Here is a 117,500-nt window from a genome sequence, read left to right as displayed (position 1 = left end):
TATATATGTATATATATATCATGTGCATATGTATATATATATATATATATATATATATATATATATATATATACATATATATATACATACATATATATATATGTGTGTGTGTGTACATATATATATACACACATATATATATGTATATATATATATATATGTGCATATATATGTGCAAATATATATATATATATATATATATATATATATTACATGTATACATAGATTTATTAGACGTACTACCGTTTCTGGTCGACAAGAGAGTCTTAAGAAAATGAAGGTTCGGGGAAACAAAAATAACATAAACAAAGAGAAAAGCTTTCGGTGATGATGTTAAAGTAGGACATGAATGGATAGATCTATTAAAGAACGAGTTAAAAAATGATCAAAAACAAAGTAGAAGCAAAGTGAAAGTAAGACAGTTTAAGATGTGGATCGAGAAATGAAAGTAGAGAAGAAGAAATGTACCTCATTGCGCCGGGAAAAAATAGCTAAGACTTCAAAAAGAGATGTAGGGTACAGGAAATCATAGCAGCTGCGGGGACTAGAAAGGACTCCAATATTCTCAGGAACATCACAGCCTATAAAAGGGACCACAAAAAAAAAGAGAGAAAAAAAAAAAAAAAAAAAAAAAAAGGGAGGGAAATGTTGGAAGAACGTGGCTCACGGGCGCGTACACACACACACACACACACACACACACACACACATACATATATACATATATACATACATACATACCTACATACATACATGCATACATACATACATGCATACATACATATATACATACATACATACACACATGCATACATACATACATACACACATGCATACATACATACATACACACATGCATACATACATACATACATACACACATACTGAATATATACATGTCAGGTATGGTTTAAGACATACTAATTAATAACCTTTTTTAATGAAAATGTTTTTTCTACATTTGATTTACACATTCTCTATCAGCCTAAATTTATAATTACAAATGTAGAAAAGGGGTTACGTCACCATAATGAGCTAGTACATAGATAGATAGATAGATAGATAGATAAGTCTGCCATTTGACCTAACGTCAGGAGCTCTCTGCGTCAGAAGGCTGGAACGGTGCCGTGACCCCTACCTACAGAGAGGACTTTGGCATCTAACGATCATCCATACACTTGATCCAATTTGGTGGCAGGGTTCGAACTGCCGTCACCTCGGCCCCCGACGCAAGTAGCGACGCTCTAAACCGCTCGAACACATTAATAGGAAAGTACATGAAAAGTTAGATAAACAGAGCAATTTGGGTGCGGGAAGGGAAGGGAAGGGAAGGGGGGTCACTACTCATCACTTCTTTCTTTGAGGACAGATGCAGATGGAGAGATGATAATGGAAGAGAAGGCAGTGAGGGGAAGATGGGCAGAATATTTTAGGGAGTTGCAAAATGTGAATGAGGATAGGGAGGGAAAGATAGCTGCAGTGGGAAATGCGAAGAAAATAAGAGTGATAAGTGAGAAAAATGGAGGAGAAATAAGGAAGGATGAGGTGAAGGCAGTTGTTAAGATGATGAAAGCAGGTAAGGCACCTGGACTGGATGGATGCCATGCAGAATGTCTGAAAAAGGGAGGTCAAGTGATGGTGGACTGGTTGGTGAGGTTATTTAATGTTTGCTGGAGAGAGGGTAGAGTGCCGGAGGACTGGAGGAGTGCCTGTATAGTTCCTCTTTACAAGGGAAAAGGGGACAAGTGTGAATGTAGTAGTTTCAGAGGGATTAGCTTGTTAAGTGTAGTTGGGAAGGCTTATGGGAGGATCTTGATTGAGAGGATTAGGAGAGGAACAGAAGGAGTAATTGGTGAGGAACAGTGTGGATTTAGGACAGGTAGAGGTTGTGTAGATCAGATCTTTGTGGTAAGACAGATATGTGAGAAAGCTATAGGAAAAGGGAAGGATGTTTTTTTTGGGGGCTTTTATGGATCTCGAAAAGGCTTATGATAGGGTAGACAGAAAGGCACTGTGGGAGGTTGTGCAGATATACGGGATAGGAGGAAAGCTTCTGGGAGCTGTCAAGAGTTTTCATGAGAGTAGTAGAGCATGTGTCAGGATTGGAAATGGAGAGAGTGAGTGGTTTGAGGTAAAGGTGGGACTTCGTCAAGGATGCGTTATGTCGCCCTGGCTGTTCAATCTATACATGGATGGGGTGGTGCGAGAGGTAAATGCAAGGGTAGTGGGCAAGGGATTGGAGATGGTTAAAGAAAATGGAGAAAAGTGGGAGGTGAGCCAGCTGTTGTTTGCGGACGACACTGCGCTTGTGGCAGGATCGGAGGAGGGATTGAGGAAGTTGGTGGCAGAGTTTGGGAGAGTATGTGATAGAAGAAAGCTAAAGATAAATGTGGGTAAAAGTAATGTGATGAGATGTACAAGGGGTGAAAGTGGCAGTAGACTGGAAGTGAGCATTAAGGGAGAGCGACTGGAGGAAGTGGATAGTTTTAGATACTTGGGTGCAAATGTGCCAGGAAAAGGTGGAGTGAAAGTGGAGGTAGAATGTAGATTGAGAGAAGCGAGTAAATGCCTTGGTGGATTAAAGAGTGTAATGAGGAATAAACATTTGGGAATGGATGCTAAGAGGAGACTGTATGAAGGAGTGATTGTGCCAACAGTACTGTGTTGGGAAGAAACATGGAACATAAGAGAAGAAGAGAGAAGGAGTTTGAATGTGTTTGAGATGAGGTGTTTGAGAAGTATGATGGGGGTTACTAGGCTGGATAGAGTGAGAAATGAGGAGGTGAGGAGGAGAACAGTGGTGGAAAAGGAGCTGGGAGATGAAAAAATATTAGGATGGTTTGGACACATGGAAAGAATGAGTGAAGAAAGACTAGTAAAAGAGGTATGGAGGGCAGATGTGGAGGGAGTGAACATGAGGGGACGTCCAAACATGAGATGGATGGATGGGGTGAAGGGGGCTTTGGAGAAGAGGGGGAATGTCTGTTGAGGAAGGACGGGAGAGGACGGAAGACAGGGGTGAGTGGAGAGTGGTTGTATATGGATGATGCTGTGATTGCATGAGGTGGAATGGGCGGGGGGATGGGGGGTGAGGTAGTATGTGTGAGCAAAATTTGACGCAGCCCGAAGGGATTTCTCCCCGTCTTCTCCTTATATGCAATGGGGGGACGGAGAGGGGGGTCGCCGATTTAATGAAGCGGCCTTGCTGTGGATGTGCTGTGTCTTGCGACACTGCTTCTGACCCAGGGCAGTGGACAAGATGCAGGGATGACCCGTCATCCAGAAGGTGCTCAGATAAGAGGGAGGGTTGAGGGGTGTGGAGTGTATTCAGGGATGGAATGGGTGGAAATGATTTTATGCCTTTCCCTTTTTGGCTACCTCCCTTGTAAGGGGGAAAAAGCCTTGGTATATGTATGTATGTATGTATGTATGTATTATTATTATTATTATTATTATTATTATTATTATTATTATTATTATTATTATTATTATTATTATTACTATTATTATTATTATTATTATTATTATTATTATTATCATTATTATTATTATTATTTTATGCCTTTTCCTTTTTGGCTACCTCCCTAGTAAGGGGGAAAAAGCCTTGGTATATGTATGTATGTATGTTTTATTACTGTTATGTCAACTGCGACTGCAGTTACTACTAACACTAATACCACTGTCATTATCTCTTCTGTATGTAATTACATCATACCATCAGTTGAGGCATAGGTTGGGTACAACAGTACTGGGTAAATCTTACTCTCGTGGGGTATCCGGGAATATTAAGTGCAGTTTCATTATTTGTTAACAATTTTGGGGGAAATTTGTAACTCTTTTTTGGTTACATTTCTTGAAAACGATACTAAGTACTTCATGAGTCCCTGCCCAGATATCTTTTGCGGGATCGTCTATTAGAACTTCTAAAGTTGCCCCTTCACATTCAGTCATTCATAATAAACATAAATCTATTGAAGAGCAAGCTGTTAAATCTTTTTCGTATTGTAAGCATTTTGTTGTCATTATTATGATCGGTTGTTAAAATACTGTAAAGGATTATTTTATTGGCTAGTAAAAAAAATGTGGACGTGTGTAGTATAGGTGATTTTTATACATTACAGGGAAGAGAAAGAGGAGGAACACAAAGAAGAAATGATCATGTATGTCTGCTCTAACTTCTGACCTAAGATGGTAAACAAAACCATAAATGTTACATCAAACTCGCCACTTTCAAACTACCACACTCAGCGAAATGGACAAAGAAATTAGCTGGTCTACAGATGCAATTTTTTGCCTAATTGAGAAGGTTAGACAACAGGAAGCATTGTGGTCTGTAAAACATCCACACTACCACAAGAAGAATTTAAAACGAAGTTTGTTTGATCAAATATGCAGAGAACTGAAAGAGGAGTATCCGGACATGGATCATTTAAATACAGGTAAATGTGTGGAGATATCTCGTCTCATTGTTTTATTTTAATGATGAAATTAATTGAATTTTCTTTATCTGCATATTACATCTACAACTGATGCCTATGGCAACTATTGATATTACTATCATTATTGCTGCAACAGCTATTGCTAAACACTGGGCTTATTAGCTGCATTTTGTATTGCAGTATTGTTATGAAGTAATTCACAAATATTTTCCCATAGATAACTGTTTAATATAATGTGGTTTACTTTAGGATGTGATCAACCAGATACCTTGGACTGATGCCTTATTCCTGGTTCTTGAAATGTGGCACTTTAAAGCCATCTTAACCTGCACTAACTTACCTATACTGGCTCTATCCTACTTCTAGATTTGAATGCAAATTAGGTTAGGTGTATAGGGGTTTAGCAACATTCTCCCTCTCTATAATAGCAGGAATGGTTTGTATATGCGGAAAAAATTATACATTCTTGGGTTCTATAATTAAATTCCAACATGTAGGTGCTATTTGTTTGTGTTGTTTGAAAATATAGTAAGATGAGGATGATTCAGATATTTATCAATAACTGTGTTAGAATGTCATCCTGTAGATGGTGAATGCTAAAAGTGATAATGTTATGGAAATCTTTCCCTTATACTGATAGTTCTTATATTCTCTAATGCAACATGGCCATATTAATTTCCTTTCTAAACTGATAAAACAACAATTTGTATGATGTTTTAGATCATGTGGTCACTAAGTTCCAGTATCTGAGGGGTCACTTCCAGAAACAGTTAAGAAAAATCCAGAACACGCCAAATGAGTCTGGAGGAAGATTAAACCCAAAATGGATATTTTTTCAGGCATGTTCATTCATGCACCCAGTGTACAGTAATAACAATGATGACCTGAGTTACGAGCTAGCTAATGAGAGTATTGTAAGTTTACATTGTGTGACTATAATTCTAAATCTGCCTTAAGTGGGCTTTCCAGTAGTTTTGGATGACAAAGTTAAAGTTCTTTTAAATACCCTTGTTTATATTTTGATTATATGTATCACAATATCTTTAAGTGTCCATAATTGTTGTACCATCTTGTTGAATATCTTTTGAATTGTTAATTGAACTGAACTCTGACTTAATCAGTTAATCCTATTAGGTATCACCAACAGAAGGACTGGTGCCCTATGAAAGTTTGCTAGAAGTTACAGTAGACAGTCCTGCTGAAAATGAAGAGTCTCAGTCCTCAGGTCACAATCTGGATAGTTCCTCAAGAACTCCATCACCTGAACCAGCACCAGTATTAAATACTACACAGTCACATCCACCAAAAAACAGCAAAACAAGAAAAAGAGTTAATAGTGATGACATACTTCAAAACAAGATTATGGAGACTTTAGATTGTTTGCAGGAATCATTGAAAGCAAAAAACCAAGTACCTTTGAGGTTTGATGCAGCAACAGAGGCTGTGATGGCATGCATGAACTACATACCAGCTTCAAAGCCACATCTAAAAGCAGAGCTTACACAAAAAGTGTTTGTACTGGTATCTGATATAATTCAGAAATGTAATTCAGAATTTGTATAATTATTATTTTTGCTTTGGGTCTCATAAACTGGAAGCTTACAACCTCATACTAGCAAACAGTTGGTCTTAAGTCCTCATATGGATATCTCTGAAAAGAAATGTTAGACTGTTATCTGTGTTGTACTAATGTGATTTCTTATCTATATCACCAATTGATAGGATGAGGAAGGGAGCACTTGCTGACTGTTGTCTTTGTGTGTAAAAGCACACATGGAGTATTAGCTGCAAAAGATTTATACACTATTTTAGGAACTGTAGTGACAGCCCTTCTGAACCAGATTCATGCAGTATCTTTTTAAGTATTGGTCAGTACCCTGCACTCAAAAAAAAAAAAAAAAAAAAAAAAACTGATCACTTTTAACTTGTAATATAAATCCTCATAACAATTCTTAAATCTTTCATCCACCCCTATGATTCTTCTTTGGTGCCACATCATCCCCAAGCAAGTAATATTTTTCACTGATGAAATACTAGAAGATGAAAAAGTGGAGGATAGAATCAAGAGTATGGGATTTGAAAATGAGTAGTGGGAAAGTTGTTTTCTTGCATCCATCATTTTGGACCATGGCAAGCAGGTACCATCATTATTGTAAATTAGAGTTACTTGTTTCACCAGTGTATTTGAGATTGTTCTAAATTTATGTCATATATAATGTATTTATAACAGTTATCGGAAATAAGTTTTAGTTTTAAACCTATATTACAATGTGATTGCAATTTTATACTGGTGATTGTAGTTCATGGTTTTATTGAGCCAATTCATTTGTTGCCATGAGTCACCCAGCACTATGCTCTCTTAACTCATTCAACTCTGATGACAAGATGTCTTGTCATTTGGTCAAATAAAACAAAAAATCATAATAAAACAACAAAATGTTTGATGATCAAACAGCACCAGAAAAATATGACGTCATCAGTCCTCCTCCTCGAGGAGGAGGACTGACGACGTCATATTTTTCTGGTGCTGTTTGATCATCAAACATTTTGTTGTTTTATTATGATTTTTTGTTTTATTTGACCAAATGACAAGACATCTTGTCATCGGAGTTGAATGGGTTAAGATCAGGAAAAAATGGACAGTTGTGTGGGGCCATTTCTGTGTCACTGACTAGTAGATGGGGAGTTGTTGGTTACTGACTGTCTTGTGTGAAAAAAAAAAAAAAAAGGAAAACTGTGGGTTGCAGGTTAGGAAATGAATCCCAGGGAGCTTATCCTTCCTGAGATCAATCTCCCAGGACCACCTAGAGCATGTGCCCATCTGTCATTTGTTTATTTACTTTTCTTTTTTTAATAACATTGTAATTAGAGAATATGAAATGCATTTACCATCTTTTCTATGCTTTAGGTATAAGTCATGTATAGTGATGAATTAAGTTTCATCTGTAATTCTTGTTTGATATAAATAGTATCATGTACTTAATATCCATTTTATTTATTTATTTATTTTCATTTCACTTTCTATACATTTGAATATGTCCCAGCATGACCTAAAGACAAATCACAAAATATGATTAGAGGAATAATACTGATTGTAGGCCATTTCATATTTGTGTAATATTTGTAATACAGCCTCAATGTCACAGATCTGTCTCTTGGAGTCTTTGATGTCAAGGCCTAACACATACACACATACACGCACACACACAGCAAAAAAGAGAGAGAGGAGATTTGATAGCTATTTAGAGAATCATGAAAGGCATAGAAATTATTGATAGAATCTGATAAAATGGGATGATAGAAATACAAGAGGGCACGGAAAGAAAATCAAGAAAGACAGCTATAGATGAGATCTGAAAAAGAACAGCTTTCCTCACAGAGTAATAGACAGTTGGAACAAGTTAGATGAGAAAGTGGTGTGTGCAAAAACAATACATGAATTTAAAGATAGTTTAGATAAAATGAGATATGAAGACGGGACACCACAAGCATAGCTCCCCTTCCCGTAAAATATAACTAGGTACAACTAGGTAAATACACACATGCGCACACACACACATATATATATATATATTTCAGAAAATGCACACCTTACACTTCATCCTTGTCATGTCCTCCATCCACCTCCATACCTTCATATGTCCTCTATACTCCTCTGGTGACTCCAACCATGTCACAAGCAGCTTGATCATCAAAGAAGTTAAGAGTATGGATAAGGACAGAGAGGAGATGAGAGACGTGACATGGCTGGAATCACTAGAGAAGTATAGTGGATGGATGAGGATATGGAGGGGTACAAAGCAAGGATGAAGCATAAGTTGTAGATTTTCTGAAATTGTATGCACTTTGAGAATGTCCTGGTAAGGACAAAACCTCACTTAATAAAAACTAACTGTTCTCTGTGTTTACTTTACCTTTCCATGCAATGGTAAATATGTATACATATATATGTGTGTGTGTGTGTGTTTACCTAGTATCTTATGGGAAGGGGAGCTATGCTTGTGTTGTTCAGTCTTTGTATCTCACAGTGTCTGGTTTGCTCTTAAATTCATGTATAGTTTTTGCACACATTATTGTTTTGTCCAGTTTGTTCCAGACATCCACCGCTTTGTGTGGAAAACTATTTTTTTTTTCAGGTCTCTTCTAAAGCTGTCCTTTTTTAATTTCTTTTCATGTCCCCTTGTATTTCTCCTATCCCAATATAGTAAGTCCTCTCTATCAAGGACTTCCATGCCTTTCATGATTCTGTAGATGATCAGCAGGTCACTTCCTTCTCTTTGTTCCAGAGGTGGTAAATTCAGTTTCGACAATCTCTCCTCATATGACAGGTTTGAAAGATTTTGGGCCATCTTCATAGTTACTCTGGATTCTTTAAATTTTGTTTATATTCTTTGAAAATAAGTAAAGGCAACCTTTATTGATCTTAGCAAGTTGTAGGATTCTCCAACAATTCTATCTGTTTATCAGGGGACATGCCATTTCTGATGATTACTCTCATATCTTTTTCAGACCCCACTTTCTTTAATTTGTTCCAGTTTTATATCGTCCTGATATTCTTTTTTTTTCTGAATTCCATTATGCTACATTTCTTGATGTTGAAGTCTACTTTACACTTCTCACTCCATTTCCAAACCTTGTTCAGGTCTCTGCAGTGGTTCACAATCTGTTTCAGTATTCACTTTCCTCGGGAATTTAGCATCGTATTGAAAAGAAGCTTGTTTAACATTCCACATCATGATATTCACTGATCCCTGTGGAACTCCACTAATCACCTCCCATGGTGAACTCTTTCTGAGCACTACCTTCATTTTTCTTCCATGCAAAAAACATTCCATCCAGTTTAGTTTGCTTTGTATCCCTCCTATGTTTTCCATGTTTTTTTTTTTTAACCCATTAAACTCCGATGACAAGATTCTTGTCATTTGGTCAAATAAAACAAAAAATAATAAAACACCAAAATGTTTGATCAAACACCAGAAAAATATGACGTCAGTGCTCGCTTCGCTGACGTCATATTTTTCTGGTGCTGTTTGATCAAACATTTTGGTGTTTTATGATTTTTTGTTTTATTTGACCAAATGATGACAAGAATCTTGTCATCGGAGTTTATTGGCTTAATAATTGTTATGTGGCACTTTGTCGAAGACTTTTTGTAAGTCTAGGAAAGCACAATCATCAATTTCTCTTCCACTTGTGTCTCTTAGTAGAAAATTTCCCAATTTGCATTTTGAAAGAATTTAAGTTTCCCAAAGTCAGTTTTGCTGTACATCAATCCTTTTCTGTATTTCTCATTTCTCTATACATAATTCCTCCTTTACTTCAAATTCTAATGTGTGATCACTCTTCTCAAATGGTGTCTTATATTCGATGTTATCCACAATTTCAGGTTCTGTTGTAATATTAAATCTAGTCTCGATGGTTCATTACTTCTATATCTGGTGTTTTCTTTTACCCGTTGTGTCATCGTATGTTCTATAATCATATCAAGTAATATATTTCCCCATAGATCTTCTCCACCTTTCACTGTCACCTCTTCCCAACAGATTGCTTTGCAGTTAAAACCTCCCATAAGTACCAGGTTACTTTCATCCTTCAGCATCTTGTTTAGTGAATGCCTTGTGTCTTCTAACATTTTTGAATACTCATTCTCAAAGAGCCCATTTTTGGGGAGCACATAAATCACTGAAAACTTTCTACTTTTCAAGTCGGTATTTTCAATTTTTATCATGATCATTTCCCTTTCGTAATCTTTGTCACATTTCATTTTTTCCTCACCAGAGACACGACTCCACTCTGTTTCTCGTCTATTTTTAATCCAATGGTTATATAATTCATGTCTAACACTTCTTGGTGGTAGTGGACCCCTTAGTTTCGCCTCTGCAGTTCCCATTATGTCTGGTTTTTCTTCTGACAGGTAATCATTTAGTTCACTTAATCCTGAGATCAATTCGTCTATTTTAGTATAACCGATTTTTATTTTTTTCCCTTCTCCTTCTCGTTTTCTATTCCTTTCGTTTCGCTTACCCGAGCATACCATTTTTTCAGCCTCATGGCTACGACTCTCCAATAGAACTCCTTCCTTACGGTCTCCGTTCTTTCTTTAGCTTCCTCTTTTAGTGTTTTCTCTCTTCTCAATATTCATTTCTCTTTTTATCCATATATCGTTGTAGTGTTCACTCTATGCTAACTTTCCTGAATTTGCTAGTATGTCTTCTCCTACAACTTGTGACCTTAATTTTATTTTTGGAGATCGATTTCTTTCTTTCGAATATTGTCCCACTCTATATACTTCTGTTTCCTACTTCTTGGTCGTCGTCTTGTACTTTTAGAATTGTTTTTGACATTTCTTTTCTGATTTTTTCCCTGAAGTACCTAAGCATGCCACGTTTTCCTGTAGTCCATATATAATACACTTTTTTATTCACTCCATCTGTAACCCAATTTGCTTTCTCTTTGATTATTCCTGCATTTGTCGTACTATTTCTTTAAAAGCTATCTCTTCACTTTCTCCGTTTTCATTCCGTTTCTTAATCTTCTTCAGTTTTTCCTCCCCTAAGTTTTCTTCAATTCTTTCATACATTGCCTGTATTTTATATATATATTTTTTTAATTCTCACTATTGGTATCTTTTTCATCCTTTCATTTTCACATTTAACCTCTATTAGTTTTTTTTTTCAATTCACTCAGTTCATTATTTATTTCAGCATTTTCTCTAAATCACACATCTCTTTGTTTACTTCGAAGTAGTCTTTTCTTAAATTCAAAATCTCTATAGTTCTATGAATTCCCTGTCCCATGAGTTTCTATTAAAACTCATCTCCTTTTTCATGTCTATGATTCGACTCAAATTTTTCTTTCTTACCAAAAATCCAGAAAAAGGGTCACCAGCACTTAGCCTAAGCATCCCCTTTGGCGTTTCAAGGCTTCTGTTTACATTAAGTTTCGGTATAACGCCTCCAAAGGTCTCTCCATTCGTGTCGACGTTCGATTCAAAATCGTCGCCATTTTCACTTGATCCTGTTGCATTTCCTCTCGATAGACATTACTAATACCATTCTAGATCCCTTTGGGCAACCAGAAGTGCTCCCCCTCCCACTCAATACAAGACAGACCTCCCACTCTCTTTGCACTATTGAGAATTTTCGTTTTAATTCGGTAGCCTACGGAGCTCTAGTCGACGTTGTTGACTGCTTGGTGGTTCGTGTGTATGCAATGAAACTTTAAGGCTAGAGTATGAAGTCTGACTCAGAACCCCTTGTGACTTCTTTAGTGCCTCAAGAGGTTGAAACGTGTGCTTCTGAATAAAATTCCATGCTTTAGCCTTAAAATTTAAGGTCCCCCTCGCCTATATAATCTGCCAATCTTTATATACACCCACATGTGAATGTACATAAACACACACCATCCAAGACCATGGTGAATCACAACAATGAAGAACCGTCGAGACTAGATTTAATATTTACGTCAGAGCCTGAAATTGTGAATAAAAATGGAATACAAAGCATCAATTGGAAAGAGTGGCCACATATTAATAGAGTTCGAACTAAAAGAACAAATTGATTTGAGAAGAAATTAGAAATATATAAAAGGAAGACTAATTACAACAAAACGGATTTTGAGAAATTCAGATTTTTTTTTTTCGAAATGTAAATTGGGAAAACTTCTTGAATAAAGAAATAAAGATGGAAGAGAAATGGAACACATTAAAAGAAATTTATAAAGAGGGAATAGACAAATATGTACCAAAGCAAAAACAAGAAAAGGTTTTCATTAATTACTGGTATAACAGAAAATGTAGCGAGGCTAAAAATCAAAGAGACAAAGCTTGGAAAAGATGGAAAAATACGGACAAACAAACGAGTAAGAGGCAAACACATATCAAACTAAGAAATGAATATGTAAAATACGCAGGGAAGAAAAATAAATAAATAAAAGGATATAATAGACAAAGGCAAAGACCAACCCAAACTATTTTACAGGTATGTGGATATATACAAGAAATAGTGAAACTTCGTCAAGGGAATGATGAATATATAGATGTAGAAATGGCTGAGATTATGAACAAACATTTTAAATCTGTATTCACTATTGAAAGTACACAAAATTGGGATAAAGGACAGAAAGATCCCCCCCGCCCCATGAAAGAAAAAACCAAGACCCTCACATGGGGGGAATATGCCCTGGGGCGGCACATTTAGGAGGGCGACACTTAAGATATTGTGCCGGAATAGTGCCAGATCACTGGCACCCTCTACGGACTACAACACGCAATGGCAAAGCTCCCCGTAGTATCTGGTTTTCCATTCCTGAAGTCACGGACAACCTTGAGTAGGTTCCCTTCATCCCCGTTTTCTTCTCGCAAAATAACACAAAAAGGAAGGCCCATTTCTTCAGCCTGTCGACAAAAAATAACAATGAAAAATTATAAACCCACTTACTCCCCCCCCCAAAAAAAAAAAAAAATGAAAATGAAAATCCTCAAATGTCATCTTTACAGATTCACACCGTCTGTCACAGAGAACCTTATCTTATCACCACCGTGGGGGGGGGGGGGACATAGGCATGTAAGGGCTCTGGAAGTACCTGACACACAAGGAAATAAAGGACCAAATAAACCTTGACATTAAAAAATCACACGGTCCAGATGGAATTGCAAATTGGATATTAAAAGAATGTATAGATGAATTAATGGACAAAATATATAAATGATTACTCACTCAAAGAAGGAAAAGTACCACAAAATTGGAAAAATGCAAATATTGTACCAGTATATGAAGGGGGGGGGGGACCCAACAAACTATAGACCAGTCTCGCTAGCAGAATACCAAAAATATGCGAAAAAGTTATCAAACGTAGATGGATTAAACATCTGGAAGAAAATTATCTCGAGAACCAGTAGCCTCTTGGCGTCAGAGCGGTAGGTTCGAGTCCTATACGCGACAGCCACAAAATGATCTGATTTATGTCGCTTTTTACTAGCGAATTTCTCACATAGTTATAATAGCAAAATCGTGAAAGTGATTCGTTACGGTCCTTAGCCCCTGCTACGAGTTGAGGTTGGCTTTCTGGTGAAAAAGGAAATGGGGTCGCAGGCAGCGATCTTTCCTAATCTCGGGAACCAGTAGCGTTCCGAGTTCATAGAGTTTTGTAGCTCCTGTAGTCGAGCGGGTTAAAGCACAGTCTCGGTAGCCTCCTGGCGTTAGAACAGTAGGTTCGAGTCCTATACGCGACGGCCATAAAAATGATCTGATAAAGGTACATATCTATAACATGTCATTTTTCACTCATGATTTTTGCATCTGGGAACATGTTATCATTATTTGTTATACCCTCCATCATGCCATCGACATAGATTATTATTGGTGCTAGCACTGAAACTTATGGATCTCTGCTGGTTACTACTCTCCTTGTGTCTATTCCCTTCAAATTATATGCTGTCCATTTCAGTAGTTTGTCTCTTAGTCTTACAATATGCTCCAATTCCCACCTAAGTTGAATGTGAGGTATTTGATAAAATTCTAGGTCCAGGTACACAGTCCATCTAGCCCTCTATTGCAGCAAATCAATCATTCTGGAGAAACTTAAGATTTAGGTTTGGCACACATGGCCTTCCAGATCTGAAGCCAAACTAACTTTGAGTATGTTCATCTCAAGATATTTGATCTTCCACAACTCTTTCACATAATTTTGCTAGTTATGTGTCACTCTTGTTTCTTTTGATGAACATACACTGTTATTCCCTACATTCCTTAGGAATCTAATTTGAAAACCTGTAAGGTCCTAAATCTTTTCTCAGAGAAAACTGGACTAATAACTAAACTATAAATAGCCTCAACTAACTAAACCAAAATGTGTAACATAAAATAATGCACAACATGAAATATACTCAAGTTATGCCGAATGTCTTGAGTTCTAGTGCTTCAATAGTGTCTCAGAAAAAAATCATTGTGACTGAGAAAGAAATAGATCTCTGATGATTCACAGGCATTTCTATCATCTCCAAAGCTCTTCATAGTACCTTGAGACAGCCCTCTTCACCTAAGCTCTGGAAATAATTTTTAGGACTTCTCACCATTTAAGTATTCTGTCAATATTTGGGAAAAGAGAAAATCATCTAGTTACAACAAAGTGAAACTATCAATCTCCACAACTTCACAGAATTCCTTTAACTGTTGTTCTTTCAGCTGAGGTGCAGAGATGGCCATACACTTTGAGCACAATATTTTCAGCATCAATTTCCAATTTACCTGTAGCAAATCTTGTAGCATTGTGCAAAATATGACCCAGATAGTTTGCAGCAATAACATTCTTTTAAGCCATTTTTATTTTCTATCAATACTTTTGTATTTTCCATAGTTTACTTTTTGCATTGTGTCCAGACACTTTATTCAGGCCCAGACCTAATGTCTCTGTACAGAATACGGAGCTAGAATATTTTTACACATCTTTATTTTTGCTTTCCCACATGCTACACCCTTTACTATCAGTGAATCACCATGAATTTGTCAACTTTTTACTCCACAATCAAAACTTTTGTATGACTGGTGATGCTTCATAGCATAATACACTTTACACAGTTTTGCAGCCATTGTCATCTTGAGATGATCGAGCTGGGCAGAAAAATTACAACAGTGACAGCCCAGTACCAATACTAGTGTCAACTTTATGTTTATCTGTGGCAATGACAGCAGGCCGTTCAACTGCATTTTTTCCTGTGCTGCTTACATCGACATCACAAAGCGCATGAGATTCACCATTTCTGCTTTTAGCAATAAATCCAAATTATCTGGTCCAGTCATGGTTAAATGCACCACCTCCTGATTGAGGAGGTGCAAGACAGAGACCAGAGTTCTCCAAAACAGGACTGTCCTGGCTAAGTGGTATGTCTGACCACCCTATATTCATATTTATGTGGAGCACCGGGTAGTCCTTACGTACATGGCTTGGACATCAGGAACGTACTTTCCCAGCATCAATCTCCTCCCTCCATCCTCAAACCTCCACACAATCTACATAGCATCACAATTTTTTATATAATTACAACTAATACAATATCATTAAATACAATTTCAAATTATTAAAAACACAATTCAATGTACACTTCAACACAAGGTGCACTAAACACGCAGACAATTTTCTATAATTTTTACTATATTCATGCAAAGGTGTGACAATGGCAGACATGAAATATATTCACAATAGGGCATAACATCTTCCTAATTTAATCTGATACCTCAAAAGTATGAGCAAGGACATTTTTGTGGCCAGGAACATGTTTAATTTCTAATTTAAATGTTTGCATAAATCCTACCTGTGTAGGTGTGCTGAAATTTCCTGATGTACAAGTTTTGCTGTCATTGCAAGTCGCCATACTAACTATTTAAGCAAATGCACACCATTTCATGTTGTCTATTATTACCCCCACCAAGGAGGTTTTGTTTTTGCCAGCACTTGTTGGTTTGTCTGTTAGCAACTTTATTCAGATTTTGATCAAATTTTGTGGAAAGGCAGGTTCTAGGCCAAGGTACGAGTTGTTAAATTTTGAGGCAGATCTGGATATGTTTACCCATTAAAATTTTCCCTCTATCATTTATTTGGTACCCTGACATTTATAGATTGTATACAAATTTAATATTCTCTATACAAAGTGTGCCAAGCTATCATAATGTGGGGAAAGTGAAATTTTTCAATATTATGACCCTAAAGTTTGTAAAGGTATCCACACCCTGAGTGCTATCTAGTTTAATATTCTATTATGCATTTGAAATACCTTTTAGGTTTGGCTTTACATAAATAAAACAAGTCATTAGGTATATATTTTAATTATACTGTTTCTTACTTTTCACCAATTTTGTATTTCAAGAGTCCTTTGTGACGACAATGACAGAGTTGACAAAAATATTTAATACATATTCTATATTGATCTGATCAATAAAAAAAAAGATAAACACTAATGATTGATTACCTTTATTCAAAATTCCTAACTTTGTAAATAACTCTAAATATACATAACAAGTCCATTACTAATTCTCCACTCATTAGTTCTACCTTCTTGCTCCTTATTTCTTTTCTATCTCTGGCATTCATCCACATTTATACACTCTATCTCAACTGATAGAATTTCCAAAGAATTGCCAGCTTTTCGCTCTCATAAGCATGTCTAAATGGCATTCTCCCAAATGGTGTCTAAATCTGTTTTTTGATTCATTGGACTAAAGCCTTGCTCATAGTCTGCACTATCTGCAAGGAAGGTTCCTTCAGTATCCATCAACTTTGCCATGTCACAGAACGGTTAATTCTGAAGAGCAAATACCACCATTTGTGCAAAATTTAATATCAGCCACAAAATTATGATATTCAAGATACAAAGGGCATTAACATGATCACTACCAAATGAGAAATTACAATGAGAAATAGAAGATATCAAACACTGACCATTCATTTTTTTAACTCATCCTCTGGGAATCTGTCCTATAAATGGGTGTAGCAGTTTTCATTATTTCATCCAGCCATTCACTAGCCACTAGCAGCTCATTTTAGATCACACCCTTTGGTTCCTTTGAATTTGCCATGGTGGATCAATTTTTTGCAATTTTGTTATGTGATGATTTTTTTTTTTTTGTAATTTAACAAATGTCTACAGATTACAAAATATAGACCATGTCCACGTGCACTATTTACCAAACTTGGGTGTGGCCTAGTTCTATTTTCCTTTGCTTCCCTTTAAGTAAAGTCAAATAGAATGTTGTAATTGGCCTTTCCAGTGGCTCCCTTTTCCAATACAGTGACTCCTCCTTATATGGCAATTTCTTATCTGGTAAATTCACAGTTACGGTATTTGGTAATTACTACCCTCAATTCTATTTACAGTAAAAAATTCAGATATGGTATCTGCTTGTGTTTTGTTTACACCGTACCATAGCGCCACCACGCCGTGCGGCCACTACAACAATCAGTCTCTTCCCGCATTCGGTATATGGTAATTTCAATTTGCAGTAAGGTTTTCAGGAACACATATGTACCATATAACAAAGACTTACTGTATCATAATTTCTAACTTCCAATTTTTGTTTTGGCTATTTCTTAGTGTTGCACTTTTATCTTAGCCTTATTCTATTCCAACGCTCTTTTAGTAGCCTTTTTTTCATCAGTATCTTCTTTCATGTTATTCTTCACCAGTAGGTCTCAGCAGGAAATTAAAAAAAAAAAAAAATTCTAAATAGCCATAATGGTAGCTGTACCTCATACATTTTTTTTTTCAATCAAATTCTATATATATATATACAAACGAGTTTTTCCCCTGGTAAGGGCAAATGAGCCCTTGATATATGTAAATAGAATTGATCACTTTCATTTCTCACCAAATGCCTGGTAGAGTAATCCCTGTCAGCTAGTGGGCCTCGTCCCAATTTTTCTTCATTCCTCTCCATTTTGATATCTTTCCTTTTCTTCCACCACTTCCAGATCTTCACCTCTTCTTACACATTGTCAATCCATCTCTTTCTGGGTCTACCAATTGGCCTTCTTGTGTTTGGCTTTGATGTCTTGGCAGTCCCTCTTGGTCCATTTTCATTACATGTCCGTACCACTCAAGTCTGTTTCTATGATTTCTGTAATATCTGTTATTTTAAATTTCTCCCATATTTGCATATTTCTAATTCTGTCCCTTTTTGTCACCCTTTTATACTTCTAAGCACTTTCATCTCCACTGCTCCTATTTTTTTTACTTCAATTTAGTTGTAAGTAACCATGCTTCTGATCCTCATATTGGTCAAAGTTTTGTATTATACATTACAATTTTGCATTTCACCTGCATATTTTTGTCCTTAAGTAGTGCACCAAAATTTTGGTTAAATTTGTTGATTCTGTTCATAGTTTCAATTTCTTGTCTGTTCTCCTTGTCCATCTTGACTCCCACATATATAGAATATGTGACCTGCCTCAGCCTTATATTTCTAATACTCATATTTAGTTGTTTATTTTCTCTACTGATGTTCAATACTTCTGTTTAAGTGACATTACTTTTCATCCCCTTTTCAGTCATCACAATATGCCATATGAAGTATTCAGTTATCAGACTATGAGGATTATTAAATTTAAGGGGGTGGGGAAGTTATAACATGCTTCTTGATTTGTCATTTGACTGAAAACTAGTGGTGTCAAGTACAGTACAAATGATCTCAAAAATATATGTGATATTATGGAATTACACATTTCCATTTCAAATGTCATTGATAGATTCTTAAAATCACATCTGTCTTTTGTTTTGAATTCATTATCATGAAATTATAGCTTTTTTTTGTAATTAAAACATTTCAATTTCATCTTGAAGACCTTGTGTGCACACATTTTTCCCCCTCTGTGCACTAGTTGTAAAATGTGTATGCGCACACATGCACAAAACTTTAGAGGGAACATTTTTCATCATACATGTCACATTGGAATGGCTCCTTTTCAGTGTGAGTCACCATGTGATGATTGAGAGACCTTTTCTTTGTGAAAGGCGAATCGCACAAGTCACACTGGAAAAGTTTCTCTCCTGTGTGGGTCCTCATATGTTTTTTGATATTACCTTTATCTGAGGAAGCATAATCACAAATATCACACTGGAAAGGCTTCTCTCCTGTGTGGATCATCATATGCCTTTTGAGAGTACTCTTTTGTGCAAAAGTAGAATCACACAGGTCACATTGGAAAGGCTTCTCTCCTGTGTGGGTCATCATATGCTCTTTGAGAGTACTCTTTTCTATGAAAGCAGAATCACACAGGTCACATTGGAAAGGCTTCTCTCCTGTGTGGGTCCTAATATGTTTTTTGAGACTACTGCTTTCTGAGAAAGCAGAATCACACTGGTCACATTGGAAAGGCTTCTCTCCTGTGTGGGTCCTCATATGCCTTATGAGGGTACTCTTTTGTGTGAAAGCAGAATCACAAAGGTCACACTGGAAAGGCTTCTCTCCTGTGTGGTTCATTATATGTTTTTTGAGACCACCCTTTTCTGAGAAAGCACAATCACAAAGATCACACTGGAAAGGCTTCTCTCCTGTGTGGGTCCTTATATGCCGTGTCAGACTGCTCTTTCCTGAGAAAGCAGAATCACAAAGGCCACACTGGAAAGGCTTTTCTCCTGTGTGGGTCATCATATGATCTTTAAGAGTACTCTTTTTTGTAAAAGCAGAATCACACAGGTCACACTGGAAAGGCTTCTCTCCTGTGTGGGTCATCATATGATCTTTGAGAGTACTCTTTTGTGTGAAAGCAGAATCACACAGGTCACACTGGAAAGGCTTCTCTCCTGTATGGGTCCTCATATGTTCTTTGATATTACCTTTTTTTGAGGAAGTATAATCACAAATATCACACTGGAAAGGTTTCTCTCCTGTGTGGGTCATCATATGCTTTTTGAGATTACTCTTTTGTGTAAAAGCAGAATCACACAGATCACATGGGAAAGGCTTCTCTCCTGTGTGGGTTATCATATGCTTTTTGAGAACACTGCTTTGTGAGAAAGCAGAATCACATTGATCACACTGGAAAGGCTTCTCTCCTGTGTGGGTCCTTATATGCAGTGCCAGACTGCCCTTTCTTGAGAAAGCAGATTCACAAAGGCCACACTGGAAAGGCTTCTCTCCTGTGTGGGTCATCATATGCTCTTTGAGACCACTCTTTTGTGTGAAAGCAGAATCACAGAGGTCACATTGGAAAGGCTTCTCTCCTGTGTGGTTCATCATATGCTCTTTGAGACCACTCTTTTGTGAGAAAGCAGGATCACACAGGTCACAATAGAAAGGCTTCTCTCCTGTGTGGGTCCTCCTCAAATGCTGTCTGAGATCAATCTTTTATGAGAAAGCAGAATCACAAAAGTCACACTGGAAAGGCTTCTCTCCTGTGTAGATTATCATGTGAACTCTGATATAATGCTTTCGAAAGCAAACTTTTTTGCACAAGCCACACTGGAATGACTTCTCCTTTGTGTGGGTCCTTATATGCTTTGAGGGTACTCTTATATGTGAAAGCACAATCACAAAGGTCACACTGGAAGGGATTTTCTCCTGTGTGGGTCCTCAAATGCTGTCAGAGATAAACCTTTTGTGAGAAAACAGAATCACAAAGGTCACAATGGAAAGGCTTCTCTCCTGTGAGGATCATCATATGAGCTCTAAGTTCATACTTTCATAAATAAACTTTATTGCACAGGCCACACTGGAATGGCTTCTCTTCTGTGTGGCCATGTCAGACTACCCTTTTGTGTGAAAGCAGAATCACAAAGGTCACACTTTAAAGCTTCTCTCCTGTGTGGATCATTGTGTGATCTTTGAGATGACTATTGTGCCATTTGAGATCACTCTATTATGAGAAAGTAGAATCACACAGATCACACTGGAAAGGCTTGTTTTCAGTGTGGGTCATCCTGCGATATCTAAATTGACTTGTCATATAGCTGTGCCTCAGATATCACACCAGATTCTCTTCATTGTACAATACACATGGAATCTGCAGTTAGCTCTTCCAAAGAAATGGTGATAGTTACCCTCATCCTGAAAAGAAAATGTAATCATAAGATTGACATACAACTCTTTGAAAATGTGTAATACACTGTAAAAGGAGTGTTGATGTTTTGTATACAAACCATTTCATACTAGAGTTCCCTTATACCTAATCAGACTGTTTGTACATTCCATCACCTAATATAAAATAGGTAGAAACACTAACAGATATGGTGCTATAATATATTCCATACTACTTTTTCATTAGAAACGTGTTGAAAATTGTCCAAGAGATGCATACATACTCAACGCACCACGACCAGAAGGACTCAAGTTTTGCTCCAGCTTTCTTCATCACATCACAAGATTTGGAAGTGGGGAATGGCCCAGCTGGCTACAGCAGTCATAATTAACAACACCATAACAATCCCAGTCTTGGCTCATAAGACCTAAAACATTATGGGACCTACTTAGGAAGGTTTATTCATCTCACTTACTCAAATAAGAGATGCAAGTCATGACTGTGATGCAGTGTCCACGTGTTCACCTAGCTGAGAAAGCATCTCTGATAAGTTGTGCTCATGTTTTGTGCTTATTCTTCATCTATTTTATCAAATTTCTTTTTTATAACCATGAATCCTAATAAAGCGAGTGGAAAGAACAGGGCTGAGAAAGAGAGGATGATGACCATTGAATTAAAGTGTGAAATTATAGAAAAACGTGAGTGTGGTGTGCGAGTAATGAACTTGGAGAGGCAGTACAGTACGAGTGTAGTGCCTCTATGATATGTACTGTACTAAAGCAGAAGGAGTCGATAAAGGCCTATAACGCAACCAAGGGCGTTAAAATAATTTCTATACCCTGGACCTCTGTCCTTGAAAAGATGGAAAACCTGCTGTTGGTGTGGCTACCGGAGAAGCAGCTTGCAGGAGATACTGTAATGGAGGCTATTGTCTGTGAGAAGGCAAAAGCCATTTACACTGATTTGCTGCAGCAGATCCAAGGCACTTGAGCTGACGAGGCACTGGAAGAGTGGTATAAAGCCAGTCGGGGTCAGTTCGACAATTTTAGAAAGAGGATCAGCATTTACTCTGTCGTCAGGCATGGTGAGGCAGCAAGTTCGGATGCAAAGGTAGATAAGGTGTAATGCAAACTTTTGGCAAACTGATAGTAACCCAAGGATACACCCCCAAAGCAAGTCTTCAACTGTGACGAGACAAGACTCTGCTGAAAGATGATGCTGAAGAGGACTTACATAATGGCAGAGAAGATGCCAAGCCACAAACAAACCCATGAAGGATAGGTTGACTCTTGCAAAATGCACCAATGCAAGTGGTGACTGCAAGATCAAGCCGCTCTTGTGTATCATTAAGAAAACCCCAGAGCCTTTAAGTCACATAAGATTATAAAAGAAAAACTGCAGGTTATGTGGAGGGCAAACCCAATGGCATGGGCCACCAGGCAATTCTTTGTGGAGTGGGTAAACCTGATCTTTGGTCCTTCCGTTAAGAAGTACAGTATCTCCAGGAAAATAACCTACCCATGCAACCCCTTCTTGTCCTTGACAATGCTCCTGCTCACCCACTGAACCTGGAAGACAACATCCTCGAAGAGTTCAAGTTTTTTAAGGTTGTCTACCTTCCACCCAACACCACCCCTATCCTGCAGCCCATAGATTAGCAGGTGATTTCTAATTTCAAAAAGCTCTACACCAAACATTTGTTCCACTGTTGTTTTGATGTCATGGAGAACACAAACCTCACCCTTCAAGAGTTCTGGAAGGACCACTACAACATTGTGATATGCCTCAACATTATTGATATGGCTTGGCAGTGTTACAACGACAACTTTGACCTCTGCATGGAAGAAGCTGTGGCCTGCGGTTGTGACCGAATGGGACTTTGAAGGATTCCAGCTTGAACCTGAAGTGCCAGTGGGGGAGACTGTGGGCCTGGCCTGGAGGTGGATGAAAGAGATTTGAAAGACCTCATTGAGGAACACGCCAAGGAACTGACAATGGCGGAGTTAAAGGAACTACAGCAGCAGCAGCAGCATACAAAAGTTTTGAGTGAAATTGATTCAGAGGAAAAGCCACAGAAGAAGAATGTTATCCCAACAATTGAGATAAAGGAAATGTCGGGAATATGGGAGAGACTTTCACAGTTCATTGAAAGGAAGCATCCAGAAAAAGTTGCAACCAGTCATGCATCAGAGCTATTTAACCCATTAAACTCCGATGACAAGATGTCTTGTCATTTGGTCAAATAAAACAAAAAATCATAATAAAACAACAAAATGTTTGATGATCAAACAGCACCAGAAAAATATGACGTCGTCAGTCCTCCTCGAGGAGGACTGACGTCATATTTTTCTGGTGCTGTTTGATCATCAAACATTTTGTTGTTTTATTATGATTTTTTGTTTTATTTGACCAAATGACAAGACATCTTGTCATCGGAGTTTAATGGGTTAATGATACTTGGCTAACTCGTTTCCAAAACATTCTGGAAGGGAGGAGACAACAATCTTCCTTGGACAGATTTTTCTTGAAACAGCCTGCAGGTGTATATGAGAAAAGCATAGCAAAAAAGGCAAAAACCAGTGGAGAAAATAAAGTTAAGCAAAAGTAAAAAAGATACTGTATTGTAGCAATTAAGTTCAGGGATAAAGTGTAGTATTAAATGTAGTAAGTACAGTAAGTGAATGAAAGTGACTGAAAGAGCATGAAACAAAATGCCTCTAACCTCCTCCACTACTCTCCTCTGCCTCTTTACCTCTACAAGTAGAAATCTAACGCTAGCTCAAGTCGTCCAATACCCAAGGTACCATTTACTTCTTTACATTGTCTTTTATAATGTGTTAATTTTACTTTTGTTATATTTCTATAAAATATTATAAATATTTTTTCTTATTTAAAGACACGTTAAAAAAAAGGGGGGGTGGCATTCTGGGCGCTGGAATAGATTAATGGCATTTCAATTAATTTCAATGAGGAAAATTGATTTGATAAACAAGCAAATTGAGGTACAAGCTCAGTCATGGAAGAAATTAAGCTCATAAATCATGCAATATATATATATATATATGTATATATGTATATATATATATATATATGTTTGCTCTTAAATTCTTGTATGGTTTTTGCACACACTATTGTTGCATCCAATTTGTTCCAGACATCCACCACTGTGTAGAAAACTAAATCTTTTTTCAGATCTCTTCTATAACTATTCTTTTTGAGTTTCTTTTCATGTCCTCTTGTATTTCTTTTATTCCTTTTCAATAAGTCTTCTCTGCCAAGGACTTCCACACCTCTCATGATTCTGTAAATGGCAAGTAGATCTCCTCTTTCTCTTCTTTGTTCCAGGGTTTGTAGTTCCAGTTTAGCCAATCTTTGTTCATATGTCAATTTTGATAGTGTTGGTGCCAACTTTGTCATTGCTCTTTGGATTCTAATTTCTTTATATCTTTTTTTGTGCTAGGTGTCTATAGTGTTGCAGTGTACTCCAATCTTGGTCTTATCAGTATGACTAGTATTTTCTTTACCATTACTTTATCCAGGTAATTAAAGGCCACCTTTATTGATCTTAGTAAATTGTGGGTTTCTCCGACTATTTTGTTAATATGCTTGTCTGTTGACATGTCTTTGTTGATAATTACTCCTAGGTCCTTTTCAGAACTAACTTTTTACTTCTTTTGTACCAATCTTATATTGTCCTGATATTCATTTTTTACTTTTTCAAAACGCCATTATACATTTCTTGATGTTGAAGTTCACGTCCCACTTTGGGCTCCATTCCCAGACTTTGTCCAGGTCTCTCTGTAGTGATTCAGTCTTTTTCTGTGCGTACTTTCTTTAGAAGTTTTGTGTCATCTGCAAAGAAATTCATATAACATTCTACATCTTCATCCATGTCATTTATATATATATATATATATATATATGTAGCAAACACTATCAGAGCTAATACAGAACCTTGTGGGATCGATCAAATAATTCTAACTGTCATCCCTGGATTCGAACCGGGCTTGTGAATTCTCACAGAATTATTTGATCGACATCACCATCACTGGTGATTCTATTCAGGTATGACGACAATAAGTCCATGAAGGAAACATACCAATCTTATCCACTAGCTAAGAAGCCCTGGTTCTCTGTAAAATAATAAGTATGGACACCAGTTAGCACTTGACTTAGTTCCTTGGGAAGTAGATTAACTTCCAGGTTGGAGAAATTCATAGGGTCAGTAGCTCAGTCGGTAAGGCGATGGCAATAAGAATTCATGAGCCCAGTTTGAATCCGGGGATGACAGTTGGAATTATTTGATGTATATATATATATATATATATATATATAAGTATATACATATATATAAGTATATACATATATATATTATATACATATATCTACATATATATATATACACATATATATATATGTATTTACCTAGTTGTATTTACCTAGTTGTATTTTACGGGAAGGGGAGCTATGCTCGTGGGGTCCCGTCTTCATATCTCATTTTATCTAAACTATTTTTAAATTCATGTATTGTTTTTGCACACACCACTTTCTCATCTAACTTGTTCCAACTGTTTATTACTCTGTGAGGAAAGCTGTTCTTTTTCAAGTCTCTTCTATAGCTGTCTTTTTTTATTTTATTTCCGTGTCCTCTTGTATTTCTGTTATCCCATTTTATCAGATTCTCTCTATCAGTAATTTCTATGCCTTTCATGATTCTGTAAATAGCTATCAAATCTCCTCTCTCTCTTCTTTGCTCTAGTGTCTGTAGTTCAAGTTTTTCTAGTCTCTCTTCATATGATAGTTTTGAGAGCGTTGGTGCCAGTTTTGTAATTGCTCTTTGTATTCTTTCAAGTTTTTTTTATACATTTTTTTGTACTTGGTGACCATATCGTTGCTGCATATTCCAATCTTGGTCTTATCAGGGTGATTAGAATTTTCTTCACCATTTCTTTATCCAGGTATGTAAATGCAACTTTGATTGTTCTTATTAAATCATAAGTTTCTCCAAAAATCTTATTTATATGTTTCTCAGGTGACATATTATTCATAACAATGACTCCCAGGTCCTTCTCATTTTCTACTTTTTTTATTCCTTCTTCTCCCAATTTATATGCTCCTGTTATTCTGTTTTTGCTTTTTCCAAATTCCATTATACTACACTTTTTTGTATTGAACTCCATCTCCCACTTCCTACTCCATTCCTGTACTATATTTAGATCTCTCTGTAGTGTGTGTGTGTGTGTGTGTGTGTGAGTATGCACATGTATTCTTTTGGTTGTAATTTTTTGTGTCTGAATGTTTTCAGAATGTGTTGGAAAAGTGTTTAATCAAATCTAAAAGTGTTTAAAGAGTGTGGGTAGAAATTTTAAAGTTTAGATTTTAAAACCTAATGTTTTTGGGAATTCTCTCTACATTGCAGATTTTCACTTATTGCACCCAGTCTTAGATTGAAATTGATGGAGGATGATTGCAAATAACAGAATATGCTTGGTTTAATGGAATTATGCTATTGTGAGGTTTCCGGGATATTCCTCTAATTGTTTTAAACTTCCATTAAATCTGGCTTCCACTTGAGACTTGTTAAATCAGGCTTCTACTGTATTACAATTTGAAAGGAGATTTGAGCAATTCTGGGTCAACCAAGAGACTAAAAATAATTTTGTGGAAAGTCTTATTCTAGTTGACACACTTGGTCAAGGTCAATCGTGGGAGGACACAGAGGACCCAAATCAGAGGCTTGACCTACCTAAGCTGGAAGTGATCTGGGCATATAGGTCATACGACCTAAATACAGATTATATAAAGAAAGGTATAACTTCTCAAGCTATGATTCAATGACTTGTAATTAATACAACATGGATTTGTGCAGTGAACATCAAGAGACAGATAGGGAATTGATGACAACAATAAGGAAAAGACAGTTGCGATTCTTAGGACATATAATGAGGAAGGAAGGGTTGGAAGAGGTGGTGATGATGGGAATGGTGGAGGGAAGGAGAGCAAGAGGAAAGCAGAGGGAGAAGTATATGGACGGGCTGATGAGGGCGACGGGAAAACAACTCAAACCAGCACAGATGTTACATGTAACTAGGGACCGTGAATGGTGGCGCTCCATGGTTGCCGAAGTCGAAGAGGATATGGCACGACGGTAAGGTAAGGTATATCATAATCAGTGCACAGTGAATTCAGAGAGAACTTCATCAATTCTTGACTTTCATCCTGTGGAAGACAAGACGGAGCTCCATCACCTAACAGAAGTATAGGAACAATGAAAGTACACATGATGCACATGTTGATAAATATGAAGATACTTCCCAGTCTAATTGTTTTTATGCATTGCTACCAACATTAGAATTAATTTGCAATACTTATATATGGTATTCAAAATCCTCAGTGATAAGAGCTGGTCAATTATAGAGGTAAGAATTGCAGCTGTGAGGCATGACTTGAACTAACCGAGCCTAACCCCTTGGTTCACCAATCTCATTCTTATTTTTTTTATAACCACTATAGTTTGGTGTAATTATATATGGAGTTCAAAATGCTCACAATAATAAGAACTCGCCGATGATATAGGTAACTGCAATTGTGAGACTGATAAACATCTTGATAAACACCCATACATACATTTACCACTGCCCAGAATGCCAAATACACATTCATTCCATCAAAATTCCAAGCACATTGACTCCAAATTCCTTGCTTTGAAATTTTTTAGGGTAAAGGCTTGAATATTCATTGATTTTTTGCTTCTTACATCTGCATCTTTATTCTTGTAGTTTTGCAGACCTATGCTAGGGGTTGCCATTAGAAATTTAGCACTGCTTTGTGGCATTAGATTCCCATAAAATAGTCAATTCACCTTCTAATAATGTAGAAAAAGAGGAGTTAATGCAGTCCGACTGCTGAGACCCCGATGTAATAGTAAGACCCACCTTTGGAATGAGGTTCGTCTTTTTCTGCCAATTCCTCGGATGCCAAAATTACGAAAAACCTAATTATTAGACTTAATGCGTTCTGCCTTTTGCTTTGACGGCAAAATTGTAATGTAGCAAGTGTCAAATGCGAACACATAACTCATGCACTAAATTACCTTACCACTATATGACTGCACGGTTACGAAAACAAGTTGTACAAATATCTGAGTGCATCTCCAGGCTTAATTAACGGTCTATGGCATCAATCGTCATATGTAAACAAACATGACATTAGGGCGTAGGTTTTTCTATTTTGTATATATTTTTCTATTTCTACTTTCTATTCTGTGTTTTAGTTTTTAGATTTTTATACCATATATCTTTTCATTTGTATTCCATATTTTATCTCTTATACTCTCCATGTTCTACTTTGCTATTTCTATTACACACACACAAGTTAGATGAGAAAGTGGTGTGTGCAAAAGCAATACATGAATTTAAAAATAGTTTAGATAAAATGAGATACAACTAGGTAAACACACACACACACACACACACACACACACACACACACACACACATATATATATATAGATATATATATATATATATATATGTATATATATATATATATATATATATATATATATATATATATATATATATGTATACACACAACACACACACACACACACACATACACACTCGGTGGCGGATTGGTAAAGCACTGGCCTCACAAGCCAGAGAACCGGGGTTCGATTCCCCGGCCGGGCTGAGATAAGTTGGGTTTGTCTCCTTTCACGTGTAACCCCTGTTCACCTAGCAGTGATTAGGTACGGGACGTTAGTCAAGGAGTTGTGACCTTGCTGTCCCGGTGTGTGGTGTGTGAGTGGTCTCAGACCTACCCAGAGATCGGCAAATAATGAGCTCTGAGCTCACTGCCGTAGGGTGGTGTCTGGCTGTCTCGACAGAGACTGCAGCAGATCCGAGGTGAATACACACAACTGATAGAGAGACTCTGATAAAATGGGATGACAGAAATACAAGAGGACATGGAAAGAAAATAAAAAAAGACAGCTATAGAAGAGACCTGAAAAAAACAGCTTTCCTCACAGAGTAATAGACAGTTGGAACAAGTTAGATGAGAAAGTGGTGTGTGCAAAAACAATACATGAATTTAAAAATAGTTTAGATAAAATGAGATAGGAAGACGGGACACCACGATCATAGCTCCCCTTCCCGTAAAATACAACTAGGTAAATACAACTAGGTAAATACACACACACACACACACACACACACACACACACACACACACACACACACACACACACAAACACACACACACACACACACACACACACACACACACACACACACACACACACACACACACACACACACAAATGAGAATGACCTGGGAGTCATTGTTATGAATAATATGTCACTTGAGAAACATATAAATAGGATTTTTGGAGGAACTTATAATTTAATAAGAACAATCAAAGTAGAATTTACATACCTGGATGAAGAAATGGTGAAGAAAATTCTAATCACTCTGATAAGACCAAGATTGGAATATGCAGCAACGATATGGTCACCAAGTACAAAAAAAATGTATAAAAAAAACTTGAAAGAATACAAAGAGCAATTACAAAATTGGCACCAACACTCTCAAAACTATCATATGAAGAGAGACTAGCAAAACTTGAACTACATACACTAGAGCAAAGAAGAGAGAGAGGAGATTTGATAGCTATTTACAGAATCATGAAAGGCATAGAAATTACTGATAGAGAGAATCTGATAAAATGGGATGATAGAAATACAAGAGGACACGGAAAGAAAATCAAGAAAGATAGCTATAGAAGAGATGTGAAAAAGAACAGCTTTCCTCACAGAGTAATAGACAGTTGGAACAAGTTAGATGAGAAAGTGGTGTGTGCAAAAACAATACATGAATTTAGAAATAGTTTAGATAAAATGAGATATGAAGACGGGACACCACGAGCATAGCTCCCCTTCCCGTAAAATACAACTAGATAAATACAACTAGGTAAATACACACACACACACACACACACACACACACACACACACACACACACACACACACACACACACACACACACACACACACACACTTTCAACGAACGGACGGCTTGACGAACGCTCTGAAGAAAAGTGCAGATTGAGGATACCAACGCAAAGAGAAGTGCCTTTTTGTATTTGCAGGGGGGGGGGAATTGCTCGTGAGGTAGTGGGAAAGTAAGGAAAGAGGAGAGGGGGAGGGATTACTGGGGAAATGGAAGGTAATGAGGATGTGGAGGACTTGGCCCAGGCAGACGGGCGGAAGGTCAACATGAAACGACCACCGGATGACGAAATGGCAAATAAAAATGTAAAGACTAGAAGTATAGAGAGGAGAAATACAGTAGAAAGTGACGAGAATATGTTCCAGGGATTTAAAGAGGGTGGGGGGGACACAACCCCCCCCAGACTGATAAGACTAGAGGAGAGAGTTGATAAGGTGATCGAGGACTTGGAACGTAAGTTAGGTAATGTAGGCTCCATTCTCCAAAGAATTGAAAGATTGGAACAACTAGAGAAGGCTAACAGAAACTTAACTGAAGAAGTAGAGGACCTAAAAAGACAGTTAGGAAATGTAAAGGAGGAGAATGAGAAATTGAAGAAGAATAGTAATGAAAACAGTGAGAAAATAGCTACAGAAGCTAAAAATTGGAGAATAACTCAAGAAGGGAATAAGGTTTCATTCACTGACATAGTCAAACAGCAATTGAAAGAACATAATGAAGACTCAGTTATTAAAGTGATGAGACAGAAGGAGAATATAGTAAGAGAATTAGCTGACAATAAGAAATGTATAATTATATTAGGAATGGAAGAGAAACATAACCCAGATAGAACCGCAAGAATCAAGGAGGAAAATGAAAGGGTAAGCAGTTTATTAAAATTAGTCCAGGAAGATGAACTAGAAATTATAAAGGAAATTGAGGAAAAATTCAGACTCGGAAAATATAGTACAGATAAGACCAGACCAATTAAGATTAAATTCAGGTCACAAACAACGGCAGAGAAAATTCTATCCAAGACAGGGAAACTAGCAACAAATGATCAATATAAAAAGGTATGGATAAAAAGAGAAATGAATAAGGAGGAAAGAGAGGCAGAAAAGCAGAAAAGAATTGAAGCTAAGGCAAAAAACGAGGAAAGAACGGAGTCAGAGAAAGAGAGATTCTATTGGAGAGTAGTGAACATGAAAATAAAGCAGTTCGACATACTAAAGAAAAACATAAGGGAAACAGAGAACACAATGGAAGTGGCAGAAAACTAAGAGTGTCTTACACAAATATAGATGGATTGATAACAGGATTGAATGAACTGAATGATTATTTGAAAGAAAAAGAACCGGACATAATGGGAATTGTAGAAACAAAATTAAAAGGCCCACTACCACCCAACAGTGTAGGACATGATACATACAATTATTGGATTAGAAACAGAGAGAAAAAACAAGGGGGTGGAGTTATGTTCCTGACAAAGAAGGATATAAACGTGAAAGGTGTCATATATGGAAAGAATACAGTAGAGATGATTATGATAGAAGTGGAAGACCGAGATAAGAAGAGCAGAAAATTTGTGATCAACTATGTGCCTCCGAAAACAGCCTCATGGGAGGAGAATGAACATAAAAGTATGTTAGAGGACACAAAGATAGCATTAACTAAAATAATGGAAGACGGAGGAAGAATAGTTATGATGGGCGACTTTAATTGCAAAGAAATCTGCTGGGAAGAAATGACAGTAAAGAGTGGTGATGACTCATGGGGAAATGCTCTACTTGAGATGATTACTGACCATTCAATGACACAATGGATACAAGAGAACACTAGGTATAGAAATGAAGAAGAACCATCGAGGCTAGACTTAATAATTACATCTGAACCTAGAATAGTGGACAAGATTGAATATAAAACACCAATAGGTAAAAGTGACCACATATTGATTGAACTGGAACTTAATGAAGAAAAATATATGAAAAGAAATGAACAATATAGAAAAGGAAGAATGATGTATGAAAAAACAAACTTTGATAAAATAAGAGAATTCTTCCAACAAGAAAACTGGGAAGAAATATACAAAGAAGAAACATCAGTGGAAGAGAAATGGAATATTTTGACAAAAATTTACAAAGAAGGAGTGGAAAAGTATGTCCCAAGACAAAAACAAGAAAAAGAATATGTAAAATGCTGGTACAACAAAAGTTGTAGGGAGTTAAAAGACAAAAGAGACAAAGCCTGGACCGGATGGAAAAAAGACAGAAGACCTGAAAAATGGAAAATATATACTGGTTATAGAAATGAATATGTACAAAAGTGCAGAGAGGAAAAAAGAAAATATGAAAAAGATGTTATAGAAAAGTGTAAAGATCAACCAAAACTATTCTACAGATTTGTAAACAATAAACTGAAAAACAAACAAGACTTGGAGAAATTAAGACAAGGGGGAGTTGAATACACTGAGGAAATGGAAATGGCAGAAATTATGAACAAACATTTTAAATCAGTGTTTACAAGGGAAAATATACAACCTGAAGAGATTGAGTGGAAGGAAAAAGTCCCCCCTATGGAAGAAATAGAAGTAACGAAGAATGAAATATTGACACACTTGGGTAATTTTGATGTCAGAAAATCGCATGGGCCAGATGAAATAGCAAACTGGATTCTGAAAGAATGTAGGAATGAACTGGCAGACAAAATACATAGCATAATAAGCAGTTCCTTAAAAGAAGGAAAAGTTCCAGAAGATTGGAAAAAAGCAAATATAGTACCTATATATAAAGGAGGAAATAAAGAAGAACCTACCAACTATAGACCAGTCTCTCTAACAAGTACAATAGCAAAAATATGTGAAAGAATTATCAAAAGTAGATGGGTAAAATACTTGGAAAAAAACAACGTACTAAATCCAAGGCAATTTGGATTCAGACAAGGACGATCATGCGTCACCAATTTAATATGTTTCTATTCAAGGCTAATAGATATAATACAAGAAAGAGATGGATGGGCTGATTGTGCATTTCTAGACCTAAAAAAAGCTTTTGACAAAGTACCACATAAGAAGTTGCTTAAGAAATTAGAATATGAAGGAGGAATACAAGGTAAATTGCTAAATTGGATGGAAGACTTTTTGCAAGAAAGAAAAATGCGAGTAGTGATAAGAGATCAGCACTCAAAATGGAATGAAGTAATAAGCGGTGTCCCGCAGGGAACAGTTCTGGCCCCAATAATGTTTGCTATATATATTAATGATATGGATGAAGGAATTGAAAGCTATATGAGCTTCTTTGCAGATGATGCAAAATTACTGAAAAGAGTGAAAACTGAAGAAGATTGTGAATCACTACAGAGAGATCTAAATAAAGTACAAGAATGGAGTAGGAAGTGGGAGATGGAGTTCAATACAAAAAAGTGTAGTATAATGGAATTTGGAAAAAGCAAAAACAGAATAACAGGATCATATAATTTGGGAGAAGAAGGAATAAAAAGAGTAGAAAATGAGAGGGACCTGGGAGTCATTGTTATGAATAATATGTCACCTGAGAAACATATAAATAAGATTTTTGGAGAAACTTATAATTTAATAAGAACAATCAAAGTGGCATTTACATACCTGGATGAAGAAATGGTGAGGAAAATCCTAGTCACCCTGATAAGACCAAGATTGGGAATATGAAGCAACGATATGGTCACCAAGTACAAAAAAATGTATAAAAAAAACTTGAAAGAATACAAAGAGCAATTACTAAACTGGCACCAACACTCTCAAAACTATCATATGAAGAGAGACTACAAAAACTTAAACTACAGACACTAGAGCAAAGAAGAGAGAGAGGAGATTTGATAGCTATTTACAGAATCATGAAAGGCATAGAAATTACTGATAGAGAGAATCTGATAAAATGGGATGACAGAAATACAAGAGGACACGGAAAGAAAATAAAAAAAGACAACTATAGAAGAGATTTGAAAAAGAACAGCTTTCCTCACAGAGCAATAGACAGTTGAAACAAGTTAGATGAGAAAGTGGTGTGTGCAAAAACAATACATGAATTTAAAAATAGTTTAGATAAAATGAGATATGAAGACGGGACCCCACGAGCATAGCTCCCCTTCCCGTAAAATACAACTAGGTAAATACAACTAGGTAAATACACACACACACACACACTGGTGTGTGAGTGGTCTCAGACCTACCCAGAGATCGGCAAATAATGAGCTCTGAGCTCACTGCCGTAGGGTGGTGTCTGGCTGTCTCGACAGAGACTGCAGCAGATCCGAGGTGAATACACACACACACATACACACACACACACACACACACACACACACACACACACACACACACACACACACACACACACACACACACACACACACACACAAATGAGAATGACCTGGGAGTCATTGTTATGAATAATATGTCACTTGAGAAACATATAAATAGGATTTTTGGAGGAACTTATAACTTAATAAGAACAATCAAAGTGGCATTTACATACCTGGATGAAGAAATGCTGAAGAAAATTCTAATCACTCTGATAAGACCAAGATTGGAATATACGGCAACGATGTGGTCACCAAGTACAAAAAAAGTATAAAAAAAAAACTTGAAAGAATACAAAGAGCAATTACAAAATTGGCACCAACACTCTCAAAACTATCATATGAAGAGAGACTAGCAAAATTTGAACTACAGACACTAGAGCAAAGAAGAGAGGAGATTTGATAGCTATATACAGAATCATGAAAGGCATAGAAATTATTGATAGGGAGGATCTAATAAAATGGAATGATAGAAATACAAGAGGACACGGAAAAAATCAAGAAAGACAGCTATAGAAGAGATGTGAAAAAGAACAGCTTTCCTCACAGAGTAATAGACAGTTGGAACAAGTTAGATGATAAAGTGGTGTACGCAAAAACAATTACATGAATTTAAAAACAATTTAGATAAAATGAGATATGAAGACGGGACACCACGAGCATGGCTCCCCTTCCCGTAAAATACAACTAGGTAAATACACACACACACACACACACACACACATACACACACAAAAACACACACACACACACCACACACACACACACACACACACACACACACACACATATATATATATATATATATATATATATACATATATACTTATACACATATACTATATATATACATACACATATATATACATATACATACATATACATACATAAATATATATATATATATATATATATATATACATATATATATTTATATATACAAGCCCACCGGCTTCGCCGGCCAGGCTCCGCCTGGGGGCTTGGCCTGCGGCGCTGCTCGCTTCGCTTCCGGGCGCTTCGCGCCCTGGGGCTTCGCCCCTGTTTTAACCCTTTAATATGCTTAGGACATTAAAAGATTGAATAAGTTATACGCTTTTTATTTACTGAAAACATCATTCTCGAATACATTTTCTCTTCGGGGAAAGCAGACAAACCTCATCCTCTTCCGAAGGCTGTTCTTCTTGGTCAACCTCTTCTTTCTCTTCTTCAGGTTCCCGCTTTCTCTTTGGGGATCTGCTCGCCTCGGAGCCCTTTTCATCATCGTCATCGGATGACTCGTCAGTCATATTAGTCATATGTTCCTCTATCATCTTCTTTATTTTCGACAATAGATCTTCACTTGCTCCTTTCTTGTTGCTGGAAACCTCCTTCACATCATCCTCCCCGTACCAATCCGGCATAATCATCTTGACCCAATCGTCTTCTGAGATCTTGTGGATATCTTCTGGGATGTTGTTAGTCCTTTCAGACTCGTCGGCCTCCTCAGGAATGAGTGAAGCAGCAACTAAAGCCTCTTCTGTGGGACCTTCCTCATCCTCTTCTCCCACATGGGCTTCAAACAATTCTTTATATACCACATTTACAGCAGGACGGCGTCTAACGTCATTTCCTACCTTGCGCCAGCCCGTATAATACACCAAAGCATCCCAATTTGTTACCCTAGAACAGGCTACATACAACTGTCCGTGTGCGAAGCACTGTACCGAGTCCAGCAACAGTCCACAACGATCAAAAGTTTGTCCCTGACTCTTGTTGATAGTCATGATATATATATGATATATATATATATTGCTGCTAACCACAGGGAAAAAAACGGAAAAGAAAACTAGAATTCCCAAGCGCTTTCGTGATATTTCACATCTTCAGGGGATTACAACAAAGAAAATTGTCACATAGGTATATAAGAGGTAATGCAATAAACTGGGAAAGGAACGGACATAACACATGGAGAAAATGTCACAAACATTGAACACTTACAATTAAATCATTTTTGTAATGATTTAATTTGATTACAAATTTTATCATTGATAAAATTATCTAATTTAAACAAACCATAGCTAATATTAATATTAGATCCTTCAGAATTTTTTTATATCATGCAACTTTCAATGATATTTCTTTTTGCAAATGAATCACAATTTATGATGGTAGAGGCATTGGTCCAATCGATACGATGATCAAAATCTCTCATATGGATAAACAGCGCACTAGACTCTTGTGCTGTTTTTACACTGTACTTGTGTTGCTTGACACACACACAATGAAATCTGTTTTAAAGGGAGAAGACGAATTAATCAGACGTTTTTCCACCATTACGCCTTCTCTACCTTATATGTATGGTCTCATAAAGACACACAAACCTGGAAACCCTATAAGACCAATTATTAGCTCAGTAAAATCCATCTCATATAATTTATCAAAATGGTTAGTATCCTTACTCAGTCCGTTGGTTGGCACAATTTCAAATTCTAACATAAAGAATAATGTTGATTTAGTTCATAAACTTAAGAGTTTAAATATTAATTATAATTTCAAGCTTGTCAGTTTTGATATAACTAGTTTATTTAAAAAAAAATTCCAATAGATGATTTAATTGTCTTTCTCACCGAATTTTTGGACAAAATCCCACTTCCATTGCCTTCAGCTAAAATCATTGAACTTATTAAGCTTTGTATTAAAGATTGTAAATTCGAATTTAATGGTCAATTTTATGCTCAGGAATTCGGAATGGCTATGGGTAATCCGCTATCCCCAGTCCTTAGCAATCTCTATATGGAATTTTTTGAAAATAAACTATTAAGTGAAATTTTGCCACCAAATGTGACTTGGTATAGGTACGTTGACGATGTTCTTTGCCTGTGGCCCAATTCTGAGGATTTAAATACATTTTTGCAATCTCTGAATAATTTAGTTCCCTCTATTAATTTCACTGTTGAACTAGAAAATAATGGTAAGTTGCCCTTTTTGGATTGCCTTGTTCATAGGAATGGTAATAATTTTAAGTTCAGTGTTTATAGGAAGCCGACAAATGTTTTGTCTTATATTCACTATTACTCGTCTCACCAGGATAAAGTAAAATATTCTGTCTTTTCTTCTATGTTTTTACGTGCTCTTCGTATTTGCAGCCCTGAGTTTATTGATGGGGAATTTGAGTACATTGTTAATGTTGGTCTTGGATTAAAATACCCCAAAAGATTTTTAGACCGCGCTCTCGCTTTAGCGAAAAAAAACTTTTTATAGTGTTCAAACATCCCCCCCCTTCGACTATAAGAATCTTTTGATTTTACCTTTTAGTAACAATCTTGCTCAAGTTCCCCATATTCTTAAAACATGGAATATTAAAGTTGTGTTTAATAATCCAAATACTTTTAAGAAGTTAATAATCAAAAATTCACCTAATGACTCAGTTGGTTGCATATACAGGATCCCTTGCAGAGATTGTGAAGGGTATTATCTTGGACAAACAGGCAAAGAACTCGCAACTAGGGTCAAGCAACACAAGTACAGTGTAAAAACAGCACAAGAGTCTAGTGCGCTGTTTATCCATATGAGAGATTTTGATCATCGTATCGATTGGACCAATGCCTCTTCCATCATAAATTGTGATTCATTTGCAAAAAGAAATATCATTGAAAGTTGCATGATAAAAAATTCTTAAGGATCTAATATTAATATTTGCTATGGGTTGTGTAAATTAGATTATTTTATCATTGACAAATTGTGTAATCAAATTAATTCATTACAAAATTGATTTAATTGTAAGTGTTCAATGTTTGTGACATTTTCTCCATGTGTTATGTCCGTTCCTTTCCCAGTTTATTGTATTACCTCTTATATACCTATGTGACAATTTTCTTTGTTGTAATTCCCTGAAGATGTGAAATATCACGAAAGTGCTTGGGAATTCTAGTTTTCTTTTCCGTTTTTTCCCTGTGGTTATCAGCAATCGTTTGGATCACGTGGTGTTGTGATCTTTTTGCATATGTGTGTATATATATGTATATACATATATATATGCATATATATATATATATTTATATATATATATGCAGAGTCCACACGGAGTCCGAGCGCTTTCGTGTTATATTCACATTATCACTGATATATTCACATTATCACTTTTCTGTACTCCTTGATAACGTGAATATATCACAAAAGCGCTCGGACTCCTTATGTTTTTCCTCTTCCTAGTGGACTGTGCATATTTGTGATTCACGTGTGACTTATGAAATTTGTGCATATATATATACATATATATATATATATATATATATACATATATATAATGTATATATATATGTATATATATATATATATATATATATGTGTGTGTGTGTGTGTGTGTGTGTGTGTGTGTATGTATATATATATATATATATATGTATACATATATGTGCATATATATAATATATGTCACAACTTTGGGTTGTGACACACGGCCTCCTATTCATTTTCATTTTTTTTTTTTTTTTTTCCGTCTGCTTTCAAACCCCAGTTACCGCATACTTTCGCCCATGGGCCTAGCCGACGCAGGTTCCACTGCCTTTCGTATTCTTTCAGCCCTTTTCGGCCAGCAATTTCCTACACTCTTGGGAATCTCCGGAACTCTGACCTCTAATAACTACTACTTGATATTTTTCCTTCTCCTTATCCTCATTAACTATTGTGCCAATTTGACAATCAGTTACAGTGCCTTAACGAATTTGAGAGACTTCTAATTACTCAAGGAAACCCTCCCTCCTCCCTTCAGTTCCAAGTGTTTACGTATGCATACGTGCAAAGTCACGAATGTTTAATATTAAGTGTGGGATTCCACCATTTCTCAAGTTTACTGTTTCTTATTGCAGTTGTAAGTTGCTACTTTATGAAGAGAATTAGAAGTATTTCCTAACCGTTCGAATTAGGTCTAATGGTTATAACCCCCCCCTCTGCGCGCTTGCCATTTATTGTTTAGGCTAGTTTTAATTAGACTAGTTAGGATCATTTCTTACACGCTCGTGAATTGTGTCTACCCTCAAGGAACAATTAGAACTGTTTCAACTTCCACATAAACATTGTTCGTCGTTCCCTTCAAAACTATTAATTGGAAACGTAGAAGTATCGGCAACGATGGATGCCACGGTTAAGGCGGGCAGTTCGACCTGGCACGTCGCTGGGCACTGGGCAGTTACGATTGGGTTCACGGAGAGTGAGGTGTGACCCGCGAGTCCTCGGAAGGTCAAATTGTGCATCACTTTCTTGTAGAGTGGTCCCTGCGAATTCCATTCATCAATACGAACTGTTAATCACTGTCGAATCACAGCTGATTAATTATAAGTGATCAGTACCCGGAGAACTCGTGAATATCAATACCACGACATTCAGTGCCCGGAGAACCCATGAATACCTGTGCCACGACATTCAGTGACCAGGAACATGTCGCCGTAGTGTTAGCTACAGTGATTACTCAACTCAACTACCCAACTGTGTCGCAGTTAGAGGAATGCAGAATCGCCCCTTTCGGGACATCCTGACCGGAAAGGAAGTGGCAAAATTACTGGGAGAGGCCACCATCACCGACCTCAATTCCCGCCCCGAGGTGCTACACGTGAGGTTGATCAACTCCCGCCGACCACAAGGACAAAGGCCTTCCCACACCAGACGCGGAGCAGCGCCTAACTGAACCCACTCCCACAACCAGCAGAAGACGCTAAGTTAAGAGGATCTAGTGTTTAAGCTATTTAGATAGTAGAATAGCGAGCAGGATAGATAGGATACATAAGTGAAATTAGGTTACCTGTTCAACCACACTACTAAATGATGAGCAGCATGATTCCAGTGTTTGATTGTAGAATTAATTTGTTCATTAAACATCACATTAGGATGATATGTTTGATTAGCCTAGGACGATCTACTTAATGAGTTGTCCCCCCCCCCTATTTGACTTACGTACACGCACGCCGTGAAGTGAGCGCGCGTGGTCCCGGTCGGTGCTACATATCTCCTGGACTTCGGCTTCCCACTGTAGCTATCCATCCCCCTTCATCTCACCTAAGATAGGTATTTTCCAAGCCCCTCAACCTCCACCTTCCACTGTCCAAGGATTTTGTAACAATATATATATACATATATATATATATACATATATATATATATATATACATACAAACCCCCCGGCTGCGCCGGGCGGGTTGGCCTACTGCGCTGCGCGCCCTGGGCTACGCCCCTTTTTAGGAAAATAAAATATCAAAATCATATTGCTTTTTATTTCTTGTCAACATCTAGCTGTTCTCGCAAGTCATCTATATAGGCGATTTGTGCTGGTGTTAAATTTCCGTTCAAAACACCCTTTTTATATATATATATATTTTTCCTTTAAATAATAACTTTTTTTTTTTACTTGCTTTTCTTGTTTCAAAACTTTGCGAATTGTTAAAGCTTTTGCTTTGGCCTCTCTCCGTTCCTTTCTAGCCTCCTTCTTCATTCGTTCTTCTTCTTCTTCTTCTAGTTCTTCTTCTTCTTCTTCTTCTTCTTCTTTTTCTTCTTCTTCTTCTTCTTCTTCTTCTTCTTCTTCTTCTTTGAGTTCTTCTTCTTCAAGTTCATCTTCTTCGAGTTTTTCTTCTTCGAGTTCTTCGAGTTCTTCAAGTTCTTCTTCTTCTTCGAGTTCTTCTTCGAGTTGTTCTTCTTCGAATTCTTCTTCGAGTTCTTCTTCGAGTTCTTCTTCGAGTCCTTCGAGTTGTTGTTGTTCTTCTTCTTCTTCTTCTTCTTCTTCGAGTTCTTCTTCTTCTTCGAGTTCTTCTTCTTCTTCTAGTTCTTCTTCTTCTTCGAGTTCTTCTTCTAGTTCTTCTTCTTCTTCTTCTTCTTCTTCTTCTTCTTCTTCTTCTTCTTCGAGTTCTTCTTCTTCTTCTTCTTCTTCTTCTTCTTCTTCTTCTTCGAGTTCTTCTTCGAGTTCTTCTTCTTCTTCGAGTTCTTCGAGTTCTTTTTCGAGTTCTTCGAGTTCTTCTTCGAGTTCTTCGAGTTCTTCTTCGAGTTCTTCTTCGAGTTCTTCTTTTTCGAGTTCTTCTTCTTCGAGTTTTTCTTCTTCTTCTTCTTCGAGTTCTTCTTTTTCGAGTTCTTCTTCGAGTTCTTCTTCGAGTTCTTTTTCGAGTTCTTCTTATTCTTCTAGTTCTTCGAGTTTTTCGAGTTCTTCGAGTTCTACTTCTTCTTCTTCGAGTTCTTCTTCTTCCTCTTCTTCGAGTTCTTCGAGTTCTTCTTCTTCGAGTTCTTCTTCTTCTTCTTCTTCTTCGAGTTCTTCCTCTTCTTCTTCGATTTCTTCCTCTTCTTCTTCGATTTCTTCGAGTTCTTCTTCTTCACCGTAGTTGGCGGTGTAACCGATTTACCCCCAAACGCCTCTCGCCTCAGGAATAAGAAATAATTGTAACAGAATATTTTTATTTAGTATATGATATATATATATATATACATATATATATATATATATATATACACACATCTATATATATACATCTATATATATGTATATATATATTATATATATATGTATATATATATACATATATATATATATACATATATATACATATATCTATATTTCATATTCCTATGCCTATTTTGTATTTGAATTTATACATTTCTATTTCTGTTTTACATATATGCATGTAATTTTATACCATGTTCATCATTATCGTACAGTTTGTACGATACTTTTCTGTAGTTTGTACGATTTGTACAATAATTTTCGATGTTTATTAGTTGTACGATAATATTGTGTTCAGAATCTGGCAACCCTGGCGGGCTACCCTTCCCCAGGGGTACCAACTGCGCGCACCTTTTGATCCCACCTCGAAGGTACCAACTGCGCGCCCTCGTCTGTACCACATTCAAACCGCCCCCCCCCCCTTGATCCCGAGGTTAACCTATTCTTCGTCTGCTTCGTCTCCTACTTCGTAGTCTTCAACCATCGTGGAGGATGCCTGTCGCGCTGGGGTCTCCGGGCTGTTGCTCCCTCATTCACCACCACGTCGTGACTCTTCCTCATTTTCTCCGTCACTCACCGCACGACGACGACGATCCAAGGCATGTCGCGGCACTCCCTCGACAGAGATGTTGTTCCGCGAATTTACCTCCGCACAGCAAAACGAACTATGAAATTAAGGTTGCCAGACAAGCGAGATCTAATCCAAAGTTTTTTTTTTTTTCCATCTCTACAGAACAAAAAATAAGGAAAGGATAGGCCCAATTGAAAATGACAAAAACGTCATGATAGAATCGGTGGAAAAAAAATAATGAGGCGTTAAACAAATGTTTTCCCTCCGTGTTTACTAAGAGGACAAGGTACCTGGATGCGATCCGATTTTCAGTGGGGATGTAGAAAGTAGAAGTAAGGTAGAAGTAGTCAAGCAGATTGAGACTTAAAACTACAAAATCTCCGGGTCCAGTCGAAAATTTTCCGAGAGTGATTAAAGAGAATAAATTTGAAATTTGCGACCAGTTAACAGAAATATTTGATAAGTTGGTAGACACTGGTTTTGTGCCTGTTGCTTGGGGGGCTGGCAAACGTTGTTCCTGGTTTCAAAAAGGGAGATAAATAGTCTACATGCAACTACAGGCCAATCAGTTTGACATCAGTTGTAGGTAAAATGCTTGAATCAATAAAAGTTAATAGACTCGGAGAACATATCGACACGTAATTTTTATTCGTGACACACAGCATGGTTTCTCCAAGGGTAAGTTATGTTGAGTACTCTTATATCCTTTTACACTAGTATAAAGTGTCAGATAACAATGAGAGTTACAATGTTATTTACCTTGACTTTAGCAAAGCGTTCGGCACTAGAGGTTACCATGGCATAGGAAGAAAAATGTTAGAATGGATTAGAGCTTGGATCAGTGACAGAAAACAGCGGATCACCATAAATAGTGTAAAAGTCCAGGTGGGGGACTGTTTCTAGTGGGGTACCCCAGGGCTTGGTTTTGGGTCCCTTATTGTTCGTTATGTACATAAACGACTTGGACAATGGGATTACTAGTGATATTAAGTTTGCGGACGACACTTAAATAGGACTCAAACTTAGGTCAGGAGACGACGCCGAGATTCTGCAGGACCTTAACAAATTGTTCACATAGTCGGTGAAATGGCAAATAAACTTCAATATCTCAGAGTGCAGCGTGTTAAACGTAGGGCTATATAATCCCGAAAATAGATGTAACTTAGATAACACGTTTTTAGAGAAACCCGAGTGCGAGAGAGACTTGGGAGTTCTAGTGAGTCCTGATCTTAAATCCGGGAAAAGTGCATTAGCGCTAGGAATAACGCAAAGCATTAGGTTTCATCGCTAGGGCGGTTACGAATAGAAGTGCAGAGGTAATTATCAAACTCTATCTAGTTAGACCTTGATTATGCTGTACAGTTTTAGTCTCCGTCTGATAGGATGGACATCAGTTCACTAGAATCAGTACAGAGGAGAATGACCAAAATGATACATCAGCTCAGAAATTTACCTTACGAAGAGAGGCTTAGGCACCTTAGCTTACACTCTTTGAAAAGATGCAGAGTGCAGGGTGATCTAATAGAGGTGTTTAAGTGGATCAAAGGCTTTAACAAAGGGTGATATGGTCATCATAGTAAGACAACAGGGTAGGAATTGCAGTAATGGATTTAAACTGGAAAAGTTTATGTTTAAGAAGGAAATAGGCAAGAATTGGTTTACTAATAGGGTGGTCAACAAATGGATTAGACTTAGTAACCATGTCGTGAGTGCTGAAACTATCAGTTGTTTTAAGAAACGGTTAGATAACTTTATGGATGGGGATGACAGGTGGTAATGGACATGGAACTGCCTGATGTAGGCCTCATGGTTTCTTGCAGTCACCTTCATTCATATGTTCACAACACAAAGTGCATGAAATTCACCATTTCTGGTTTTAGCAATAAATTCGAATTTGTTGGTCCATTCATGGTTTAATGTTGTCCTTAACACAATTCAATGTACACTTCAACACAAGGTGCACAGCTACACACATAAACATGTTTTATAATTTTACAGTATTTATGCAAAGGCGTGACAGTGGCAGACATGAAATACTATATTCACAATAGGGTGTGAAACCTTCCTCCTTAAAACTGATACCTCAAAAGTATCAGCAAGGATACTTTTGTGGCCAGGAACATGTTTTATTTCTAATTTAAATGTTTTCATAAATACCACCTGTGAAGGTGTACTGAAATTTCCTGGTGTACAACTTTTTGTCATTGCAAGTCACTACAAACCAGTTAAGCAAATGCACACCATTTCAAGTTGTGTATTGTTACCTCCACCAAGGAAGTTTTGTTTTTGCCAGCACTTGTTGGTTTGTCTATTAGCAACTTTACTCAGATTTTGATGAAATTTTGTGGAAAGGCAGGTCCTAGGCCAAGAAACAAGTTATTAAATTTTGAGGCAGATATGGATATGTTTACACATTCAATTTTCCCCTGTATCTTTAATATTCTAACCTGGCAATTATAGATTGCATACAAATTTCATATTCTTTATTAAAAGTGGCCCAAGCTGTCATAATGTGGGCAAAGTGAAAATTTTCAATATGTCCCTAAAGTTTGTAGAGGTATGCACTGAGTGCTATCTAGTTTAAGATTTTATTACGTATTTGAAATACCTTTTAAATGTACCTTTCTATAAATAAAACAAGTCATTAGGTATATATTTTAATTCTTTTTTTCACAAGTTTGTATTTCATGAGTCCTTTGTGTAACAATAATGACAGAGTTGACAAAAAAGACTCAATACATATTCTATATTGATCTGATCAATAAAAATATATATAAACACTAATGAGTGATTACCTTTATTCAAAATTCCTAACTTTGTAAATAACTCTAAATATACATAACAGGTCCATTACTAATTTTCCACTTGTGTAATTCTAGCTTCTTGCTCCTTATATCTTTTCTGTCTTTGGCATTCAACCACATTTATACACTCTATCTAAATTGATTGAATTTCCAAATAATTGCTAGCTTTTTATTTTCATAAGCATATCTGAATAGTATTCTCCTAAATGGTGTCTTGATTTGTTTTGTATTTGATTTATCGGACTAAAACCTTGCTCACAGTCTGCACTACCTACAAGGAATATTCCTTCAGTATCCATCAACTTTGCCATGTCACAGAACTGTTAATTCTGAAGAACAAATACCACTGTTTGAGCAAACTTTTATATATTTTTTCTCTTGCAGTGAGATTTTCAAACCATTAAACTGACCAACGAATTATTTCTGTAGTATCAGCCACAAAATTATGATATTCAAGACAAAGGGAATTAACATGATCACTACCAAATGATAAATCATAATTTGAAATAGAGGATATCAAGCTCTGACCATATTTGTAACTCAACCTCTGGGAATCTGTCTTGTATATGGATGTAGCAGTTTTCATTATTTCATCCAGCCATTCGCTAGCACCTACCAGTTCATTTTAGAATCACACCCTTTGGTTCCTTTGAATTCAACATGCTGGACCAGTTTTCTGCATTTTTTTTTTATCCCAAAGCTCTTTTAGTAGCCTTTTTTCATCAATATCTTCTTTCCTCATGTTGTTATTCTTCAACAGTAGGTCTCAGTAGGAAATTACACATTTTTTCCCCTAAATAGTCCTGATGGCCAGTAACTAAATACTTCAGACAATTCTAGTGTTTTTTATTTCTAATGAATCAAATTGTATATACATATACCAAGGATTTTTTTCCCCTTGTGAGGGCAAATGAGCCCTTGGTATATGTAAACAGAATTTATTATTTTTATTTCTCACCAGATGCCTGGTAGAGTAATCCTGGTCAGCTAGTGAGCCTTATCCCAACAATTTTTCTCCATTCCTCTCCATTTTGATATATTTTCTTTTCTTCCACAATTTGCAGACCCTCACCTCTTTTTTCTAGCACTTCCTACACATTGGCAATCCATCTCTTCCTGGGTCTACCAATTAGTTTTCTTGTGTTAGGCTTCCATGTCAGTGCTTGTCATGGCAGTCTCTCTTGGTCCATTCTCATTACATGTCCGTACCACCTACGTCTATTTGTTTCTATGATTTCTATTATTTGTCATTCAAAATTCCTCCCTTATTTGTGTATTCCTAAGTCTGTCCCTGTTATACTTCTAAGCATTTTCATCTCTACTACTCCTATTGTTGACTATGATTTTGACCATGCTTCTGATCAATATATCAGAATTGGTCAGTTTTGTATTATACAGTAAAATTTTGCATTTAACCTGTATTTTTTGTCCTGAAGTGAGTATAGTGCACTGATATTTTGGTTAAATTTGTTGATTTTGTTAATAGATTCAATTTCTTGTCTGTTCTCGTCCGACTCCCACATACATAAAATTTGTGACTGCCTCAGCCTTTCATTTCTAATACTTATATTTAGTTGTTTATTTTCTCTACTGATGTTCAATACTTCTGTTTAGGTGACATCAACTTTCATCCCCTTTTCAGTCATCACTATATCCCATAGTATTCAGTTATCAGACCATGAGCTTATTTAATTTAATGAGTGGGGAAGTTATAACATGCTTCTTGATTTATATCACTTGACTAAGAACTAATGGTGTCAACAACAGTACAAATGATCTCAAAACTACATGTGAAATTATGAAATTATACATTTCCATTTCAAATGTCATTGATAGATTCTTAAAATCACATCTTTTGTTGTGAATTCATTATCATGATTTTTTTTTTTTTTTTGTGATTAAAACATTTCAGTTTAATCTTGAAAACCTTGTGTGCACACATTTTTCCCCTCTGTGCACTAGTTGTAAAATGTGTATGCACACACATGCACAAAACTTAGAGGAAACATTTTTCATCATATATATCACACTGCAATGGCTTCCCTCCAGTGTGAGTCATCATGTGATGATTGTTTGGTGTGAAAGGAGAATTGCACATGTCACACTGGAAATGTTTCTCTCCTGTGTGGGTCCTCATATATTTTTTTATATTACCTTTTTCTAAGGAGGCAAAATCACAAATATCACACTAGAAAGGTTTCTTTCTTGTGTGGGTCATCTTATGCCTTTTGAGAGCACTCTTTGTTGTAAAAGCAGAATCACACAGGTCACAATGGAAAGGCTTCTCTCCTGTATGGGTCCTCAAATGCTCTCTGAGATTACCCTTTTGTGAGAAAGCAGAATCACAAAGGTCACACTGGAAGGGCTTCTCTCCTGTGTGGGTCTTCATATGCTGTCTGAGAACACCCTTTTGTGAGAAAGCAGAATGACACAGGTTACACTGGAAAGGCTTCTCTCCTGTGTGGGTCCTCATATGCTGCCTCAGAATGCTGTTATATGAGAAAGCAGAATCACAGAGATCACACTGGAAAGGCTTCTCTCCTGTGTGGGCCATCATATGTTTTTTGAGGGTACAGTTATCTGAGAAAGCACAATCACAAAGATCACACTGGAAAGGCTTCTCTCCTGTGTGGGTCATCTTATGCCTTTTGAGAGCACTCTTTTGTGCAAAAGCAGAATCACACAGGTCACATTGGAAAGGCTTCTCTCCTGTGTGGGTCCTCAAGTGCTTACTAATATCACCCTTTTGTGAGAAAGCAGAACCACAAAGGTTACACTGGAAAGGCTTCTCTCCTGTGTGGGTCCTCATATGCTTTCTGAGATCACTCTTTTGTGAGAAAGCATAATCACAATGGTCACACTGGAAAGGCTTCTCTCCTGTGTGGGTCCTCTTGTGCCGCCTCAGACTGCTCTTATGTGAGAAAGCAGAATCACAAAGGTCACACTGGAAAGGCTTCTCTCCTGTGTGGGTCCTTATATGTTTTTTGAGGGTACATTTTTCTAAGAAAGCACAATCACAAAGATCACACTGGAAAGGCTTCTCTCCTGTGTGGGTCTTTATATGCCGCATCAGATTGCTTTTTGCTGAGAAAGCAGAATCACAAAGGCCACACTGGTAAGGCTTTTCTCCTGTATGGGTCATCATGTGCTGTTTGAGAATACTCTTTTTTGTGAAAGCATAATCACACAGTTCACACTGGAAAGGCTTCTCTCCTGTGTGGGTCATCATATGCTTTTTGAGACTACACTTATGTGAGACAGGAGAATCACACAGGTCACATTGGAAAGACTTCTCTCCTGTGTGGGTCCTCATATGCTGTTTGATATTACCTTTTTCTGAGGAAGCATAATCACAAATATCACACTGGAAAGGGTTCTCTCCTGTGTGGGTCATCATATGCTCTTTGAGAGTACTCTTTTGTGTGAAAGCAGAATCACACAGGTCACACTGGATAGGCTTCTCTCCTGTGTGGTTCATCAAATGCTTTTTGAGACCACTCTTTTGTGAGAAAGCAGAATCACACAGGTCACACTGGAAAGGCTTCTCTCCTGTGTGGGTCCTCAAATGCTATCTGAGATAAACCGTTTATGAGAAAAGAGGATCACAAATATCACAATGGAAAGGCTTCTCTCCTGTATGGATCATCATGTGAACTCAGAGATGATACTTTTGTAAGCAAACTTTATTGCACAGGCCACACTGGAATGAATTGTCTCCTTTGTTGGTCCTTATGTTCTTTGAGGGTACATCTGTGAAAGCACAATCACAAAGGTCACATTGGAAAGGCTTCTCTCCTGTGTGGGTCCTCAAATGCTTTCCAAGATAAACCTTTTCTTAGAAAACAGAATCACAAAGGTCATATTGGGAAGTCTTTTCTCCTGTGTGGATCATCATGTGAGCTCTGAGTTTATATTTTTGTAAGTAAACTTTATTACACAGGCGACACTGGAATGGCTTCCCTCCTGTGTGAGTCCTCATATGCCATGTCAGACTGCCCTTTTGTGAGATCACTCCATTGTGAGAAAATAGAATCACACAAAGCACACTAGAAAGGCTTGTCTCAAGTGTGAGTCATCATGCAGTATCTAAGATATCACAGATATCACACCAGATTCTCTTCATCATATGATACACATGTAATCTGTGGATAGGTCTTCCTGAAAATTGATGATGGTTACCCTCATCCTGAAAAAAGTAATCATAAGATTGACATACAACTCTTTGAAAATATATAATACACTGTTATAGGAGTGTGTATGTTTCGTATACAAACCATTTCATATTCGAGTCCCCTTATACCTAAACAGACCATTTGTACATCCCAGCACCTAACATAAAATAGGTAGAGACACTCACAGATATGGTGATATGATATATTGCATTCTACTTTTTCATTGGAAATGTGCTGGAAATCATCCAAGAGATACATGCTGCTGCATACTCAATCCATCACGACCAGAATGACTCAAGTTTTGCTCTAGCTTTCTATCACATCACAAGATTTGGAAGTGGGGAATGACCCAGCTGGCCACAGCAGTCATGTTTAACATAACACCATAACATTCCAAGTTTGGGCTCATAAGACCTACTTAGGGTTTATTCATTTCACTCAAATAAATGATGCAAGTCACATTGTTTAAGGTACGCTGGTAAGTGATGTGTCATGTCCTTGATTTAAGAAATTGCACAGGTACTTTCTAGAATTTTTCAGTGGGTATATAGTAAGATTAAATAGTGCTTTTGCCCAATATTTGACAAGGAAGAAGGATGTATCTATTCAATTCCATGTAAAAATTGTGACAAATGCTATATAGGTCAGACTGGAAAAGAATTAAAACATCATTACTGCATTAATTGGGAGGGTGCCAAAGAAAGTGTTAGAGATAAGTGAGATTTTACTTAAAATATGTGGTAATAGAATCCAGTCTGATTAAAGATACATTTTTCAACAACTTAGATTTCAGTCAAGGAATATAAAAACTTGGTATTTTTATTGTTAGAAAAAAGTGGTGGCCCAAATGTCTCTCACAACCTTTTCTTGTTCCCATCCATGGCCTTCCACTTTGTATACACATTCATGTTTGTATCATCATTGTATGTACCCTGAAGATGTCTAAATAGACAAGAGGATTTAGTCATAATTTTATTATTTTCCTTGGTGGTTTTTCTGGACAGAGTGGTAGCTTGATAAATGAGTGCCCCAACTTATGAGATGTCTGAGATACGAGTTGTCACTCATTCGATTTTTTGCTCTGAACTGCGATCCAAAACTTGAGGCACAAGCCGCCGCTAGTTAGCACATTGAACACTACAAGACAAGGGCCGCCCGCCCAGGATCCGCGGCTCATAAGTGCAGTCCACATGTTTACCTCGCTGAGAAAGCATTTGTGATAAGCTGTGCTCATGTTTTGTGCTTATTGTTCATCTATTTTATCAATTTTTTTTTTATAATCTTGGATCCTAAGAAAGCAAGTGGAAAGAACAGTGCTGAGAAGAAGAAGAGGATGATGTCCATTGAATTAAAGCATGAAATTATAGGAAAACTTGAGCGTGGTGTGCGAGTAATGGACTTGATGAGGCAGTACGAGCGTAGTACCTCTATGATATGTACCATACTAAAGCAGAAGGAGTCAATAAAGGCTATAATGCCTGCCAAGGGCATTAAAATGACTTCTAAGCTCCGAACCTCTGTCCTCGAAGATGGAAAATCTGCTGTTGGTGTGGCTAATGGAGAAGCAGCTTGCAGGAAATACTGTAACAGAGGCTACTGTCTGTGACAAGGCAAGAGCCATTTACACTGATTTGCTGCAGCAGATCCCAAGGCACTTCAGCAGATGAGGCATATCTTATTTTATCTAAACTATTTTTAGATTCATGTATTGTTTTTGCACACACTACTTTCTCATCTAACTTGTTCCAACTGTCTATTACTCTTGTGTGCGTGTGTGTGTGTGTGTGTGTGTGTATTTACCTAGTTGTAGTTTCCGGGAAGGGGAGCTATGCTCGTGGTGTCCCATCTTCATATTTCGTTTTATCTATTCTAGACTGTTTTTGTTTCTGCACCCACCACATTTTCATCTAATTTGTTCCAAATATCTATTACCCTGTGGGGAAAGCTGTTCTTTTTCAGATCTCCTCTATAGCTGTCTTTCTTGATTTCCTTTCCGTGTCCTCTTGTATCTCTACTATCCCATTTTATTAAATCCTCTCTATCAATAGTTTCTATGCTTCATGATTCTATAAATAGTTATCGCTCTAATGTTTGTAGCTCAAGTTTTGCTCGTCTCTCTTCATATGGTAGTTCTGAGAGCGTTGGTGCCAATTTTGTAATTGCTCTTTGTATTCTTTCAAGTTTTGTTATACATTTTTTTGTACTTGGTGACAACGTCGTTGCTGTATACTCCAATCTTGGTCTTATCAAAGTGACTAGTATTTTCTTCACCATTTCTTTGTTCAGGTATGTAAATGCCACTTTGATTGTTCTTATTAAATCATAAGTTTCTCCAATTTGTTTTTTTATATGTTTCTCAGGGGACATATTATTCATAATAATGACTCCCAGGTCTTTCTCACCTTCTCATTTTCTTTTTTAATTTCTTCCTCTCCCAATTTATATGATCCCACTATTCTTGTTTTTGCATCTTCTAAATTCCATTATACAACACTTCTTGATATTGAATTCCATCTCCCACTTTCTACTCCATTCCTATACTTTATTGAGATAAATCTGCAGTGATTCACAATCTTCTACAGTGTTCACTTTTATCAACAATTTGCACTGTCCGCACAGAAGCTCATATAACTTTCAATTCCTTTATCCATATAATTAATATATATGGCAAACATTATGGCCAGAACTGTTCCTTGTGGAACTCCACTAATCACTTCATCCCAATTAGAGTGTTTGTCTCTTATTACCACTCTCATTTTTCTTTCATGCAAGAAGTCTTCTATCCACTTCAGCAGTTTGCCCTATATTCCTCCTGCAGTTTCTAATTTCTTTATCAATTTCTTATGTGGCACCATATCAAAAGCTTTTTTCAGGTCTAGAAATGCACAATCAGCCCATCCATCTTTCTTGTATTACACCTATTAGCCTTGAATAGAAACACATTAAGTTTGTGATGCATGATCATCCTTGTCTAAATCAACATTGCCTTGGATTTAGTACTTTTTTTTTTTTCTAAATGCCTTACCCATCTACTTTTGATAATTCTTTCACAAATTTTAGCTATCGTACTTGTATGAGAGACTGATCTATAGTTAATAGGGTCTACCATGTTTCCCCCTTTATATATTGGTACTATATTTGCTCTTTTCCAATCTTCTGAAACTTTTCCTTCTCTCAATGAACTGCTTATTAGTCTATGTATTTTGTCTGTTAGTTCATTCCTGCATTCTCTCAAAATCCAGTTTGCCATTTCATCTGCTCCATGCGATTTTCTGACATTGAGATTACTCAAGTGATTCATTATTTCATTACTTGTTACCTCTATCTCTTTCATAGGGGGGACTTTCTCCTCCCACTCGATATCTCTAGGTTGTATGTTCTCCCTCATAAACACTGATTTAATATGCTTGTTCATAATGTCTTTTTTTCCATTTTATCCAAGCTTTATCCCTTTTGTCTTTTAACTCCCTACAATTTTTGTTGCACCATATTTTTCCACTCCTTTAATTTTTGTCAAAATATTCCATTTCTCTTCTATTGTCGTTTCCTAATTGTGCATCCTTTCCCAGTCTGCTTTTTGAAAGAATCCTCTTATCTTATTAAAATTTGTTTTTCCATACATCAATCTTCCCTTTCTATATTATTCATTTTTTTCTATGTATTTTTCCTCATTTAGTTCCAGTTCAACCAATATGTGGTCACTTTTACTTATTGGTGTCTTATATTCAATCTTGTCCACTATTTCAGGTTCTGATGTGATTATTAGGTCCAGTCTCAATGGTTCTTCCTCATTTCTATACCTAGTATTCTCTTGTATCCATTGCGTCATTGTATGTTCTATAATCATACCAAGTAGTACATTTCCCCATAGGTCATCTCCACCCTTTTACTGTCATCTCTTCCCAGAAGATTTCTTTACAATTAAAGTCACCCATTATAACTATTCTTCCTCCATCTTCTATTATCTTATTTAGTGTTATCCTTGTGTCTTCTAATATGTTTTTGTGTACTCTCTCTTCCCACGAAGCCGTTTTAAGAGGCACATAATTTACTACAAACTTCCTGCTCTTCCCATCCCTGTCCTTCACTTCTATCATAATCATCTCTACTCTATTCTTTCCATATGTGACATTCCTCACATTTATATCCTTCTTAGTCAGGAACATAACTCCACCCCCTTTAAGCCATCTATATTTGTGTAAGACACCTTTAATTTTCTGCTACTTCCATCGTGTTTTCTGTTTCCCTTCCGTTTTTCTCTGCTATGAACCATTTCCTCACTTTCATATCCACTACTCCCCAATAGAATTTCTCTTTGTCTGACTCTGTCCTTTTCTCATTTTCCCCCTTAGCTTCTAGTCTTTTTGTTTTCTCCTCCTCCCTGTCCTCTTTATTCATTTCTCTTTTTATCCATACCTGTTTATATTGATCACTGTTTGTTAGTTTCTCTGTTTTTGCCAAGACATTCTCTGCTGTCGTTTGTGACCTGAATTTAACCTTAATTGGTCTGGTCTAATCTGTATTGTATTTTCCTATTCTATATATTTCTTCAATTTCTTTCTGTTTCTTGTTTATACTCTTGATCTACTTCTAATATCTTGTTTACCTTATTCTACTCTTTTACTTTTGTGGTTCTATTTGGATTATGCTTCTCTTCCATCCCTAACATAATTATACATTTCTTTTTGTCTGCTAAGTCTCTTACTATATTCTCCTTCTCTCTCATCACTTTAATAACTGTGTCCTTAGTTTGTTCTTTCATCTGCTGTGTCACTATATCTCTAAATACAATTTTGTTGTTCTCTTGGACTTTTTCTTCAACCCTGTGCTTCTTTTGCTATGGACTCTTTATTCTCTTTATTATTATTCTTTAATTCCTCATTCTCATCCTTTACTTCTTTTAACTGTCTTTTTAATTCTTCTATTTCTCTAGTTAGGTTTTGATTATCCTTCTTTAGTTCTTCCAGTTTATCAACTCTTTGGGTAACTAGTGTTAATTAGTTAAACCTAACCTCCTATGCTTCATTCATTTTTCTTAGTTTCTCCTCTAGATTTACTAGTCGGGGGAGGGTGCCACCTCCCTCATTAAATCCATAAAAGAAGTTATCTTCTCTTTCCATTGAGCTGCTATTATCTACATTTCTGCTTTTGACACCTCTGCTCCCCTGTTCTACCTCGTCTGTGTGTTCTATACACCTTTTGTTGACACCCCTTCTAACGTCCGGGGCCCGTTCGTTCCCTTCCACATTTCCTTCCATTTTTCTCAGTAATCCCTCCCTTACTCCTTATTCTTCACCTTCCCACTACACCACGAATTTTCCCCTTCCCTACTAATACAACAAAGGTACTCCTTGTTGAGATCGACGAAATTTGAAGTTTATCTGGAGTTCCACACTCCACTGTCACTTCGACCGACGTGTGTGTGTATTCATTTGGTCTTTGGATCACGTGTTGGACTCGTGATCGACAGCTATTTCCCTCATGGAAGAGAGCTCAGAGCTCGTAGGTCCGATCTATGGGTAATGCTATGACCTTACACACACACACACACACCCAACTCCACGCCCACGAGAGTCAGAGTAACGACCCGAAGCGCAGCGATACCGAAATAATTTCGGCCCTGGGCAGGATTCGAACCAAGAACTACGGGCTACTATGGTAGCAGTTCAGCGCTCTACCAACTGCGCCACCGAGTGTGTGCGTGTGTGTGTGTATTCACCTTGGTTTCACCCTGGTCTTTGGATCACGTGTTGGACTCGTGATCGACAGCTATTTCCCTCCCGTAAGAGAGCTCAGAGCTTGTATGACCGATCTATGGGTAATGCTATGACCTTACACGCACAATCACCCCCAACTTCCCGCCCACGAGAGTTGGAGTAACGACTCGAAGCGCAGCGATACTGAAATAATTTCAGCCCTGGGCAGGATTCAAAACAGGTACCACCAGCACCGCCATACTGACACTCTGGGACTCTACCAACTGCGCCATCGAGAGTGTGTGTGTGTATTCACTTGGTCTTTTGGATTACGTGTTGGACTCGTGATCGACAGCTATTTCCCTCCTGGAAGAGAGCTCAGAGCTCGTAGGTCCGATCTATGGGTAATGCTATGACCTTGCACACACACACACACACCCAACTCCCCGCCCACGAGAGTCAGAGTAACGACCCGAGGCACAGCGATACCGAAATAATTTCGGCCCTGGGCAGGATTCGAACTGGGTGCTGGGAGCACTTCTGCTTCCCAGTTCAGCGCTCTACCAACTATGCTGTGTGTGTGTGTGTGTGTGCATATACATTCTTATGCTTGTAGTTTTTTGTTTTTGAATGTTTTCAGAATGTGTTTAAAACGTGTTTAATCAAATCTAAATGTCTTCAAAGTGTGTGGAGGGGGGAATTTCAAAGATGGACTATAAAACTTATTATGTTTGGGGATTCTTTCTATATTGCAGATTTTCACTCATCACATCCAAACTTAGATCGAAATTAATGGGAGATGATTGCAAATAACAAAATATACTTGGCTTAATGGTTATTCCTCCAATTAGTTTCAACTTCTGTTAAATCTGGTTTCCGATATATAGAGACTTGTTGAATCAGACTTCTACTGTATTATGATTTGAAAGAAGATTTGATCAATTCTGGGTCAATCAATAGCCTAAAAATAAATTTGTGGAAAGTCTTACATTAGTTGTTGTTGTTGTTGTCGTTCCCTAGACTGTCTGTCTGAGCAGTCCCATCTCCCCAAGGAATGCCATAGCCGAAACTGGGTTAATTGGTTAAACCTAACCTCCTATGCTTCATTCATTTTTCTTAGTTTCTCCTCTAGATTTACTAGTCGGAGGAGGTTGCCACCTCCCTCATTAAATCCATAAAAGCAGTTATCTTCTCTTTCCATTGAGCTGCTATTATCTACATTTCTGCTTTTGACACCTCTGCTCCCCTGTTCTACCTCGTCTGTGTGTTCTACACACCTTTTGTTGACATAGCTCTTATATTAGTTGACACAGCTGGTCAAGGTCAACTGTGGGAGGACACAGAGGACCTAAATCAGAGGCCTAACCTACCCAAGCTGGAAGTGATCTGGGCATAGAGGTCTTATGGCCTACATACAGTATCTATGTTTATATAAAGAAAGGTATAACTTCTCAAGCTATAATTCAATCACTTGTAATTAACATGACATGGATTTGTACAGTGAATATCAAGACACTTTTTACTCACAAGATTATCACTGTGAAATCAGAGTGAACTTCATAAATTCTTCATTTTCATGCTGAGGAAGACAAGATGGAGCTCAATCACCTAATAGAAATGTAAGAACAATGAAAGTACACAGGATACACACATTGATATATATGAAGATATTTCCCGGACTAATTTTTTTTTATACATTGCTACCAACATTAAAATTAATATGCAATACTTATATATGGTGTTGAAAATCCTCAAGGATAAGAACTAGGCAATTATAGAGGTAAGAAATGCACCTTTGAGACCTGACCTAAACTAACCTAACCTAACCCCTTTATTTGCCAATCTCATTTTTTTTTTTTTCTTTTTTTAATAGCCACTCCAATTTGGAAGCTCACTGGATTTGCAGGTTAGGACGTCGTTACTTGTGGTGAAGGTCGATGGGATAGCAGTTCGAATCCTGCCACCAGCAAAGTTGAACCAAGGGCAGGGTTCATTAAACCCCACGCTACAAAGTCCTCTGTGAGGGGCACCATCCCACCCTTCCGATGGGAGGAGTTTGTGACATTAAACCATATCATTATAATTTGGTGTATTTGTATATGGACTTCAAAAATGCTCACAATAATAAGAGCTTGCCGATGAAATAGGTAACTGAAAGTTGTGAGGTTGGTAAACATCTTGATAAATATCCGCACATTTCCCCCTCCCCAGAATGCCAAATACACAGCCAAACAGGAATTCTGCCACCAAAATCCCAAGCACATTGACTCCAAATTCCTAGCTTAGAAAAAATAAAATAAAATTATGGTAAAAGCTTGAATTCTCATTTTGCTTCTTACATTTACATCTTGTAGTTCTGCAAACCTAGGCTAGGAATTGACATTAGAACCGTTGCTTTGTGGCATTAGATTAGATTCCCACAAAACATTCAATTTGCTTTCTAATAACATAGAAAAATATAACGAGTTAATGCAGTCCGCCTGCTGAGACCCCGATATAATAATGGTAAGGTTCGTCTTTTTCTGCTGATTCCTCGGATACCAAATTATGAAAAACCCAATTATAAGACTTAATGTGTTCTGCCTTTTGACGGCAGAATTGTAGTGTAGCAAGTGTCAAGTGCGAACACACAACTCATGTACTAAGCTACCTACCACTATATGATTGCACGGCGTTTTGAATTCAAGAAGAAAGCACGGACGATTTATGGATTCACCCAACCCTAAACTTTGATATCTGGCTTATATGTTCCTAGTGATAAATGTTGTGATATGAACGATGGTGTACTTCATTTCCTGCGCAATTGCGTAGATTTTAAGATATTAATTGTTAAAATAATGCACCGAACGATCTGGGGGGAAATGTGGGAAATCGGGGTTTTTGGGTGGGGAGAATTTACACTTCGAGTAATGACTGTTGCAGAAGACGTCTAAAAAAAAGTAACGCATAATATCAAATAAAAACCACACAGATTCCACCTTCTATGAAGGGATTGCTGCGGTGAACTCAGTATCAGCCAAATTTGTTATTGTTATTGACCTACGCTTCCAACGAATAGCTACATTAGCAACGAATAGCTACTTTTACCCAACTAACGTCTTCCTTGGGTTCCTCATGTCTTTCTCCTAAACATTGGGTTCTTGGGATGGGCGATTATTACATCCAGTAACGTCCGTTACCCCAATAACTAGGAATTGGTACAAGTTATTAACATACATAAACGCGAGCGTAAGTTTGGCCCATACGCTACTGGCTACATTCCAGTAGCGTTGCCTCATCTCCATTTTTTACGTTAGCTTGACCCAAGCCTGCTACATTGACCTGACCCTACCACAAAGCCTACCTTATCAATTCCTAGAATGACTACGTTGTGTACTGGGTGTTCCTACACTTACTGGAACTTTATCAAGGACCTCTATCAGGACGACACTGTCTCAAAAACATTTTTAATTAACCCATTCAACTCCGATGACAAGATGTCTTGTCAATTGGTCAAATAAAACAAAAAATCATAATAAAACAACAAAATGTTTGCTGATCAAACAGCACCAGAAAAATATGACGTCATCAGTCCTCCTCCTCGAGGAGGAGGAGGACTGATGACGTCATATTTTTCTGGTGCTGTTTGATCATCAAACATTTTGTTGTTTTATTATGATTTTTTGTTTTATTTGACCAAATGACAAGACATCTTGTCATCGGAGTTGAAATCACGGTGTCCTTCCTCAACAAATACAGTGCCCTTATTGTGAACTTCCCTGTACTTATAGGGAAGATAGGCATTCGTGGTATTGTGACCGTTGGAAAAAAATCGAAAGCAAAGCGCAGAAAGCAGTGCCAATTCACTACTTCGGATTATAAAGGAACTTTCCTCGAGGGAACGCACTTGAAACCCTCGGAGATACTGTCCTTTGTGAACGAACCACTGGCTTCAGAAAAAGTGGAATCATGACACTGTTTGAAAGAGTTTGAAGTGGGCTCCAACCACTAGTGTCGACTGGCGCAGTTTCTGTTCCGAGGTCACTGAGCGTTGGTTCGACAATCAGGAGGCTGTTGAGGGTGAGGGCATTGAGGTGGAGATTGATGAAACTTTATCTGTGAAGCGGAAGCACGGTCGTGGTCGCATCACAACACAACTCTGGGTTTTTGGTGGTATCATGTGCCTCTCGTAAACAAAGACAGGAGTGCTGGTAAGCTCGTTCCCATAATCAAACAGTACATTAGATCTAGGAGTGTTGTTTATAGTGACTCGTGGCGTGCGTATAACCAACTCTGTGATGAAGGTTACACGCACGACGTGATAAACCACAAAGAACACTTTGTAGATCCTAACCAACAGAATATCCACACTCAGAACATTGAGCGCCTGTGGTTGGCGAAGCGGCCAGGACTAAGAGGCGAGTACTTTAACCCATTCAACTCCGATGACAAGATTCTTGTCATTTGGTCAAATAAAACAAAAAATCATAAAACACCAAAATGTTTGATCAAACACCAGAAAAATATGACGTCAGTCCTCCTCGCTTCGCTCGCCGCGAGCGAAGCGAGGAGGACTGACGTCATATTTTTCTGGTGTTTGATCAAACATTTTGGTGTTTTATGATTTTTTGTTTTATTTGACCAAATGACAAGAATCTTGTCATCGGAGTTGAATGGGTTACACAGTATTCCGCACGTTACATGTTTCTTTAGACTTTCGGGGAAGAGGAAGTTGCCCACCATTTCTTCCTCGAGGCATCAGCCACAGTCAAACAGGAAGCGGCCGTCAGGCCTTGCCGCCATCCCACACGAAGACGAAGAGAGCGATTCCGATAACGACGCACCACAAGCCTCAATCTCATCTTCATAAGGTAATGGTAACGCTATTATTGATGTTTTCGGAATAGGTCTAGTTACATGTTTCATTGCTCCTTCGACTACCAAACATAATGTTTTCTTTTGTGTGTGGGTAGGTTAAAACTACGTCCTCATTATATAGACCAGTGTTTCTTAACCTGTGGGGAATTCCCCACTGGTGGGGAATGGCGGAGTTGCCAAGTGGGGAATGACCGGTCGGACAGAAGAACCACTGTCTTTTTTTTTTTTTTATCGATGTGTTTTTGTTTGTTTCTGGTGTATTTCATTTCCATGTGATAACTGTTAGTAAAAAATCTAATATATGCAAACAAAAATTAAGTGCCGTAAAATGGCATAAAAAAGCAAAGCGTATATTTAAGTACTAAACACTGCATGGGTTAAAATCAAATTTGTCAAAGACCGATGCTGTGGTGGGAAATGGAGAGTTGGCTCACTAAAAAGTGGGGAATTGGAGAAAAAAGGTTAAGAACCCCTGATATAGACAATCAATTTCATACTACGTTCTCATTATATAGACTATCAAATTTCTTTCCGATGTTATGAAATGGCGGAAAAGTCATGTAGGCACTTGCTTTATGAGGTTCACTATTTATATCCTATTGTAGGATTAGCAACTTTTGTGCGCCCTGAGTGGGCTTCACTAAATTTAGCGAATATAGCAAAATATTTAGCGACTCCTCGCTGCCGTTTGTAAACCACAACATGGCTGCCATGGGTCTCACTAAACGCCGACCAAAGTCGACAAACGCCGACTAAAACCACACAATGATGGTTTTTGATCAAATGCATAATTTATATATAAAAATAGCATATGGTTGCATTATTTGACCTATTTTCTTTAAAATGTGTGATTTCCATGTAAAATAATTAGAAAAGTTGCGTTTTTATCCTCTGCAAAATTACCAACCGGCAGCCAACGCCGACCAAACCCAAACAATGACGGCTTTTGCTCAAATGACAAAAACGTATTCTCTTTGATGATTTTACATGGAAGTCACACATTTTAAAGAAAATAGGTCAAATAATGCAACCATATGCTATATATATATATTTTTTATAAAGTATGCATTTGGGCAAAAACCGTCATTGTGTGGTTTTGGTCGACGTTGGTAATTTTGCAGAGGATAAAAACGTAACTTCTCTGATGATTTTACATGGAAATCACACATTTTAAAGAAAATAGGTCAAATAATGCAACCATATGCTAATTTTTATTTAAAATTATACATTTGAGCAAAAGCCGTCATTGTTTGGGTTTGGTCGGCGTTGGTTGCCGGTTGGTAATTTTGCAGAGGATAAAAACGTAACTTCTCTTTGATGATTTTACATGGAAATCACACATTTTAAAGAAAATAGGTCAAATAATGCAACCATATGTTATTTTTATATATAAATTATGCATTTGAGCAAAAACCGTCATTGTGTGGTTTTGGTCGGCGTTTAGTGAGACCGGGCTGCCATTCATTTACCCCAAAACACTGCACACTCCCGCCAACAACGGGAGAAAATATTGTATTTCCATGCATTTCTTATGTGTTATTCTCATGTTTATATCTTCTTGCCAACGCGCATTACTCCATTTGTTATTCCTCCCCACCACAAAACCCCGATTTCCCACAGGTCCCCCCAGATCGTTCACGAAGAGAGGTAAGCCAATGCGCGCCCGGAGTGGGCTTCGCTAAATCTAGCGATTATAGCAAGATATTTAGCGATTCCTCGCTGCCGCCGCTAAACCACAAAATGGTTGCCATGTAGAGACCCAAAAACACGGTACAAACCCGCCAACAAGAGTGAAATTATTGTATTTCCATTAAATTCGTATGTGTTATTCTCATGATTTTATGTTTTTGCCAACCCGCATTACTCCATTTATTGTTCCTCCCCACCCAAAAACCCCGTTTTCCCACAGGTCCCTCTCGGATCGTTCTGGAAGAGAGGTAAGCTAAATTCCATATCTTTCATATTTAATATATTAAAAACTACGCAATTCCGTAGGAAATGAAGTACACTATCGTTCATATCACAACATTTATCCCTAGGAACACATGAGCCAGATATCAAGTTCTATAGTTCAAGATGCAGATGTAAGTAGCAAAAAATCAATCAGCATTGAAACCTTTATGAATTTTTTTTTCAAATGAAGGAATTTTGAGTCAATATGCTTTGAATTTTGATGGAAGAATTCCTGTTAGGCTGTGTATTTGGCATTCTGGGCGGGTAAATGTGCAGGTATTTATCAAGATGTTTACCAGTCTCACAATTGCAGTTACCTATATCATAGGCAAGTTCTTATTATTGTGAGCATTTTGAACTCTATCAAACAGTAGCTATAAAAAAAAATAAAGAGATTGGAAAAACACGGGTTTAGGTTAGGTTAGTTCAGGTCAGGTCTCTCAGATACAATTCGTACCTCTTTAATTGGCTAGCTTTTATGATTGAGGGTTTTGAATACCATATATGTATCACAAATTAATGTTAATGTTGGTAGCGATGCATAAAAAAAAAACAAGTATCTTCATATTTATCAACATGTGTATTCTATGTACAGTATTTTCATTGTTTATACATTTCTGTTAGGAGATAGAGCTCCATCTTGTCTTCCTCGGTATGAAATAAAGAATTCATGAAGTTCACTCTGAATTCACTGTGCACTGATTATGATATTTTTGCGAGTAAAAAGTTTTTTATGTTCACTGCACAAATCCATGTTGTATGAATTACAAGTCAGTGAATTATAGCTTGCGAAGTTACATCTTCCCTAATATAATCTTACATTGATACTGTATGCAGGTATGATTTATTCACCCAGATCACTTCTAGCTATGAGATTTTGGGATCTCGTCATTCCCATAGACATTCATTCCCGGGAAAGGTATTTGACACTCTGGGCACTATCCTGGCGCACAGGAAGTGAAGCACATGTAACATATCTCGGGGTTTTCTCAGGATTCCCAACTTTTCCATGAGGACGACAATTTAGTGAGAGCCCATGATTTTCCCGGGACACTGGGATTGTGTATCTCCCTGGAAACTCTTGCATTTTGTTTATAACAGTAATAAGTAGTTAGTAGAAATTAGAAATTACTAGTAATCAGTATTTATTATTAGTAATGAAGTGTCGACATTTCCTTGATTACTTCTTCCACCTCATTTACTGATGTTACCAGTTTTTTCCCACATAACTTCACATTCATTTTTCGTCATCAAATAAAAAGTAATTGAGAGCATATGTTACTCTGAAAACGTTGGGCATGAAATCCTAATCAGCAGCCAAGAGTGGAAAGAGGAAGGGGGTGGTAGGGAGGGGGAGGGGGTAGCTGATGTCTTAACTGTAATACATTAACCATTTGTAAATAGAATTGGCATGTTCTTTATATACTTACATTTTCTTATGTGTTATCCACAAAATGTGCTAGTATATATAATGTATGTATATGTTATGTATTAAATATTCATATTAAGTATAAGGTTAACATAATCAACATGTCATGTGTTTAGAATGTTATAATTCATACCTTCCCGATGTATTGACGGGAAACTGAGACATACCATGATTTCCCTGTATTCACTGAGGCATGGGAATCCTGGGAAATTTGCGAGATCTGTAGCTTGTAGATGACTCAAATAGCTTATGCTGGAAAAATCCCAGGAGTAGTACTATATAGCTCAGGAAAATTACGAAACCCCGGGATACCGGTTTGTCGTTTGATGATGAACCCTACTTGTAGCTTGGGTAGGTCAGGCCTCTGATTAGGTCCTCTGTGTCCTCCCACAGTTGACCTTGACCAAGTGTGTCAACTAGTGACTTTGTTCAAAATTATTTTTAGCCTCTTGATTGACCCAGAGTTGATCAAATCTCCTTTCAAATTGTAGTACAGTAGAAGCCTGATTTAACAAGTCTCTATTTAGCGGAAGCCAGATTTAATGAAAGTTTAAAATGGTGATGATGGAGTGAATGCTAGTTTTTTTTCTAAAATTGTTAAACCACCCCTGACTGGCTTTAAACTACTTTTTTGCTGCTTCATCAGCTGAAGTGCCTTGGATCTGCTGCAGCTATTCAGTGTAAATGGCTTTTACCTTCTCACAGACAATAGCCGCCATCATGGTATCTTCTGCAAGCTGCTTCTTTGTTAGCCACACAAAGAGCAGATTTTCCATCTTTCCATGGACAGAGGTCCGGAGCTTATGAATTATTTTAACGCTCTTGGCAGGCAGTATAGCCTTTATCGACTCCTTCTTCTTTAGTAAGGTACATATCATAGAGGTACTATGCTCGTACTGCCTTGCCAAGTCCATTACTTGCACACCACTCTCACTTTTTTCTATAATTTGAAGCTTTAATTCAATGGACATGACCCTCTTCTTCTCAACGCTGTTCTTTCCACTCGCTTTCTTAGGGCCCATGGTTATAAATAGAAATTTGATCAAATAGATGAACAATAAGTACAAAACATGAGCACAACTTGTCACAGATGCTTTCTCAGAGAGGTAAATATGTTGACTGCACGTGTGAGCTGCGGATGCTGGGCAGGCGTTGTGTTGTGGTGTTCAATGTGCTAACTAGCGGTGGCTCGTACCTCAAATTTTGGATCACAATTCAAAGCAAAAAAAATTGAACTATTGGCAACTCATGTCTTGGAAATCTTGTAAGGTGGGGCACTCATATGTCAAGGTACCACTGTATGCAGAAAAAATCAACAAGGAAAGTAATAAAAGGATGACTGAGCCCTTTTGTCTATTTAGACATCTTCAGGGTACATACAATGATGATACAAAGATGAGTATGTATACAAAGTGAGAAGCCATAGATGGGAACAGGAAGAGGTTGTAAGGGAGTCTCTCATGGTTAATCTATACAGTTCGTGGCAGCAGACGTTTGGCCCACCACTGTTTTTAACAATAAAATGATCAAGTTTGTACATTCAATTTAAACTGTTGATAAATGTATCTTTAATCAAACTGGATTCTATTATATTTCTAGTCAAATATAACTTATTTATAACAATTTCTTTTGCACCCTCCCAATTCATGCAGTGAGTAAAACCCCTTAAATAGACAAATAATGTTTTAGACATTTGACCATTCCTGACACGGTACTAATGTTGTTTTAACCTTACTGTTAATTCTTTTCCAGTCTAACCTATATAGCATTTGTCACAATCTTTACATGGAATTGAGTAGATACAACCTCCTTCCTTATCATATATAGGCAAAAGTACTACTTATATATCTTATATATACCCACATGAAAAATTCTAGAAAGTACCTGTACAATTTCTTATATCAAAAACACAGTACACCACTTAGATACATCCTTCTTCCTTATCAAATATTGGGCAAAAGTACTGCTTAATCTTACTATATACCCACATGAATAACTAGAAAGTACCTGTACAATTTCTTAGATAAAAAACATGGTACACCACTTACTAGTGTGTCCTAAACAATGTGACTTGTATCACTTATTTGAGTGAGATGAATGTATTAAACTTTCCTAGAGTAGGTCTTGTAAAGATTTAGGCCAGCTGGGCCATTCCCCACTTCCAAATCTAGTGATGTGATGAAGAAGGCTAGAGCAAAACTTGAGTCCTTCTGGTCATGGTGGGTTGAGTATGCAGCAGCATGTAGTATCTCTTGGATGATTTCCAGCACATTTGTAATGAAAAAGCAGAATAAAATATAGCACCGTATCTGTTTCTACCTATTTTATGTTAGGTGATGAGATGGACAAACAGTCTGTTTAGGTATCAAGGGACTCAAGTATGAAATAGTTTGTATACAAAACATCCACACTCCTATTACAGTGTATTACACAATTTCAAAGAGTTAGATGTCAGTCTTATAGTTACATTCTTTTTTTCAGGATGAGGGTAACTATCACCATTTCTTTGGAAGAGCTATCCGCAGATTCCATATGCATCATACGATGAAGAGAATGTGGTGTGACTTCTGCGAGACAGCTACAGTATATCACAAGTCATCGTAGATATCGCATGGTGACCCACACTGGAGACGAGCCTTCCCAGTGTGATCTGTGTGATTCTACTTTCTCACAATAGTGATCTCAAATGGCACAAAACTCATCTCAAAGCTCACACGATGATCCACACAGGAGAGAAGCTTTCAAGTGTGGCCTTTGTGATTCTGCTTTCTCACAAAAGGCTCATCTCGGAAAACATTTGAGGACCCACACAGGAGAGAAGCCTTACCAGTGTGACCTTTGTGATTCTGCTTTTGCAGATAAGAGTAACCTCAGAAGGCATAAAAGGAGCCACACAGGAGAGAGGTCATTCCAGTGTGGCCTGTGCGATAAAGCTTTCTTACAAAATTATCAACTCAGAGTTCACATGATGATCCACACAGGAGAGAAGCCTTTCAAGTGTGACCTATGTGATTCTGCTTTCATACATAAAAAATCTCTCAATCATCATATGGTTACTCACACCGGAGAGAAGCCTTTCAAGTGTGGCCTGTGTGATTCTGCTTTCTCACGAAGTAGTGTTCTCAAAGACCATATTATGACCCACACAGGAGAGAAGCCTTTCCAATGTGACCTGTGTGACTCTGCTTTCATACATAAGGGAAATCTCAAAGAGCATATGATGAACCACACAGGAGAGAAGCCTTTCCAGTGTGATATTTGTGATTATGCTTCCTCAAATAAAGGTAATATCAAAAAACATATGAGGACCCACACAGGAGAAAAACCTTTCCAGTGTGATCAGTGTGATTCTGCTTTCTCACAAAGCAGTGGTCTCAAAAAGCATATGATGACCCACACAGGAGAGAAGCCTTTCCAGTGTGGCCTTTGTGATTCTGCTTTCACACGAAAAGGTGATCTCCAAGTGCATATGAGGACCCACACAGGAGAGAAACCTTTCCAGTGTGACCTGTGTGATTCTGCTTTCACACAAAAGAGTTCTCTCAAAAAGCATAAGATGACCCACACAGGAGAGAAGCCTTTCCAATGTGACCTGTGTGGTTCTGCTTTCGCACAAAAGAGTGCTCTCGAAAGGCATAAGATGACCCACACAGGAGGGAAGCCTTTCTAGTGTGATATTCGTGATTATGCTTCCTCAGATAAAGGTAATATTAAAGAACATATAACAACCCACACAGGAGAGAAACTTTTCCAGTGTGATATATATGATGAAAAATGTTCCCTCTAAGCTTTGTGCATGTGTGTGCATACATGTTTTACAACTAGTGCACAAAGGAATAAAAAAATATGTGCACACAAGGTTTTTAAGATGAATTTGAAATGTTTTAATTACAATATATATATATATATATATATATATATTATATATATATATATATATTTATGATAGTGAATTCAAAACAAAAGAAAGATGTGATTTTAAGAATCTATCAATGAGCATTTGAAATGGAAATATGTAATTTTATAATTTCACATACCATTTGGGAGAATGCCATTAAGATATGCCCTGAGAGTGAAAAGCTGGTAATTGTTTGGAAATTCATTCTATTTAGATATTGTGTATAAATGTGGATGAATGCCAAAGACAGAAAAGAAGGTTTTAGTCCAATGAATCAAAAAACAAATTTATACACCGATTGGGAGAATGTCATTTAGATATGCTTATAAGAATGAAAAGCTTGCAATTGTATGTCAATTCAATATATTTAGATTGTGTAAACGTGGATGAATGCCAAGGACACAGAGGAGAAATAATAAAGAGTAAGAAGCTAGAACTAAACATGTGGAGAATTAGTAATGGACTTGTTATGTATATTTAGAGTTATTTACAAAGGAATTTTGAATAAAGGTAATCACTCATTAGTGTTTATATATTTTTTCATTGATCAGGGCAATATAGAATATGTATTAGATATTTTTTGTCAACTCTGTCATTGTCAGATAAAGGACTCTTGAACAACAAAATTGGTGACAAATAAGAATAGAATTAAAATATATGCCTGAGGACTTGTTTTATTTATGGAAAGCCAAATGTAAAAGGTATTTCAAATGCATAATAGAATATTAAACTAGATAGCACTCAGGGTGTGGATACCTTTACAAACTTTAGGGTCATAATTATTGAAAAATTTCACTTTGCCCACATTATGATAGCTGGGGCTACTTTGTATAAGGAATATGAACTTTTGTATGCAATCTACAAATGCCAGGGTAGCACTTTAAAGATAAGAGGGAAAAATTGAATGCTAAACATATCCAGATCTGCCTCAAAATCTAATAACTTGTTTCTTGGCCTAGGACCTGCCTATGCACAAAATTAAATAAAAATCTGAGTAAAGTTACTAATAGACAAACCAACAAGTGCTGCCAAAAACAAAACCTCCTTGGTGGAGGTAGTAATACACAACTTGAAATGGTGTGCACTTGCATAACTGGTTGGTATGGTTGCTTGGAATAACAGCAAAATTTGTACACTGGGAAATTTCAGCACACCTACAGAGGTGGAATTTATTTATGCAAACATTTAAATTAGAAATAAAATGTTTTCCTGTGAATATAATATTTCATGTCTGCCATTGTCATGCCTTTGCATGAATATTGTAAAAATAATAATAATTGTTTATGTGTGTAGTTGTGCACCTTGTGTTGAAATGTACACTGAATTGTGGTAAGAAGGACAACATTTTACCATGAATGGACCCAAGAATTTGGATTTATTGCCAAAAACAGAAATGGTGAATTTCATGCACTTTGTGTTGTGAACATAAGAATGAAGGAAAGTGCAAGAGAAAGTACGTTCATGATGTCCAAGCTATGTACATAAGGACTACCTGGTACTCCACATAAATTTGCAATATTGATGTCATCAGTGAAAGTGTGGTGTGAATGTGAGTGTATGTGGGTCAGTTGGCACCCCCGATGGTTGTGTCAAAGGGCGCAAGCGTTGGTACCCAGAGGGGGGGGGGGCAGTGCCTGCGCATCAGTGTGGGTCAACATTGCCAAGGAAGGACCGCGCGTGTGTGGAGGTGTGAACGTGAGTGTAAGGGAGGGGCCAGTATTAGAAGTTAGGAGATGGGGACAGGTAGGGGTTGTGTAGATCAGATTTTTGTGGTAAGACATATGTGAGAAAGCTATAGGAAAAGGTAAGGATGTATTTTGGGCCTTTATGGATCTGGAAAAGGCTTACAACAGGGTAGACAGGAAGGCACTGTGGGAGGCACTGCATATATGAGGGATAGGAGGAAAGCTGTTAAGGGCACTCAAGAGTTTTTATGAGAGTAGTAGAGCTTGTGTTAGGATTAGAAATGGAGAGAGTAAATGGGTTGAAGTAAAGGCGGGACTTGGTCATGGATGTGTTATGTTGCCCTGGCTCTTCAATCTTTACATGGATGGGGTGGTGCGAGAGGTGAATGCAAGGGTAGTGGGTCAGGGGTTGGAGATGGTTAAAGAAAATGGAGAAAAGTGGGAAATAAGCCAGTTGTTGTTTGCTGACGACACTGCACTTGTAGCAGGTAGAGGGATTGAGGAATTTAGTGACAGAGTTTGAGAAGGTGTGTGAAAGAGGGAAGCTGAAGATAAATGTGAGCAAAAGTTAGGTGATGAGATGTACAAAGGGAGAGAGTGATAGCAGGCTGGAAGTGAGCATTAAAGGTGAAAGACTGGAGGAAGTGGATAGTTTTAGATACTTGGGTGCAAATGTGGCAGGAAAGGGAGGAGTGGGGGTGGAGGTAGAATGTAGATTGAGAGAAGCGAGTAAATACCTTGGTGGGTTGAAAAGTGTAATGAAAAATAGACATTTGTGAATGGATGCTAAGAGGAGGCTATATGAAGGAGTGATTGTGCCAACAGCATTGTACGGGGCAGAAACATGGAACATGAGAGAGGAAGAGAGGAGTTTGAATGTGTTTGAGATGAAGTGTCTGAGAAGTATGATGGGGGTTACTAGGCTTGATAGAGTGAGAAATGAGGAGGTGAGGAGGAGAACAGGGGTGGAAAGGGAGCTGGGAGATAGGGTTGATGAAAAAGTATTAGGATGGTTTGGACACATGGAAAGAATGAGTGAAGAAAGATTAGTAAAAGAAGTGTGGAAGGCAGAGGTGGAAGGAGTGAATATGAGGGGATGTCCCAGGATGAGATGGATGGATGGATGGGGTGAAAGGGGGATTACATAAGAGAGGAATGTCTGTTGAGGAAGGACGGGAGAGGACAGAAGATAGGGGTGAATGGAGAAGGGTTGTGTATGGATGATGCTGTGATGCATGAGGGGAGTGGGTGGGGGACGGTGGATGAGGAAGTATGTATGAGAAAAAATTTGACACAGCCCAAAGGGATTTCTCCCTATTTTCTCCTTTTATGCATGAGGGGACAGAGGGGAGGAGGGGGGTCGCCAAGTTTATGAAGCAGCCTTGCTGTGGATGTGCTGTGTCTTGCGACACTGCTTCTGACCCAGAGCAGTGGATAGGATGCAGGAATGACCCGTCATTCAGGAGGTGCCAAGATAAGAGGGAGGGAGGGGAGTGGAACGTGGGGAATGGAATGGGTGGGCGTGGTTTCTATGCCTTTTTCTCTTTGGCTACCCCCGTGTAAGGGGGAAAAAGCCGTTGGTATATGTATGTGTGTATATAAGTCTTTCAATCTGTTTCACTACTACCTTACTAATACTGACATTAGATAGTCTACTTTCTTCATCCCCACTGAAACTCGGATCGTAGTGAAGTACCATATAACCTGTCCTTTGTAAACGCCTAACTTATTTTTCCTCCAATTCTGCCATGAGATTGATTTGGATATACAACAATTGCATAGGATACAATCACATAAATAGATGTAAAATAGAAATTGAAATGTATAAATTCACATGCAAAATAGACATAGAAATATGAAATATATATGTCACAACTTTGGGTTGTGATACACGACCTACTTTTTCTTCTTATTTTCTTAAGACTGCTTTCAAACCACAGTTACCAAATACTTTCGCTCAAGGGCCTAGCCGACACCGTAGGCTCCACATTTTTTCGTTTCCTTTCAGCCCTTTTCGGCTGTCAATTCCCTCTACTCTATGGCATTGCCGGAACTCTTAAGGCCTCTAGCAACTACTTCTGGATATATTTCCTTCTCCTTATCGTCATTAACTGTTGCGCCAATTTGGCAGTCAATTACAGTGCCTTGACGAGTTTGAGAGAGACTTCTAACTGTTCAGGAAAACCCTTACCCCTCCCTTTAGTTCCAGGTGTCTAAATATGCCTGCAAGCAAAGACACGAATGTTTAATATTAAGTGTGGGATTCCACAACCTCGCAGTTTTACTGTTCCTCCATGCAGTTGTAATTTGCTACTTTATGAATAGAATTGGTGTACTTCAAGAGTTACCGTTCGAATTGGTTCTAACGGTTTCATCCCCCCCCCGCGCGCTTGCTATTTATTGTTTAGGCTAGTTTTAATTGTACTAGTTAGGATCATATCTTCCTCTCTCGTGATTAGTGACTACCTCCAAGGAACAGTAGAAATGATTCAACTTCCACATAAACGTTGCACTGCGCTCCCTTTAGAACTAGTGATTTGAAATTGGAAGTACCGGCAACAGTGTATGCCATACAGTATGGGTAGGCAGTTGACCCGACAGTGCCGGGCACCGGCATATATTCCCCCGGGTCCCCACAGGGAGAGGTGGGTGGGCCTCTCGCACTCTCGGAAGATCAAACGCGCCCCACCCTCCCATAGGGTGGCTATCGAGGGTTTTTACATTGATACGACCCTTTTACGCACCGCCAGGCCCTACATGAGTGATTCATGTGCAAAATCCCCCGGAGACCTGTCGAATTGAATACAGTGGTGCGAGTGACGCCCCGACCCTCGTGGGAACGGGTTTGAACGGTGCCGCGACGAGGTCAGCCTCCAGTGAACACGCCGCGCCGCGCTTAGTGTGTGCAGAATCGCCATTAGTGTGTGTGTGCAGAATCGTCGTTCGGGACATCCTGAGCAGAAAGGAACTTGAGCCACTGTGGGAAACGGGGAGACGCTTACGGAATCGAACTCGCGTCCCGCCACGAGGTACCACACAACGAGGACAGTCAGTTTCCCGCCGCGCTCAACAGCAAAGTTATCCTTCAATAGCAGACGCATCCTGTCGGAAAGAGGGACCCGCACCTATTTGAAGACATCCCCGTAACCAGCAGAAGTCACTTAGAGATGGGAGCGTGTATCTACCTGTTGGTAAAGTATTAGTTAGATGTCATAGGGTGCGCGCAGGGGTTAGCTAGTTAGAATGCATAAGTGAAAATTAATTATCTCTTAGGTGAAACTTTTAAGTATTTGAGTTGCACGCCAATAATGTTTGATTGTAGAAATAATCTTGATCATTAAAACTCACAATAGGATGATCTGTTTGATTAGCCTAGGATTGTGTTCTACTGAATGAGTTGTCCCACCCCCCTTTTGAGTTATATACACGCGCGCCGGGAAGGGAGTGCGCGTGGTCCCGGTCGGTGACTCAAATCTCCTGGACCTCGGCTTCCCACTGCAGCTATCCATCCTCCTTCGCTAATTCCCCAAGGTATGAGCATTTCCCACTCCCCCACAACCACCACCTCCTTCCACTGTCCAGGGATTTTGTGACTATATATATTATATATGTATATATATATATATATATATATATATATATATATATATATATGTATATATGTATATATATATATATATATATATATATATATATATATAATAGAAATAGAAAAATAGAACATATATAGTATAAGAAATAAAATATTTAATATAATTTAAAAGATATAAAGTATAAAAATCTAAAATAAAAAACACAGAATAAACAGTAGAAATAGGAAAATAGAAAAATATATAGAAAATAGAAAAACATACGCCCTAATGTCATGTGTGCTTACAAATGGCGTCATAGACTGTCAAGCCTGGAGTTGCACTTTTTCAGCCATTTGTAGAACCTCTTTTCGTAGCTGTGCTTTTATACACGAGAAAACAAGTGTGCTTTTCTGAAATCGCAAATGCAATCATACAGTGGTAAGGTAGTTTAGTGCATGAATTGTGTGTTTGCATTTGACACCTGCTACACTACAATTCTGCCGTCAAAAGGCAGAACACATTAAATTTGAATAATAATTAGGTTTTTCGTAATTTTTGGTATTTAAGGAATCAGCAGAAAAAGACGAACCTCATTCTAAAGGTGGAGTCCTATCATAATATCGAGGTCTCATCGGGCAGACTGCATTTACTCCTTATGTTTTCTACATTAGTAGGTGGATTGACTATTTTGTGGGAATCCAATGCCACAAAGCAATATTTCTAATGTCAATCCCTAGTGTAAGTACTAAGTTTGCAAAACTACAAGATTCAGATGTAAGTAGCAAAAATCAATGAGCATTCAAGTCTTTACAATAAATTTTTAAAAGCAAGTAATTTGGAGTCAATGCGCTTTGAATTTTGATGGGAAAACTCCTGTTTAGCTATGTATTTGGCATTCTGGGCAGGGGTAAATTTGTGGGTATTTATCAAGATGTTTATCACAATTGCAGTTACTTATGTCATTGGCAACCTCTTATTATTGTGAGCATTTAGAACTCAAATATATAAGTACACTAAACTATAGTGGCTATATGAAAAAAAATAAATGAGATTGGTGAACTAAGGGGTTAGGTTAGGTTAACTTAGGTCAGGTCTTACAGATGCAATTCTTACCTCTATAATTGGCTAGGTCTTATTGTTGAGGATTTTGAATAACTTACATAAGTATTGCAAATTAATGTTATTGTTGGAAGCAATGTATAAAAAAAAAACTAGACCTGGAAGTATCTTTATCAATGTGTGTATCCTGTGTACTTTCATTGTTCTTACATTTCTATTATGGGATGGAGCTCCATCTTGTCTTCCTCGGTATGAAAATCAAGAACTTGTAAAGTTCACTCTGAATTCACTGTGCACTGACCATGATATTCTTGCGAGTAAAAAGTTTCTTGATATTTACTGCACAAATCCAAGTCATGTTAATTACAAGTGATTGAATCATAGCTTGAGAAGTTATACCTTCCCTTATATAATCTTACATAGATACTGTATTTAGGTCATATGACCTCTATGCCCAGATCACTTCCAGCTTGGGTAGGTTAGGCCTCTGATTTAGGTCCTCTGTGTCCTCCCACAGTTGACCTTGACCTGTTTTGTAAACTAGTATAAGAATTTTCTCAAAATTATTTTCAGCCTCTTGATTGACCCAGATTTGATCAAATCTTTCAAATTGTAATACAGTAGAAACCTGATTTAAGTCTGAATTTAGAGGAATCCAGATTTAACTGAAGTTTAATATAATTAGGGGAATATCCTGGAAAGCTCACATTAGTGACCATAATTCCATTTAACCAAGCATATTCTGTTATTTGCAATCATCCCCATTAATTTCGATCTAAGCTAGCTGTGATGGGTGAAAATTTACAAAATAGAGAGAATGCCCAAAAATATTAGGTTTTATAGTCTAAACTTTAAGATTTCACTCCCACACTCTTTCAGCACATTAGATTTTATTAAACACTTTTTAAACACATTCTTAAAATATTCAAACGCAAAAAATGTACAAGCATAACATTATATGTTCATATATATATATATATATATATATATATAATGTATATATATATATATATATATATATGTATATATATATATATATATATATATATATATGTATATATATATATATATACAGGTTAGCTGGGTTCGAATCCTTGGCTCGTCCACATTTCAATTTCCAACGGATGCCTCCTTCGAGCGACTCTCAGTCTCGTTTGCGATGGCATGGAATTAAAAGTGATATGTGGTTGGAAAAAGATGACATGACACAAGACAAACATATCAACAAACTAGTTGGAGAAACTTTTAACTTAGTAAGATCAATGAAAGTGGCCTTTGACTACATGGCTGAAGAAATGGTAAAGAAAGTATTAGTTACACTGATAAGACCAAAATTGGAGTATGCTGCAACACTATGGACACCTAGTACTAAAAAACAGAAGAAGAAAAAAAGAAGTTAGAAAGAATTCAAAGAGTAATGACAAAGATGGCACCAACACTCTCCAATTTGACATATGTACAAAGAGTGGATAAATTAAATCTACCAAGACTGGAGCAGAGAGGAGAGAGAGGCTGATGGGCAAATAAGAGACATGGAAGCCAGCACACAGACTCTTTATTATTATGCAGGTTTGCCAACATAAACATCAAGCATGAACATCTACATGCACAACAGCAATGTCAATAAGAATAATATGCAATAATACAATACCCCTCCTCAAGTTTATGAAATCTCTGAAATAACCTTATTAGCAAATAATAGTTTACTAATTCTTGAATAGTTTAAACTGCAAAAGAAAGCATATTAATGACACATCAAATTAAAATAAATCTTTAGGATCAAGAATCAAATTAAATACTGTACTTGCAATACATACACAAAATAGTCTTTTCCTCTTTCAATAATAAATCATCTCAGGCTGTACATTGGGTTTAGACACTCTGCTGGACCTTCTAACTTCAGTTTGTGATGGACTAGGTACACAAGGTTTAGTACTAGGACAAACAGTAGGTGTAGATGCACTTTTAGGAATATCACTGGAATATATAGAATCATCAGAAGAACTGAGCAGGGTAGGAGTCTCTTCTTTGGATTCATTGTTAGGCAAATTACTGTGTTCACCTGTGTGTATGAGAGAGCATCTGTTCCTTCTAATTATGGAGCCCGCATCAGTCAGGACTTTGTATGATCTTGGTTGAGTCAGTCTCTGTGTTACTTCTCCATAACGTTCTTGATCTCGTATGTATACTTTATCACCTGTTTGAAGAGCTGGCAATGTCTGGACACGATGGTGGTTGTTGTAATTCTTTGAGTATTTCTCCCTATAGAGTTCCTCTTTTTCAAGTAAATCATCTTTGTTATTATACCCCTTTGGTATCAATGTATCAGGGAGTACTGGCAGCTTTGTTCTGATTTTTCTACTCATCAGTATTTCAATTGGGGTCAAACCATTTCTAAGTGGAGCTGAACGATAAGCAAGTAGTCCTAAATAAGGATTAGCATTCTTTTTAAGGATGTTCTTAGCTGTCTGGACGCCCCGTTCTGCCTCCCCATTTGCTTGTGGGTGTAGGGGTGATGAAGTAACATGGGTAAACCCCCAACACTTGGCAAATTCTTTGAACTCATGGTTGGAGTACTGAGGTCCATTGTCAGATACAACGGTTTCAGGAATTCCATGTACAGAGAAAATATCTGACAAAGCGGTTGTGACTACAATCGTTGTGGTATTTTTCAGTTCTCTGAACTCAAACCATCGACTTGAATAATCAACAGCAATGATGTATGACTTTCCCTCTAATTCAAAAAGATCTGTACCAATTTGGCTCCAAGGTTTGCCTGGAGAGGACATTGGTAAGAGAGATTCCTTTGGTTCAGGTCATAGCTTAACACAAATATGGCACTTGTTATTCATAGATTCTATCTGCTTTGTGATGAGAGGCCACCAAACTGAGTAACTTGCTCGTCCTTGGCACTTCATGTAAAGCATTGAGAACTTCTAGCTGTAGAGAGGTTGGAATAACAATACGGTTATTGAACATTAGTAGTCCTTGGTTGACTGTTTGATGTTGTTTTTTCTGCCAATAAGGTTTCAAGAGTGGCTGAGAAGGCATTATTGAAGGCCGCCCATCAAGACAATAAGCAAGTACTTGTTGGCAAATGGCATCTGCTTGCTGAGCTGGTTTGATCTCTCCTAGGCGTCGTTCAGTAGCTGGGATAACTTTAAAATTACCTTCTTGAGTTTCTTCTACTTCTTCTATAAACTCTAGATCTGCTTTTGTAGGAAGACTTGTTGGAGCACGCGATAAAGCATCAGCTGTGTTCTGATGAACTCCTTGTACATATGTTACTTCTGGTGAATATCTTGCTAGTCAAAGACGAAAACGAAGAATTCTAGATGGAAGTTTTGACAAATCAGTACTTGAGAGCAAAGGCACTAAAGGGCGATGATCTGTCTCAAGCTTGAAAACTGTTCCTAAAATGTAGTCCTTAAACTTTTCACAAGCCAAAGTAGCTGCTAAAGCCTCTTTTTCAATAACTGCATACCTCTTCTCTGTGTCACTGAGTGATCTTGAAGCATAAGCAATGGGACGACGGTGCCCTATATCATCCACTTGCATAAGAACTGCACCGAGGCCGTCTTGACAAGCATCTGCAGCAATAATACATTTCCTGTTTGGATTATAATGGGCTAGGATCTCTGTAGATACAAGTTTCTGTTTAATCATCTGAAATGCAGCTTCTTGTGGTTAGTCCCAGAACCATTGTTGACTTTTCTTTAAAAGCTGACGAAGTGGTTCATTTACACTGGCCAAATCAGGAATGAACTTTGCAAGCTGATTAACTATACCGTTGAATCTTTGCAATTCTGTAACATTCGTTGATCTTGGAAAATCTTGGACTGCTTTAGTTTTTCCTGGATCTGCTTTAATGCCTTCTTCTGAAATGATGTGGTCCAAGAATTTCATGTGTCTTTTTGAAAACTCACATTTGTTGTTTAGGGTGATTCCTGCTTCCTGTAGTCGACGTAGCACTTCTCGAACATGGTTGTCATGAATCTCCTGTGTGGGCCCATGGATGAGGATATCGTCCATGTGGCAAACAACTCCTTCCAAACCTTCCAGTATGCTTGACATGGTTCTTTGAAAGATTTCAGGGGCAGAGCTAATGTTGAAGGGCAAACGATTGAAGCAATAACGCCCAAATGGAGTCACAAACATTGTTAGCAATCTTGATTCTTCATCAAGTGGCATCTGCCAAAATCCAGAATTGGCATCGAGTCTCGTAAAAACTTTACTACCTCGTAACTTAGCAAGATTCTTATCTACACTGGCCATAGGGTGTACTTCTCTCTTCACAGCTTTATTTAAAGGTATCAGATCCACACAAATTCTCACATCTCCATTACGTTTTACAACGTTAACCATCCCTGAGCACCACTCTGTAGGAACAGTTACAGGTGAAATGATTTTTTGTTGAACCATGGACTGTAGGTTCTCTTTGACTTTAGGTAGCAGTGGATGTGGTACACGTCTTGGAGTATAAAGGCAATAAGGAGTCACACCTTCGCACAAAGAAATTCTGTACGTAGACCTGAGCAACCCTAATCCTTTTAAGAACTTGGGAAATTCTTCCTTGAAGTTCACTACACTTTCCATACTGTACATTTCTTAAGCAAGTTTCAGCAATCTAAGCCTCAATAGCTGATTTGGACAAAAGATTATTACACTGACCTGTCATGACATACACATTTTCTATATGTCTCCTATCACCTAATTCAAGCACAGCGTCGACAATTTTCCCTTTAATAAGATGATTGAGATTCACTTCCCCTGGTCCTCAGAAGTCACTAACTGCTGGTGTAAGATTGCATTCTTTAAGCCAAGGTGTTTTGTCACTGACAATTGTCACTTTGGATCCACAATCAAGTTTAAAGTTAGTCACTTTCCTATTTACAAAGACATTAACTGACCAAAATTTATCAATAGCAGATTTAACTTCCCCTAACATAAAAGAATTATCCACAATTTCATCACAATCATCATCAACTTGATATACAGATTTTGAAGAATGGCAAATACCAGCCTCCGGAAACATATTTATAATCATATCACTCACTGCTCCATAAACACACTGAAAGACAACACATTGCTACATGCCAGACCCCCTGATATCCACCCTTCTGAATCCTCTCTCCCACGAAAGGATAGAGTCCACCTGGTCAGACTGCAGTGCGGCCACCACCCAGCACTTCCAAGCTACCAGAAGAGGCTGGATGACTGCATTGTGAACAGCTGCCCAGGATGTAACACTTCACCCCCTACCATACAACACATAATGGAAGACTGCATTATACACAATCATGCACGCAAACAACACAACATACACTCTATAAAGGATTTGTGGGAAAACCCAGTTTTGGCTGTGGCATTCCTTGGGGAGACAGGACTGCTCGGACAGACAGTCTAGGGAACGACAACAACAACAACAACAACTCCAAGCTATGAGCAGTTCGAGACATGAATTATTCTTCTCTCTTTATAGCACTTCATACATAAATGTTCTGCGATTGTCTGGCACGGCCGATTATGTAGACAAACGTTGGGAACCTTGTGTTATGATTATCTGAGTGATACGTTGGCAGCCCTGATGATTTTCATGCACTTTCTCCAAACAGTCGGCGGTCTGGCACTATTTTCACTCGTAATTAAATGAAATATGTCTATTTTCTTCGTAATGTTTCTATTCCAGGATGTTCACTGAAGTTTGTAGCGTAACTTGTGAGACGTGGTTTCTTGATACTTAAATAAAAACACCTAAATAGTCCAAAAAACACACGCTGCCACCATGATGGGCAAATAAGAGACATGGAAGCCAGCACACAGACTCTTTATTATTATGCAGGTGTGCCAACATAAACATTAAGCATGAACATCTACATACACAACAGCAATGTTAATAAGAATAATATGCAATGCAATAATACAACAGAGGCGATTTGCTTCCCACACAAATGATAGATATCTGGAACAGACTGAATGAGGAAACAGTGCTTAAACTATACAAGATTTTAAGAGCAAACTAGATGCAGAAAGATACAAAAGCAGGTCACGATGAGCATAGCTCTCTTCCCGTAAAATACAACTAGGTAAATACACACAGACACATTTCTATATATATATGTATATATATATATATATATATATATATATATATATATGCATGACTTATGATTTTAATTCGTTCTATGACTGAGTTCATAACTCAGTTTGCTCCTACATCAAATCAGTTTTCCTCATTGAAATTAATTGAAATTCCATTAATCTGTTCCAGCACCCAAAATACCATTTTTTTTTTTCATTTTTTAAGTAAGAAAAAGCATTTATAATATTTTAAAGAAACCTAATTAAAGTGAATGCAACACATAAAAGACAATGTAAAGAAGGTTAGAGGCATTTTATTTTGTGCCTTTCAGCAGTGCCTTGGATCTCCTGCAGCAAATCAGTGTAAATGGCTTTTGCCCCTGTCATGGTATCTCCTGCAAGCTGCTTTTCTGTTAGCCACACCAACAACAGATTTTTCATCTTTCCATGGACAGAGGTTCGGAGCTTAGAAATTATTTTAAATCCCTTGGCAAGCATTTTAGCCTTTATCGATTCCTTCTGCTTTAGTATGGTACATATTATAGAAGTAATATGCTCGTACTGCCTCGCCAAGTTCATTACTCGCACACCATGCTCATATATATATATATATATATATACTTTTCTTTTTTCCAGGATGAGGGTAACTGTCACCATTTCTTTGGAAGAGCTATCTGCCCATTCCATACGTATCTTATGATGAAGAGAATCTGGTGTGATATTTGCGAGACAGCCATATCACAAGTCATCTTAGATATCGCATGATGACCCACACTGGAGATGTGGGTCATCAGAAAAGAGTCATCTCAAATGGCACAAAACTCATCTCAAAGCTCACACGATGATCCACACAGGAGAGAAGCTTTCAAGTGTGGCATTTGTGATTCTGCTTTCTCACAAAAGAGCAATCTGACACAGCATATAAGGATCCACACAGGAGAGAAGCCTTTCCAGTGTGGCCTTTGTGATTCTGCTTTCTCACAAAGCAGGGGTCTCAGAAGGCATATAATGACCCACACAGGAGAGAAGCCTTTCCAGTGTGACCTGTGTGATTCTGCTTTCACACAAACAAGTGCTCTCAAAGACCATATGATGACTCACACAGGAGAGAAGCCTTTCCAGTGTGGCCTTTGTGATTCTGCTTTCTCACAAAAGAGTGATCTCAAACAGCACATGAGGACCCACACAGGAGAGAAGCCTTTCCGGTGTGATATTTGTGATTATGCTTCCTCATATAAAGGTTATATCAAAAAACATATGAGGACACACACAGGAGAAAAACCTTTCCAGTGTGACCAGTGTGATTCTGCTTTCTCACATAGCAGTGGTCTCAAAAAGCACATGATGACCCACACAGGAGAGAAGCCTTTCCATTGTGACCTGTGTGAATCTGCTTTCTCACAAAAGAGCAGTCTGACACAACATATGAGGACCCACACAGGAGAGAAGCCTTTCCAGTGTGACCTGTGTGATTCTGCTTTCTCACAAAAGAGTTCTCTCCAAAAGCATATGATGACCCACACAGGAGAGAAGCCTTTCCAGTGTGACCTGTGTGATTCTGCTTTCACACGAAAGATTCGTCTCAAAGAGCATATGATGACCCACACAGGAGAAAAGCTTTTCCAGTGTGGTCTTTGTGATTCTACTTTCTCACAAAGCAGGAGTCTCCAAAAGCATATGATGACCCACACAGGAGAGAAGCCTTTCCAGTGTGGCCTTTGTGATTCTGCTTTCTCACAAAGCAGGGGTCTCAGAAAGCATATGATGACCCACACAGGAGAGAAGCCTTTCCAGTGTGACCAGTGTGATTCTGCTTTCACACAAACGAGTGCTCTCAAAGAGCATATGATGACCCACACAGGAGAGAAGCCTTTCCAGTGTGGCCTTTGTGATTCTGCTTTCTCACAAAAGAGTAATCTCAAACAGCATATGAGGACCCACACAGGAGAGAAGCCTTTCCGGTGTGGTATTTGCGATTATGCTTCCTCATATAAAGGTTATATAAAAAAACACATGAGGACACACACAGGAGAAAAACCTTTCCAGTGTGACCAGTGTGATTCTGCTTTCTCACAAAGCAGTGGTCTCAAAAAGCATATGATGACCCACACAGGAGAGAAGCCTTTCCATTGTAACCTGTGTGATTCTGCTTTCTCACAAAAGATCAGTCTGACACAACATATGAGGACCCACACAGGAGAGAAGCCTTTCCAGTGTGACCTGTGTGATTCTGCTTTCACACAAAAGAGTTCTCTCCAAAAGCATATGATGACCCACACAGGAGAGAAGCCTTTCCATTGTGACCTGTGTGGTTCTGCTTTCGCACAAAAGAGTACTCTCAATAAACATATGAGGACCCACACAGGAGGGGAGCCTTTCTAGTGTGATATTTGTGATTATGCTTCCTCAGATGAAGGTAATATTAAAGAAAATATAACGACCCACACAGGAGAGAAACTTTTCCAGTGTGATATATATGATGAAAAATGTTCCCTCTAAGCTTTGTGTATGTGTGTGCATACATGTTTTACAACTAGTGCACAAAGGAATAAAAAAATATGTGCACACAAGGTTTTTAAGATAAATTTGAAATGCTTTAATTACAATATATGTATGGGTAGAAGCCCAAAGGGAAGGGGAAATAGAATGTACTTGGGAAAACAGTGTAGAGTATAGCATTAATATAGAACAATGTGCCAGTATAGGACAAAATATGATTTTAGGATATAATGTCGGTAGAGGACGAAATGTTACATTAGGATGTAATGTCATAGGACAGAATATCGCAATAGGATGTAATGACAGTGGAGGACAAAAGATCACAATGGGAAGTAATGATAGTGGAGGACAAAATATCATGATAGGATGTAATGATAATGGAGGAGAAAATATCACGGTAGGATATAATGTCAGTGGAGGACAAAATATAATTTTAGGAAGGAATACCGGAGAGAATGTCAATGAAGGCCAAAATATCATGATAGGATGTAATGACAGTGGAAGACAAAAGATCACGATGGGATGTAATTATAGTGAAGGAAAAAACATCACGGTAGGATATAATGTTACTGGAGGACAAAATATAATTTTAGGAAGGGATGCCGGACATAATGTCAATGAACAACAGGAGGCCGGCATGAATCACGGTGACGTAGGGGGACAAAATGTACAAAAGAGGTCGGATGACTGTGTTTGACCAGATGCCCGTGATGGGGAGAATGTTAATGTTAATTTTGATGGGAGAAATGTTAATGAGGCATTGAATGTCAATGAAGGACCAAATAATAATATAGAGTAAGGTATAAATAAAAAACAAAATGATAATATAAGACATGAAATTGAAACTCAAAATGTGTCAAAAAGAAATAATCATGAATTTCTTAAAAACATGTACTTTAATGCTCGTAGTACTAAAAACAAATTCCGAGAAATCCAGGAGTATGTCAAAAGCAAAAATCTCGATATGATAGGAATTACCGAGACATGGTTGAATGGTAAAGAGTTTGAAGCTGAATTCAGTATTGCGGGATTTAAACACTCATCTCATCAGGATAGAAATCTCAAGAAAGGTGGGGGTGTTCTGTTGCACGTTAAAAACAATGTTCATGCTTGTGTTTTAGAGAAAGTGAAACAGGATGCATATGATAGTTTGTGGGTTGAGTTAACCCAAACAAATGGACAAAAAATGAATATAGGTGTAATATATAGGCCAAAGACATTATCATTAGCAGACGACAAACTGTTATTTCAAGAACTGTCTAGTTTCTGCAACCAGGATTTATTGATAATGGGTGATTTCAATTTTACTGACATTGATTGGATGACACTTGAACATGGCCATATAGGTAGTCGCTTGATTGATTTTCTTGGTGACAATTACTTAATTCAGCATGTAAAAGAGCCCACAAGATATGGAAACTTACTCGATCTATTGATCACTAGCCGTGAAAGCATGGTAACTGATGTAGAAGTTGTTGAATCTGTTGCAAATAGCGATCACAACTTAGTTAGATTCAAACTCCTAAACAATTTTAGAATAGATACTTGTGTTTCTAAAATACCCGATATCAGTAATCTCAGTTCATAGGACTACATCAGGAGCTTCAGCTTACAGATTGGGAGGCAAAATTAAATGAAAGACTTGATCAGATGTGGGAAATATTTCAAAATACGCTCACTAAGATGATTCAAACTTACATTCCTTTTAAGGACAGACGTCCCCCAAATCAGGCTCGCCCAAAGTGGCTCGACAAAGAAACTGAAAAAAGTATTGCTAAAAAGAGACAGGCTTATAAGAAATATAAGTGCTCGGGTGCATCTAATGACTATGAAAGTTATGTATCAATACAGAGAGATTTAAAAAAGACAATAAGAAAAAGAAAACGACAATACGAAATGAACATTGCTGATAAATCCAAAGAGAATCCCAAAGAATTCTATTGTTACATTAGAGATAAAAAGGTTGTTAGGAATCACATTGGTCCACTATTATCTGCTGACGGTCAACTTGAATATTCAAATGAAGGAATGTGTAATATCTTAAACAATTATTTTAGTTCGATATTCGTAAACAAAACACCTCAAAGTGAATTCCAAACTGAAACCTGTGAAAAGTCTAGGGTAAACTTATTCACTACGGTAAATATAACAAAAGAAAAAATTAAAAGGTGTATAGATAAACTCAAAGTTAATAAAACACCAGGGCCTGACGGTTGGCATCCAAGAATCTTAAAGGAAATGAAAAATTAGATTATTGTTCCATTAGAAATTATTTTTAAGAAATCCATCATATCCGGAGATGTCCCAAGAGAATGGAAGCTAGCTAACGTTACTCCCATATTCAAAAAAGGTGACAAAAAGAAGCCAAATAACTATAGGCCTATAAGTTTGACTTCAATCGTAGGAAAGATAATGGAAACTATCATCAGAGATGCTATTGAACATCATTTAATAAATGATAGCCAGCATGGTTTCAGACGGAAATGTTCTTGCGTGACTAACTTACTCGAATTCTACAACACAGTTATCTCGAATTATGACAAAAGAAATAATATAGATTTGATATATCTAGACTTTGCAAAAGCTTTTGATACTGTCCTACACGAAAGACTACTTACTAAATTAGCTTTACACGGAATAAGTTGTAGCCTATTAGGTTGGACTAGTAATTGGTTGAATGGTCGAAAACAGAGAGTTGTTTTAAATGGAAAAATGTTACAAGTGGAGTTCCTCGGGGTTCCGTTCTTGGACCACTTCTATTCATAGTATATGTGAATGAAATAGACCATGGACTAAAATCTACTGTTTCCAAATTTGCTGATGATACAAAACTGTGCGGAGTGGCAAATGATCACTCAAAACAATTAGATATTCAAGAAAAATTAGATCAATTACAGCAATGGTCTCAAAAGTGGCTAATGAAATTTAACACAAGTAAATGCAAGGTAATGCACATAGGTAAAAATAACAGTAAGTACGATTACAAGTTATTTGGTAATTCGTTAACAAAAGTGGATAGTGAAAAAGATCTCGGCGTAATTATCAGTAACGACCTCAAATCATCCAAGCAGTGTATTTCAGCCTCTGAGAAAGCAAATAAGATTCTAGGACTGATTGCGCAATCTTTTGATTTCAAAACTCTATCATTCATTAACAAGCTATATAAATCGTTAGTTCGTCCACATTTGGAATATGTTGTTTCCACATGGTCACCGAATCTCATTAAGGACATTGACAGACTGGATAAAGTACAACGGCAAGCCACAAAACTGATTCCAAATATCAAAAATAAATCATACGAAAATCGACTAGAAAATATGAATCTGTTTTCCCTAAAAATGCGTAGACTCAGAGGTGACTTGATACAGGTCATTAAGATTTTAAAGGGAATTGACAACATCAAAAGTGACAAAATTTTCACATTGAATGAGAATCAGACAAGAAACAATGGTCTCAAACTGTCCAGAAATAGATTCAATTTGGAAGTAAGTAGAAACAACTTTGCCAACCATGTAGTTAATGAATGGAATAAACTTCCTGCACAGGTAGTGCAATGTAGTTCAGTTTGAAGCTTTAAGAATCATTTAGATAAACACCTAAGCAAGATGCTGTAGTGATTATAATTTTATACTATTTGTTTTTGTTTTGTTATCATTTGTCTGTGATTTTCATTCATTATTAGTTATATGTCGATTTATTGTTATCTACTATTTACCTGGTTATTTTTGTATTTTATTTGTTATTTACATTATTATATTTTTTATTTATTATTTTATTATTATGATTTTTTTTCACATCCGACCTAGATATGGACCAAAGGTCTCCTGTTGGCATGCTCCGCCTGTGTAATCCTTTGTAATATATATATATATATATTCATGATAGTGAATTCAAAACAAAAGAAAGATGTGATCTTAAGAATCTATCAATGACCTTTGAAATGGAAATGTGTCATTTCATAATTTCACGTGTAGTTTTGAGATCATTTGTACTGTGTTTGACACCAGTAGTTTTCAGTCAAGTGATATAAATCAAGAAGCATGTTATAACTTCACCCCCTCCTTAAATTAGGTAGTCCTGATGACCTGATAACCGAATACTTCATATGGGATATAGTGATGACTGAAAAAGGATGAAAATTAATGTCACTTAAAAATATTTAACATCAGTAGAGAAAATAAACAAGTAAATATAAGTATTGGAAATGAAAGGCTGAGGCAGATCACAAATTTGAAGTACTTGGGAGTCAAGATGGACAAGAACAGACAAGAAATTGAAACTATGAACAAAATCAACAAATCTAGCCAAAATATTGGTGCACACCCACATAAGGACAAAAACATACCAGTTAGATACAAAATCGTAGTGGATAATACAAAACTTCGACCAATTCTAATATATGGATCAGAAGCATGGTCACTATTAAACAGAAGTCAAAAATAGGAGCAGTGGAGATGAAAATGCTTAGAAGTATAAAAGGGGTGACTAAAAGAGACAAAAATAGATATACTGTAACAATTAAGGGAGAAATTTGGATTAACATAGAAATCATAGAAACAGACTTAGGTGGTATGGATATGTAATGAGAATGGACCAAGAGAGAGTGCCAAGACAAGTACTGACATTGAAGCCTAACACAATAGGTAGACCCAGAAAGAGATGGATTGACAATGTGTGGGAAGCACTTGAAAGAAGAGGTGAAGATCTGGAAATGAAAGAAGAGGCAAGACATTGAACTTGTTGGGACGAGGCCCACTAGCCGACAGGGATTACTCTGCCAAGTGTCTGGTGAGAAATGAGAGAGAGTAATATATTGTATTTACATATACCAAGGGTTCATTTGCCCTTACTAGGGGTAAAACTCGTGTGTGTATATATATACATATATATATATATATAGAGAGAGAGAGAGAATTTGACATATTAGAAAAAAACCCACTAGAATTGTATGAAGTATTCAGTTACCGGCCATCAGGTCAATTTGGGGGGGGGGGGGAATCTGTGCAATGTCCTACTGAGGCCTACTGTTGAAGAATAACAACATGAAGAGAGAAGATACTGATGAAAAAATGGCTACTAAAGGAGCTTTGGAGTAGAGAAAATATTAAGATAAAAGTGCAATACTAAAAGAAAGCCAAACCAAAAATTGGAGGTTAAAAATTATGATATAGGAAAAGGGAGCCACTGGAAAGGCCCATCCCAAAATTCTACTTGAATTTACTTAAAGGAAAGCAAAGGAAAATAGAACTAGGCAACACCCAAGCTTGGTAAATAGTGCACATGGATATGATCTGTATTTTGTAATCTGTAGCTATTTGTAAAAAAAAAAAAAAAAAAAAAAAACATAGAATTGCAGAAAACTGATCCACCATGTCGAATTCAAAGGAACAAAGGGGTGTGATTCTAGAATGACCTGCTAGGTGATAGTGAATGGCTGGATGAAATAATGAAAACTGCTACATCCATTTACAGGACAGATTACCAGAGTTACAAGAATGGTCAGTGCTTGATATCCTCTGTTTCACATGATTTATCATTTGGTTGTGATCATGTGAATGCCCTTTGTCATTATTGTGTGGCTGATACTACAGAAATGATTGGTCAGTTTAATGGTTTGAAATTTTCTCTGTAAGAGAAAACATATACAAAATTTTACTCAAATGGTGGTATTTGCTCTTCAGAATGAATAGTACTGTGACATGGCAGAGTTGATGGATACTGAAGGAACCTTCCTTGTAGTTAGTACAGACAGTGATCAGCAAGGTTTTAGTCCAATGAATCAAATAAAAAACAAATTTAGACACCATTTGGGAGAATGCCATTAAGATATGCCTGAGAGTGAAAAGCTGGTAATTGTTTGGAAATTCATTCAATTTAGATATTGTGTATAAATGTGGATGAAAGCCAAAAACAGAAAAGAAATAAGGTTTTAGTCCAATGAATCAAAAAACAAATTTAGACACCATTTGGAGGAATGCCATTTAGATATACTTATAAGAATGAAAAGATGGCAATTGTTTGGAAATTCAATGTATTTAGATAGTGTGTATAAACATGGACTTGTTATGTTAGTAATGGACTTATGTATATTTAGAGTTATTTACAAAGGAATTTTGAATAAAGGTAATCACTCATTAGTGTTTATATATTTTTTTTCATTAATCTGGTCAATATAGAATATGTATTAAATATTTTTTGTCATCTCTGTCATTGTTGTCACACAAAGGGCTCTTGAAATACAAAATTGGTGACAAATAAGAATAGAATTAAAATATATGCCTGAGAACTTGTTTTATTTATGGAAAGCCAAATGTGAAAGGTATTTCAAATGCATAATAGAATATTAAACTAGATAGCACTCAGGGTGTGGATACCTTTACAAACTTTAGGGTCATAATTATTGAAAAACTTCACTTTGCCCACATTATGATAGCTGGGGCCACTTTGTATAAGATATATTAAATTTGTATACAATCTATAAATGCCAGGGTAGTAGAAAAAAAGAAAAGAAAAAATATAGATGTGCAAACATATCCAGATCTGCCTCAAAATCTAATAACTAGTTTCTTGGCCTAGGACCTGCCTATGCACAAAATTAAATAAAAATCTGAGTAAAGTTACTAAGAGACAAACCAACAAGTGCTGGCAAAAACAAAACTTCCTTGGTGGAGGTAATAATACGCAACTTGAAATTGTGTGCACTTGCTTAACTGGTTGGTATGGCGACTTCCAATAACGGCAAAATTTGTGCACCAGAAATTTCAGCACACCTACACAGGTGGAATTTATTTATGTAAACATTTAACTTAGAAATAAAACGTTTCCTGTGAATATAATATTTCATGTCTGCCATTGTTATGCCTTTGCATGAATTTTGTAAAAATAATAATAATTGTTTATGTGTGTAGTTGTGCACCTTGTGTTGAAATGTACACTGAATTGTGGTAAGGACAACATTTTACCGTGAATGGAGCAAAGAATTTGGATTTATTGCCAAAAGAAGAAATGGTGAATTTCATGCACTTTGTGTTGTGAACATAAGAATGAAGGAAACTGCAAGAGAAAGTACATTCCTGATGTCCAAGCTATGTACATAAGGACTACCTGGTGCTCCACATAAATGTGCAGTATTGATGTGTGCGGACAGGGACATGCGGTTGGCACCCCCGATGGTTGTGTCAAAGGGCACGAGTGTTGGTACCCCTAGAGGGGGGAGTGCCCGCACATCAGCGTGGGTCGACAGTGCCAAGGAAGGACCGAGCGTGTGAGGAGGTGTGAACGTGAGTGTAAGGGAGGGAGACCCATGCGAGGAATGGAGGGGCCAGTATTAGAAGTTGGGAGATGGGGAAATGAGCTTAGGGACCGTGGCGGCGTGATCGAGTGTTTCAAGGAGGAGTAAGGACCGACCCAGAAGCAACAGAAGGAACGGCATCGTCGACAACCAAGCAAGTAAGAACCACAGAAAGTAATATAAAAGGATGAATACAGGGTGGCCAAACATCCTACTTAGGCAGGACAGTCCTGTTTTGGAGTGGTTGACTTTATTTCTTGCTTTGATTAAATAGTGGTATTTATGCCCCCATACAAATGCTAAAAAGAAGGACACCATTTAACCATGAATTGACAAAAGAATTTGGATTTATTGCTAAAAGCAGAAATGGCGAATTTCATACTCTTTCTAATGTGGATATAAACAGCACAAAAAAAAAAAAAAAGGGCAGTTGAACAGTATGATACCATTGCCACAGATAAACATAAAGTGAACACTGGTATTAGTGCTGGGCTGTTACTGTTGTAATTTTTCTGCCCAGCTTGATCTTCTCAAGATGACAAAATGATGTCAACAGAACTGTGTAAATTGTGTTATGATATCAAGCATCACCAGTCATACAAAAGTGCTGATTGTGGAGTAAAAGTTGACAAATTTATAGTGATCCACCGATAGTAAAGGGTGTAGCATGTGGGAAGACAGAAATAAAAACTGTGCTTAAAAATATTCTAGCTCTGTATTCTGTACAAACATGTGGAGTATATCAAAGACCATGGTTTGCCCTTTTCAATAGCAATTGATGATTCAAAGATACAACAAAATTTTTCCCAATACTTCTGAGGTACTTTCATTTTGAGGAGGGAATGCATTATGTGATACTGGACTTTTACGGTGACAGTAATGAATCATCAGTCCATAAAAAAGAAAAAAGAAAAAAATACTATCTAAACTAGAGGCGTTAGGTCTGGGCCTGAATAAACTGCCTGCACACATTACTGACAGTGCAGAAAGTAAACTATGGGAAGTACAAAAGTATTGATAAAAAATAAAAATGTCTCAAAAGAACATTATTGCTGCAAACTGGGTCATGTTTTGCACAATGCAACAATATTTGCTACTGGTTAATTGGAAATTGATGCTGAAAATATTGTGCTCAAATTGTATGGCCATTTCAGCACATCAGCTAAAAGAACAACAGTTAAAGGAATTCTGTGAAGTTGTGGAGATTGATAGTTGCACTCTGTTGTAACTAGATGGTTTTCTCTTTTGCCAAATATTGACAGAATACTTAAATTATTTCCAGAGCTTAGGTGAAGAGGACTGCCCCAAGGTACTATAGAAGTGCTTTGGAGATGAAAGAAGTGCCTGTGAATCATCAGAGATTTATTTCTTCTTCCTCAGCCACACTCTGAAATTGTTCTGAGACACTATTGAAGCACTAGAACCCAAGACAGCATAACTTTAGTATTCAGGCTAATGTCTGCACTAAAGAACAAATTTGAGAGATTTTTTTTTTTTTTTTTTTTTTGGCCCTGCAGTAAACACCAAACCATTTTACACAGGATGTGTCTATAGAATGTAAAACAGACTTAATTTTTTTCTATGAAAGAACTTTAAAATACTTAAGTGACCATGGTGCCACATAGACATGAGTGACTACTCTAACAGGCACCTAATAGGAATAAGACCCGTAGGCAGGATACGCTCTGTCGGTGACCCACGCCGACAGAGTATTTTAGATTTCAAGCGCACAACACACGCCACCGCGTATTCGTCACTGAATAAAGTAGTTACTTAGTAATCTTCTCTTTCACTGTCGTCCCAAACCCAACAGTTACGAAAAATAGAGAGGCAAGATGGCTGATCATACCACAGACAAGATGTCAGACGGTAACCATGACGACAATGTGCTCACGTGACGAAGGGAGGGAGGAGGAAAACCTGCACAATCCTTACCAAGAACCAAAGAAAAGTGCCAAAACAAATCAATAAATAAAGTAAAATGAATATATAACCCTGAACTATCGACACACAACACTTATTACTACCTTTGGCTGCATGTTATTGTGGCAAAGTAGCATGCAGTTGATACTTTAGGGTGTTAATGGGGCGCCCCTACAGACCAGAGTCACGCATCATTTTGCCTATGATAGAGGAAAACTTTGTTCATAGAGAAATTATGACACTTTTATACTACGACTGTCCCTCCATTATGCTGTCCCCCAACCCCTTGTTGCTGTCCTGTACCATTTCTCTGAGTATCCATTTTCTGTTTTCGCCGACCCTGTGGTGGGGGAAGAGAATGCTACCACCAAGTCTTTCCACTTGAGTCGTAAAAGGCGAGGGAAAAAAAAAAACGGGACAGGGATGGGATTAGGAGTCCTACTACCTGTAGCCCCGAAAGGGGACATTCCTAAAAAGAAAAGAAAAGGCATAAGAGGGTCTGGGAGTTTTCCAACCAGTACCCTAAGGTTTGGGTCTTTTAATGTGCGTGGGTGTGGTGCAGATGAGAGTAAAAGGGAATAGAGAGGCAGTATGTTTGTGAGAAGAAATATGGATGTGCTAGTTTTGAGTGAAACAAAAATGAAAGGAAAGGGCAACTGTGAGTTTGGGAGTGTAGCTGGGAGGTACTCAGGAGTGAAGAGAGGACGAGGGAGAGAAGGGGTGGCTATACTAGTAAGTGAAGAGATAAGTAAGCGGGTAGTGGAGTGGAAGGAGGTTTCATCAAGGTTGATGTGGATGAAGGTGAAGCTGGGAAGGGAGATGTGGGTTTTTGTAAGTGCGTATGGACCTGGTAGTGAGAAGAGCGTAGAGGAAAGGGAGGCTTTTTGGGTAGATATAAATGAGTGCATAGAGGGATTACGGAGAAATGTCAATGTAGTTGTATTGGGAGACCTTAATGCTAGGGTAGGAAATGAACCAATTGATGGAGTGATTGGGAAGTATGTAGTTCCAGGTAAAAATTGCAGTGGAGAAATAATGGTGGAGATGTGTCTTGAAAGAGAGTTGATGATAGTCAAGCATAAGTACACATGGGAGAGGGTGGTGGATGGAAGGGTGGTAGATAGAGCGTTAAGGGGACCCCCCACCCCCCGATTTAAGAAAAATTAGAAGAAAAAAACAAAGAATTGTTTTATTGCATAAATATATAGTAGGGATCTTGCTCTAGATGCTGGTAAAGTGTTTTTATCTTACCGCCATTTTTAAAGGGTTTAAAGGGCCTACCCTCCCTCCCCCCGGCAGCCACATGCTGCGCACGACCATTGTTTACATACGTTTAGACCATATTTTGCTTTTTTTTTTTTAGTTTGATGCACTTATAAAGTTTTCTCTTACGTCCGGCAGTCACGTGAGTATGTGGTGTGAGGAAGTTCAGCCTGCACGACTGGCAGTGGCCTGATAGCCTTACAAAGTAAAGGACATGTACACGCTAGCTTGCCGCGTTCACTAATTTGCCGTGTGAAATTCGCATCTATTTTTCAGTAAAGAGAAATTTGAAGATATTAGCCATGCCTAAGCTATCCAAACAAAAGGCACACTTGCAGAAGATAAGAACGTCTACATTAGCAACTCAAGGGGAGAAAGAAAGAACCCCAGCATAAACTTTATCACCACTAGTACTCCCTCCAGCAGATCTCTCCCTGCCATCTACATCCACATCCTCAGCACCTGATCCTCTGTCCTCTACACCTATATCAGACACGTTGTCTCTACGCAAACAACTGTTTGCTAACAAGTGGCTACAAGGATGCCTCCTTGTTGCAACACCTTGGGTTTAGAGTCTCAAACCTCACAGTGATGTCCCTGATGCAGCAAGAGCCTGTTCCAACACCAGAAAGGAAACCCAAGGAAAGAGAGCTGAATCCCAGCAATCAGACTACCTTGCTGGGTCATTCTAGACCAAGAACTCAAACTTTGCGACAAAGAGTAAGGTGGCGCCTTATGAGACCCTCACTTTGAGTGAATAATATCCTACACTGTAGGAGGGTACAAAGTGCCTGAGTTACTTGAAAGATGCAAAATCATCATGAAAATACAATGGAACCTATTTTCAATGGTTCTTAGGAGGTCCAATGTAAAATTTAGTCAAACTAAGAAAAAAACTTTAACACTCGTTTTTGAAAAATGTAAGTTTTTGATACACAAAGTCTATCTCCTCCCTCAATTTTCAACCGATTTTTGCATATGAGGTCTCTATTGATAGCTAGATAAATGACAAAAAATTATATAGAGTTTTTTGCATATGTTGAATAGAATTTTTTTAATAACGTGTCAAAGTCAAAATTTTGCGTTTTTTTCGATAATCTTTTTACATTTTTTTTCTCGGCGTTAAACAAAGATATTAAAAAAAATTCTATTTTGTTTTTCTATATATGTAGAAGATTCTTTTGCTATAAAATGAAAGACATCGAATAAAAATTGTAAGAGGAGATAGGATTTGAAAGAAGCCCAAAAATATGGTATTTTTTACGTTTTTTGTTAAAAAAAAAAAAAACTCCTGGTCAGATCTGAATAAAACTCGAGCTATGAAGGTTTCCTCAGACCTAGATATCACACAGAAAAAATCAGCAAGATCCGTCAGAAAAAGATTTTTTGGGTGGGGGCTCCCCTTAATGGACCATATAGTGGGGACCAGGAGTATGGTAGAAAGAGTAGGATGTACATGTTCTAAGGGGAGAGAGTGGGGAATATCAGATATTTTTCTGGTGGAAGGTAAAATGAGAGTGGAGAATAGGTGGAGAGAGGAAAAGGGCAGAAGATAGTGAGGTACTTAGAGTGAACTGCTTAAATGAGGAAAAAAGAGAGTGAGTTTAAGAAGAAACTGAAAGAGGAGTGGGAGATAGTAAAGGATAGAGTAGAACTAGGAGTGGAGGAGGAATGGGGTTGGTTCAAGGAGGGAGTCATAAGGTGTGCAAAGATGGTGTGTGGAACAAAGAGGGCGGGAGGAAAAAGAGGGAAAGGTAGTGAGTGGTGGGATGAGGAAGCAAAGAAATGTGTAGAAGAAAAGAAGCAGGCATTCATAGATTGGCTGCAAATTAGGACGAGGGAATCGTATGAGAGGTACAAAGTAAAGAGAAGGGAAGTTAAGCATAAGATTAAGAAAGCAAAGAGGAGAGCAGATGTGAAATGGGGTAAGAGTATGACAGAAAATTTTGAAAGCAATAAAAAGATGTTTTGGAAGGAAATTAAAAGAGAAAAATGAGGCGAATCAAGTAGAGAAGAAAAGGTAAAAGGTGCAGATGGAGAAATGATAATGGAAGAGAAGGCAGTGAGAGGAAGGTGGGCAGAGTATTTTAGGGGGTTGCTAAATGTGAAGGAGGATAGGGAGGGAAAGGTAGTTGCAGTGGGAAGCGCTAAGAAAATTACCGTGATGAGTGAGGAAAGTGGAGGAGAAATAGGGAAGGATAAAGTGAAAGCAGCTGTTAAGATGATGAAAGCAGGTAAGGCACCTGGTCTGGATGGGTGCCATGCAGAATGTCTGAAGAAAGAGGGGACAGTTATGGTGGACTGGCTGGTGAGGTTGTTTAATGTTTGCTTGAGAGAGGGTAGAGTGCCGGAGGACTGGAGGAGTGCCTGCATAGTTCCGCTTTACAAGGGAAAGGGGAACAAGTGTGAGTGTAGTAGTTACCTAGGCATCAGCTTGTTGAGTGTAGTTGGGAAGGCTTATGGGAGGGTTTTGATTGAGAGGATTAGGAGAGGAACAGAGGGAGTAATTGGTGAGGAACAGTGTGGGTTTAGGACAGGTAGGGGTTGTGTAGATCAGATTTTTGTGGTAAGACAGATATGTGAGAAAGCTTTCGGAAAAGGTAAGGATGTTTTTTGGGCTTTTATGGACCTGGAAAAGGCTCATGACACGGTAGACAGGAAGACATTGTAGGAGGTACTGCAGATATATGGGATAGGAGGAAAGCTGTTAAGGGCAATCAAGAGTTTTTACGAGAGTAGTAGAGCTTGTCTTTGGATTAGAAATGGAGAGAGTGAATGGTTTGAGGTGAAAGTGGGACTTCGTCAGGGATGTGTTATGTCACCCTGGCTGTTCAATCTTTACATGGATGGGGTGGTGCGATAGGTGAATGCAGGGGTAGTTGGTCAGGGGTTGGAGATGATTAAAGAAAATGGAGAAAAGTGGGAGGTGAGCCAGTTGTTGTTTGCTGACGACATTGTACTTGTAGCAGGATCAGATTGAGGAGGTTAGTGACAGAGTTTGAGAAGGTGTATGAAAGAAGGAAGCTGAAGATAAATGTGGGTAAAAGTAAGGTGATGAGATGTACAAGGGGAGAGAGTGACAGCAGGCTGGAAGTGAGCATTAAGGGTGAAAGACTGGAGGAAGTGGATAGTTTTAGATACTTGGGTGCGAATGTGGCAGGAAAGGGAGGAGTGGGGGTGGAGGTAGAATGTAGATTGAGAGAAGCGAGTAAATGCCTTGGTGGGTTGAAAAGTGTAATGAGAAATAGATATCTGTGAATGGATGCTAAGAGGAGGTTATATGAAGGAGTGATTGTGCCAACAGCATTGTACGGGGCAGAAACATGGAACATGAGTGAGAGAGGAGTTTGAATGTGTTTGAGATGAAATGTCTGAGAAGTATGATAGGTGTTACTAGGCTAGATAGAGTGAGAAATGAGGAGGTGAGTAGGAGAACAGGGGTGGAAAGGGAGCTGGGAGATAGGGTTGATGAAAGGGTATTAGGATGATTTGGACACATAGAAAGAATAAGTGAAGAAAAAGTAGTAAAAGAAGTTTGGAAGGCAGAGGTGCAAGGAGTGAATATGAGGGGGCTTCCTAGGATGAGATGGATGGATGGGGTGAAAGGGGCATTACAAAATAGAGGAATGTCTGTGGAGGAAGGATGGGAGAGGACAGAAGATAGGGGTAAATGGAGAAGGATTGTGTATAGATGATGCTGTGATGCATTAGGGGGAGTGGGTGGGGGATGGGGGATGAGGAAAAAATGGGATGGGTGATGGGAAAAAAATTGACGCAGCCTGAAGGGATTTCTCCCCGTCTTCTCCTTTTCTGCATGAGGGGACGGAGAGGGGGGTCGCCGAATTTATGAAGCGGCCTTGCTGTGGATGTGCTGTGTCTTGTGACACTGCTTCTGACCCAGGGCAGTGGACAGGATGCAGGGATGACCCGTCAGCCAGGAGGTGCCAAGATAAGAGGGAGGGAGGAGGGTGGAGGGGAGTGGAATATATGGGAAATGGAATGGGTGGGAATGGTTTCTATGCCTTTTTCTTTTTGGCTACCCCCCCATGTAGGGGGAAAGCCTTTGGTATATGTATGTATGTACATATGATAATCAAGGTATGCCATGAATAGTCTCACAATTACACACACACGTATATATGTGTGTGTGTGTGTGTTTATAACATCAATTCAGTCCGTCAGTTGATGCGAAGTAGGTCATCTATGGGTTGATCCCAGGAAGGTGACCAGTGACTCCAGTCACTTGAAGAACGTCCACTGTTAGTAGGGGCGACGGAGATAGGTTATGCGCCTATATCTCTAGCTGAGTAAAAAAAGAGCATCCCAACATCGGCGCTAGTCATGGGAGGAAAGGGACATGTCGTTCACCTCTCAATCATTATTTCTTTTTGCAGTGATCACGTCCTTTTCATTTTGGGTGGACATTTATTTTCTTATCTTATTTATTTATCTATTTTTTTAAGTAGGACCATTTATAATTTGTCATCTTGAGATGATTGAGCTGGGCAGAAAAAATACAACAATGACAGCCCGGCGCTAATACTGATGTTAACTTTATGTGGCAATGGTAGAATGTTGTTCAACGTCATTTTTTCCTGTGCTGCCTATATCCATATCACAAAGCGCATGAAATTCACTAATTCTGCTTTCTTTTAGCAATAGACCCAAATTCCTTGGTCCATTCATGGTTAATTATTGTCCTTCTTTTTAGCATTTGTATGGGGGCTTAAATACCCCTGTTTAATCAAAGCAAGAATTCAAGTCAACCACTCCTCATTGGTGCCTTCAGCATACTAACCATCTCGGACTCTGTCGTGTACTTCATTGATCTCTTGTCTTGTACACTGGAGCCCCATGCATTGTGTCCCCAATGGCAGTTACATAGAATTATAATAGAAATATATCAATGATTGTTGTAACCTTCAGATCTCACTGTTTATACGTAAGGTAATTTATATCATACATTTTAGACAGGCCCCAAAAAGAAGGACAAATTAATCTCCTGCTTGAGGTGGTGCAAGACGGAAACCAGAGTGCTCTAAAACGGGACTGTCCTGCCAATAGGGTGTGACACCTTCCTCCTTAATACTGATACCTTGAAAGTATTAGCAAGGACATTTTTGTGGGCAGGTAAACGTTTTATCTCCATTTCAAATGTTTGCATAAATAAATCCCACCTGTGTAGGTGTGCTGAAATTTCCTGGTGCACAAACTTTGCTGTCATTGCAAGTTGCCATACTAACCAGTTAAGCAAGTGCACATCATTTCAAGTTGTGTATTATTACCTCCACTAAGGGAGTTTTGTTTTTGCCAGCACTTGTTGGTTTGTCGGTTGGCAACTTTACTCACATTTTGATTTAATTTTGTGCAAAGGCAGGTCCTAGGCCAAGAAACAAGTTATTAAATTTTGAGGCCAATCTGGAAAAGTTTACGCATTCAATTTTTCCCTCTATCTTTAATTTGCTACCCTCAGAAGTATTGGGAAACATTTTGTTGCACCTTTGTTTGAATCATCAATTGCTATTGAAAAGGGCAAACCATGGTCTTTGATATACTCCACATGTTTGTACAGAATACAGAGCTAGAATATTTTTAAACAGCCTTTATTTTTGCTTTCCCACATGCTACACCCTTAACTATCAGTGGATCACTATAAATTTGTCAACTTTTACTCCACAATCAGCACCTTTGTATGACTGGAGATGCTCGACATCCTAACACACTTTACACAGTTCTATAGACATCATTTTGTCATCTTGAGATGATCAAGCTAGGCAGAAAAATTACAACAATAACATCCCAGCACTAATACTAGCGTTAACTTTGTTTATCTATGGCAATGGTATCATACCGTTCAACTGCCTTGTTTCCTGTGCTGTTTATATCCACATCACAAAGAGCATGAAATTCGCCATTTCTGCCTTTAGCAATAAATCCAAATTCTTTGGTCCATTCATGGTTAAATGGTGTCCTTCTTTTTAGCATTTGTGTGGGGGCTTAAATACCACTGTTTAAACAAAGCAAGAAATAAAGTCAACCACTCCAAAACAGGACTGTCCTGCCTAAGTAGGATGTTTGGCCACCCTGTATTCATCCCTTTATATTACTTTCTGTGGTTCTTATTTGCTTGGTTGTCGATGATGCCGTTCCTTCTGGGTCGGTCCTTACTCCTCCTTGGAACACTCACTCACGCCGCCACAGTCCCTAAGCTCATTTCCCTATCTCCTAACTTCTAATACTGGCCCCTCCATTCCTCGCGAGTCTCCCTTCCTTACACTCATGTTCACACCTCCACACACACAGTCCTTCCTTGGCACTGTCGACCCACGCCGATGGGCAGGCACTGCCCCCCCCCCCCATGTGGGTACCAACGCTTGCGCCCTTTGACACCCCCATCGGGGGTGCCAACCGCCCCACATTCACACCACACTTTCACTGATGACATTAATATTGCAAATTTATGTGGAGCACCAGGTAGTCCTTATGTACATAGCTTGGACATCACAAACGTACTTTCTCTTGCAGTTTCCTTCATTCTTATGTTCACAACACAAAGTGCATGAAATTCACCATTTTTGCTTTTGTGCAAAGGCAAGTCCTACGTCAAGAAACAAGTTATCAAATTTTGAGACAGATCTGGATGTTTATGCATTCAATTTTTCCCTGTATCTTTAATTTGCTTCCCTGGCATTTAAAGATTGTATACAAATTTCATATTCCTTATACAAAGTGGCCCCAGCTATCATAATGTGGCCAAAGTGAAAAGTTTCAATAATTATGACTCTAAAGTTTGTAAAGGTATCCACACCCTGAGTGCTATCTAGTTTAATATTCTATTATGCATTTGAAATACCTTTTACATTTGGCTTTCCATAAATAAAACAAGTCCTCAGGCATATATTTTAATTCTATTTTTATTTGTCACCCATTTTGTATTTCAAGAGTCTTTTGTGTGACAACAATGACAGTTGACAAAAAATATCTAATACATATTCTATATTGCCCTGATCAATGAAAAAATATATAAACACTAATGACTGATTACTTTTATTCAAATTCCTTTGTAAATAACTCTAAATATACATAATAAGTCCATTACTAATTCTCCACTTGTTTATTTCTAGCTTCTTTCTCCTTGTTTCTTTTCCGTCTTTGGCATTCATCCACATTTATACACAATATCTAAATATATTGAATTTCCAAACAATTGCCAGCTTTTCGTTCTTATAAGTATATCTAAATGGTATTCCTCCAAATGGTGTCTAAATTTGTTTTTTGATTCATTGGACTAAAACCTTATTTCTGTTCTGTCTTTGGCATTCATCCACATTTATACACACTGTCTAAATTGATAAAAATTTCCAAACAATTGCCACCTTTTCACTCTCATAAGCATATCTAAATGCCAATCTCCCAAATGGTGTCTAAATTTGTTTTTTATTTAATTCATTGGACTAAAACCTTGCTGATCACTGTCTATACTAGCTGCAAGGAAGGTTCCTTCAGTATCCATAAACTTTGCCATGTCACAGTACTATTTATTCTGAAAAGCAAATACCACCATTTGAGTAAAATTTTGTGTATGTTTTCTCTTACAGAGAAAATTTCAAACCATTAAATTGATCAATTAATTATTTCTGTAGTATCAGCCACAAAATCATGACAAAGGGCATTAACATGATCACTACCATTCTTGTAACTCCGGGAATCTGTCCTGTAAAAGTGATGTAGCAGTTTTCATTATCTCGTCCAGCCATTCACTATCACCTAGCAGTTCATTTTAGAATCACACCCCTTTGTTCCTTTGAATTCGACATGGTGGATCAGTTTTCTGCAATTTGTTACTATCTTAATTTTATTTTGTAATTTTACAAATGGCTACAGATTACAAAATACAGCAGACCATATCCACGTGCACTATTTACCAAGCTTGGATGTTGCCTAGATCTATTTTCCTTTGTTTTCCTTTGAGTAGAGTCAAGTAGAATGTTAGGATGGGCCTTTCCAGTGGCTCCCTTTTCCTGCATCATAATTCTTAACTTCTAATTTTTGGTTAAGCTTTCTTTTAGTGTAGCACTTTTATCTTAGTATTTTTTTCTATTCCAAAGCTCTTTTAATAGCCATTTTTCATCAGTATCTTCTTTCTTCATGTTGTTATTCTCCAACAGTAGGTCTCAGTAGGACATTACACGGATTTTTTCCCCCTAGAGTGACCCAATGGCCAGTAACTGAATACTTCATACAATTCTAGTGGTTTTTTTTTTTTTTTTTTTTTTTTTCTAATATATCAAATTCTATATACATATACCAAGAGTCTTTCCCTTGGTAAGGGCAAATGAGCCCTTGGTATATGTAAATAGAATTTATTACTTTAATTTTTATCAGATGATTGGTAGAGTAATTCCTGTCAGCTAGTGGGCTTCGTCCCAACAACTTTTCTCCATTCCTCTCTATTTCAATGTCTTGCCTCTTCTTTCATTTCCAGATCTTCACCTCTTCTTTCTAGTGCTTCCCACACATTGTCAATCCATCTCTTTCTGGGTCTACCTATTGTGTTAGGCTTCAATGTCAGTACTTATCTTGGCAGTCTCTCTTGGTCCATTCTCATTATATGTCCATACCACCTAAGTCTGTTTCTATGATTTCCTCTCTTGGTCCATTCTCATTACATGTCCATACCACCTAAGTCTGTTTCTATGATTTCTATGTTATTCCAAATTTCTCCTGTATTTGTTATAGTATATCTAATTTTGTCTCTTTTAATCACCCCTTTTATACTTCTAAGCATTTTCATCTCCACTGCTCCTATTTTTGACTTCTATTTAATAGTGACCATGCTTCTGATCCATATGTCAGAATTGGTCAAAGTTTTTATTATCCATTACGACTTTGTATCTAACTGGTATGTTTTTGTCCTCAAGTGGGTATAGTGCACAGAGATTTTGGTTAAATTTGTTGATTCTGTTCATAGTTTCAATTTCTTGTCTGTTCTCCTCATCCATCTTGACTCCCAAATACTTAAAATTTGTGACCTGCCTCAGCCTTTCATTTCTAATACTTATATCTACTTGTTTATTTTCTCTACTGGTGTTCAATACTTCTGTTTTAGTGACATCCCCTTTTCAGTCATCACTACATCCCATATGAAGTATTCAGTTATCAGACCATCAAGGCTATTTAATTCAGGGAGGGGGGTGAAGTTATAACAAGCTTCTTGATTTATATCACTTGACTAAAAACTACTGGTGTAAAATACAGCACAAATAATTTCAAAACTATAAGTGAAATTATGAAACTACACATTTCCATTTCAAAGGTCATTGACAAATTCTTAAAATCACATCTTTCTTTTGTTTTGAATTCATTATCATGCAATTATACAATACTTTTCTTTTTGTAATTAAAACATTTCAGACTCAACTTAAAAACCTTGTGTGCACACATCTTTTTTATTCCTTTGTGCACTAATTGTAAAACATGTACGTGCACACATGCACAAAACTTAAAGGGAAAAATTTTCATTGTACATATAACACTGGAAAAGTTTCTCTCTTGTGTGTGTCCTCATATGTTTTTTAATATTACCTTTTTCTGAGGAAGCATAATCACAAATATCACAATGGAAAGGCTTCTCTCCTGTGTGGGTCCTCATATGTTTATTGAGAGTACCCTTTTGTGTGAAAGCAGAACCACATAGGTCACAATGGAAAGGCTTCTCTCCTGTGTGGGTCATCATATGCTTTTTGAGAGAGCTCTTTTGTGTGAAAGCAGAATCACACAGGTCACACTGGAAAGGCTTCTCTCCTGTATGGGTCACCATGTGCTCTTTGAGACTACTCTTACGTGAGAAAGCAAAATCACACAAGTCACACTGAAAAGGCTTCTCTCCTGTGTGGGTCCTCAAATGCTGTCTGAGATAAACCTTTTGTGAGAAAGTAGAATCACACAGGTCACACTGGAAAGGCTTCTCTCCTGTGTGGATCATCATATGAGCTCTGAGTCGATACTTTCGTACGTAAACTTTATCACACAGGCCACACTGGAATGGCTTCTCTCCTGTGTGTGTCCGTATATGCCTTATGAGGGTACTCTTATCTGTGAAAGCAGAATCACAAAGGTCACACTGGAAAGGCTTCTCTCCTGTGTGGGTCCTCATATGTTTTTTGAGAGTACCCCTTTCTGAGAAAGCACAATTACAAAGATTACACTGGAAAGGCTTCTCTCCTGAGTGGGTCCTCATATGCTGTGTCAGACTACCCTTTTGTGAGAAAGCGGAATCACAAAGGCCACACTGGAAAGGCTTCTCTCCTGTGTGGGTCGTCATATGCTCTTTGAGAGTATTCTTTTGTGTGAAAGCAGAATCACACAGGTCACACCGGAAAGGCTTCTCTCCTGTGTGGGTCATCATATGTTTTTTGAGACCACCGCTTTGTGAGAAAGCAGAATCGCACTGGTCACACTGGAAAGGCTTCTCTCCTGTGTGGGTCATCATATGTTTTTTGAGAGTACCCTTTTCTGAGAAAGCACAACCACAAAGATCACACTGGAAAGGCTTCTCTCCTGTGTGGGTCCTCATATGCCTTATGAGGGTACTCTTTTGTGTGAAAGCAGAATCACAAAGGTCACACTGGAAAGGTTTCTCTCCTGTGTGGTTCATCACATGCTTTTTGAGACCACTCTTTTGTGAGAAAGCACAATCACAAAGATCACATTGGAAAGGCTTCTCTCCTGTGTGGATCCTTATATGCCGTGTCAGACTGCCCTTTTGTGAGAAAGCAGAATCACAAAGGCCACACTTGAAAGCTTCTCTCCTGTGTGGATCATCATGTGATCTTTGAAATGACTTTTGTGCCATTTGAGATCACTATTCTGAGAAAGTAGAATCACACTGGAAAGGGTCTTCTCTAGTGCGGGTCATCATGCTATATCTAAGATGACTTGTGATATAGCTGTCTCGCAGATATCACACCAGATTCTCTTCATTGTAAGATACATATGGAATTGGCAGATAGCTCTTCAAAAGAAATGGTGACAGTTACCCTCATCCTGAAAAAAAAATATATATATATATATATGAGCATGGTGTGCGAGTAATGGACTTGGCGAGGCAGTATGAGCATAGTACCTCTATGATATGTACCATACTAAAGCAGAAGGAGTCGATAAGGGGATTTAAAATAATTTCTAAGCTCTGGACCTCTGTCCATGAAAAGATGGAAAATCTGTTGGTGTGGGTAACAGAAAAGCATCTTGCAGGAGATACCATGACAGAGGCTATTGTATGTGAGAAGGCAAAAGCCATTTACACTGATTTGCTGCAGCAGATCCAAGGCACTTCAGCTCACTAGACACAGGAAGAGTGGTTAAAGCCAGTTGAGGGGGGTTCGACAATTTTGGAAAAAGGACCAGCATTCACTCTGCTGTCAGGCATGGTGAGGCAGCAGGTTCAGATGTGAAGGTAGCAAAGTCTTACTGCAAACTTTTGTCAAAATTATAGTAACCAAAGAATACATAATGGCGCTAGAAAAGATGCCAGGCCACAAACCCATGAAGGATAGGTTGACTGTCGCACTATGTGTCAATGCGAGTGGTGCCTGGAAGATTAAGCTGCTGCCTGTGTATCATTAAAAAAAACCCAGAGCCTTGAAGTCACATTAAGATTATAAAAGAAAAACTGCAGGTTATGTGGAGGGCAAACCCAATGGCATGGGCCACCAGGCAATTCTTTGTGGAGTGGGTAAACCTGATCTTTGATCCTTCCATTAAGAAGTATCTCCAGGAAAATAACCTACCCATCCAAGCCCTTCTTGTCCTCGACAATGCTCTTGCTCATCTACCAAACCAGGAAGACAACATCCTCAAAAAGTTCAAGTTTATTAGGGTTGTCTACCTTCCACCCAACACCTCCTCTATCCTGCAGCCCATAGATTAGCAGGTGATTTCTAATTTCAAAGAGCTCTACACCAAGCATTTGTTCCACTGTCGTTTTGATGTCATGGAGAACACAAACCTCACCCTTTGAGAGTTCTGGAAGGACCACTACAGCATCGTGATATGACTCAAAACTGATATGGCCTGGCAGTGTTACAATGAGGACCTTGACCTCTGCATGGAAGAAGCCGTGGCCAGAGGTTGTGAGCAAATGGGGCTTCGAAGGATTCCAGCTTGAACCTGAAGTGCCAATGGAGGAGACTGTGTCCCTCAAAAAGACCTTGGTCCTGGAGGTGGATGAAAGAGACATGAATGACCTCATTGAGGAGCACTCCAAGGAACTGATGATGGAGGAGTTAAAGGAACTATGACAGTAGCAGCATAAAAAAGCTATGAGTGAAATGGTTTCCAAGGAGGAGCCAGAGGAGAAGAATGCTATCCCTACAATTAAGATAAAGGAAATGTTGGGAATATGGGAGAGACTTTCATAGTTCATTGAAAGGAAGCAACCAGAAAAAGTTGCAACCAGTCATGCATCAGAGCTATTTAATGACACTTGCCTAACTCATTTCCAAAATATTCTGGAAGGGAGAAAACAAACTTCCTTGGACAAGTTTTTCTTGAAACAGCCTGCAGGTGTAAATTAGGAAAGTGTAGCAAAAAAGTAAAAAACCAGTGGAGAAAATAAAGTTAAGCAAAAGAACAAAAGATACTGTATTGTAGCAATTAAGTTCAGTGATAAAGTGTAGTATTATAGGTAACGATTACAGTAAGTGAACGAAAGTGACTGAAAGGCACAAAACAAAATGTCTCTAACCTCCTCCACCCTCCCCATTTGGCAGTACATATCTAACAGCTCAAGTCATCCAATATCCAAGGTAAATATACTATATAAAACCAATTTACTTCTTTACATTGTCTTTTATGTGTTACATTCGCTTTAATTATTTTTCTATAAAATATTTTAAATACTTTTTCTTATCTAATGAATGTAAAAAAATGGCATTTTGGGTGCTGGAACAGATTAATGGAATTTCAATCAATTTCAATGAAGAAAACTGAATTGATGTAGGAGCAAACCGAGGTACAAGCTCAGTCATGGAAAGAATTAAATTCATAAGTCATGCATATATATATATATATGTGTGTGTGTGTGTATTTACCTAGTTGTATTTTACAGGAAGAGAGCTATGCTCATAGTGACCTGCTTTTGTATCTTTCTGCATCCAGTTTGTTCTTAAAATCTTGTATAGCTTTAGCCCTGTTTCCTCATTCAGTCTATTCCAGATATCTATCACTTTGTGTGGGAAGCTATTCTTTTTCAGATCTCTTCTGTAACTGTCCTTCTTAAGTTTCCTCTTGTTTTTCTTTTGTCCCATTTTAGTAAGTCATCTGTATCACGAATTTCCATCCCTTTCATAATTCTATAGATGGTCAGCAAATTGTCTCTTTTTCCTCTCTGTTCCAGTGTTGGTAGATTTAATTTATCCAATCTTTGTACATATGTCAAATTGGAGAGTGTTGGTAACATCTTTGTCATTACTCTTTGAATTCTTTCTAATTTTTTTTTTTTTTTTTTTTTTTAGTACTTGGTGATCTTAGTGTTGCAGCATACTCCAATTTTGGTCTTATCAGTGCAACTTATATTTCCTTTACCATTTCTTCATCCATGTAGTCAAATGCAACTTTCACTGATCTTAATAAGTTAAAAGTTTCTCCAACTAGTTTGTTGACATGTTTGTCTGGTGTCATGTCATTTGAAATAGTTACTCCTAGGTCCCTTTCTGAGTTGACTTTTTTAACTTCCTTTGTGCCAATTCTATATTCCTCTGATATTCTATTTTTGCTTTTTCCAAATTCCATTATACTACATTTCTTAACGTTGAAGTTCACTTCACACTTCTGACCACATTTCCATACTTTGTCTAGGTCTTCTTGTAGCAATTTGCAGTCTTCCTCTGTACTTACTCTTTTTAGTAGTTTTGCACCATCTGCAAAGAAATTAACATTCCACATTTTCATCCATATCATTTATATAGATGGCAAACATTATCAGAGCCAATGCAGAGCCTTGTGGGATGCCACTTCTCATATCTTCCCAATTAGAGTTCTTGTCTCTAAGTACCACCCTCATTTTTCTCTCATTCAAGAAATCTTTCATCTGTTCCAGTAAATTCCCTTGTATTCCACCTATTATTTAAATTTTTCTTATTAGCTTTTTGTGTGCTACTTTGTCAAAAACCTTTTGTAAGTCCAAGAAAGCACAATCTGCACATCCGGCTCTTTCTTGTATTATTTCTATTAATCTTGAGTAAAAGCATATTAAGTTTGTGGTACATGATCTTCCACTTCTAAAACCAAATTGTTTAGGGTTTAGTATTTTGTTCTTTTCCAAGTGTTTGATCCAGAGGTAGCGACCCACTAGACCCATGGTACACCTGTGGGACCACCAAACACCCAGACTCACTCATGGTTTGGGGGTTGCTTCACTGCTCAGGGTGTTGCTGAACTCATAGTGCTCCTCAATATAATTATCTGGAGGTGTTGAGTGACAATTTACCTGATGCGTTTGATAAGTGTGGGGTTACGGTATTCATACAGGATGGCGCACTGTGTCACACCACCAGATCTTTAGTTTGGTGGCTTAAGGACTGTGATGTAAGCTTCTTTAATGACTGACCAGGCAATTCCCCTGACGTGATTGACATTGAAAACCTGTGGTCAATAATGAAGTTTGATGGGCATGGATATCAGTTCTTTTCCACAACTCGAGTCTGCTGTATGTGAGGTACTGTATGTATTAATATACCTTCCCAGACCCTCAGGAATTTGTATGAGCATCTTCCTAAATGGCTGAGGGATGTGGTGAAGAGTAAGAGAGGCAGCACCAAGTATTAGAACCCTACAAAGTGTGCAAATACATTCTTATGGTATGTGTTTGTGTTTAGGTAAGTGTGTGGGGGGTGGCCGGCATAATACCATGACGGGCACTGTGTATATATATATATATATATATATATATATATATATATGCACATATAATGTTATGCTTGTACATTTTTTGTGTTTGAATATTTTAAGAATGTGTTTAAAAAATGTTTAATCAAATCTAATGTGGTGAGAGTGTGGGAGTGAAATCTTAAAGTTTAGACTATAAAACCTAATATTTTTGGGCCTTCTCTCTATATTGCAGATTTTCACTCATCACAGCCAGTCTTAGATCGAAATTAATGGGGGATGATTGCAAATAACAGAATATGCTTGGTTTAATGGAATTATGGTCACTAATATCAGCTTTCCAGGATATTCCCCTAATTATTTTAAACTTCAGTTAAATCTGGCGTGCATTAAATTCAGACTTAAATCAGGTTTCTACTGTATTACAATTTGAAAGATTTGATCAATTCTGGGTCAATCAAGAGGATGAAAATAATTCTGAGAAAAGTATTTTACTAGTTGACACAACAGGTCATGGTCAACCATGGGAGGACACAGAGGACCTAAATCAGAAGCCTAACCTACCCAAGCTGGAAGTGATCTGGGCATAGAGGTCTTATGGCCTACATACAGTATTTATGTAAGATTATATAAAGAAAGGTATAACTTCTCACGCTATAATTCAATGACTCATAAGTAATACAACATGGATTTGTGCAGTGAATATCAAGAAACTTTTTACTCGCAAGAATATCATGATCAGTGCACAGTGAATTCAGAGTGAACTTTACAAGTTCTTGATTTTCATACTGAGGAAGACAAGATGGAGCTCCATCCCCTAATAGAAATGTAAGAACAATGAAAGTAAACAGGATACACACATTGATAAAGATACTTCCAGGTCTATTTTTTTTTATACATTGCTTCCAACAATAACATTAATTTGCAGTACTTATATAAGTTATTCAAAATCCTCAACAATAAGACCTAACCAATTATAGAAGTAAGAATTGCATCTGTTAGACCTGACCTAAGTTAACCTAACCTAACCCCTTAGTTCACCAATCTCATTTTTTTCATATAGCCACAATAGTTTAGTGTACTTATATATTGAGTTCTAAATGCTCACAATAAGAGGTTGCCGATGATACAGGTAACTGCAATTGTGAGACTGGTAAACATTTTGATAAATACCCACATATTTACCCCTGCCCAGAATGCCACATAGTAATACATAACTAAACAGGAGTTCTTCCATCAAAATTCAAAGCATATTGACTCCAAATTACTTGCTTTGAAAAATTTATGACAATTTATGGACTCAGCCAACCGTGTAACTTGATATCTGGCTCATGTGTTCCTAGTGATAAATGTTGTGATATGAACGATGGCGTACATCATTTCCGTCGCAAATGCATACGTTTGAAGTAATTAAGTATTAAATTATGCACTTTTGCCTACGTCTCCCGAACGATCTGGGGGGGGGGGAGTGTGGGAAATCGGGGTTTTTGGGTGGGGAAGACTAATAAATGGAGTAATGTGCGTTGCAAAATTTATGGTAAAGGCTTCAATGCTCATTGATTTTTTGCTACTTACATCTGAATCTTGTAGTTTTGCAAACTTACACTAGGAATTGACATTAGAAATGTTGCTTTGTGGCATTAGATTCCCAGAAACTTAATGTGTTCTGCCTTTTGACGGCAGAATTGTAGTGTAGCAGGTGTCAAATGCGAACACACAACTCATGCACTAAGCTACCTTACCACTGTATGATTGCATTTACGATTTCAAAAAAGCACACTTGTTTGGCTTGTATAAAGCACAGCTACGAAAAAAAGTTCTATAAATGGCTGAAAAAGTGCAACTTCAGGCCTGACAGTCTATGACGCCATTTGTAAACACACGTTATATTAGGGCGTAGGTTTTTCAATTTTGTATATATTTTTTTATTTTCCTGTTTCTACTTTTTATTTTAGATTTTTATACTTTATATCTTTTCATTTATATTCCATATTCTATTTCTTATCCTATATATTGTCACAAAATCCCTGGACATTGGAAGGAGGAGGTGGAGGTTGTGGGGGTGTGGGAAATACCTACCTTAGGTGAGATGAAGGGTGATGGATAGCTACAGTGGGAAGCCGAAGTCCAGGAGATTTGAGCCACCGACCGGGACCACTCGCGCTCCCTTCTCGGCGCGCGTTTACATAAGTCAAAGAGGGGTGAGGGGTGGGGGGACAACTAATTATGTAGACCGCCCTAGGCTAATCAAACAAATCATCCTATTGTGAGTTTTAGTAATTAAGATTATTTCTACAATCAAACATTGTAACCATGCTACTCAATACCTAGTAGGATATTTTAACAGATAATCTAATTTCACTTATGTATCCTAACTAATCCCCTGCGCGAGTCTATAACATCTAACTAATACTTAACCACTAAGTTGACTTCTCTTAGCGTCTTCTGCTGGATGCGGGAGTGTCTTCAAATAGGCGCGGGTCCGCGTCTGGGGTGGGAAGGCCTTTGTCCTTGAGCTCGGCGGGAGCTGACGACCTCGTGGGTGGTACCTCCGGGCGGGAATTGAGGTCGGTGATGCCTGGCGTCTCTCCGTAATTTTGCCAGTTCCTTTCCGGTCAGGATGTCCCGAAAGGGGCGATTCTGCATCCCTCTTGCTGCGATACTGCAGACCAGTTAGGTTGGTTAATCACTGAAGGCAACACTCTTCGCCGACATGTTCCTGGTCACGGGACACTGAATGCAGTGGCACTGATATTCACGAGTTATCCGGGCACTAGTCACGTATGATTAATCATCCGTGTATGATTGACGGTGATTAAACAGTTCGTATTAATGAGTGGAATTCGCAGTGACCACTCTACGAGAGAATGATGCACATTTGGACCTTCCGAGGACACGTGTGTCCCACCTCACTCTCTGTGAACCCAAGCTTAACTGCCGATGGACAGGCACTCCAAGGGTCAACTGCCCGCCCATACTGTATGGCATACACTTTTACCGATACTTCTTCGTTTCCAATCACTAGTTTTGAAGGGAGCGTAGGGCAATGTTTATGTGGAAGTTGAAACAGTTCTAGTTGTTCTTTGAGGGTAGACACTATTCACGAGAGTGTAAGATATAATCCTAACTAGTCTAATTAAAACTAGCCTAAACAATAAATGGCAAGCGCGCAGGGGGGGGTGAAACCGTTAGAACTAATTCGAACGGTAACTCTTGAATGAAATACACAAATATTCATAAAGTAGCAACTTACAACTGCAATATGGAACAGTAAACTTGAGAAGTTGTGGAATCCCACACTTAATGTTAAACATTCGTGTCTTTGCTCGCAGGCATAAGTAACCTGGAACCAAAGGGAGGGGGCGGGAGGTTTCCTGAATAATTAGAAGTCTCTCTCAAATTCGTTAAGGCACTGTAACTGATTGCCAAATTGGCACAATAGTTAATGAGGATAAGGAGAAGGAAAAATATCAAGGAGTAGTTGCTAGAGGCCTTAAGAGTTCCGGCAATTCCAAAGAGTAGAGGGAATTGATGGCCAAAATGGGCTGAAATGAAACGAAAAACTGTGGAGCTTGCTTCGGCTAGGCCCTTGAGCGAAAGTATTTGGTAACTGAGGTTTGAAAGCAGACGAAAGAAAATGAAAATGAAAAATAGGCCGTGTGTCACAACCCAAAGTTGTGACATGTATGTTCCATTTTCCTATTTCTATTTTACATTTATATATATATATATATATATATATATATATATATATATATACAAATATCTATATTTCATATTTCTATGTTTATTTTGTATTTGAATTTATACATTTCTATTTATATTTTACATCTATTTATGTGATTTTATCCTATGCAATTATTGTATATCCAAATCAATCTCTTGACAGAATTGGAGAAAAAAAATAAGTGAGGCGCTTACAAAGGACAGGTTATATGGTACTTCTCTACGATCCGATGTTCAGTGGGGATGAAGAAAGTAAACTAACATCAGCATTAGTAAGGTAGAAGTAGTCAAACAGATTGAAATATTTAAAGCTACAAAATCCCCGTGTCCCGACGAAAAATTTCCGAGAGTATTTAAAGAGTGTAAATTTGACATATGCGACCAGTTCACAGAAATGCTTATCAAGTTGGTAGACGCTGTTTTCGAGCCAATTGCTTGGGGGCAGGCAAACATTGTTCCTGTTTTTAAAAAGGGAGATAGATCTATATGCAACCACAGGCCAATCATTTTGGCAGAGGAAATACTAGAGAACAAAACAAGTGAAGAGTGGGACATGTTCTTGGAAATCTACAGGGAAGTTGTTAACAAATGTGTACCACTCTACAAGAACAGGAGAGAAGACACCAAACCCAAGTGGATGAACTTTTGGAATGCGCTCCTAGTGTGTAGTGACTGCGCCCTCATTAGCCTCTTTTAAAACTCACTATGGCAAACACGTAAGACTGATCCAATAACTGGCTAACAAGTTTTAGAGGTGGGGATCACGACAAGAAACTTCACTTCTTATTTCCTCATTGTTTCTCGATAAGGTAAACTGTTATTGTTTCCATTTATTTTTTATTTAAATGAGGTCTGTTTCTTTGACTCTGCCATTTTTCTAGTTACTACTTGCAACTGCTGTTTGACCTCCTTTTTCAGTTAATTTTTATTTTTGTCCTCATTTTTCATTCTCTCGTTTTCGCTCTTAAGAATTTCAATTTCACTCTTTAGGTCACTTAATTCTTTAATCGTTTGCTCATTACAGCTCGATAATCCAATTTCAGATCTATTATTTCTTCCATTAAGTCATTTACTTCGCAATTTCTTAGTGCATTACATTTAATTTCTCTGTCTATATCTAAACTTTTACTTACTTCACCTGGGTTTCTTTGAAATCCTGAAAAGACGTTATTTTCCCACCTTGGGTTTCTTCTATGAGTAGCTATTAAACAATGACGTTTGGGGATGACACCTCTAGGGATTTCTACTATATTTATGTCAAGTCCTCTCTTAGTTGTTGTTGTTGTTATTGTTCCCTAGACTGTCTGTACGAGCAGTCCCGTCTCCCACAAATCCTTTATAGAGTGTATGTTGTGTTGTTTGGGTGCATGACTGTGTATAATGCAGTCTTCCATTATGTGTTGTATAGTATGGGGTGAAATGTCACATCCTGGGCAGCTGTTCACAATGCGGTCATCCAGCCTCTTCTGGTAGCTTGGAAGTGCTGGGTGGTGGCCGCACCGCAGTCTGACCAGGTGGACTCTGTCCTTTCGTGGAAGAGAGGATTCAGAAGGGTGGATATCAGGGGGTCTGGCATGCAGCAGTGTGTTGTCTTTCAGTGTGTTAATGGAGCGGTGAGTGATATGATTATGAATATGTTTCCGGAGGCTGGTATTTGGTGGTTGTGTAGGAAGAGAGGAGAGTATCTGTGTGTGATATAGGTCTTTGGGTGTTGTTTTAACGTTTCTCGATGTGTGTGTGTGTTCTGCTATGTAGTGTAGTGGGTGTGATGTGTTTGTGGTGGCTGCGGCAAGTGTTTGTGTGCCTCTCATGTCGAGGTGGTCCTTGACTTTGAGGACTTTTGTTTCATGGTGTAGTCTGTAGGTGTTGTATTTGTGCAGCCTGTAATTGTTTTAGGGCTTTGTTTTGTATGATTTGAAGGGTGTTGTAGTGTGTCTCATCGAGACTAGGAGCCCATGCAGGACTCGCATAATTCATCACTGAGCGTATGCATTGTTTGTATATTGTTGTATTGGTTTCTTTGTTTTGTCCAAATGTTGTTCCAGTGATTGACTTAAGTGCCTTAAGTCTAGGTGTGCATTTGTTTTTTTATGTTTGTGATGTGTTGTTTGAAAAACATGGATGTATCGTATGTTACACCAAGAATTTTTGGTGTGTTTGTGTGGTATTAGAGTGTTGTTGATGTAGGTGTATGTGTGTCTGTGGCCAACTGGGGTGCATCTTGTTTTGGTGGTGATGATGATTGGAAAGTGGTCAGAACCAAGGGTTCCAACCACTCTCCATGACGTTGTTGGGGTTAGGCAGGGGGAGCAAAAGGTGATATCAGGAGAGGAGGGAGTGTAGAGGGTTTGGTGTGGGATGTGTATGATTATGTGTGTGATTCATGATAGTCAATGAGTCAAGCTGAGTCTGTATTTCAAGCCCTCTGTCTGTGTCAGGGTTGTCGACATACCCATGATCAGGTTGGGGATTGAGGCTAGTTGGCTAAATTGAGGCCTGAAGGTGTTTGGAACTGTGGGGGATGATTGGGGGAATGTGCATGCTAACTATTGTCAGTGTTGATTTGTTGCCTGTACGGATTCGAATGGATTGGATCTCGGTAGTGTTATCTGTGGTAGGGAGGAGAATTTTGGTTGTGGCGCTTGTGTCCACAAAACAGATGGACTGGTGGATCAGGGTGATGAGTCCACCGCCATAGCCGTCGGTCCGGTCTTGTCTGATGGTGGTGTAATTATGAAATGATGGTGTTTTGTGTGAGTGTCTTAGTTTTGTTTCCTGTATAATTGCAATGCGTATGTTGTGTTGTTTAAGAATGTGTTCAAGTTCATGATTTTTGTGTGTGTTAATACCGTCAATGTTGTGTTGTAATATGTTGATGTTAAGTGTTCTGTATGTGTTGTATGTTGCCGTTTGGGGTTGAGGTTGGGATGTTCATGGGGAAGGTATAGGATCTGGGTTAGAGGGGGGGAAAGGAGAGATTGGGGACAATGGAAGGGGAGTACTGATTGGGAATAAGGGCGAACGGAAATTGGGAGTGGGTAAGGGTGCTGGCTGTGGTTGGGGTGGGAGTGGGGTTACTGGAGGGCAGGTAGAACATGTCCAAGTGTTTGTTTATTGTTTTATGTCAGCAAGTGTTGTACAAGTGAGGTGGGCCCAGTTTTTGCACATAATGCACTGAACTGAGCCCTTTGTCTGACTGCTCGAGGTAATGGGTTTAGAGCATGTTGGGCATGTGTATTTTGTGGTGGGCCCAGGATTGCTCTCTACATCCCCGGCTAAAAGTAGAAGAGGGGTGATCGCCGGAGAATCACCCCTCGGTGCAGAAAAAACGTAACATTGCATGTTGAGAAAAGGATTGCGGTATTCCCCAAGGCAGTCGTAGCTAGCTCCTCTTGGGGATCGGTGCCACCTGCGTAGAGCCGGTGGTCAAGGCTGGTTGCCGCCGTTTGGCCCCCAACTCTTGGGGTTGGGGGGTCCCACGACGTAGACGCTGCGGCTCCAGGACCAGTCCTCTCTTAGTTGGTTAATTTATTCTTTATCTTTCTACATTTTGCCAGAGCTATACCTAATTCAAGAACTGGAAAAACTTTTACCGGTGACAACGAGTACCATAGCATATCCATCCCGCACAATAACAACTGGTGTGGATCCTCATATATTTTTGAGATTACCTTTATCTTGTTAAAAGTTTTGGGTATATTGTAAACGCTTAGAAAAGCACTTAACTGTTTATTGTTCTTCAAAGGCACAATATACTTGGCACACATAAGTTATGTTCAGACAATAATATACACATCAACCTCTCCACACCTTGGCTCCACCATGACTGACTTGCAATGGCGTGGCTTCCACCTCAGTGCGGGAAAAGCTCTCAGGCCTAGCAACTGAACTTTGTTATACATGCAAATTAAGTACAGATTATACAATAAATAAAATTAAAAAATTCCTATTATACATTCAATCAAAAACAACACAAGATGCACAATAACAAATATCTATATTTCAACATATCTGAGGAAGCATAATCACATATATCACACTGGAAAGGCTTCTCTCCTGTGTGGGTCATCATATGTCTTTTGAGAACACTTTTTTGTGAAAGTAGAATCACTCGTGCCACACTGGACAGGCTTCTCTCCTGTGTGGGTCATCATATGCTTTTTGAGAGAACTCTTTTGTGTGAAAGCAGAATCACAAAGGTCACACTGGAAAGGCTTCTTTCCTGTGTGGGTCATCTTATGCCTTTTGAGAGCACTCTTTTGTGCAAAAGCAGAATCACAGAGGTCACATTGAAAAGGTTTCTCTCCTGTGTGTGTCATTATATGCTCTTTGAGAGTTACCTTTTTTCTGAAAGCTGAATCACACAGGCCACACTGGAAAGGCTTCTCTCCTGTGTGGGTCATCATATGCTCTTTGAGACTTCTCTTTTGGGAGAAAGGAGAATCACACAGGTCACACTTGAAAGGCTTCTCTCCTGTGTGGGTCATCATGTGAACTCTGAGTTGATACTTTCGTAAGAAAACTTTATCGCACAGGCCACACTGGAATGACTTCTCTCCTATGTGGGTCCTTATATGGCCATTGAGGGTATTCTTATCTCTGAAAGCAGAATCACAAAGGTCACACTGGAAAGGCTTCTCTCCTGTGTGGGTCATCATATGATTTCTGAGATACTCCTTTCGTGAGAAAGCAGAATCACACAGGTCACACTGGAAAGGCTTCTCTCCTGTGTGGGTCCTCAAATGCCTTCTGAGATAAATCTTTTGTGAGAAAGCAGAATCACAAAGGTCACACTGGAAAGGCTTCTCTCCTGTGTGGTTCATCATGTGATATTTGAGGCCACTCTTATGTGAGAAAGCAGAATCACACAGGTCACACTGGAAAGGCTTCTCTCCTGTGTGGGTCAACATATGCTGTTTGAGATCACTCTTTTGTGTGAAAGCAGAATCACACAGGTCACACTGGAAAGGCTTCTCTCCTGTGTGGGTCATCATATGCTTTTTGATAGAACTCTTATGTGAGAAAGCAGAATCACACAGGTCACACTAGAAAGGCTTCTCTCCTGTGTGAACCATCATGTGAGCTCCAAGTTCATACTTTCTTAAGTAAACTTTATCACACAAACCACACTGGAATGGCTTCCCTCCTGTATGGGTCCTCACATGCCGTGTCAGATGTCCCTTTTGTGAGAAAGAAGAATCACAAAGGCTACACTTGAAAACTTCTACCCTGTGTGGATCACCATGTGATCTTTGAGGTGAATTTTGTGCCATTTGAGGTCACTCTATTGTGAGAAAGTAGAATCACACAGATCACACTGGAGAGGTGTGGGTCACAAGTGACATCTAAGATGACTTGTCATATATCTGTGCCGTAGATGTCGCACCAGTTTCTCTTCATTGTATGATACACATGGAATCTGCGGATAGCTCTTCCAAAGAAATGGTGAGTTACCCTCATCCTGAAAAAAAAAACAAAAAAAAAAATGTAATCATAAGATTGACATAAAGCTCTTTCAAATTGTATAATACACTGTAATAGGAGAGCAGATGCTTTGTATACAAACCATTTCATACTCAAGTACCCTTGCACCTAAACAGACCATTTGTACATCCCATCACCTAACATAAAATAGGTAGAAATACTAAGAGAGATGGTGCTATAATATATTGCATTCTACTTTTTCATTAGAAATGTGCTTAAAATCGTCCAATGCATACTCAACACACCACGACTAGAATGACTCAAGTTTTGCTCTTGCATTCTTCATCACAAGATTTGGGCAGTAGTGGGGAATGACCCAGCTGGCCACAGCAGTCATATTCAACATAACATTCCAAGTTTGGGCTCATAAGACCTTAATCTTTATGATACCTACTTAGGGAGGTTTATTCATCTCGTTCACTCAAATAAGTGATGCAAGTCACATTGTTTAAGATATGCTGGTAAGTGGTGTACTGTGTCTTTGATCTAAGAAATTGTACAGGTACTTTCTAGAATTTTCAGTAGGTATATAGTAAGATTAAGAAGTGCTTTTGCCCAATATTTGATAAGGAAGAAGGACGTATCTATTCAATTCCATGTAAAAGTTGTGATAAATGCTATATAGACTGGGAAAGAATGAAAAGGTTAAACCATCATTATTGCATTAATTGGGAGGGTGCCAAAGAAATTGTTAGAAATAAGTCATATTTGACTTGAAATACAACAGAATACAGTCTGATTAAAGATACATTTTTCAACAACTTAAACTCAAGTCAAATAATATACAAACTTGATCATTTTATTGTTAAAAAAAGTGGTGGCCCAAAAGTCCGCTGCCATGAGGGTAATAGGTTAACCATGAGAGACTCCCTCACAACCTTTTCCTATTCCCATCCATGGCTTTCCATTTTGTATACATA

The 117,500-nt window shown here is 38.0% G+C and overlaps 8 protein-coding genes across 17 annotated transcripts in view; 3 read left to right on the top strand and 5 right to left on the bottom strand.

Moving 5' to 3' along the window:
• The first annotated feature begins 3,710 nt into the window (after window positions 1-3,710).
• On the top strand, window positions 3,711-8,298 carry LOC143031250 (uncharacterized). Its single transcript, XM_076194842.1, has 4 exons — window positions 3,711-4,004; window positions 4,122-4,439; window positions 5,160-5,353; window positions 5,574-8,298. The coding sequence occupies exons 2-4, from the start codon at window positions 4,208-4,210 to the stop codon at window positions 6,000-6,002; spliced, it is 855 nt and encodes a 284-aa protein (XP_076050957.1). The 5' UTR covers window positions 3,711-4,004; window positions 4,122-4,207; the 3' UTR covers window positions 6,003-8,298.
• A 9,354-nt stretch (window positions 8,299-17,652) lies between these two features.
• On the bottom strand, window positions 17,653-28,117 carry LOC143031234 (uncharacterized). 3 transcript variants are annotated; one of them, XM_076194815.1, is made up of 2 exons: window positions 28,042-28,117; window positions 17,653-20,977 (listed from the first exon to the last, which is right to left on the bottom strand). In XM_076194815.1, exon 2 carries the CDS (start codon window positions 20,168-20,170, stop codon window positions 18,845-18,847), a length of 1,326 nt encoding a protein of 441 aa, XP_076050930.1. In that variant the 5' UTR covers window positions 20,171-20,977; window positions 28,042-28,117; the 3' UTR covers window positions 17,653-18,844. The 3 variants fall into 3 exon arrangements, with proteins under 3 accessions (XP_076050930.1, XP_076050929.1, XP_076050931.1); XM_076194814.1 differs by having other exon boundaries at window positions 27,884-28,112; XM_076194816.1 differs by having other exon boundaries at window positions 28,047-28,112.
• A 16,844-nt stretch (window positions 28,118-44,961) lies between these two features.
• LOC143031240 (uncharacterized) lies at window positions 44,962-57,996 on the bottom strand. Its single transcript, XM_076194825.1, has 2 exons — window positions 57,950-57,996; window positions 44,962-49,289 (listed from the first exon to the last, which is right to left on the bottom strand). Exon 2 carries the CDS (start codon window positions 48,579-48,581, stop codon window positions 47,292-47,294), a length of 1,290 nt encoding a protein of 429 aa, XP_076050940.1. The 5' UTR covers window positions 48,582-49,289; window positions 57,950-57,996; the 3' UTR covers window positions 44,962-47,291.
• A 3,570-nt stretch (window positions 57,997-61,566) lies between these two features.
• On the top strand, window positions 61,567-67,362 carry LOC143031244 (uncharacterized). 2 transcript variants are annotated; one of them, XM_076194830.1, is made up of 2 exons: window positions 61,567-61,598; window positions 65,692-67,362. In XM_076194830.1, the coding sequence occupies exon 2, from the start codon at window positions 65,897-65,899 to the stop codon at window positions 66,878-66,880; it is 984 nt and encodes a 327-aa protein (XP_076050945.1). In that variant the 5' UTR covers window positions 61,567-61,598; window positions 65,692-65,896; the 3' UTR covers window positions 66,881-67,362. The 2 variants fall into 2 exon arrangements, with proteins under 2 accessions (XP_076050945.1, XP_076050944.1); XM_076194829.1 differs by having other exon boundaries at window positions 61,574-61,765.
• LOC143030311 (putative CENPB DNA-binding domain-containing protein 1) lies at window positions 63,882-64,232 on the bottom strand. The gene has a single exon (XM_076193464.1). The coding sequence runs from the start codon at window positions 64,230-64,232 to the stop codon at window positions 63,882-63,884; it is 351 nt and encodes a 116-aa protein (XP_076049579.1).
• A 5,300-nt stretch (window positions 67,363-72,662) lies between the features above and the next one.
• LOC143031226 (uncharacterized) lies at window positions 72,663-81,893 on the top strand. 2 transcript variants are annotated; one of them, XM_076194799.1, is made up of 2 exons: window positions 72,663-72,803; window positions 80,142-81,893. In XM_076194799.1, the coding sequence occupies exon 2, from the start codon at window positions 80,286-80,288 to the stop codon at window positions 81,885-81,887; it is 1,602 nt and encodes a 533-aa protein (XP_076050914.1). In that variant the 5' UTR covers window positions 72,663-72,803; window positions 80,142-80,285; the 3' UTR covers window positions 81,888-81,893. The 2 variants fall into 2 exon arrangements, with proteins under 2 accessions (XP_076050914.1, XP_076050915.1); XM_076194800.1 differs by having other exon boundaries at window positions 72,682-72,808.
• A 17,484-nt stretch (window positions 81,894-99,377) lies between these two features.
• Window positions 99,378-109,249, bottom strand: LOC143031232 (uncharacterized). 4 transcript variants are annotated; one of them, XR_012966988.1, is made up of 3 exons: window positions 109,113-109,249; window positions 101,164-103,527; window positions 99,378-101,105 (listed from the first exon to the last, which is right to left on the bottom strand). XR_012966988.1 is itself a non-coding variant. In XM_076194809.1 (2 exons), the coding sequence occupies exon 2, from the start codon at window positions 103,334-103,336 to the stop codon at window positions 101,984-101,986; it is 1,353 nt and encodes a 450-aa protein (XP_076050924.1). In that variant the 5' UTR covers window positions 103,337-103,527; window positions 109,113-109,249; the 3' UTR covers window positions 99,378-101,983. The 4 variants fall into 4 exon arrangements, 3 of the variants coding, with proteins under 3 accessions (XP_076050924.1, XP_076050925.1, XP_076050926.1); XM_076194809.1 differs by having other exon boundaries at window positions 99,378-103,527; XM_076194810.1 differs by having other exon boundaries at window positions 99,378-103,527; window positions 108,946-109,243.
• A 5,571-nt stretch (window positions 109,250-114,820) lies between these two features.
• The window catches only part of LOC143031247 (uncharacterized), a 174,593-nt gene continuing 171,913 nt past the window's right edge, over window positions 114,821-117,500 (bottom strand). For all 3 annotated transcript variants that reach the window (XM_076194836.1, XM_076194835.1, XM_076194834.1), the window contains one exon: window positions 114,821-116,557. In XM_076194836.1, coding sequence (XP_076050951.1) covers window positions 115,131-116,090 — 960 coding nt within the window. In that variant the 5' untranslated portion in view covers window positions 116,091-116,557 and the 3' untranslated portion in view covers window positions 114,821-115,130. The remainder of the gene's footprint in view (window positions 116,558-117,500) is intronic.

Source organism: Oratosquilla oratoria, chromosome 12 (assembly GCF_046742065.1).
Source record: "Oratosquilla oratoria isolate Oo_2021 chromosome 12, ASM4674206v1, whole genome shotgun sequence".
Taxonomy (NCBI): Eukaryota; Metazoa; Arthropoda; class Malacostraca; order Stomatopoda; family Squillidae; genus Oratosquilla; species Oratosquilla oratoria.
Note: the sequence above shows the minus strand (reverse complement) of the source record. Positions and strands in the feature narration are given on the sequence as shown.

What these genes read in the sequence shown, in the direction of transcription:
- LOC143031250 (XM_076194842.1), top strand. Translation starts at nt 4,208, where the DNA reads ATGTTACATCAAACTCGCCACTTTCAAACTACCACACTCAGCGAAATG. An exon ending in CATGGATCATTTAAATACAG is followed by an intron (nt 4,440 to 5,159) that starts GTAAATGTGTGG and finishes ATGATGTTTTAG; the next exon opens with ATCATGTGGTCACTAAGTTC. An exon ending in AGCTAGCTAATGAGAGTATT is followed by an intron (nt 5,354 to 5,573) that starts GTAAGTTTACAT and finishes TAATCCTATTAG; the next exon opens with GTATCACCAACAGAAGGACT.
- LOC143031234 (XM_076194815.1), bottom strand. Translation starts at nt 20,170, where the DNA reads ATGATGAACCACACAGGAGAGAAGCCTTTCCAATGTGACCTCTGTGAT.
- LOC143031240 (XM_076194825.1), bottom strand. Translation starts at nt 48,581, where the DNA reads ATGAACCACACAGGAGAGAAGCCTATCCAGTGTGACCTGTGTGATTCT.
- LOC143030311 (XM_076193464.1), bottom strand. Translation starts at nt 64,232, where the DNA reads ATGGGCCCTAAGAAAGCGAGTGGAAAGAACAGCGTTGAGAAGAAGAGG.
- LOC143031244 (XM_076194830.1), top strand. Translation starts at nt 65,897, where the DNA reads ATGGCACAAAACTCATCTCAAAGCTCACACGATGATCCACACAGGAGA.
- LOC143031226 (XM_076194799.1), top strand. Translation starts at nt 80,286, where the DNA reads ATGTGGGTCATCAGAAAAGAGTCATCTCAAATGGCACAAAACTCATCT.
- LOC143031232 (XM_076194809.1), bottom strand. Translation starts at nt 103,336, where the DNA reads ATGGCACAAAAGTCATTTCAAAGATCACATGATGATCCACACAGGAGA.